At 37.2% G+C, this 144179-nt stretch overlaps 1 protein-coding gene and 1 non-coding gene across 4 annotated transcripts; both read right to left on the bottom strand.

Moving 5' to 3' along the window:
* Window positions 1–50311: 50311 nt before the first annotated feature.
* Window positions 50312–135449, bottom strand: Usp12 (ubiquitin specific peptidase 12). 3 transcript variants are annotated; one of them, XM_076872359.1, is made up of 9 exons: window positions 135184–135449; window positions 89632–89712; window positions 76844–77057; window positions 66888–67117; window positions 61948–62024; window positions 61750–61833; window positions 55376–55573; window positions 54364–54442; window positions 50312–53574 (listed from the first exon to the last, which is right to left on the bottom strand). In XM_076872359.1, exons 1-9 carry the CDS (start codon window positions 135229–135231, stop codon window positions 53473–53475), a joined length of 1113 nt encoding a protein of 370 aa, XP_076728474.1. In that variant the 5' UTR covers window positions 135232–135449; the 3' UTR covers window positions 50312–53472. The 3 variants fall into 3 exon arrangements, with proteins under 3 accessions (XP_076728474.1, XP_076728475.1, XP_076728476.1); XM_076872360.1 differs by lacking the exon at window positions 89632–89712; XM_076872361.1 differs by lacking the exons at window positions 76844–77057; window positions 89632–89712; window positions 135184–135449 and adding an exon at window positions 72144–72220.
* Window positions 80247–80357, bottom strand: LOC143411891 (U6 spliceosomal RNA). The gene has a single exon (XR_013092904.1). It is a non-coding gene; the product is annotated as a U6 spliceosomal RNA (small nuclear RNA).
* Window positions 135450–144179: the final 8730 nt, after the last annotated feature.

Genomic DNA, 144179 nt, shown 5'->3' with positions numbered 1-144179 from the left:
CCGTAGAGAAGACCATCAGGGAACAGAAAATCATGAAGTAACAGAAGATGGGCACCCCACTCCAAGGCTTGTGCACCTCCACACCATCTGCAGGGATCAGCCCCTATTGCCTATGACTTTGGCTTTAGCATGAATCCTTCTGGACCTCAAAGCATCTGAAGGTGCTTCATGTATGTCTGGTAACTTTGTAGGCTGGAAATGCACTGGGAATGAGGCTCAAACCATTTTTCCCAGGATCCCTCAAACACCTCACATTTACAAGGCAGTTCAAAAGCAGTACCTTTGTCATTGTAATAAAATCTCATTCACACACACATTTTAGACTTTCAGGTGCCATGTGTAGCTGCCCTCAGGCTTTCAGGACTGGAGGTCACCTCTCAGGCCACCCCACCCCTAATCCCTACGCCAGGGCCCACGATTCCCATGGCCCTCTCGGAACTGTTCCAGAACAGAAAGGCAGCCTTTAGTGTCCACAACTGTTCCCTGGTCCTCAAGCAGCACACAGAAGCTTTCTTCTTTGTGTCAGTCATTTTTGGACTGTCTGAACTTTGAATGTTTGTGATTCTGTAATATTGAATGTCTGCCCAATCACTCTCAGATTTCAAGATGGAACTCATTTCAAATTCCTTGTCACAGTTGTTCCACTTCTAAACATAAGCTTTCCCGGGTTCTTTGATGTGGGTGATGGTAATTTTTAATTTTTAAAATTTTAATTGGTACATAGAATTAGACACATTAGTGGAGTACCATATTATGTTTTGATATACATATATATTGCAGGTTTAAATCAGATTAAACAGATAGCTCCCCTCAAACATTTTCATTTCTTTATGGTGAAAACATTCGAAATCCTTTCTTATAGCTTTTGGAAATGTACAGTACATTACTGCTATCTACAGTCACCCTATTGTCACCCTAGAGCTTCTTGCTCCTATCCAGTTGTAACTCAGTACCCATTGATCAGTCATTCCTCAGGGTGGTGGCATTTTTTTAAGGAATGCAAACAAAGAGCATGTTTGTGATCCCTAAGAAGAAGCCTTTATATCTAAAGGTATATGTGTTATTACATGGTTTATTGAAGTCAGATGTTCCATTGAATTTTTGTGAGGAGTGTTTAGCAATAACCAACTACAGAAGATAAATGAGTCTAACGTGTTGTTTAGGATGAGCCTCAGATATAACTCTAGTCCCCTACCTGAAGTTCATTGGTTGAAAACTTGAACTCCAATGTGGGATGTTGGAAGGTGAAGCCTGATTGTGAGACAGGGGACAAAAGCCTGGAACCATGAAATAAACCCTATCCAATAAACTATCACCCCTTTTCCATGTCATGTTGCTTTTCTACCCTGAGGCTCTGTTCAACAAACCTGTCGTGAGACCCTGATAAAACCACAGATGCAGAATACCAGCACAAGATGGAATTGTTACAGGGAAAACCCTAAAAAATCCCCCTAGTTTCACTTGCTCTTAGCCAACTTAAAAATCACTGATTCTGGGCTGGGGTTGTGGCTCAGCGGTACAGCGCTCGCCTTGCATATGAGAGACCCTGGGTTCGATCCTCAGCACCACATAAAAATATATGAATAAAATAAAGGTATTGTGTCTGAATACAACTAAAAAAATAAATGTTTAAAAAATCACTGATTCTGAAGATCACACAGCTGGGCATTACATTATAGTGTCCCACTAGCATTGCTGTAGATAACATCACTGATGTGTGAGTTATGACAATAATGGTTACCCAGGTTAGTATTCAAGGACACCAAGGTAACTTTTTCTGAAGAGCTGACTTTACATTTGGACCTGATGACATCTGATGGATGACTGGAGTGGAATGAAAAGGTTTGGCATCTCTGTCTTCATATGTCTGTCCCCTTTGCCGACTTAACTTCGGGGTCAGATTCTACTCGGTTCTGCATGTTGACATGGTGAATGTCATACGTTGCCGATTAGAGCTGGTTTGTGTTTTCCTTTTTCTTTTTGTTTTGAACTGGTATGTGTTTTCTCTAGTACTTTGTGCTTTCTCAGAAACCCAAGCAAAGTCCTTCAGCTCAACCATAAAACCCAGATATCATGAGCCACAAGGCCAGGAAGTTTACAAGGATGATGGTGCCTATTGCAAGAGTAACTCAGCAGTTTCTGGGACAAGTTGACTCTGACTGCCAAGTGGTCCAAGTCTTCTGTAAGAAACATCTTTTGGAACCATGCCCCTAGCCAGTGAGAAATTGTCAGACTTTATCCCACTCCAGCAAATCAATAAAAAGCTTACATTTCCTTTTACTGGGGAGCAGTCTGGCTCCTCAATCATTGCTGTCACCTTTCAGCTGAGCCCCAATTAAAGCCTGCTCAGGTGTGCTCACAAGTTGGTTCAGTTTCATTCCTATTGTTTCCATGCCAAAAGAGCCCATCTCCAGTAACCACGGAGGTACTGAGGCCACAACGCTCCTCCTCATCAGTGGCTTAACACCATTTGTAAAGGGCTTGTTGCTGCAAGTGTGATCTCATGCGCTCTCTCTCTCGCCCTCTAGCTTTCCACCATGGGATGACATAGTCCTTGCCAGATGCTGGTGCCTCCATCTTGAAGTTCTCAGCCTGCAGAACCATGAGAAATAAATTTCTGTTCTTTAAAAATTACCCAGTCTTGGATGTTACTTACAGCAGTACAATTTAGCAGACTAAGTAAGGCACTTGCCAAAACCCACTTCTTCCCTTTCACTCTACTCCTCATTATACCAGTCACCAAACTTCGACCATTGTGTCTCTCAATATCCCTCAGATCTGTCCCCTCCACTCCACCCACACTGACCCTGCCCCAGTTCAGTCTCTCTTCTTGTCACATCAGGATTTCTACAAAGGGCCTGTCTCTGACTCATCTGTCTACTCTCCTGGCTGCTGTGGGATAGACTGTGTTGTACCATAAATCAGCTTCACATCTTTAAGAGCCCCTCAGCACCTCCAGGATATAATGCTACTTCCTCAGTGTGTCCCACTGGCCTCTTCCCACCCTCTTGGGCCCCGGCAGCACAGGTTCCAGTTCCACCATCAGCTCATGGGATGTGCAAAACTCCCTCCTGTTGGTCCCATGACCCCAACAACTCCCTTTGCCTGTAAATTATAAGTTTTCTTATTATGCAGGTGTGGCAAGACCAATGGATTAGGAAACAACTGCCTTTTGAAAGATATTATTACTCATGGAGCCCAAGAGAAGGGCCACACCATGCTGGGCCACACAGGGCTGCAGCAGGATTGGTCAAGAGGCAAAGGGAGATTGAAAAGCATAGGAAGGAGATTTTACTATGGTTTCTGCAAGAAAGAACAGGTGAGGCAAGATAAACTGACTTGAGATTGGCCCGTTGGATTAACTTTGGTAAGCCCTGGGTATATGGGCAAACCCGAGTTACTTGGCACCTGATTCCAGGGAGCTTATGGCAAGTGAATAGTGCCCTACAGGGTGTGAGCTCAAGCAAGGTCCTGGGCATGTGATTTGTTTTCTCTAGGCATCAGTCAGCCCTGGCAGGCAGTCCCTCCCTATCTGTAAAGCCCCAGATGTCAAAGTATCTGATACAGAGACTAGAAAAATATGGTTAAGATTGTCATCAGTGAAGAGTGGCACGACACAGGATAAATGTCTGGCAGCCCCCATGACAGATCAGCCAGGGATCCTTCCCTGAGCCTGGGTTTCCCATCTACAAAGCAGGTTTCCTGGCACAGACTTGGCACTGAGTGAATGTTGGTGTCCTCCCCTACACCAGCATCATTCTGAGATACACCTCATCTGTCTCTTCTCTGGGATGTCCTTCTGATCCTGTGTCCTGCACTGGCCTCTGTTGCAGTTCTTACCATACTGGACTGGAGGCATCCATGTATCTGTGTGTCTCTCCCCAGTGGCAAGGAGCTCTGAGGGTGGGAGGAGATCCTTGAGATCTGAATCACAAGGTCCCAGCACAGACCCCCAGTTCCCTACTAAAGGGTCTTGCTCAGCAAACATTTGCAAAGTAAATGAATTAATCATGGCTTTACCATTTCCACTGGCTCCCAAAGGAATGTACCATGTGGCATCTCTGGGGATGCACTCTTGCTTCCTCATCCTGACTCCACTCTGTTCTTTCAGTCAGACCAAGCCATTAGCACATCTGCACCTTGGGCCGGGCAGGCACCAGCTGGAGCAATGCATCTGAGCTCAGGAATTGATTTCCCAAGTGCGTTCCAGCACGTGCGCACGCCTGATAGTCGGGAGTGCTCCTGCTAATGAGGAAAGCAGCCCCTGCTGCCACTGGCTGAGAAACAAGGCACACACCTCACCTCTGCCTTGGAAGCAGGTCGCCAGGTCAGGCCTGGACAGTTGGCTCCCACATCCACCACAGGAATGCTGTTCCTTGAAAAAGCCCCATAAATACCCAGGTTGAAACCAGTCTGGTTTTATTGAAAACCTCAGTATGTACAAATGGATGGCAAAGCATCTACCAAGGGAGAAATCTCTCATCTTAAATCATTTCATGGTAAGAAAGTGCCATGAAGTGCACTTAGGCTCTCATCCCATTTGGTAGAGGTCATCATGGCCCCTGTCCCTGTTACGTTACACTGCCACACACCCACTTCTAAAATGACAACGGCCAGAGCCTAGGCTGCTTTGGGTGGCATCCACAGACGGGCTCTGGCTCAGGGAGAGGGCTGGAAGCGCTTCCAGCTCCAAGTTTGTGGGGTCTTCTCTGTGCCAAAACATTTCTTCCTCAGCTGTCGGGTGGTTTGTGACATTTGTTCCTGAGAAAGAGGAAGAGAGAAGAGGAGGGAGAGGGAGGAGCCCCTGCAGCTGCTTCTGAACCCTGTGCTCCCTGGGGGGTGCGGGGGCAGGATGGGAAGGAAAGACAGCTGCCAGGCCAGCAGGCTTCCTAATTCCCTAATCCCACACTAGGCTTCCTGCCAGGGCAATGCCTCCAAGCAATGCCTGGAGCCCTAGAGGGGAGGCAGCATTAGCAGGAGCTGGTTGGCAAAGTGATCTTTACTTTGTCTTTCAAAGACACTCAGCTGTTTGCATGTGCCAGACAGCAGACAGGCATGAACTACAAAGAGAGAAGACAAGTTTTCTTCAAGGCCCTTGGGTTCTAACTGAAGAGTCTGATAAGAAACAACAGAAATAAGATGTAACACAGAGCACCTGACTTACCCTGTAGAAACTCTGGGAGGCTTCCTGGCGGGGGTGATGACTTAGCTGAGTCTTAAAGGAGATATATGTTAGTCACATGAATAAGTGGGAGGAAATGTGCTTTACTCCGCCTACCGATTTAAATGCTGTCCAAAGGAAAAGCTGGACCAAAGGGGCATTGCATGGTCGGAAAACTATAGTATTAACAAACCTGAATATAGATCCAAATGAGGCCACATCATCTATATTAGTATGTTCTCTGATGCAAGAAATAGAAAAACTAGCTACAAAATCACTCAAGCATATGCTTTTCAAACTCAAGTGTACACACAAATCACTCAGGGATCTTGTTAAAATGATGATTCTGGTTAAAAAGATAGGCCTAAGATTTGCACAAGCTTGTTAGAAATGCAGAATCCAACTGATAACATAATTGGTCAATATACTGATCATACAATTGATGTGCACTGTGGACACACTTTGGATAGCAAGGATTAAACACCAAGGAGAAGTCTTACTTCACACAGCAAGAAGTCTGGACCAGCCTGGTCTAAGGTGATTCAATGGTTCAGCAGTGTCACCCAGGGCACAGGCTCTTCTGTCTACTTTGCTATCCTAGCACAACTCTCATTCTTATCTTATGTTCTTACAACCAAAAGATGGCCACCCCAACTCTAGACAGCCCATCCTCCACAACAAAATCATAGCCAGGAGCAAAGGTGCTTCTCCTCACAAGCTTTTTCTTTTCATCAAGGAGAAAACATTCTCAAAAGTGACTTGATTAGCTAGGGTTCTCTAGATAAATAGAGAGATTTAATAAATATAAAGAGATTTATCCCAAGGAATTGCATCAAATAGATTATGGAGACTAACAAGTCCCCAGATCTGTAGGTGAGCTGGCAAAGTGGAGACCAAGCAAGCTCCTGGTTAAGCTCCAGCCTGGGTCTGAAGGCCTGATAATCAGGAGGGCAGGTAGCATAGTCTGTCAGCTTCAAAACTCAGGCAGGAAAAAACCCACTATTCCAGGTTGAAGGCCTTTTGGTAGAAAGAATCCTCTCTCACCCCAAAGAACATTGGCCTTTTTGTTCTACACAGGCCTTCATCTGATTGGATGAGGTTCACCCTTATTTGGGAGGAAATGTGCTTTTCTCTGCCTACTGATTTAAACACTAATATCATCCAAAAATATCCTCACAGAAACACCCAGAACAATGTTTGACCAAATATCTTGGTACCCTGTGGTTCAGTCATGCTGATGCATAAAAATAACCCCATGACTTGCCCCCTCTATATTGCATCAATTATAACTAGGTTATATGCCCACTCCTAAAGCAGTCAATAACAAAGGAAAATAAAGTATCACGATGTCTCCAAAAATCATGACTAATCCCTGGGTTGGACCCAACTTCTGTGTATGTACTGCCACCAGTGTTGGATTGAAAAAAAAAAAGATTTTAACAAAGAAGACCAACAGTGACTACTGAGCAGGCCATAGTGCTGGAAAATTCTTTTTAAAATCCTAAGAAATTGATTTTAAAAAGAAAACACAATTTTGGTTCTTAACTCACACTTCTACCACTAGTCCCCATCCTTACTTCCTTTAATTTCTGGCAGTCACTTTGTCACCTTTCAATAATTGCATTGAATAAGAGTGAACAAAACATTTCAATCAAAAGGCAGGTTGTAGCTGGGGGCAGTGGCACACGCCTGTAATCCCAGTGGCCCAGAAGGGTAAGGCAGGAGGATCAGGAGTTCAAAGCCAGCCTCAGCAAAATCAAGGTGCTAAACAACTCAGTGAAACCCTGTCTCTAAATAAAATACAAAATAGGGCTGGATATGTGGCTCAGTGGGCAAATGCCCCTGAGTTCAATCCCCAGTACAAAAAAAAAAAAAAAAAAAATACAGGTTGTAAAACTGATGTGAGGAGAGGGGAGAGGAAGACCCAACTATATGCTATCTATAAGACACACACTTTAAAAAGATACATGTGGTAAAAAAATAAAAGAATAAGAAAAATATACTAGGCAAAGAGCTTAATATTAATATTATACAAAATAGATAAGACATGCAATATTAATAAAGACAACAACATTTGGTGATGATGATATGATCAACCCATCAGGAGAATGTAACAATTAAAAACGTACATGAACCTAACAGCAGAGTCCCAAAAATGCATGAAGTAAAATCTGAAAATATAACATCTCAAAATTTATGAAATGTATAAAAGTATATACTTGGAGACAAAATCATAGTTTTAAATGCATATTGATTTATTAACATACATATACAGTGTAACATATATATATACAGTGTAATTTACTATATTAAAAGAAAAAAGAACAAAAAATACCCACTAATCTTCAGAGAGGAAAAAAAAATTATGTAAAAAAATCCATCTCTCATAAAAACTCCTCATCAAACAAGAAATTGAAGGGAACTTACTTAACCTGATAACTGACATCTAAAAAAAACCTAAGCTAGTATCATAATTAAGAGTGAACGTCTAAATACTTTCCTCTAAGAAAAGAACAAGGCAAAGAAGTCCTTTCTTACCAACTATATTCAATTCTGAGCTGAAGATTCTAGCCAAAGCAATGAGGTAAAAGAAATAAATTAAAGGTATTCTGATTGTGAAGGAAGAAGTAACACTTTTATTTTTCATAGACAGTATTATCTTGTTTGTAGAAAATCCTAAGAAATTAATTTTAAAAAGAAAATTATTATAACTAATAAATAAGCTTAGAAGGGTGGCAGGATACATGATAAGCATAGAAAAATCAATTGCATTTCTATATTTTAACAATGAACAATCAAAAAATAAAATTAAGAAACAATTCCAGTCAAAATAGCATCTAAACATTTAAAATAGGGATAAATCTGACAAAAGATATCCAAGACCTGTGTATTGCAAAAACACAGTTTTTGTAGGTCAGAATTTAGCATGGCTTAACTGAATCCTCTGCTCAGATCTCTCAGGGTTACAAATCAGAGTGTCAGTAGAAGCCGCAGTCTGATCTGATGCTTGTAGACCCCTTAAAAGCTCATTTAGATTATAGGCAGAATTCAATTCCTTACAGTTGTAGAACTCAACTTCTTGGAGACAAGCAAGGTAATGTTTCTTTGGTCCCCAATTGAATCAGGCCCAGATTAGTAACCTGACTGTAAAAATAAGATCCCATTATATCATAGTTTTTTAGACACTAAATGGGACAAAATTTTACAGGGTATGTATATAAGAAGGTGAGAATTTAGGGAGCCATCCTAGAACCCTGCCAATCATAACCTGTATACTGATGACTACCAAATGTTGCTGTGAGAAATTAAAGAAGACTTAAGTAAATGGAGAGATATGCCATATGTATGGTTTAAAAAACTCAATATTGGCAAGTTATCAATTCTATCCAAATAGATTTATATATTTGATATAATCAAAATCAAATCCTAGCAGACTTTTCTGTAGACATTGATTAATTCTAAAATTTATATTGAAATGTACAGAGTAGCCAGAGAAACTAGAAAAGCCACAAACAACTTTGAAAAAGATCAACATGAGAAGACCTAAATTATCTAATTTTAGGAATTATCATAAGGCTACAGTTATCAAGTCAATGTGGCATTTACATCAAGATAAACAAATCAATGAAACTGAATAGAAATTCAAAAAATGCAAGTACTCATATATAAACAAGTGATTATTGACAAAGGTGCAAAGGTAACTCCATGAAAATGATGGCCTTTTCAATAAATGGTGTTGGGAAAATTGGATGTCCACACGCAAAAATAATTTCTTTAAAGAACTTTGTTCCAAACCTCGTATCATATGCAAAAATAAACTCAAAATAAATAATATGCTAAGCACAAAATCTAACATCAAAAAGATTCTAGAAGATAACATAGAAGAAAATCTTTTCATCTTGTGTTAAGCAAAGCTATCTTAGACATAATTATAGCATGATCCATAGAAGAAAGGATAAATTAGTCTGAAAAAATTAAAATTTCTGCCCTTCAAAAAAACATTAACAAAAGGACAAATCACAAATTGGGAGAAAATATTTTAAAATTACATATCTGATAAAGAAATTGTATCTAGAGTATGCTCTTTTAAATCTCTCAAAATTTAATATTAATGAAAAACAAATAACATACTTTTTTCTTAAGCGGGCAAAAGATTTGAAAACCCTCTCACCAAAGACTTACAGATGACCAAAAACACATAAAAATATACTCAACACATGAGTCTTTAGAGGAAATACATTAAGACTACCAATACAAATACACTTCTATTATAATGTTTAAAAATTTAAAAACTTACTATGCCAAGTGTGATGAGCATATACTTAACATAGACTTAAAATATGACCCAACAATTCTGCTAGATATTCACTCAAGAGAAATAAGAGCATATGACCATACAGAGTCTTATATTTGAATTTCTGTAATAGCTCTTTTTTTAACACGTCCAAACTGGAAACAACCCATAGGATCATCAACATGTAAATAGGAAATCAAATCATAGTATATAAAATCTACTCAACAATGAAAAGGAATAAACTATCAATACATGCAACAATATGGTTGAATCACAAAATAATTATGCTGAATGGAAGAAGCTAGATTTAAAAAAACTGCATGCTGTGTGATTCAATTTTATCTTAATCTGCTCATGTGACTGTAACAGAGGACCACAGACTGAGTGACATAAACAACAGAAATCTATTTTGCATAATTATGGAGGTTGAGAAATCTGAGATCATGAGCTGGCATGTCTGGGTTCTGGTAAGGGCTCCCTTTCTGATTTGCAGAATGGTGCCTTCTCACTGTGTCCTCATTTAGCTGAGGACCCAGAGGAACAAGCTATTCTTAGAGGGCACCTGCCCCACTCATGAGGCCTCCATCCCCAAGACCTAATTACCTTTCACAGGCCCCACCTCCTAAGACCATCACATTGGAGGTTAGGATTTCAACATATGAATTTGGAGAGACCCAAATATTCAATGCATAATACATTTACTTGAAGTCTACAAAACAAACTAACCTATAGTGATAGAACACATACTAACAAGGTAAGAAAAGAAAGCTGTGAAACTCTGGGGGATGATAGATATGTTCATTATCTGCATCGTGGTGATGGTTTCACAGGTATATTATATACCAATCATACCGTAATAAAGCTATTTAAAATTTTCAGGCTAGACATGTTGAGAAAGTATACTGCAAGTTGGTACAAGGACTTCATATTGCCTTATGTCAGTGGTATGTAAGATCAGGCTAATCCTATATTAGTGATGCTAAGGCTCAATAACCTAATAAAGCGGTGACTGCCAGATCTTTCCATTACAAAAATGCATTTTTATTTTTGCAATTAGTGAGTCATTTACTGGGTGAAACACTGGCACTGTGTAATTATTCCCTTCCCCAACTTCCTTTCACAAAATGGTTTTTAGTAAGCATTTTTATAAAGTTCCAGATACAGATAATTTAGCCTTTGTGAGCCATATTGTCTCTAGCTGTCACTCAAATTTGCCACTACAGCACAAATTACAGTCACAGACAACATGTAAACAAATGAGTATGGCTGTTCCAATAAAATTTATCTATAGACATGAAATCTGAATTATAAATTTCACGTGTCAGGAAATATTGTTCCTTTTGGTTTTTTTTCAACTCCATAAAAGTTTAATAAGAAAACATTTTAGCTCACAGGTATACAGAATCAGTGGGTCAAGTGGGTCCAGGGGGTGGTAATTGCTAACTCCTGGTTTATAAAATCACTTTATGATATTTGCCTGAATCATTAATTCCATTGCAGTTTGCAACATGGTAATTTTCTAATTTGGTCATTCTTTCCATGTTCTGTATACTCCATATTCTTTTCACATGATTGATAGATAATTTTCTATTAAGATTTGCTTTTCTTTTTTTTTATAATTTTTATTGTTGGTTGTTCAAAACATTACATAGTTCTTGATATATCATATTTCACATTTTGATTCAAGTGGGTTATGAACTCCCATTTTTACCCCGTATACAGATTGCAGAATCACATCGGTAAGATTTGCTTTTCATTACTTAGGAAGGAGCTGCACTTAATCCTCGAAAGACAACATAAATGCTTAATTATTTCCCTTTAATATAAACTTCCAGAGGGAAAGAAATTAGAATATCATATTCTGTGATGGTAAATGATTCTCTCTCCTTCTACCTCTCCTCCTCCTCCTTCTGCCCCTCTCTCCCGCCCTCCACCCCACCCCCCCCCCCCGTAAAATATGGATCTATGGATTTGTACTGATGGATTGATTGACTGATTTGATTTATAATCATACTTTTTCTTTATTTTTTTGATGCTTAAATTGTCAGCTATGTGACCAGCTGGATACCCTTCACATCGACTATATCTTTTTGATATGGCCCATTAACCTTTGGCAGCTTCCTTGCTTTTTGGTACATGCTATATCAGGCTCAGCATATACTTTGCACAGATCTGAAATCAGCTATTTCTATTTCTGAAATCAACTATTTCTCCAAAAGCCCTGATTTCTTTAGTGAGGAACAATATAAGACTAAAGTATACAAAACTGCTGACATTCAATCATCTTAGACAAAAATGGCAATTTCGCATGTCTTAACGTAACATAAAAAATGAGAGTCTGGACCTCAATGTGTTCATTACCACTGTCATGTCACTTGTCCAAGCTTTTCACATCAATATCACCAACATCTTACTTGAATCTCTTTCTCCTTGAAAATCTTAGCTCCCATTATATAAAAACTTATTTTACCATATAATATGTGTTTCAAAATTACTACAGATAACAGAACTGAATGAAAAAGACTTCTTTATTGTACTTTTGACCTTAGAATATATCTCACAGTTGCAATTTTTTGTTCAAATTCATTTGAAATAAATATTTAACCTATTCAATTATGTTGTAGCTGGATTTGAAGGTGGGAGGAATTGTACATACACAATGATAAACATGTGGCAGAATATGAATCTGAAAGTAGCTAAGTTAAAATTGGAGAAAGAGAGGGAGCATATTAATGTATTCACTTTTTTAGTTACTGCTGGTATGTAAAAAAAAAAAATCACCTATTAGTTTCCCATGTGAAATATAAAACAAGAAATGTTCAGTTTTATCAATCAATGGCTTATAATAAGGACACATCTAATATCAAGAGAAGTCATCTTGTTTGCTTTAAGGGTCAAAAAGAAGATGATTTGCTGATCATTTTCCCATACATGAATGCTGAAGGGGAAGCAAGAAACATGAAAAGTTCACTGTTATCACACTTAATCCTCCTAACAATTTCATATGAGCTATGTATATTCATCTCTAGTTTACAGAAGGAGAAACTGGGAGGTTAAGGACCTCCAACCCATTTCAGACTCTTGCCTGGGCAATTCCAAAGCCAAAGAACTCATACTTTACCCCAAACCAGGCAGCCTAATGCCGCAGTCAGGCTGGATGCAGCAAAATAACCGGGGGGTGACAAACAACTTGTGTACGTTGATACAGCAAGAGTAGGAGCCGTTTATTGTAGGACAGGAGTGGTATTTATACATTCCACACAGCTTATCTTAATTAGCATAAACTAGATACATCAGTCAACTAATAATGAATCTCCACACTTAATGACTCAGTGGAGTTACTTCACAAACCACTCCCTTTGGCATTTTGCCAGGCGCCATCCAGACGTGTTTACAGACTCTAACATTTCTCTGGAAAATGCCAGGCGCCGGGGCTGGGGATGTGGCTCAAGCGGTAGCGCGCTCGCCTGCCATGCGTGCGGCCCAGGTTCAATCCTCAGCACCACATACAAACAAAGATGTTGTGTCTGCCGAGAACTAAGAAATAAATAATAAAATTCTCTCTCTAAAAAAAAAAAAAAAAAAATGCCAGGCGCCATCCTGACTTGTTTACAGACTCTAAGCTGTGTGGAATGTATAAATACCACTCCTGTCCTACAATAAACGGCTCCTACTCCTGCTATATCAACGTACACAAGTTGTTCGTCACCCCCCGGTTATTTTGCTGCAGCCAGCCTGACTGCAGCAGACTCTAACAGCCTAAATCTTCATGCTGACCTCTGAACTGGACTCTCTTGGCCTCTTCTGTGATGTAAAACGGGAGGATGTGCATGACTGGCCATATACTAGACTCTAGGCACCTAAGAAACTGGGAGGTCATTCCTTAGGGTCTTTCTGGTGACTGTAGGATGCCCAGGCCCACCAGACTTGTAAGCACCAAGAAGAAACAACCACACAAAGGAGCAAACCTATACTGGGTTCCCTGTAACCAAGGAACCCAGAAAACAAACAGGCCACTAGTGTCTTGAAGAAGGGAAGGAGGGAGGGAAGGGGAAAGGGAGAAAGAGAGAGAAAAAATAATAATATAGTAGCTTTTCTGGTTACTATTAGTGCATAAAAAAGTGCCCAATGGCTTCCCTATGTGAAATGTGAAATCAGGAAATATTCTGCTTTGTTCGTCAATGACTTATAATGAAGACACATCTTATAGTCACATAAGTTATCTTGTTTCAAAGTTGGTAAACAGGATGTAGTTAATACAGACTGACAAGGCACAGTCAAGCCAGCTTCCCTGGCAGAGCAGACATGCTCTACCAACTACACACCTGGGGGGAACACATCTTTCCAGGTACCATCCTGTCAGACCTTAAGGCTGAGGGAGAATGAGAGGTAAATGTTAGCTAGGGTAACCTTTGCTTCATGTCTTCTCTTGGCTGAGAAGGTACTCGTCGCTGGCTTTCTTATTGCCATTGATATGCAACTATCAGATATTTCTACCACACTTTTTTATTGCACACACCAAATATTTGTTCATTCAATATACATGTGTTGTGTTCTATTCCCATTAGGCAATAATAATAATAACTGCCCCAAACTTAGTGGCTTATCCCAACCATTTTATCATGTGTAGGGATTCTGGGAGTCAGGAATATTGGTAAAGTACAGAGGAGATAGGTATCTCTGTTCCATGGTTCTATGTTCTTACTGGAAGACTCAGCTGAAAGTTGAACTGATCTGATAGATTATTTCCATGTATCTGGATACACACACACACACACACCAGACTGGTCTCCTGGAGGCCCCACATATAGCCTGTCCACGTAACGCAGCTTCCTAGAGCCTGTGGCTTCACAGTAGTTAGACTTCTTACTGGGTGGCAAGGCTCTAAGAATGTGGGTTCCACATGATGGAAATGGCATTGCCTTTTAGAGCCCACCTTGGAAGTCACACAACATCATTTGCTCTTTACCAGATTAAACAAAGCAATTTCAAGTGCACCTTCTCCCAGGATGTCTTCCCTGCTGGATCCAGGGGAAGCCAGACTCTTCTGTGTCTGTACCTCTGGACCACCTGCACTTTTCAGAGACCACCACAGATCATGCACTACTCCTGGGTGGTTACTTACACAGTTCTCTGTTGGGTTTGCAGCAGGTCCCACTGCCCTGGCCAAATTTTCCATGCTTGCCTTGTATCTTTTGTTATTACTGATACACAATTGTACATACTTATGCCACTACCGTATAGTAGTTCAACACATGCATACAATGAATAACGACTAAATTAAGGTAAATAGCACATCCATCACCTCAAACCTGTATCATTTCTTTTTGTGTGGAACTTTGTGAATATCTCTGACTCTTCCCCTTCCAGAGCTTACACCAGGAGTCTAGGTAGACAATTTAAGTATTCAAAACAGAAGAAAGAGTCCAGCATGGTGGCCATGTGCCAGTATTCCCAGCTACTCCAGAATATGAGATGGAAGGATTGCTTAAGACCAGAAGATCAAGACCAGACTGGACTATACAGCAAGACCCTGCCTCTGAATAAGTAAATAGGTAAGTAAATAAATAGAAAGAATATATATGTAGGTTGGAAAAAACTGTAATAAAAAGTAAGAGAAAGCTCACTCCCACGTTCATAGAAGCAATCGTCACAATATCCCAGATATGGAATCAGCCTAAGAGTCCATCAATGAATGAATGGATAAAGAAACAGTAGTACAAATGCAATATTATTTAACTGTACAAAAGTAAGAAATATATGCATTTGCAATAACATTGATGAACTTAGAGAACATTATGCTAAGTGAATTAGCCAGACAGAAAGAAAAATACTGCATGATCTCTAAAAGTCCAGGACATAGTAACAAAGAATAAAGTGGTGGTTATCATGGATGGGGGAAATGGGGAAAAGTAGGTCAAAGGGTACAAAGTTGCAGTTACACAAGGTGATTAAATCTAGAGATATAACGTAGAGCACAAAGATAACAGTCAATAATATTATACTGTATACATGAAATGTGCAAAGAGAGTAGACTCTTACTATAAAAAGGGTAACAATGATGGATGTTAATTTGCTTCACTGTAGCAATCACTTTAATGTGTGTATGTATATTAAAACTTCATTTGTATACTTCAAATTTATACAATAAAAAAGACAAATGGCAAAGAGGTATGTGCAAGGCTCCTCAAAACTTCAAAAACCAAGGGTCTGCAGTGCTCCGTGATAGAGTCCCTGCTGAGCATCAACCAGTCCCCGAGTTCAATTCTTAGTACCATGGGGAAAAGAACTAATCTTGGAACTGGCTTACATTTCTCCACCTCTTTTCTGCACTTCATGAATCATTTAGGGCCACGTGGCAAGATGACTAACCCTAATTAAGTAACACGACTGACAACCCATTTCTAAATACAGTTGATGCTGCTATATTGTGACAATATGTGTTCTTAAAAATCATCACACGCTGAAAAAACACTCAATAAACTGTACAAGGCTTATGGGAGTAAATGGTGCTAGAGATAAACATCAGTGACATATTAAAAATAAAAATAGAACTCAATAAAAACTGCAGCACAGTTTGATACTGTGTCACATAGTTGAGAAATACAAAAGCACCACAACAAATATGACACTTTACCTCAAAAATGACCAATGTTTGCCATAGAGATGGGCTAGAAAGAGCTGCAGCTTGGATGTTACTGTGATTGGTGCAGAGAGAGTGCCCTCAGGTCACAGAGTCCCAACACTCAGGTGAATGGGCAGGGCTCACTGGTCCTCCAGCATCACTAGTAATCAAGCCTAAATGCTGGGGCATGCATTTCCACCTTTTCTATGTGGATCCTCTGAAGTATGTGTTGGTGAAAAACCTGGACTCTGAACCTATATATAGTCTTCTTCAATTAACTTCTGCATCAAGGCTGGAAATTCAGTTGTGACTCTTATCTGCACTCATAGCTTTGGAAATTGTAAGCAACACTAGAAACCATAAAACCAGCCATTGTGGGGACTAAATGGAGTCAGTTGTGCAGGATTTGGCAACTTCTATTCAAGGTCTTCTAACTTAGATAATTCAGTTTCCTTTCTGTAGCCACTATTTGACATTTTGAACCAGGAGGATTCAAAAGGTTTGGAATGTTGAGTGAGTGGTGGTGGTGGTGTTTATAATGTAGAAAAAGTCATATGTACAAAAGTAAAACAAAGCAAAACCTTCTGTGATTTTACACGTAGCAAGTTGAGGTGGCTGGTGGAGGTGTGGGGTGTGAACAGTGGGTGTGCTATGTATTCTTATCGATCATGGCTCAGCTGGATATGATTTCATGAGCACAGGCAAAGGCCAATTCATATTATGCTCAAATTGTTCCTTAATATACCAACTGCTTTAAAACAAACCCATGTTTTAAAAACAAGCTCTAAAATAAAACTGACCAGGGTTGGGCTGTAGCTAAGTGGTAGAGCACTTGCCTAGGATGTGAGAGGCAACTGAGTTCAATCTCCAGTACAATAAAAATAATAACAACAACAATCACCCCAGAACTGATGGTATATGACAACTGTTTTTTTTTTTCTGAACACCACTCTTCTAATCTGCAAGGTGTTATTTATTTTGCTATACTTTATTTTATCAATGCTTGTAACACTCCTGAATAGGTTTCATCAGCCAGAAAAAAAACAGACATTAATAAAATCCCTTAAAAATAGAAAAGCAGCAGCATAAGGAGAAAGAGCATCTTCCTGGCAGCTGGTAGACAGATGTCTGAGGTTTGCATAAACGTGCATGATTGTACACCTTTCCTAACATACCTAAGCCTTATACAAGGGAGTAGACAGAAGCTTGAAAAATGTTCCTTCACAGCAATGGAACACAGACGAAAGATATTAAGCACTGTTTTGATTGTATCTGGGTTACACTCTTTTACATCAGGTTGATTCTTCTACAGTCATGTTCAATTTTGGCCCTGGAGTTACTGCCTCCACAATTCCAGGAGTCAAGACAGGACTGAGAAAACTTCTGTCCACCCACTGAAGAAAGAATCACAACAACACCCTATTTCCGGTTACTGAGATAAAGAGGTAAAGAAAGCTTTTCTCGCAGTGCTTCTTCTAGGGTGCTGCTGTCCTCTGGGACTTCTGCTACAGTGGCAGGGTTAAGGGAGCGTGTAGCTTTCCCCAGGAGAATGGGAGTCATGTTGTAGGGCAGCTGTGGGCAAAGAACAGGGTCAAACAGGGCTGCAGCTCATTCTGTAAAGAACATGTTCATGGAACTCAGCCAGGCCCATTTGCTTGTGTCACTATGGCTATCTCTGCACTGTACCGCGGGGTGGAGTGATTGGGACAGAGGCCTATGGCCTGCAAAGCCCCAAACACTTACTCCTGGCCCTTTTCAGACAAAGACTGCAGAGCCTGCAAACAGAGAGCAGTCAGAACAGGCTTCAAGAGACCAGGGATGCCGGGCACAGTGGTGCACGCCTGTAATCCCAGTGGCTCAGGAGGCTGAGGCAGGATGATTGCAAGTTCAAAGCCAGCCTCAGCAATGTAGCAAGGCCCTAAGCAACTCAGCAAGACCCTGTCTCTAAATGAAATATAAAAGAGAGCTGGGGATGTAGCTTAGTGGTTAAGTGCCACTGGGTTCAATCCCCAGTGCCAAAAGAGAGAGAGAGAGAGAGAGAGAGAGAGAGAGAGAGAGAGAGAAAGAAAGAAAGAGACCAGACAAATCAGCAACACAGACTGGCCCAAAGAAGGGCTCATTTCCTATACCTGAGAACCTTCTACCCAGCTAGGTCCATCCCTGGCCCTTCTGGCTGCCTGCAGAGCACCAAGGTCCTTCTCAAAGCCTCCCTCAAGATTCCCCAGCACAGTTTTCTAAGAACCTCTCAAATCACACTTCCTTCCATCTGTCCCCACTTCCCAAATTACTAGGTACCTCTCCCACTCACTTCTCTGACACACATACTTAGTATCTCACAGATGCCTGCATGTACAGAAAACTTCTTTCCAGGTGAGCCACCCGTGATACACCTCCTGTGCTCATCTGTGTAGACCTGTGTTGCCCTGAAGGCCAAGAGAAGTCTGAGGACATGACTCAATTTCCCAAGTAGGAAACAAGGAACTCTACTTTCGATTGGTCATGGTTATCCAGGCCAAGTTTTCCTGGCACAAAAGTCAAGTAGCCCAGTAGTGATGGGAGAAAAGTTGGAGAGAAAAGAAGAAAGCATGTTCAAAGCAAGTTGGAGAAATGTGTGGCAGAAAGCAGGACTATGTGGTGCTGGGGGTTGCTGGCTGAAAAGTTGGCCACTTGAGGGAATGTGAAGGTAGACCAGTGGGGAAGGAGGTGGCCCAGCTCCCAGTGGAGGGCAAGCAGCCCATTTGGAGGCCCCAAGGAATTGCAGAAAAGAAATTATAGCATAAGGGTAAAGTTGCTTTTTGTAACTTCTTGAATAACTCAAGAAAATTTGAAACTGATTTTAGAAAGATGTTAACAGAAATATTTTCTGTCATTAAAAGTGAATACAGAACCTGTGTCTCCTCTCTCAGGAATGATGTTTTCCTCTCCTGGGTCAGTCTGAAGAAAATTGTTTAAGATTCTTCTAGAAACTTCCCTGATCCTCCTTCCAAGTAGAGTGGGACTCTATCCCAGCACATGCCACACTTGCTATGATGATTTGCTTTCTTTTTCTTGCATTAGATTAGCAACTCCCATGCTGAGAGCTGAGACTTGACTCTCCAGGGAAGGCTGTGATAGTTGCTTGACCTGTGTCTTAGTCTGCTTTCTGTTGCTATTCTAACAAAATAATTGAGACTGCATACTTTTTAAAGAAAAGGGTTTTTTTAGCTCACAGTTTTAGAGACTGAAAGCCCAATATTGGGCTGCTCCATCTTCTTGGCCTCTGATGAAGGGCCTTATAGTAGACAGCATCATGGCAGGAGTGTATATGAAAGAGATCACATGGTGAGAAGGTAAGAAAGAAAGATTCAGGGGTCAGGCTCACTCTTTCTAACAACGTACTCTCACAGGAACTAATCAGGGTCATTCCAAAACCACATTAATCTCTTCCAAAGGTAGCACCCCCAGTAATCTAAAGAATTCCTAGTAGGCCCTACCCCTTAAAGGTTCCACTACCTCCCAGATCCACCACACTAGGGACCATACTCAAAACACATGAACCTTTGGGAACATGCTCCAACCATATCCAAATCATAGCAATCTGTGACAAAACCCAGGCTCATGGAGTGTGCCTTCCATACCCAAGGTAAGCTGGGGACCAACGAAGGCTGCACTTGAATCCAGAGCTGCTGTGACTCTAGAATTTGAGCTCATACCACTCACTTGTGCTGTTACCAAGTAATGTTTAAAGAAAGTGTTCTGTAAATTCTGGTGAATAAATAAATGAGTGGGTGAGTAGGTGGGTGGGTATGTAGGTGGCTGGATGAAGCATATAGCTTTGTAAAGCTCTTCTTTGCTCATTATGAGGAGGCTGTGCAGTCTAGTGGGGGGAACCCAGCCATTCCACTCCACCACCAATTATCTAACTAGACTTAAGACTATATAGCCTCTGAGCCTCAGTAGCTTCATCTGCAAAAGAGCAACAACGCCTCGCTCAAGAGTGAAATTCAAGGGTCATAATTTAATCAAAAATGTTCTGTAAACTACAAAATGAAAAATCAGTATCTAGTCATAATAAGGCTAATTATTATGGTGAATTCCTTTCACAACATCTGAGTCATTCATTCATTTTTTTCATTCATTCATTCTTAAGTAAATGTCAGGCTTTTTTTCTTTCCTTACAATACTACCACTGAGCTATATCTCAATCCCTTATTTTATTTTAAGATAGGTTCTCAATTAAGGTGCCAAGCCTGGCCTCAAACTTGCAATCCTCCTTCCTCAGCCTCCTGAGTTGTTTGGATTGCAGATCTGTGCCACTGCATGCAACAAGCATGCAACGATTAGGTTCTCGGTACAAGAGACATAAGAATAGTTTCTGCTCTCAAGGAGTCCCATTCTGATGCGAGAAGCAGAAAAGGTGACAAGTGACTATGACATCTGGTATATCACTAACAGGAATAAGATAAAGATTTCAGATTTATAAAAACCCAAGTGTTCTCTTTTGCCAAATTCAGTTCTCTGCTTCACACTCAGCAGGTGTTCCACCCTGTGCTGATCTGATTGTGGTCTCCTTGGCTGAGCAAAGGTTCTGGGGCATAAGGGAATACAGAACATGTAAGGGGAAAGTCCCCAGCCAGCTCTACACAGCATCTGCTGCATTAATCCACAGCCATCAAGGCAGAGCGGGGGTGTGGGATGTGGCAGCTGTGCACACAGCGCATGCGCGCTACCTTCCAGAGCCGCAGGGCTCAGGTGGGACTCAGTCTGTCAGCCCAGAAGGCCCTCCAGAGTACAGCAGAGAACAAGTCCTCTCACAGGGTCCTCCTTACACTCTGATCTCCACTCTCTGCTCTGCACTGGGCTCTCTTGCCCTCCGCCTTCCCCGGCACTGGTCAGGAGGGGAGTCATATGTTTGAATAACCACAGACATGTTTACATTTTAGACACATTTCTCAGCAGAAATAAGCCTTGTACTCTGTCCAAGTTGCGTTGGCAGTAGTAACCACACAAATATTGCTTTCAAAGGGTTACTATTCCTGGTAACTATGATAATAATGCAGTCCTATGTCACTTAATGAGTTGCATTTTGAGAAATGCAACTCATTAAGTGCTGTTGTTGTGTGAACGTCATAACATGAACAACACCGCTGTTACACAGTGCGTGGCTGTGGTGGCTGCAAGACTAACAGCCATCTCATTTTTGGACACATGTATGTGTTACAGTCAGAGATAAGGGTTTTATGGATAGTATCACATTTTATACTTACTACAACTGCATAAGCTAAGCATTTCTATTATCCTGGTTCAACAGATAAACAACCACAGACTTGGAATGATAACAAATCACTTGTCCAAAGGCACATTTACTAGGTGATAGAGCTGGGTTTTTAACTTGGGTCTGATTCCACAACCAGTGGCTTTAGTCACCTTCTATGTCACTGCCAGACCCAGTCCCTTATGGGCCAAACAGTCACAGGATGCTCCTACTACTTGTTCCCTCTTCCTCAAATGCTTTCCCTCTAATGTCTGCATGGCTCCCTCTGGCCCCTATTTGCAATGGCACCTCTTCCTTCATCTTCCTTGTCTCTGTTTTCCCTGTATTATGTTTGCTCACAGAACTTATCTGGTGTCATGTCATGTATCTATTATTTGCATATTGTCAGTATCCCTATCAGACTAAAATCCCTAGGTGTTGAACATTGTTTTGTTCACTGATGAATCTACACCACATAGGACAGAATCTGCCTTACAGAAAGTATTCCAAAGACACTGGATGGCTGAATGGATAGAACTCATGCTGATGTGAACTATGCATAGTTGAAATTGTGCCATGGAAAACATTAATAAAGGCTCACTTGGTTTGCAAAGTTTGAAGTGATTCAAAATGTTCCCAAATTATAAGAATTCACCAAGAATCTACTTCAAAGTTGGTGGGACAGGGCAATTATAGTTGTGCTTAAGCTGTTATCCAGGGTGACTTCATTTTAGCTGAACACTCTGGGTTATTCTCTTCTGAGCCAGGCTGTTCTTGTACCTCAGTAATCCTCTGAGTGATCTGGATGACTAGCATGCTTTTATTTTATTATCCACTAACACTGTAATTTAAAGTATTCTGGGTGCCTATATAAATGTCATCTAAGTATTCACTATGTGCAAGCAGTGTAAGTTACTTGGGAATCATTAACTTTGGAAATTAGATCTGACCAAACATGCTATGAAGAAGATAAAACTGCACCCTGAAACCCCACCTTGTTAATTTAGCAAAGAGGACTCAACAAACTATTAGAGTCACACTGAGAAATTTAAAGCAACTCTAAGACAAAAATATAAATAATGTGCTTTAAGAAGTCAGTGTCTTGTGACTTTGTATTTATTACCGAGGGAAATCATGTCTTGAATTATGAGTCAAAAGTGTCCTCTGTTCTAACTCAGGATTATCTTATGTGAGGTTTCCAGGTCTTCCCCTATTTGAAGTTTCTGACGTTTCCACAAGGGCCTGAAACCTCACCTGCTCACAGTGGGTTTGTTGGAAGAATAGACCCTGCCTGTGCATCATAGGATGGTTCTCCAGTCTGTCAGCCCCCAAGCTGCAGTTCCCCAACCATCCATGACCAGCAGACTGGCTTGTGTTTTTTCTCACCTTGACTGCCACGGTCCCATGATCTAGCCACACCAAGCTGAGCAGACCTCTTGAGCAAAGCTTTCCTTTCTGCAGGTGAAAGCTGAACCTATGCAACCAAGCCATACCTCAGGCTGGAGCTCATGAAAAGGCCTCTCCCTGGGTTCTGCATCCATGGGTTAAACCCAAGCCTGGTGCAAAAAAATATTTGAGAAAAAGAATTTTCATCATTCCCTAAACAATACAGTGTAACAGCTATTTACTTAACATTTACATTGTATTTGCTATCTAGAGATGAGCTAAATATACAATAGGGTGTGCACAGGTTCTATTCAAATACTGCACTATTTTATATAATGAACTGGAGCATCTGTGGATTTTTTATTCCAGAGGGATCCTGGAAATGGAGGGATGTTCATACTCTCAATACTTGTGCGTCTGCTTTTCAAACTCAACCTGCTAAACTCTGACTTGGATAAAATTGAACTGCTGTCTTATTTTCACACATACATACACACATATGCAGGCTGCCTAAACTACCAGAGAATGTCCCCTATCATAGGTTTGGTGCCACAATACCTCTATGACCTAGTCACAGGTGGTCCCATATGGCCTGGCAATTCTTCCCATCTCCAGTCACCTCTTGAAATACTTTTAGAAATTATTTCACAGTGAGGATCTTCTTGAGAGCCCTTTCCTACCAGTTCCCACCACCACCTTCCTACTCACTACCCTAACTCCTTTTCTGAGCTTTTCCGAGCTCCATCCATTCTTGCCTTCTGCTCCTCCAACAGTGCCCTGCCCAACTCAGTGTTTTTCAGTGCAGATCCCTCCCTCCCTCCCCATCTCCACAGACTGTAATAGATCAAATAATAGCCCTAAAAGTACCAAGTGCTTATGACTAGAAAAAAGGCCAATGTGGGTGATTAAGGACTTTGGGATAAGGACATTATTCTGGATTATCCAGATGAGATCTAATATCATTATAAGCATCCTTATAAGAGGAGGGCAGGAAGAAATTTTACACAAGAGAGGGGAAAGTGAGACTGGAACGATATGGCCACAAGCCAAGGAACATCTGGAGTCACCAGAAGCTGTAAAGGACAAGGAAACAGATTCTTTCTAGAGCCTTCCTTCAAGGGTATGCAACCTTGCCAACACATTTCTTCCAGCCTTATGGCCTCCAGAAGTGTGAGAGAGTAAGTATCTGTTGTTCTGGGGTCATTTGTTACAGCAGCCAGAGGACACTGATACAGTAACTTCATTCCATGGACCATTCCCTCTCCTTTACACTTCCATCTCTCCCAGGATTTCTTTTTCCTACAATCTTTTAAACATGGGCAGATCTCCATCCTTCACAATAAACAACAAAAGCCATAACAGCTTTCAACACTTTGAGGCGAGCGCTCTAAGGCTGAGCCACAACCCTAGCCCCCAGCTTTTTCTCTCCCTCTGGCTAACCCCACACTCCTCCCACCAAGCTCCTTGGCAGCACGCCCACCTTCATGGCCTGCACATCCCACCTACTGTTCACTCCTCATCTCCTGCAGCCCACTTCCTCATCTGGGAACCAGTGACCTCTGTACCTGCCTCATCCGGGAACCAGTGACCTCTGTACCTGCCTCATCCGGGTACCTGTGACCTCTATGCCTTCCTCATCCGGGAACTAGTGGCTCCTGGGTCGGCTTCATCCGGGTACCAGTGACCTCTGCGCTACTGAAGCAAATCAGCCTTTTTTTTCCCTTCTCCTACTGTCTCCCCTGACAACAAAAGACCAACGTTATCTAGTCTGATAACCTGGAAGTTCCTCAAAGACAAAACTTATTTCTCATTTATCTTTTCCCAGTGCTAGGCACACGGGAGCCTCCAAATGTCCTTAAACTCATGGTCTACTCATGGGAAATGCAAAGCAATACAGTGTCATCCAAGCATAGTCTGCACAGGGTGTCGGAACGTCCAGGGCTCACAACCCAGCCGTGCAGGAAGGTGGCGAGACACAGAAAGGCAGCTCTGAAGACCTGGCCACCAGAAAAAGCACAAGATATTGAAGAGGCCAGGAAAGGGATTGGGGTTGAGGGGGCACAAGCTGGAGGTGCAAGAAGGGCTGGCAGTAAGATGGGATGCTGAGGAAGGAGGGGGCGCTTGCAGTATCCCAGCTGGGGCCAGGCCCCGTGAGGCTAAGATGAACGGCAGACACACTGCCCACCTGCAGGGCATTCGTTCTCATAAACACCAATATTCCTCAGGCATTCTCAATATGAAGTTTGAGCTGTGCGCAGCGCCTTGCACATGATGACATTAACAATAAATGGGGGGAATGAAACGTCTCTCTACACACCATACTTTGGAAACACGATCATAGGAGCCAATACTGCTATATTCCTTAAAAAGAAGGAACTGCTGCTGACCCTCCAGGTCACGCCATAGAAAGACCATCCTGAAGGTCAGCACCGGTACCTCCTTGCCCTCCCTGCACACCTGCCCTGTGTCCTGGTGAAGCACATGACCCGTGGAGGAAAAACCAGTTCTGGCTCCCTGGGAAAACTACACAAGGAATGAGATGAAACGTTCTATTTAATTGGCCTATGAACTCTCACAGCTTGTTTTTCTGCTCTCTTCTGTTTTATAAGGGCCTGTCAAAACTGTCTCCTGCTGTCACCACTAGCAGCCCTCAGGCCTAGACATGTCTTCCAACATTTGTGCTGCCCTATTTGTGAAGGTCCCTGCAGACTGGTCTCGGTTCACCCAACAAAGCTAAAACAGGTTGTTGTTTTAAGTCAGCCTAAGAGAGTTTAGGTGCTTTATCTATAAAATCCAGACAGAGAATAAGGCCTAGGGCTAATTGTTAACCTGCTAGGTACTTTCTAATGATAGAAAAGAGGCATGAAAGCTGATTCTCTTCTCCAATAATTGTAATCTTTAAATATCACTCAGTGACAAGAAGGGGAAAAACAGTGGGGGAGAGAAAGAATGATAGAGCTGACAAAGTAAAAGGGAATTTGATCCTTGAGAGGCGACAGACATGGTTTTGAAATTATGTGTGTAGGTTCAGAAGGAGAACTCTGCTTAAGTGCTACCTTTCCCAAAGATAATTTATTGAACACAAGAATTTTCACTAACTATGTGAAAAGTGAGATGAAACATAAAAGACCCAGCTGAAGTAGTATGCTTGGAGATTTCAAGACTCCATATTAGATTTTATACATGATGATTAAAAGCAACCATTAACGTAAGGCAGTATGAGTTGATCTCATACTGAGCAAACTTATTACCAGAGAGGAATATGATTCAAAAAACTATAGATTTCTCACTAAGAAAAAGAAAAGAAAAGAAAAGGAACAAAAAGGTCTATGTACATCTTCAGTGTACTGAAACAAAAGAAGTGTCAACCTAGAATTTTATTATTCAGTGAAAATATCCTTCAGTAAGAAGGTAAAAAAAGACATTTTCAGGGCTGGGGCTGTAGCTCAGTGGTAGGGTTCTTGCCTAGCACATGTGAGGCCCTAGGTCCGATCCTCAGCACCACATAAAAATAAATAAATAAAATAAAGACACTGTGTCCATCAATAACTTTAAAAAAAAAACTTTTTAAAAAGATATTTTCAAATGAATAAAAAGTAAGAGAATTAATTGCGAGCAAATGTGCTCTAGAAGAGTTGCTAAAGGAGTTGATCAGACAGAAATGATGCCAGAAGGGAACCTGGACCCTCAGAATGAAGGACATACAACAGAAGTGATAAATATCTAGGTAAATATAATAGACTGTTCTTTCCCTGTTGAGTTATTTAAGTAGTGTTTTATACTTGAAAGCCAAAATTATAACATTGTTTGAAGGGGAATTTTCAAGAATATAGGTATAAAATAAGTATAAGGGTCAATTTCTATATTCTGCATAAGTGGTAAAATACTGATTTTAAGTACACTGTGAAAAGTTGAGTATGTTATAATCCCTAGAGAAAAACATAGAAACTACAAAGACATATACTAAAATAGTAAAATGACTAAAAATAATTCAGTAACATAAAAAACAAAGTCAGGAAGGAGAAACATAATAACAGAGAACAGGAAAGAAAGATAAAACAAATAACAAAACTATAGGCCTAAATCTAAAAATAGCACAAATGACACTAAGTAATGCAAACATGCCATTTAAAAGACTGAGATTACCAGAATGGTTTTCTTTTCAAATATAACCCAAACATTTGCTGTTATTTAAAAGAATATAATATAGGTAAAAATTAAAGAATTGGAAGAGATTTCCAGCATAGTGGACACATAACTATAATCCCAGCTCCTCAGGAGGCTGAGGCAAGAGAATGGTAAGTTGGAGGACAACCTGGGCAACTTAGTGAGAACGTGCCTCAAAACAAATTTAAAAAGGGCTGGGGGCTAGGGTTGTGGCTCAGCCTTAGAGTGCTCGCCCCACAAGTGTGAGACCCTGGGTTTGATCCTCAGCACCACGTAAAAATAAATAAACAAAATAAAGATATTGTGCCCATGTATAACTAAAAACAAATTTAAAAACGGCTGGGAATGTAAGTAGAATACTTGCCTAGCATATGCAAAACTTGGGTTTAATACCCAGTACCACATTAAAGGGGGGCTGGGGGGGAAATGCATCTAAGAGAATTTAGTGTCCATATTAATATCAGCAGATAATAAAATAGACTTTGGAGCAAAGAAAATTATCAAAGATAAAGGTGGACATTCTGTAATGATAAAAGGGTCAATTAATCAAGAGGATATAACAATCCTAAATCTGTATACACCTAAAAACAGGGCTTCAAAATAAAGGAGAAAAATCTGATAGAACTAAGTGGGGAAATAAATCCACAAGTATAATTAAAGTATTCAGTACTTCTCTCTAACTAATAAATACAACTAGTTGAAAATCAGTAAGGATATGGATAAACTAACAATATCATCAACTGTATCCAAGTGACATTCACAGGATAGTACACCCACACATGCACATACATGTACACAAGCAAATTATACCTTTTTAATGTACAAATGGAACATTTGCCAAGACAGACTATAAACTAGGTCACAAATGAAAAGAATTGAAATCATACAAAATATGAATATAATAAAATTAAATTTACAATAACAGAAAGATGACAGGATAACCTTCAAACATTTGGCAATTAAGAAACATTTCAATAATTGGTCAAAAAAATTTCAAGAGAAATAAGAAAATATTGTGACTTGAACAAACATGAATTTACAGCATATCCAAATTCGTGGAATGCAGCTAAAGCCATGCTAAGAGGAAAATTTATAGTATTAAACACTCAAATTAGAAAAGAAGAATGTTTGCATAAATAATGTAAGCTTAATACTTAAAAAATTAGAAATAAAAACCCAAAGCAAGAAGGAGAGAAATAACAAAACTGAAACAGAAATCAATAAAATGGAAAAAACACAGAAAATTATAAATCTAGATATTGGAATATAAAAATTGATAAGCTTCTATCAAAACTGACAGGGGAAAAAAAGAAAAAAGCAAGAAGACACATATTACTAACATCAAGATTGGAAGAGGAAATTCCACTACAATGGGTAGAGGAGGAGGAGAAAAAAAATCAAGATGGTAGCTGAGCTCAGATGGAGGCTGAGGCAGGAAGATTGCTTGAGCCCAGGAATTCAAGGCCAGCCTGCACAACATAGCAAGAGAGAACATGGTCTGAGGGAAGCAAAGAGAAGGCCTATCTTACCAAAGAGGGTACAGCCAACAGTGACCGAACCTGCTTCTCAGGTGAGTAGGACTAAGATGAAGATGGACACTGGGTTCAGTTACAGAACTACTGATGAGCTTGGAGTGTGTGTTGGGGGCGGGGGATGAAGATTGCAGCAGGTTATGAGGTGGCACAGAGAACTCAGTCAAATTCCTGCCATTAGTTCAGTGGTGGGGAGAGGAAACACAGGGAGGGGGTCCTCCAGGAATAGGGTTTGGTCTGATTTTTCCCCCCATGGGAAATGGGAACACATTAAATTCTGACAGGAAGGACTCAATATAGAAGGAAAAGCTGAGCAAAGAGGACAGAATGGTCCCTTGGGATGGCCAAGCCTCTTCCTTCCTCACTAGGCAGGAGAAAGGACGGTGGTGGGGCAGGGGTGTGGGGGTGGAAACACAAGGATATTCTCAACTGACCACTTGTCATTGTCCTGTGTCCTGCATGAACTGCGGAGGCTGACAGTCCTAACTTGTGCCACTTCCCATGACAGCCTTCCTGTGCCTCTGTTTCCCCTCTGAAATTTGGGGATAATAAATCCAACCTCAGAGGGTTATTGGGAGAATTAATTGAAATACTGCATTTAAGAATGTTCGGTAAATGTTTGCCCCTGTGTCTAGTAATTACTATCATTACCACTATAATTTGCACATCTTTAAGAATCAATTACAAAGTCTATGCTGTCCTTCTTACTGTAAGAAAAATTCAAAAATCATAAACTCTTTCCCCGTCACCACAGCCTCAGCCTAGAGGAACAGGCAGGGTCCATCCTTCTCCAAGCCTCATCCTGTCCTGCAGGTCAGCTCTTTCACTGGGAGTAGAATGCTGGATTTGGCAGTAGGAGGAAAAGTCAGGACATTTACTGGTTCAGGGGAAAGCTGAGAGGAGCTGGAAGGCATTCACTGTTAAGGGCCCAAACACACGTGGTATGTCTCCAGTGAGGCTTTAAGGCAACACAAGGCAGGGATTAGCAGGGGGTGAGTCATAATCCTGCATATGCTTCAGAGCTCACTGACGTGCACACAGATGGACGTGCCAGCTTCATTCCAACCCTGCAATTAAATCTAAATTCCCGACTCCTTCCTTTTCTTTCTGGTCTACCTAAAAGCCTGCATCTCAGTTGAAGGCTCTGAGTTCCCGCCCACTTCACATTGACAGACTGTGTACTTCCAAGGTCCACACATGTCCCAGAATGTCTTTTGCAACTTCATGCCCAGCCCCCTAGACACCAAGCACAGAGGTACAACCAATGAATCACTCTGCTATCATAAATGCCTTCTCATTTTCAAAGATCCTCTTTTAAAAATATTGTCAATTACCACACCGTGGCATGGAAATAAGAGAAAGTAGACTTGGAAACCGAATGTTTAGTTCTGGAAATTGCCCTAAGTCATATTTCAGCAAAACATTTACAATGCCCAAACACATTCTTGACCTTTGAGGGAAATGTGAGTTTGGAGAAAAGGCCTGTGTTCTGACCTCACCAGACCATGAGAACTTCCTCCTTTCTGCCCACGTATCTTAAGGATCCCTAGCTGCTATTTCCCCATGGGAGCACTGCCTGCATCTTTTCAATGTCCTTCTTTACCTTTGAGGTCTATAGTGACTTTACCAAGTGGCCTCAACTCACCTGCATCTGGGGATGTTCTCCTTCTGTCTGTTTTTGGAGAAGAAGGAAAGGATAAACTGTCTTAGAAAAATTCCTGCTAGTGAGAAGTTCTGGGTCATAATAGGAGAAAGTTGAAGAGAACTAAGTTTTCTTCATTGTAGATGTTTTTTTCTGAACAATTTCACTTTGCCCAAGACAGCCTTGGTTTATAGCTGTTGTACCGCTATATGTCTTAGTAGCACCTCTTGTAGTCTCATCATAAGTGTTTCACTTTGGTACTAAGACTATATTATCCTAGTTATCCTAGGTCTAGATAGTGGCTGTTAAACCTTCGGTCCTCTAGAGCTGTCTGCCAATTGGCAATTGGTGAATCCTTGCATTGTTGGCAAGAGTGAAGCCTAATCAAGCTCTTGTTTGGGAAGAATGAATCTGGAATGAATTAATCTGGCAGCATGTTCCTCACTTCATGTCACCTATCAGGCTTCAGGGGGCGTATTTCTTGTTGCCAGCCTTTTTAATTCTCGGGAGCAGAAACTCACTCTTTAACAAGAAGTTGTCTTCCTCCCAATCTTGACATGGCTCCCTCACTTCCTCTGTGGATTCACACCTCTGCTCATTAAAGACATGTACTGAAACACTTCACCACCTTGTCATCTACTTACCTGGTTGAATTCATAAACATGCATAATGTTACATATGAATACAAAGCATCATATGCTTATTACAGCAGTCTCTTACACTAGAATGTAAATTCTGAAATAATTGGGACTTTGTGTACCTTATTTATTTCTGTATTCCCAGAAGCTACCATGCAGGTGGCCCCCAACTTATGATGGTTCAAATTGTGAGTTTCTGACTTTACAATAACACAAAAACTATATAATCAATAAAAACCTGTACTTCAAATTCTGAATTTGGATCTTTTCCTGGGCTGATGACACATGGTCTAATCCTCCCTTATAATGCTGGATAGCAACAGAGCTACAGCTCCAGGTCTACATTGCCATCAAGAGGGGCACAACCCACATTCCACAGTAGACTATGTGGCTAAGCCAGGATGTTCCATAGGCTGAATATATTAAATGCATTTCCAACTTGTGAAATCTTCAGTTTACAAATGGGTCAAGATTTATCTCCATCACAAGTCAAAGAACATCTGTACTGACAAATAGTAGGCACTCAGTAAATGTGTTAAATGAATCAATGATAATAAATATCATAAATATCTAAAATTTTTAACTTAAAGCACATATATGAGAATTCATCTGCGATATTTTGACATATGACCAAAGTTTTCTGAATGTGATGCCCCCTTTGAGGACTATTTCTGGCATAAATCATCCCTAGAAAGCATTATCCCTAATTTCAAAGTTCATTTCTTTCAAGCAGCATGAGATCCTAAAGATTATTGAAAAGCAATTTCTGTAGAATCCTTCCATATTTTTTACTCTTTGTCCCCAATCTCCCCTACATTTAATTTAAAGCAAATTAAGTCAAATCATTCAACTTAGTTGTCAAGAAACAACTGTTTCTTTTTGTGCTCATTAGATTGATTTGTGTAATATGTAATTGGTTTACATGGCATGTAATTAAATTACTTAATTACAATAACACAGGCTAAACTGACATAAACTGGTTTGGGAATAAAACCCTCTCAATTCAAAGGTGTATTGATCGCTGGACTGAGGACACCTGCTAGCAAGTTTGCAATCAGAGCGCGGGCTTCCAGGAAGCTGGAATATAGAATGTCTGCTGTAGTATGAAAATCCTCCATAGAGCACACAGCCATTCTGATGGACACTGGTATAGAACCCACAGAACAGAACAAAAAGTCAAAATTAGGTCAGTCGGTGCTGTGGTTTGAAAAAGTGTCCCTCAAAGGCCCATGTGTTAAAGGCTTGGTCCCTGGTCCGTGCTATTATTTAGAGGTGATGGAAACTTTCAGAGGTGGGGCCTAGTAGGAGGTCTTAGATCACTGAAGGCATGCCCTTGAAAGGTACTGTACCCCAGTCCTTCCTCTGCCCCTCTCTTTCATACTTGTCCTGTTCACAGGTCTCCTCTGTGTCTTGCTGCTGCCTGATGACTGTGCCACCAAAGGGCCAAAGCAATAAGAACAACTGGTCATGGACTGAAACCTTCAAAACTGTGAGCCAATATACACCTTTCCTCTTTTTAAGTTTATATCAGGTATTTGTTATGGTAATAAAAAGCTGACTGGCACCATCAGCTAAATGCAATAAGTATCTAAAGAGAACCTGGGCAAGAAATTTCCCTCAACCTTTCCTGACCAAGGAAATTTCCTGCATGGGAAGGAACTCAAGTAAATGTAAGAGCTATAATGAATGCTGGGTCTCAACAAACAGCATCAGCCCACATCACTGGTTAGTAAACTGAACTTGGTTTTCATTTTCCACTGAGAATGACTGGACAGACATTCTCAATTCTTTCGTGATCCTTTAAATTCTGAACAATTCCTTTGGGTATTTCAAACTCAGAGCAAAATCTGATTTTTAATTCTTGCTTTTCTAACTTGGTGACATTTAGTATGCCCCAGGTGTCCCCACCACTGTCCTTCTGTTCATTTGCCACAGAGGTCCTGTCTTACTATACCAAAATAGCTGAAACTGGGTTATTTATTAAGAATAGAGGTTTATTTAGCATATGATTCTGGAGCCTGGTAATTTTAAGAGCATGGCGCCAGCACCTGGTGAGGGCCTTGTGCTGCATCGTAACATGCCAGAGCTCATATCTCATATGGTGAGACAGAGCAAACAAGCTAAGGAGCTCACTTTCACAACAAAGCCACTCCCTCCATAACCCATTAACCCATTATTTTATGAGTGGATTAATCCATTCATGAAGACAGCCCTTATGATCCAATCACCTCCCAAGGCCCTTCCTTAAATATCATTAGCGTATGGCTTTGAAGGTTCCAGCACCTGAAATTTGAAGGAACATCCATGGCAGGCCTTGATGAAGAACTCCAGCCCCAAACTATGGATCACATTCCAATAATACTCCTGTCTTTCAAGACCCTCTTCTTACTGTCCTGATCCTTGCATACAATAGGTGAAAGGAAAGTGAGGAACCGGGAGATGGATGAGCAAGAAATGAAAGACAGAGACCAGGCAGAGACACACATGAGAGTTTATTTGTCAGAGCAGACAAAAAAAGGCCATCACTCCACAGACAGAGGGAGGCAATACATACAAGCTTGGGTTCCTCCACTTTTATGAGGCAGGCTCAGGGATTAGAGCTGAGCGGGTACAAATGCTGGGGGTTACGGGTGGGATTGGTATGAAGGAGTGGCAAGCCTTTCTCAGAAATGCCTTTGGGCAGGAAAGTGAAACTTTTTCTTAAAATGGTGACTGCCACTTGAGATGGCCATCCATATGCTAAGCAAGGACCTTACCATAGGTACCTAGGCATTGTCATTACCAGACTCTTTCTCACAGGACTGAGCTTTGGAAGCCCAGCAACTCTTCTCTGGTTCACCATGCTGCAACCCAGACCAGATGGGCAACTGTGGAAGCAGCTAACAGACTCTAAAAGCAAAGTCAAGCGTTTATATCCTGTAGGCTTTTTAGTTAACATAAATCCTTCTCTGGAATGTGAGGATCAAGGTCAAAGCCAATATCCGCCCTCCCCTGAGCATTCACAATGTTTGTTATACTTTCCTTTTGTCATATCCTGGCTACGGTTCAGACCCACTCCATTACCTGGTACTTTGGCAAGCCATTCTGTTAGATGCAGCATGGGCTGGTTCTACTGTTGGACTCACACCATGGGGGGCATTTCTAAATGACCTGATAACCACAGCCTGCAGGAAGCAGAACCACAACACCAAGAGTCAACAGCCCACAGGAGACTCAATCCCTCTAGAGGGGAAAAGGTTGTCTGAGCAAAGGAACCGTGGCTGTGACTGTGACTTGAATGAAACTACTGACATGACATATGTGCTGGGCAGAAAGGGGAATGGGTGGCGAGACCCAAACACACATGATGTCTGATGTGCCCACCCAGACCCCAACCAAGGGTGAGGAAGGACTCCTATAGGAGCAGAGGGATATCCAACCTCCCTAAAGGGCACACTTGCTTAATGGGCTATCAAACCAGATGCAAACCAAACTATCACTTCCTCTGATCTGAGTCACTCTGATCATCTGGCTTCCTTTGAATTTTGCTTATGGTGAGCATGTGCTGCTCAGGGCAATGCAAATACTTGGTCTGTGCAACAGCTATACTTTTCATTATAAATTAATGAGGTGACATTCACTCTCAGCATGTGCCAGTGTCTCTCAGACTAGTAGCTTCAAGGGCTCTGATGAGATGGCTTCTGGGCTCAGATATATAAAGGCCAGACCCAGACCTTTATAACTCCTCCGGGCAAACATACCTAAGATCCACTACCATGGGCCACCCCAGTCCCTGCTGAGGAGAACCCAGCACAGGGCTTTTCAGCCCGTGATGTATAACAACTGTGTTTAAGAGGACATGAACACTCATCCTCACCCCAGGTCCATTAAAGTTAGAATCTGGAGAGCTAGGATAATGGATTAAAAACAAACAAACAAACAAAAACTTCCCAGAATATTCTAATTTCTAATGGAAATTGATTAGTGTGTTCCTCTTTCCAAGATGAAGATGAAGCCCTTAATTCTGGAACCAGTTTGAACATTCTTCTGATCTGTGTTATACTAAGCAGTTGTAATATTAGTTATCATATATCAAGGAACTAACATACACAAAGCACCATTATGGACTTTTATAAAAGTACGTGAAAACCCAAAAACAACCCTGTAAGGTAGCCATATTTATCCCTCTTTTAAAGTTTTATTTCGTTTTGAAAGAAAACAAACTCAGAAAGTTTAAGTAATTTGATCAAAATTGGCACAGCTTGTTAAGTAGAGAAGCCAGTATCAAATCTTGTATCTGATTCCAAAAGTAGTTTGTTCCATTATGCCATGTTGTCTTAGAACAATGGTTAATGCTTTTAGGAACTATGATTCAAATGTTGGGATTGGTCAAAATATTTTATCCGTAGGAAATAAGATTTGGAAAACTATTCCCCCAGAGGCAGTTGATGCCAGATATCTGCCTGTGCTCAAGAGTTCCAATTCATTTATTATTATAATCTAATTATGGAGAAGAGAAAAGTAGAGGATAATTTTGAGCTAAATTGCATTTGTGTTTTTAATCAAGGGGCCAATGTTATGAGTTATGTAATAATCCATTCTCTCTGCTTATTTTAATCCTTAGGAAAACAATAATTTCTCTCATTAAACTCACTCTGACCCTGATTTTGAAGACATAGAAATGCCTGAATCTGACAAGACGCATGCATAGAACAGGGAATTAAGTGTATAAAATGTTGAAATGGGGGGCTGGGGATATATCTCAGTGGTAGAGCACTGGGCTAGCATTTGTGAGGCCTGGGTTCCATTCCCTGTACCTTTTTGTAGTCCTTTGTCTTAAAACAACAGGAGTTTGTTGGGACTTCCTTGGTCTGTGACCACTGACATCTGGGGTTTCTGACTTCATCTCCAAATATAGCAAAAAGAAAACCCAGCAAATTTACCATTGTGTACTTCTTTGGATTCCAAGGTTCCTAGACTATCTCCCTTTTTATATTTGTTTTACACACAGTGTTTGTGTTTAGCAGAAGGAACTGGAAAAGGGATATTTACTTTTTCTTCCCAAATGTACAAGTCTAAACTGCCCACTGTTAAAATGTGAGAACAAGCAAAGCACTGAAGAAAAGGAAGCAATGGGCAAGAGAGGGACCAAATAAATCTGGTATTTTAAAAAATCCTAATGGAAGAGATAGCTTCCACAGAGGAGAATCAAGAGCCAACTGCAGAGAGTGTAGGAGTTCATAAATAATTCTGTGCAAGTGAAATCCTAATTACAGAAGAAGTGAAGGGAAAAGGAAGAGCTAAAAAACAAGACAAAACTAACAAACGAACAAAAACAGAAAGAAAATCATCCTGATAGGGAACGGGTGAAATGGTTCTACTCACAAGTACATTTACATGATTGTGTTCCCAAGCAAGAATCAGTTGGGTTTTAGCTCCAAATCTGTTCTTGACATTGTAATTATCATCATTATTATAATTATGTTATATTAATTAGGTCATATGGACAGATAAAATATCATTGGTAAAAGATCTGTTGTTACCACGAAACTTGAACCAAAGGTTTCCAACAAACATTATTTTAAAAATTTCCATAGAAATACATGTGGGCACCATCATATATTAATGGGCAATAGCATCAAAAAGATTTTTTTTCAAAACAATTCTGCACTCAATTGATTGGTGTAACCCTCTAGGTTCTTGTTCTACTTAAAGAAACACCAGTGACAGGGAGACAAGTTACAATGGGGAGGGCCTATGCATCAGCATTTATTAATTCAAAGAAAAACTCTGGATTGCACATAAAATGTCTAGAGAAAGAATGTTTAGGTTTTGAATCCAAAAACATATTTAGAGTATATTTGTATATATTTATTTCATAATTCCATGCATTAACCAACTTTTTCAAATGACCAACAAATAGGATTAGACTAGAGGATTTCCTTTACCCCCACACAAACTACACACCTGCCCCTCTGCCATGAAGTTACAGTGAATAAGCAGGTATTATACCATCTTTCTTCATTTTGCTTTTCCATGTTATCGTATTTACTTTCCTATAATTAACTTATATCGTCATAACAAAAACAATATTTGTTTTTAATTACTCCCCCCCCAAGTAATCTTGCATGTATGCCTAGGGAAACACAAATATAGTTTGCTAAATATCAACATAGGAATCTTCTTAAAAGGGGGAGAAAACATCATGACACACATGTGATGAACACTATTTCATAGCTAAACTTATAAGTTCAGTTTTAAGACATCATAGGATCCATATCCAATTTACATTCCTCTGTCAGAGTAATATGTCACCCATGCTAATTGTAATTATTGCTTATTTTAAGCTTTTATCATCACCTATCCTTAACAAGGTGACTAAATACTTAAAGTGAACAATTCTAGCAGGAAGTAAAAAACAATAAGAATGTCACGTAGGGCAAACAAACATGTACCTACATCCCACTCAAGGGCCCATCCACAGAAATTACACTAAATTTCCAAGATACACTGAGAAAATAATTTTCTGGTTGTAAAATCTACCAAACATTAAAATAAAATCCTTATTAAATATATTTTTGAGAACTGACTTTTGAAGAAATTATATATTTTAAAGTAGACAGGTGAGGAGACTAGAAATGGCTAATTAGAGGAAGAATGCACTTCAGCATCAGATATACAAAACAGGAAGACTGCTCCTCAATGAGGTGGGTAATTAAGGGAACTCACTGAAACTTAGTAGTGGACCATAAAAGAAATCATACAGACAGAGAAAGTCAGAAACTTCAAACATAAGAAACAATACATTAGACACTCACTATTTGGTTGCCCACAATGGAAAGCATGGAGGCTGAGGGGAAGGGTGAATGCAGGCACACAGAGAAGACAATGCAGTGGGTAGGTAAAGAAATCAAATCATAAAAAATGGCTTGGAGCTCGAGTTGTGGCTCAGTGGTGGATCGATCACCTAGCACGTGTAAGGCCCTGGGTTCAAGCCTCAGCACTACATAAAAAATAAATAAAATAAAGGTATTGTGTCCATCTACAACTAAAAAATTTAAAAAAAAAAATGGCTTTGAGGAGCATGTGGGTTAGAGAGGAAGGATGATTTTAATGAACAGTCAGTGGGGAAAGCAGTTCAGTGAAAACCATCCCAAAATCATTCATCCCAAGGATGGATAGTTCATGGGAACTGGGATTGCTAGAGCAGAAAATATTTGGGGGTGACAACACAGGAACTACTTGTAAGTGCTACACAGGAGCAAACAGAGACAGGAGATCCGGAACTCATAAGGGAAGTTACAAGCAGCCACCTATTGTCATTCCCAGAGGGTGCCTGATCCAGAGTGACTGAAACAGGCACAAAGAAAATTGCACCTGGACCATGAAGGCTCTGGATGCCAAGGTAAGAAAGCTCCCATGTTGCCTGCGCCCCACAGAGCTACTGGGAAGATATCTAGAGCAGCCACACAGGTGCATCTGCACTCCAGGGTAAACATCAGGTAATCTGTATTCTTAGCAGTGAAAGTGAAACCTGGAAGGTCTATTCCCTGCACCCTAAAAGTAGATTTTACCAGAGACCCTACAGATTCAGACATCCTACAACTGGCATAACCCCTGCAATAGGCGGCATGAATCAAATCTCAAATGCCCCAGAGATTCAAAGTGTAGCCAAGACTAAAATTGGAACTTCGAGTTTGGAACTCTACACCACAACCACTAGAGTAATACATAATTTGTTAGCACTCCCCATTCTATCCCACTCTATCCTGAAAGACTGGAAATTGTGATTTAGTATAATCAGATTTGGCTCCTAGTAACAGGGCTGGCAGCTAAGAGGAAAGCACAAAGATGTTGGACTCAATGTCCAGTACTTGACTCAAGGGTTGCAGAGACTATTTCTTGCCTTCTTATTCTATTTTCTTTTCAGGTAAGAAACTGCAATCCCACTACGTAATAAAATTATATAGTTTATGCAATTTCCTACCCCATTCATGTTGTTATGATTATTAATACTATGGCCAACACAGTAGATGGCTGCTGTTTAATGCCTGACGTAGTTCACAGCTGATATCAAGTGCTGACCACTCACTTCTATATAGGCTGCAACTGGTGTTATAGATGTCAAATTAGACAACTTAAAGCTGTACATCTGTTGCTAACATAAATGCTACCCCGTATAACCCATTTCTCTAAGAGTGGCTGGAAAGTGATTGGGACACTTTAAGTTCATAGAGAAAAGATTCTGGTGCAGAGAAATATAATTCAGCCAAATAACAGTAAATCTCACTCCCCACACTATTTAGCCCCATCTGAACTAGAACTGGGAATGCAAAACTCCCAAACCAACAACCAGACCCCAAGGAAGAAACAAGAGGGGGTCCTCATGCCCCAGGCCTGGACATCTACTCATATTTCAAAAAGAAAGAGAACTCCCAAATCAAAAACAGGTAACTACATACAAAAGGACATACAAAAGAGGAAGGGGAATCCATCTCAACTGATGCACAAGTAGAAGACCTCTGAAAACATGATAAAATAGGCAAATAAATCTCACTTCAAAATGCACAATCCACCAATAAAAGATCCTATACATATGGAAGTGGATGAAATTCCAGAAAAATGATAGGAAAAAACTGATTATTAAAATTTTCAGTAGACTGAAAGAAGATCTAAGGAACAAATTAAGAGAGCAAACACAGAAGATTAAAGACCAATAAAGAAATAGACATATGCAAAAGAAACCAATTAGAACTCCTAGAAGTAAAAAACACAGTGAATCAAATAAAAATTCATTTAAAAACTTCACCAACAGATTAGATTGCATGGAAAAATAGAACTTCAGTCCATGAAGACAGAATTTCAGGCTTTGAAGACAGGTTATATGAACACAAATGATTAGTTTGCATTAAGGGGAAAAACATAAATAAGAGAACATGACCAGACTATATAACAACTCTGGGACAGCATCAAGAAGACAACCCTTAGGGTTATTAGGAGAGAACAGAACAGGGAAAATACAGGCTAAAAACATCAAGAACATTTTAAATGAGATAGTAACAGAAAGCTTTTCCCATATCAGAAATGAGAGACATCAATAAACAGAACACATAGCAGACCCCAAATAGAGAAGATCAGAAGAAAAACTCTCCAAGACACATCACAATCAAAATACCTAAAAGAGAAAATAAGAATATTAAAAGCTATAAGAGTCACCCAAAAGTTTTACCTCTGACTTTTAAACTCAGACCCTAAGTCAAGGAGGGTTTGGAATGGGATATTCCAAGCTTTAAAAGAAAAAAAAAAAATTGCAAATCAAGATCACTAAGGTCTCTTTCAAAATCAATGGGAAAACAAAAATTTTTCTTTGACAAGTATAAACCAAAAGCATTCATGACCACCAAGCCAGCACTACTGTGAATACTCAAAGATAAACTGCACACAGAGGAACCCAAAAACAAATCCCAGAGCTCTCAAATAGACGAAGATCACTAGAAGAGCAACCAACTAAATGAAAATCAAGATAGAATTAAATATAGCAAACAAATAAAAAATGGCAGGAAGCTACAAACACATGTCCACAAGAACACTAAATGTAAATGGTCTCAACTCCCCAATTAAAAAACATAAGGTTAACAGAATGGATCAGAAAACATGATGCAACTATATGCTGTTTGCATGAGTCTCATAGACAAAGGTACTCACAGACTAAAAGTAAAAGAATGAGAAACATTACACTCAAATGGAGTCCAAAAATAAGCAGGAGTAGCTAGTCTCACATCTGACAAAGAAAAGCTTAAGCAATAATAAATAAGAAACAAAGAAGGCCACTATACTGATAAAGGGAACAATCCAAGAAGATATAATGATAGTAAATACATATGCCCTAAATATCAGCGCACCTAATTACATTTAAAAATCATGGGAGAAAAAAAACTTCTTGACACTAAATCTCAGAGACAACCTAATACAATAATACTGGGAGATTTCAAACTACACTTATTACCAATAGATCTTTCAAACATAATATTTTAAGATACTGGGGACTTAAATAATATTATAAATCAAACTAACTTCATAGATATCCACAAAATATTTTATGCACAAACAGCTAAATTGAGCTTCTTTTCAGCAGCTTGTGGAATCTATCCAAAATAGACCATGTTCTACATAACAACATAAGTTTTAGCAAATACAAAATAAAGCTACACAATCATGTGCATTCTATAAGATCATGATGAAGTGAAACTAGAAATCAACAGCAAGAAAAATAATAGAAACCACATAAAACAAGGAAGACTGAAAAATACTTTTTTAAAAAAAATGAACCATAAAAGAAGATAAAAATAAAGAAATTCTTTGAAATAAATGTTAACATAGGTACCACATACAAAATCTCTGTGATTATAAAAGCAGTTCTAACATAAATATTTGTAACATTCAATGCCTACATTAGAAAAATAGATTCCAGCCAGGCATGGTGGAACATACCTATAATCCCAGCTACTCGAAAGTCTGAGACAGGAGGATCACAAGTTCAAGGCCAGACTCAACAATGTAGTGAGGCCCAATGTAACTTAGTGAGACCCTGTCTCAAAATGTAATTAACTAATTAACTAAATAAAAAGGGATGGGATGTGACCAAGTGGTAAAGCACTCCTCAGTTAAATCCCCAGAACATACACACACGAATAAAACCATATACAAATCCCAAGTAAATGAACTTTGCTTTGGATTTGCTTTAAGAACAAACTAATTCCAAAACCACCAGAAGACAAGAAATATGTAAGAACAGAGCCAAAATTAATGAAATTGAAAATAAAATAAAAAATATTTTATGCAGGATCAATGAAAAAAGAGGTCATTTTTTGAAAATATAAATAAGACTAATAAAAACTTAGACAAACTAACTAAAAGGAAGAAAAGATCCAAATAACAGAATTCAAAGTAAAAAAGAAGATAACACCACAGACACACTAATCCAGGGGACCATGAAAAACTATTTTAGAAAATTGTGAGGAAGTTTCAAACAGCAGGTATATAAGATGGTGGCGGTGGCTAGATTTTTGTCCACAAGTATAGGAAGCTCTTAGTGGTGACCTGTTGGACTCCCAGATAGTGCATTTTGGTGATTGGTGGTTGGTGGTTATGGTCTTTGGATACTGTTTTTTTGATTTGGATTTCTTGTTTTGTCTTGTTTTGGTTTTTGGTTTTGATTTGTTGTTTTGGTTTCTTTCTTTTTTTTTTTTTAAACTAGCATCCTTAGTTGGTGTCACTATTTAGGATGTATAGCCAGAGAAGTGAGAGTAGTGTAGCGTCGTTGTGGGGGCCAAGCTCCCGCAGGGAATCAGCCTTCATGGACCACTGTTAGACCAGGACACAAGAAAAGACCACTGACTCCAATTAAAATCAAATTAAAGCAAGCTTATTATTTCGACCGGCCGGGCTGCCTTTCCCTCCCCAAACGGCGGGAACAAGACAGCACCCCAGCTTTCCTTCAGCCCAGCTTTATAGCCCAGAAAGTTACACAAAGGGGGGTTACAGATAACAGAACTCTGACAAGCATCACACTAATGGTAGTTTACATTTTTTGCTGGCCCCAACATCAGAATTTATGAGGACCATTAGAGCCTCACAGAGGGTCGTTGTCTGGCCAGGGAAGGCCAATATTTATGAGGTGTCACTAAAGTTTCAGAGAGGGCTGCTATCTGGTCAGAGAGCCAGGCATGGGTGAGTTCAAGGCACGGGCAGGCATTCCAAGCAGGTTCAGAATTTGCAGTAATTTATAGTAAAGCCGAAATTATCTTTTTCATGGCTTTGTGGCAAGATGGCTCCCAATTTTAATAAAAGATCAGGTTGGATCTATCACCACCTGAGTTTGTGGGGATCATTGGGCATGGTGGGTATGGTGAGGTGAGCCTAGCCCCCCATCACCTCATTGGGGCAGAGGTAGCAGTGAAAGTCCTGGAATTGATAGTGCAGAACATGCCGGTCCTCTCCGAAGTGGAGGTGCTGATGACCCTGGAGCACCCCAACATGGTCCAGCTGTTTCAGGTTATTGGCAATGAGAATAACATCTCCATGGTGATGGAGCATGGAGGGATGGCTACTTGAGCACATCGAATGTGGCATGCAGGAGGAGGGGGCCCTGAGGATTTTCAGGCAGATGGTGTGTGCCATGGGTGACTTCCACTCTGAATTTTGTTGCATTGTCTCATACATTTGGTTTTTGGGGAACCTCACATCCAAACCATAACATTCCATCCCTGGTCCCCAAAAGCTCACACCCATCTGACAATGCAAGAGTCCCCATAGTTCTAACAGTTCCAAGATTGCTCAAAGCTCAAGTCCACACTCATAACACCTTCTGCCCCTACCAGTACCTAGATCTTTAAAGCTGGACTTGAGTGGCATGTCCTCTCAACCCCTTCTCTGCTCACAATCTGATTTAGATGGCCTTCCTATTTATCTTACTTATGTTTCCATTTTGGCTCTTAACCCTCTGTCATTGTAATTTATTTTTGTCTGTTTCCTCCACAGAACTGCATATACATTTTATTTGACTTTTTGTGTTCTTGGCAACTGACATACAGTAGACAATAAATATGTAGAGAGATCATTGCTAATATCTTATTAGCACGTTCAGCTTAATTCCCACACATGAGATCCTCATACGAGTTAAACAGACATCCACAATGATCTCTCTTTCATAGATGAGGACACTGAGGTAAATGAGTTTTCCCTAAGTTAAAGATGGAGTGGGGCTGGAAAGTGAGGGTGGCTTGTCACTGGACTCTACACCTGTAACATTAGGCTACCTCTAATAATTCCTTTCAGCCCAGCAAATGTTTTATCATATTTCATCTTGCCTTTTTTTTGGGAGGGTGGGGAGGGTATCAGGGATTGAACTTGGGCACTTATCACTGAGCCACATCCCAGCCCTATTTTGTATTTTATTTAGAGACAGGGTCTCACTGAGTTGCATAGCACCTCGCTTTTGCTGAGGCTGGCTTTGAACTCAAATCCTCCTGCCTCAGCCTCTCGAGCCACTGAGATTACAAGCATGGGCCACCGTGCTAGGCATATCTTGCTTTTTTAAAAAATATATACTCTACCATAAACTCTATGAAAACAGTAATAGTCTTAGTCACTTTTATATTCTTTGCAATGACTTAACAATCCCTTTCACATGCTATATATCCAAAAACTACCCAGTGTTCTTTAACATGAGCCTAATTTAGTTTTAGCATCTGTCCTCAATTATTAAATGTTTCATGTCACTGAAGACTTTGTTAACTCTACCTGATGTCAAATTCTCATGAGAAACTTTTGTACTTGTGGTATGTGGGATGGAGGCTAATAGGTGGAGTCTGAGCATGCGAATTGCAGTCACTCACATGCCATCATGGCTAGACATGCCAGAATTGCTAGGCAAGATGTACTTACTTACCTAAGGCAAATGTTTGTACATCTCTACCATGGAATACTCATGCTCCAACCCTTAAACCTGATCCTATTCCTGGATTCTCAGAAAAAGAATTCTCTTTCTACCCAGTCATGCAAACTAAAGAAGTCATCCCCAGCTAGCCAGCAGATGGTCAAGTCTTGCCACTGTGAGGTCTCACTGTGAGGCCCACCCTGGCCCCTTCCAAGCTCCTCTCTGTACCACAGCTCAGGGGTATCTTCCATAAGTGCAAATCTCTCAACCCTTGCCTGCTCTGGCATAGGAACATAAACCTCATCTCATTTGAAACATATGACCAGTGAGGTAAATTAATATAATTTCAAAGTATTTCTAATACACAAAATAGAGTGTAGCACATGTGTAGAAATCCAACACCAATGTTCACACTTTGTGTTCATGATAGGAATGTGTCTGGGGGAATAGAGGGTTAAAATTTTTTCAAAAAAAAAATTTGCTCAACAGATAAAGTTAATGAAAGTGCAACAAATGGTGATTTGGGAAATGAGAAATGTATGGAATGCTGGCAAAGCAAGTCAAATTGCTTATCTGTAGCTATATTTTTGAAGGCTTCTGTGATGACATCTAATAATCCATTCCATTGATGCCCAATTTTTAAGTCTGCTTTCCACACCATTCTATCATCACTTATTTTTGCCCTAAAATAAGTGCAAAACTTGGCAGGTTGTGAAAAACTAATAGCTATTAAAACCTAGCCACAAAACATTCATTTTTGCTACCTAAAATAAACACCATTTGGGAAATGGTTTCTAACTAAAGGGGAAAGCTATCAGCAAAACAAAAGTTTCAGTAAGTAGGTTAAAAACAACACCGTCACTGTATTTGCTGTCCCAAAATGAGCAGGCAGTATATTACTGTCTTGCTTCTGGGCCTTGCAGTGGACAGACTATAATGACATGGCCAAGCACAGTGAAATCAAAATTATTTTATTCTCCTGCAACCTCATTCACAAATGACACATTGTACACTTTCAGGAATTCATTGGGAGAGTATTAGGTACTTTCCAATGTAAACTTCTATCAAGTGGGCCATAACTCAAGGGGTTCCTCAACCTGAAGAACCAGAATGTTCTTCAAAGCAAGTATTTTAAGAAATGGGTCAAAGAGTTTTATTCATGCAGAGTGGGCGAAGACTAGTAATTCCACTGATAATCAAACTGAAGGCAATATAGCTCAAACTGAAGGCAATATAAACTCAACTACCGTCACTTTGTTCAGCCCACCTCCCACTTTTTTTAGACAGATGATGGAACATTTCCCATCCTGATCAACCTACATTCTCCCTGCAGTCCATTGTAGCATTCTACACTCAACTATTTTAAAGAATAAAGGGAAGCATGATGTAGAACTGAATCTAAGTCCTGTGAACAGAAAATATGGGCCCAGACACCCACTCTTCGATACCAATGACCTTAGGTGTGTCCCCCAATCTTGGCTGCTTCATCTGGGAAGAAGCGTAAGGTTTTCTGGCACAACCTTCTAGCCAGTCAAGAAGGACCAATGGCATCAGTATGACACTTCATTTTTTTAGCCATATCAGCACCTCTCAGTGTTCACAAACCAGAAAGCTTTTCCTGGTACATGGTATATACCTCTCTGCCCTTTCCAATGCTGCCCCAATTCAGGAATAGAAGCAAACCATCCCCCAGATGGTAACTCTTGAAATGTTGTATGTGCAAACATGTCACATCCCCCACTACCTTAAGTTTCCCTTGACCTTTCCTTAAGTGGTTCCATTTTGTGACAACTGTCTTGTAACAGCACAACTCTGATTGACCGGCAGTGACTATAGAAACGTGGAGAGCTCCAGGTGAGTTTTAACCCAAGAAGCCGATTACAATCCCCTGTGAGCTTTTGAAAACAAAGATTCCTCATCTCCAGTGAATCAAAATCTTTGGGGATGGCTCTCAGTAACTGAAACATTTTACCAATCATTCAGATTTAAGAATGGCTCATAAAATTAGTGGGGCAGGACTATTTTTCTTGATCTTAAAAGACAGTTCTGCTTATTGAACACAAGCAGAAGATATGTGAACTTTTTTCCAGTAAGTTTTCTACCATATCATACAGAAAATCACTGACAATGGGTGAGGAAATGTTTAAAAAGGAACCCACTGTTACGGTGAATTATAATAAATGGGTAAAATGTACAAGAGCACAGGACTGTCTTCTAGGAATCAGAACTCCACAGTGGCTGCCAAGTGAGGATTCCTACAAAGAATTTGGAGCTTTTTGTTAGGAAAAATTAGTTTGAAATTCTATTATCAAATAGAAACAATCATAAGTTAATATTTTCAAATTCTCATTATACTTAGTATTGCCAGTCCCTTTGACTATTTTTAACTTCCAGATTCCCTTTATGGGCTTAGCAATCTGTACCTCTCTTGAGTATCAATGACACTGTCCTAACCCACATTTCCTACCTATTATGTTGGTTGTATATATGCTAATTATACAGCTGATTTTTCCTTTGACTCCCTTTCAGATGATAAATTCCTCAAGAGCAAAAACTGTGCCTCAAATTTATTAATAATGAGCTAGAGTAAGCATATAAGTATTAGTTATCAAGTAAAAGTAAAAATCTTCTGACAGTTTCATATTCTTCCAAAAAGCTACAGGGGAAATATTTCCTAACTCATTCTATGAGGCCAACATTACTCTGATAACAAAAATAAAGACACAAACCACAGCCCAAGATCCCCGATCAATAGTGATGGAAAAATTATCAACAAAATACTAGCAAATCAAATTCACCAACCTACTAAAAAATTATACATGGCAATAAAGTGGGATTTATTCTAGGAATGGAAGGATGGTTCAGCAGGTCACAATCACTATAACATACCACGATAATATAACGATGGGGGGGATGATCATCTCAACTAATACAGAAAGGACATTTGACAAGATTCAAAACCTTTTCTCAATAAAAACACACAAACTGGGATAGAAGAAAACATCTTTAACGTCATAAAAGCCATATGTAAAAAACACATGGCTAACATCACACTCAGTGGTGAAAGACTGAAAGCTTCTCCTCTAAGAACAAGAACAAAACAAGAAAATCACATTCACTATTTCTATTCAGTGTAATATAGGAAATTCTAGCAAGAGCAATTAGGCAAGAAAATAAAATAAAAGGCATCCAAATCAGAAAAAAAAAATATCTGTCTGCACATAACAAGAGCTTATGTTTGGAAAACCCTAAAGATTTTACACACACACACACGGGAAAAGGCAAAAAAAAAAAAAAAAAAAAAAAACACCTGTTACAGCTAATAAATTCCACAAAGTTGCAGGATACAAAATCAATACATGAAAATCAGTTATAGTTGTATAGACTAACAATGAACAATCAAAAAAATTATGAAAACAATCCAATTTACACTAGCATCAAAAATAACAATGTGGGTGAAATAATAAAACATTTAAGAATAAATTTATTTTTAGTCTTGTACACTAAACCCTACAAAACATTGCTGAAAGAACTATAAAGAAAATATAAATAAATGAAGACATCCAGTGTTCAATGGGCTGGAAGATTTAATGTGTTCAGATGACTACCCAAAGCAATCTAGAGATTCAATGCAATCCCTACCAAAGACCTGGAAATGAGCTAAGACTATTAACTCTTAGGGAAAATAAGGCACAATCTTAATGACATTGAATTGGGTACTTACTTATTAGTTCTGACCTCAAAATCCTAGAAAGATCAAATTGGACTGCATCAAAATTTAAAATTTTTGTTCATCAAAGGATTCTATTTATGAAGAGACTAAAAAGACAACTCTCAAAAGTGGAGAAAATGCTTTTAAACTTTGTAGCTGAAAAGTACAAAATACTCATACAGCCATTTCTTCAATACTGCATAAATAATCAATAGGCACATGAAAAGATACTCAATATTACTAGACAGATCACAGTGAGATCACGTCGCTCACACCTGATAGGATGGCAATTCATCAAACAAACAGAAATAACAAGTGTTAGGATATGGAGAAACTGGAATGCGGATGCACTGCTGTAGAAATGTAAAACAGTACAACAGTATGGTTGTTCCTCAAAAAGTTAAAGGTACAATTCCACATAGGCTGCAATTCCTAGGTATATGCCTAGAACTGATATCAGAGGTTCAAACAGCTACTTGCAATATCAATGGTTACAGCACTTATTAGTCACAGTTGGCAGACGGTAGAAACAACCAATGAAAACAACTCAAATATTGTCAAGGGATAAATGAATAGACAAAATATATGGTATACAGAGACAATGGGATATTATTCAAGCTTAAATAGGAAATTCTGGAACATGCTACAACATAAACCTTGAAAATATTATGCTAATAAGCCATCCACAAGACAAATATTGCATAATTCCACCTATATGAGGTAGCCAAAACAATCAAATTCACAAATACACATGGTAAAATGCAGGTTACCAGACACTTGGAGGATTGGGAAGAATGAAGAATTACTGCTTAATGGGTATGGTTCCTATTTGGGAGGACGAAGAGTTCTGGGAATGCAGTGGTGAAAGATGTGCAATATGGTGTCTGTACTCTCATTTAATTGTACAATTAAAAATGGTTAAAATGGTGCCAGGTGCAGTGGTGCACACCTGTAATCCCAAAGGCTCAGGGGGCTGAAACAGGAGGATCACGAGTTCAAAACCAGCCTCAGAAAAAGGGAAGTGCTAAGCAACTCAGTGAGACCCCGTTTCAAAATGCAGAGAAGAGTTGGGGATGTGGCTCAGTGGTAAAACATCCCTGGGTCAATCCCTGGTACAAAAAGAGGAAAAAAAAAATTGTTAAAATTGCAATTATGTTGGCGTAATTAAGAAAAAAAAAATCCTTCAACAATGCTAGCTAGGGCTAAAAACTTGGGCACTGAAGTTAATTTAGTACCCAGTTTCCCAGTTGAGTGACTTTGGAAAAATGAGTACTTCTGAAGATCCATAGATTCTTCTTTTGTAAAATGAGGATATCACTTCCTCAGAGATATTGCTGTTGAGATAAACATCCAAAGAAGTCCAATGCCAAGTACAGCCACTCATATAAGTAACTCAAAAATAATGGGTTACTTCAGCAGCTCTGGAAACACTCCTCCACAGGGCAGGGGTGGGGTGAGGGACAGCATATGAACAAGAGGTGGAAAAACCTTAAAATGTTAACATGGACAGTAACAAAGGAACCTGAAAAAGGCATGGGGGATGGGCAGTCTTGGCTTTTCACCAGTCCATAAAGAATTCTGGGATACATTGGACTTCATTTACTACAAGTTCAATGTGAAATATGACAAAAACAGAATGTCATCTTGGGTCCTGACCGAGAGTCTAGTTCTCGTGTTGCTGTGTTTATTCTGAGAACATTCTTGGAGATCTGAATAAACAGGAGGGCTTTCAGAACAGGGCTCCCAAGGATGAGGTGAACACCCTACAATACGAAAGTCAGTCGAGAATACAGGGTGCTCCGAGAAAATGAAGGATGAACTACAAAATGGCAAAATAAGTAAAAAATCCAAGTTATCAAAAAGTGAAAAGGGCAGGTTGAACAGATTTTATAGAACAATCACTACACTGTTAGGAGGAGGAGGAGTACAAGTGATGACCTATAAGGTATTTATTGTCTAAAAAATACGATTCTAAATATAAAAATTTAAATTTGGTATTTTTCAAAAGACACGCCAAAACAAATGCAAAGATTATAGTTTCAACCTGGAGTGTCCCCCGAAAGTCCAAGTGTTGAAGGCACAGTCACCAGCCTGTGCGGCTACTGGAAGGTAGTGAATTTAAGGAGGTGGAGGCTGGTGGGAGGAAGCTATGTTGTTGGGGGCATGCTGGTGACGGAGATATTGGAACCCTGGCCCCTTACCCTCCATTTTTTTGCTTCCTGGCTGCCACCAGGTAAGCAGCTCTTCTAGCACATACTATGCCATCATGGTCTGGTATTTTGTCATACAACAGAAAGATGACCAGCTTAATTAAACACAGGGACATACAGAACATTGTTTTACATACACACGATGCTGTTCCTAGGAAAAATCTCTTCGGATAACAAAAAAGTAATAATTTTTGTAAAAGGAGTATCACAACTTCCAAAGTGTGTATTTCTAATTTGCAAAAATATATTTCAGGCAAAAAGGAAAAAACACACTTAAAAACCAACAAGCACAAATAAACCAACTTTAATAGATATTATTTTGTATTTATATAGCGCCTTCTTCAAGAACCTTAAATGCTTTACAGACATTATCTCTAATTAATCCCCACAACAACCCTGTGAGGTAGGTATTACTCCCATTTTACAAGACAGGGAGACTGAAGCACAAAGAGGTTAAGTGACTTGCCCAAGGTCACACAGTTATGTTCACTGAAGAGCCAGGATCCAAGCGCCTTAGCCTCCCAGCTCCTAGCCAAACACCTCATGAGACAATCTTTAATGAAAGTCATCTTTAAAGAAAGTATCAAGGGTAGTATGTTATGAAAATGAGGTCTTTCTACTGCCATCAAGGAAAGAAAAAACCCTACACTGATGGTTAGAGGCCACAAGACCCATATATAGTACATTTCCTTCCCTTTTCCTAAAGCCTTCTGGTTCCTGTCTTAAAAGTACTTCTAAAAGTAAAATTTCTAAGACAGAAACCATGTGACTTGGAAGTGGAACTTAATTTAGAATATTTACTTTTAGTTATAATTTATAGAAACTTTTATTCCAATATACAAAATATGGGACAGCTATCCCAACAAACATGTACATAGTTATATAGCAATTAGCCCCATTTACAGCTTGAACCTGCCCCTCATTTTAATCACAGCCAACCAACAAACTCAAATTGCTTTCTAGGTGGGTCACTTTTCTTACTTACTATATATATCTTTATTCTTTCTCCCCACAATCTTAACCCTAAATGTTTTTTGAAGTATACTGAGTTTCTGATAAGCTTCAAAACATTTTACTTAGATCCAGCTGCACCGAGAATAAAAAGTAAATTTAGAACCATCACCCCACACTCCCTCCCTGACAAATCATACTATGAAAAACGGTGTAAATATGAAAAAAGTATGTGACTACCATGGAACCCAACACAAATGCTAGACCTTGCCACTATAAAATTTAGCTTGGTTTTTCCTGCTTTTTTTTTTTTTTAAATAATCCAAAGACACAAAAGCAAACACGACACAATATTTCGATGCTGTACCTTTATGCAAATGACTTCATCTATCTTTCTCACACATGTTGTGTCCTAGCTGGTGGTAAAACTAACTCTGCTTCACTTTACCCTTTTTCTCTGTACAGAAAAACTGCAGAAGTACAGTTTTAAGTCCCAAGAGAATTTGGTTTAAGCCCTCAAAATATAAGCACTTCCACTGCTCAGACTTTCCTCACATTCTTGGTTGTGATTCTCTGTGCAGTGTCAGTAGACCAGGCAGGCTATATATATAATTTGTATAAAACTACTCCAGCCAGGGTAAGGCATTAGAAACTGCATCTTAAAAACGAATTTGTCAAAATATTGATATTTAGTATGAATACTAAATATTAAATATCATAGTTTTCTTCCAGCACATCTGTCTAAGCAACTCAATTAGCTAAGTGACCCTGTTAAAGATCTGTTTATGGGATGAATAGGTGAAGTCATTTCCTGAGCTAAAAGATACAGATAATAACTGTTAAAATAGCAGCACAAAAACCACTCTCTCTTTTGTTGTTTGTTTTTCCATAGTCAACAATTTTAGTAAAATAACTTTAAAAAATTTAGAGAATTTTTAAAAAAATTATGGCTGAAAAGAATTAAATTTTAAAAAATCAAATGCCTGATTACTATTATTTTGAATATAATTTTCAATTGTTTCCTGCAGTTACATTTAGCCACTGTAAGACAACTTACCGATGCATGGAAAACTGCCAACTGCAATGGTTTACATGCATTTTACATTACATTTATTACTTCTTAAAACCCTCAATAGAATGATCGTAAATAAATTTTCATTTCTGAAGACTCAGATTTGTAAGGTTGTGTGGGGGGGACTTGATTTTTGGATTACGGGTCTATTTCTTCAAAATGTACATCTTGAAAAGGATTTTAGCTACTATCCAGGCTTCTAGGGTTACAATGAATATCACTTCTTTCCAAGTTAAAAGATAAGACATTTGAAAATAATGTAATTGCAACGACATGAATTTTTCCCAAGTGTGGCTCAACTTGGAACATTAAAATATTCAAGAACTCTAAAGACTGGTATATCACCACTGCACCAGAATTGCTTTTATCATTCCAAAAACTACAGGGAATTTTTAAGTTGTTGTTGTTGTTGTTTTTTGTTTTATTTTGTTTTGTTTTTTAGTGAAATTAAAGCAGAATAAAATAACTGACTTATAAACTATGACCAAAGAATAAATATTTAGCCAGAGATATCAGTTCCTCCTGAAAAAGAATATTTACCTTTTCTAACTGCAATTTTTCCAAGATATCTTAGTGATTTCAGATAAAATTTTAAATTCACTTTAAAAATAGAAACAAACTAAAGGGCTACTTAAGCTGACACAACTAATAAAAATATGCTAAAATTTACTGACAGAATCATGGGCACTTCATACGATACTTAAAGACTCTACCAGTTTTAAGTAAAATAAATAAGGAAAAAATTATAATTACAAAGCCAGTCTTTCCCCTTGGGGAAACAAAAAGCCACTTTTGACCAATTGTTCCCTACATATACATATACTGTATATTATTATAAGCTTCTTCAGAGAAGCAAAACATATTTGTCTTCCTGACACTGGATTCTAGTATCTGTTAGTTTTTTTTTTTATATATATATATATATATCAGGAAGGCAACTGCAAGTGTTGGGCCCAAAAGTACTTCTGGTTTATGCTTGAAAAGACCATGGAATATGTTTCTAAACATACCAAACACAGGCATGTGTGCAGTGTGTTCAGTATCCTCACCTTAAATCATCAGTACAATCTAGCACAGATTCCAATTCTTTCTACCGCACCCCCAAGGAATTCAAATCATTATTGGTGCATTAATAAAGAGAAAATGCATATCAACAACTGGAAGGCTGTTTTACAAGAGGAGCTGGTATCTCTGATTTCGTTTCCTTGTTGTATGGAACTGCACAGACAGCATGATACCTGAGCAAATAAATCAACTACCATGATAGAAAGGGCTTGTTAATCCAGAGTCTTTGCTTTATTGTGTGCAAAGTGTGCTACTGCCCCCTGAGCTTCCTGCATTTCTCTTTTCTTGAAAAATCAGTGCTTGATCCTTTCCAAAATAACCAGAGAAGAAATGAGGCAGAAAGTTATCTCTTCATCACGGTTCCCCCTCAGTCCCGAGACTGATAGAAAAGGATGTAACCAGACTCAGAGTTCTTTGAGATATCTGATGTCAACCCGTAGAATTCTTCAATAGCTTGTGCATCTATTTTCTGTAAGGTAAAAATGAAAACATCAGGACATAAAAAAGCTCTGGACAACCAGAATGGCTCAAATTAACAAGACTAATAATATCAAGTATTGGTGAAAATGGAGGCAAATGGAATTCTCTCACATGGCTAGTGGGATTAGAAAAGCCACTTTGGAAAAATGTTTAGCAACATTTATGAAGCTAAACATGCAACTACCCTTTTATTCTGCAATTATACCTCTAGGTTTAGGTTGAGTCATATAAAACACACTATTGTCAATCATTTTGGACTTAAAAAATGGTATTTTCCAATGATCTGACCAAAAATAAATCCAAGAAAAGTTGAGTATATGTTGTCCAAAAAAGGATTTGTGCAAGAACGATTAAAGCACTTTTGCTCAATAATAGTTAATAATGACAAAAGGCCAAATTTCTCACTTGGTGTATTCATATAATAGAAAAGATCAAAGCAATGGAAAAGAACTACTACTACCACTATAGGCAACAATGGAACCGAACTGCACAATATATTAATATTATATTAATAAGTGAAAAGGGTCAATTACAAAAGTCAGACTGTATAAATCCATTTATACTCAAATAGTCAAAATTAACCTGTTTGGCCACATAAGATCCAGGTTTCAACATTATGAATTTAAAAAGTAGGAATCAGCTTATAATCTAAAGACCTGGACGTTTATCTAATATTCATCATCAGCCATATGTGATTGAGAAACTGTGAGAAAAAAATGTGAAGAGTAAAATATACACATAACTTTTTAAAAAATTATAAAAATAAGAAACTACTTACTTCTACAATGTCGTCATCAAACAACAACCAAAAATCATGACTCTTAACTATTGCAATATAATGGCCTCGATTGGGACCACTAAAACAAATGGAAAAAGAAAAAAAAGTTAATTTGGTATGAATTAACTTAACTGATATTATTTTCATAACCTAAATTTCAGGTTCTATAGAAAAACTAGAAAAGATATCTATTATCTGTTCTTTCTAAAACAAACTTAAACCTAAACTGGTTTTAAATGCCATCCAATTTTAAAATCAAACTATCAGTATAAGTTTTCCAAAACCAAGGGGAAAAATGATGAGTATCCTATTTTTAAAAATTATTAAAGGGAATTGTGGACAGTCATTGAAAACTGTGTGTTCCAAATCCAAGTTTTCATTACATGATCCTCTTTAGTCTAGAATTTTTGAGTTATAAATTTAAAAAACCAAAAACCAAAAACAACCCAAAATTTCTCTCCTCCTACTTCATGCAGAGAATACATGTATACCATGTTGTGTTGGAAAGGTGCATGAGTAAAAAGACTGCACACTAAATTAGCCAGTGATAAATACTCACACTGGTAAATCAGAAAAGTGAACAAGATTATTTCCAAAGTTATTTTAAATGTTTTTCATAACCATTAACAAAAATGAACACCATATCAATTCACCTGAGAAATTATTTATTTTGTAAAATCTATTTAGGCAGCATCATTTTACCAAGGACCACTACTACACACATGCACACGTGCGCAGACACACCCCCCACACACGCTCACGCACACACACACACACACAACCCCAAAACTGACAGACTTTAAAGTTAAGACATAGTGCCCTTAAAGTAATAATATAAAGGCAATAGTTTAATATAACAAAGTTTTAAGGAAAAATGTAAAACTCCAATATAAAGTAAGTAAACTTGTCTTATAAAGAATAAAGAACGTCTAAAAGCTCTCCGTTAGAATCATCCACGAATATCCTGAACGTGTCTGCTCTATTCACTATATGGCTTCAGAACTGCAATTACCTTCCACAGTGAACCACAACAGCAACAAGGTCGTACATTCTGTCAGGATTGGTTGCATCACCTGAAGTGTTAAACAGACGGAGTTCTAAAGGAAAAACTACCCGGTAAGAAAGTTTTGTGTATCGATGAAGTTGATCCATATATTTAAATCTCTTCAGGTGTAGAGCTAGAATCATAGGCAGTTTTTTAACTTTCATCCTATTTTTAAAATAAAGATGAAAAATACAGTTTTACAAGAGACATCCACCATGTTCATATCAAACTTTATGATTTCGACTTTATAGATAATAGTCCAGCACTGCACAGTTTTACATATTTCTATCAATTATTTTTATATTGGAAAACCGCACTGTCACTATCACCAATTCATGTAACAATTTGGTACAACATTCAATATGGCTCAGAAACAGGGAATAACACCAGACCTTCATTGAGAAATCTGTTTTTCAAACACAGACTCCATATAAAAAGACTAAATAAATGAAAATAATGCCTAGGAGCAGTGGTGGAAAAACATATGTTCCTTGAAGCTGCCAATTACAATGGACTGAGTGTAGATTGAAACCCATTTGTTCTATCAATCTAGTTAAAGCAAGAATAGACTGACAATAGGAGAATGAAACAAGACAAGTATTAAATTAAAGATCACTGAACTAGGGGTGTATGCCAGAGTTAAGAAATAGCTCCATATCAAGAATGATAATGACATACATCCTAGAAAGGGAATAAAATAACCTGGAAATTTAGGACTTTAGTTTTTTAAGTGTAAAACCAGGCTTACCTTTACATTTTAATGATCTTTGCTATGAGCACTAATGCTATTTCTCCCCTAAGACTGTCTTGGCATGTCATTTGCAACAGTCTATTCTAGATTCTAAGGCCAGCTCTAGAGTTAAGCTCTCTAGCACAAATGATTGTACTCCTCTCTACTCTATCAACTCTTTATAAATGTCAAGATTACATGGTAAAAAAACTTATGGTTCATTCTCTTTTTCTAAGATCTGAACTCCTGGCATACAGAAACCTTTTCTTTCATTTTTATTTCTCTATGACCTAACAACATGTCTAGCACATGATAGATACTTGCCTATTTTTTTTTCATTTTTTAATTTTAGTTGTAGATAGATACAATACTTTTATTTTATTTATTTATTTTTATGTGATGCTGCGGATCAAACCCAGCTATAACCTCAGCCCCTATACTTGCCTAATGTTGCAGAACTCAATTTGATATGGGTTCAGTGGAGCAAACTTTTAAATTTTCATAATTTAAAATGAAATCATGTCATTGCCTCTAATGAAGGGGAAAATAATTTCATAAAAATACATTAAATCTGCATTCTACAAATCTTAAATATGGTAGGCAATTTATTATTCCAAAAATATTTACTGTTTAATCTTGCCCGTTTTTTAAAAAAGGATAAAAATCACACCAAGCCATTCCTTGAAAACAATCTAGTAATGTGAATAAATAGCCTTTATGAACTGTCTCAGAAATCTCATTTCTTTAATATAAATTGAATTTCATCTCAAATATAGCACTTATGAGAAAGTCTATTTCTAGAATAATATGAAAAATTCTAACTATTCAGCAACAAGAAATGTTGAAATAAATTACAAAACAAACATCAGAGAATATCATACAACTTCAGTCAATGACCATGAAAGTTTCTAAGGGGGAAAACAGTTTTAAAGTAAAAGAATATAAAGGCATAACATTTACATAAAATAATCCATCAGACTTGTAATTAAAACAATTTAGAATTGCTAAAACAAAATCTTTACAGAATTACTAAGTACCCTTTGAAAATTTCCAATGGAGTATAGATGCAGAAGAATTTTCTTCACATAAAATAAATGTCAGTGTTAATTGATGGCGATCAGTAAAGACCAGGAAGGAGAGAGAATGGACATAGTCTGATGGTTATGAAAAAATATCCTTTGAGAAATTAAAGAAGAGGGATGGGGATATAGCTCAGTTGGTGGAGTGCTTGCCTTGCTCGCACAGGCCCTGGGTTCAATCCTCAGCACCACAAAAAGAGAGAGAGAGAGAGAGAGAGATATTAAAGAATGGGGGCAGGGGAATCCAAAAAGAGAGAGAAAAAAAATCTATATGACAACATATAATATGTTTGATCAGACAACACATGAAGGCTATGAATATTATTTGGCAGAGTTCCTCTCAGAGAAGAACTATCAACTCTTACCAAGAAACCAAACACCCAAAGAGATAAACATTAGATTGTCACATTATTATTATATTAATATATTATCACATATTTAGGGAGTCATATTTTAAAAATGAAGACAGAATAGCTAATAAAATTTCCCTCATACTAAATGGTTCTGGAAGAAAAATGGAAAAGCATTTGGATATATATACATTAGGAATGTGAAATTTATTATCCTGCAGCAGAAGAAAAAAAGAAGTTATTTTTTGTTCAAAACCAATTCCATCAAGACACCAAATAATTGACAGGATTCTTGTTTTCCTTCCATTCAAATTTGAATGGAAAGAGGTTACACATCAGGGCACATTTGATCACTGCCTCTGTTTTCAATAAGACTGTCTCAGAATGTAACATTTTTTAGAACTATGGGTGTAGCTTGGTGGTAAAGCACTTGCCCTAGGTTCATTCCCCAAAACCCAAAGCAAAGCAAAAAAAGAAATAATGTAAGAACAACATTTTTTTTTCCTTTTTACTATTTATAATTTATAATCTGCAAACTGACTTACAAATCATTTTTCTATTTAAATTGGTTCCTTCTAAAAAGATTATTTACCACCACATAATTATTTAAAATTTCTATGAACAATTTATAAAGTTACCCCTTTTCTTGCTTTTACATCTTTAAAATAATGTGATTCAGTTTGTACTCCAATAGATATTTAATCTTTCCTGATAATATCTAATTATAATTTAAAACTATATTTAAAAAAAAAAGAAGAGTAGAAGAATGGAAAAAGATATGCCAGGTAAACATTAATAATATGCTGGTTATTCTGACATCAGAAATGTAGACTTCAAGACAAGGAATATTACCAGAGACAAAGAAGGACGCTTAAAACAAATGAGGGTCAATTAACTAAAAGGACATAATATTAAAAATATAATTAATGTCAAAACATCAAAATTTTATAGAAGAAACAGACAAATACATATAATCAGAATTGAAAAGATAAAATCTTCATAGAACTAAATATCTGTTGAAAATAAAAAGCATTTAACAGGCTGGTCTCACTTATAAAAAAATCAGTGTACACAGGGAAGACATTAACTCCTAATTATGGATTTAACTGACATTTATGGAACACTATCCCAAATGGCAAAATACATATTCTTCTCAAATACAATTAGGACATTTACCAAGCTAATGGACAATAAAAGCCGTCTCAATAAATGTCAGAAGATTGACATCACAGAGTATGTCCTGATAAAAACAAACAAAAATTTAGAAAATACTCCAAATATGCAAACAAAGCAATACACATCTAAATAAACCATGGACAAACAGAAAATCACAAGGGAAACTGGAGTATTTTGAAATGGACAATAATAAAAATACAATTTCCTCTCTATTTTAGGTCATAATCCCCCAAAGCAGATCGAGAGACAAAGGAACATGCCTGTGACTTATTAATTATGCTAGTGCTCCCTGGGGAGGGAAGGAAGACAAGGAAGAGTTCAATCCCAGGCAAAATCCCAGAGACAGCAGCTTCCACTCAGTTCTACAGGGAACTGCTATGAATTTCACCTCAGATTTCTCCCAAGCACAGCAAGGCAGCTAGGCTTTCACACCCTCTCAGCACCTGTCAGTCACCCATCAAGGACTCTGAATGCTGAAAAGAAATTACCAGAATTCCCCCAAATTCCCTTCTCCATCAGCCCCAGGGGTGTGAGGCAGTATATTGTGCGGTTCTGGTCTTCAAAGAGGAAGGATTAGATAAGGAAGCATTCCAAAGCACTGGGAGACCAAATAGGGGAACTCCTTAAGAAAGGAGCCTATTTGCAAATACATTCTGGAAAAGGCTACCTTATAAAACCTAAATTTCTTTTATTCTATAAGTCTCCTCAGGAGTCTACAATATAAAAGCAAATTTTATTCTATAACAAATTCATTTCATCAGTAATATTTATTTTGTGGTGTTGTAACATTTCCAGAAACCATTTTTCAGTGTTCTCAGGTTGAACCTTTTTGAGTGACACAGTACTTCGAGTGCATACTTTTATTGTGGTAAAAAAAAGTAACATAAGGTGTATCATCATAACCATTTAAGTGCACAGTAAGTACCACAGTACTAACTATATGAACATTAGTGGCACAACATATTTCTAGGACTTTTTTATTTTCAAACACTAAACAACTATTCCCTTTCCTCCTCCCTAGCCCCTGGCAACCACTACTCTATTTTCTAAGACTTTGACTACTTCTGATACCATATAAGGGAAAATACAGTACTTGTAGTTTTGTGACTGGCTTGTTTCACTTAGCATGTCTTCAAGGTTCATCCATGCTATGGCATATAACACAAGATTTCTTGCTTTTATAAGGTTGAATATTGTCTGCTATATGTATATACCACATTTTCTTTATCCATTCATCTGGGGAGGGACCCTTGGGTTCCTTTCTCCTTTTGGTTATTATGACTAAATGTTACAATGAACATGGGTGTGCAAATATCATTTAAGAGCCTGTTTTCAATTCTTTTAAAACATTAATGATATGAGTTTCAACTTCTCCACATCCTCACCAAAACTTTCTCTTTTTTTCTTTTTTTTTTTAATGGTGGCCATCCTCACAGGTGTGAGGCAGTATATTGTGTGTTTCTGATCTGCATTTTCCTGATGTCTGATGACGTTGAACATCTTTTCATATCCTTGCTGGTCATTTGTGTATCTTCTTTGAAGAAATGCCTATTTGAGTCCTGTATCAACTTTTGAACTGAATTATTATTTTGATTAAGTTGCAGTTATTATTAATATATTCTGGATATTGACAACTTTTCAAATATATAGTTTGCAAATATTTTCTCCCATTCTGTAGGTTCTTTCCACTCTGTTGTTTCCTTTGCTTTGCAGAAGTTTTTAAGTTGAACAAACAATATGGTTTATGTTGGACAATTTTATTTCTGGGAGTCTGGAATTTGATGTGTGCTAGGCAGAGGGTACTCACGGTACTGGCTCCCAATATATCTCTTAGGCAATGAGTCTGTAACGAGATTCCCATGATGTCGCTATGCTAGAGGATAAGTGTTTGTATGACTCCCCCGAGACAATGACTCTTGGAGGCTTGCCTGACTTTCCTGTTGGCTGACTGTGATGTGTATCCTTTCCCGGTGATAAAACTTGGCTGTGAGCATGATTATTTACTGAGAACTATAAGTCCTTCTAGGAAACCACCAAACATAGGGATGCTCCAAAACATGGCACACATCAAAATTGTATGCTGCTTAGCAGGATATAATGAGAAGAGTAGAGCCTCACTTCTGTTTCTTATGATTGTAAGGTGAATCTAATCATGCAATGATAACATTGGAGCTATTCTATAAAATAATGAACCTATGGGTCTCACAAGAGTTACGATCATTAAAGTCAAGAAAAGACTAAAAAACTTTACCAAATTTACTACAGAGACATAAAAACTTAAAAGTAATTTGTGATTCTGGAATAGATCTTGCTTTTATAAGAAATTAATGAACTAGGTTATGATACTAGAATCAGACCTGAATAACAGTTGAATGTCTATTACTTTCCTGATTTGAATAAACATGTAGAAAAACTTCTTTGTTGGTAGGAAAAACCTACTAAAGTATCCAGGGTCATGAACCACAATATCAGTAACATAGTTTTAAATGGTGTATTTAGGGTGAGGGGGGAAAAAAGCATTCCTAGTATTATTCATACAGCTTTTCTCTAAGTTTGAGAATGCTCCAAAATAAAAAGCAAAGTAACAATGATAGTGATGGTTACATTCCTTGACACCAAAACCAGCCTTTATGATACACTAGAAAAACATACAATATCCTACTGCAGAATAGCAGAAACTTGGATGGAGCGCAAGACACACTTTCTCCAGAGGGAGACAAAAGTCTACAAATAATCAAAAAAGTTTCAAACATTTTATGTGTACTAGTTTTTGATTTTTCATGCAATCATTAACTATACAAAATCACCTGAGGTTACAGAGTTTATAACCAAAGCAATGACTGGGTAGAATATCATTTATCTAATAATACCAAGGAGCCTTAACTGTTGTGACAACGTTAAAAATTTTACTCAATGTAAAATTTCAAAGATCACTTTCATCTAGAAAAGCCCATCTCCAACACCCATGGCCAAAGAATCACTAAAACATCCAAGACACCAACTTACCGTTTATGTGCTTCCTGCTTGCTGCGACACTCTTCACAGTAATATTTGTATTCACTGCACAGAGTTTCTGTGTTGCTAAAGCCCCTGTATAAAATTCAAAATAAATTTATTTTGTGAATACCAGAAAAATCATAAATTTGTTTAAAAATATTCTAAACAAAAATCAATAAATTTCAAAATGAATAATTTTACACATACCTTAAACAATGAGTAATTGATGTGTTTTGTTCCACGTCAACAGAAAGGTCTAAAAAATCTTCATCTTTGCTGCTTATCTGTAAAAATAGGCAATTATCTTTGATTTCTTCAAATATTAGGAAATCCCAGGTTCCTAGTTCCTAGAATTAAAGCATCCTAATAATCACATGAAATTATTCTTTTTCTTTAAGTTCAAAAGCAAACTACTTGATTTGGATTATCCAAAAGGGCAATGAATATATAACCCTTGTCATCTGTATAGATAAAAACACCAAAGTAAACATGTAACTGATTCTCTTAGTACCAAAGGATAATATGCTGGAAAATTTCATTACTTTCCAAAATCCTAGTGTTATTTCAAAGCATGGAACAAATTATACTACATATAATCTTTCTTTAAAAACAGGCTGAAACTGAATCAGAATGCTTGACAAAGGACATGTTAACTGCAGTGTTTTTTTAAGAAAATAAATTTAGTCCAAAAGGTCAAATTACAATCCTCATTTATAATCTACCTTTATTTCTGCCAAAACTCTAATACAAGTTTTGTTTTATGAGTGAAGCATCTTATAAAGTTACTCTTACCTATTTAAATGAAAACAGGACAGAACTTGAGATAAATTTCACTATCTTTTCCCTTAAGTCTAATCCCCAAGTGAGCATATCAGAGACATGCCTGAGACATGAGCCTTAACTGCTGCCTCTCATACATACTGACTGTTCATTCAGTTGAATAAAGTTTTTCTTGTTTTAAAAAAGCATCAATGTAGGCTGGAGTTACAGTGGTAGAGCACTTGCCTTGCACATGTGAGCCACTGGGTTAGATCCTCAGCATCACATAAAAATAAACAAGTGAAGTAAAGGTATTGTGTCTATCTTTTAAAAATCTTTTTTTAAAAAAGCATCAATGTTACAAGCTCAGAATCATGAAGTTGTGATTAGAGGGCTGTACACATGATATAGTTAGATAGCAGTAAACAGGGTACTGTGTATACTGTATTAATATATAGTTTAAGGGAATTTCAAGAGTGGTTTTTATTCTCCTTAATTTCTACATTAAGCTCATCTTGAAACCTAAACTCTCATATAAAATACTATTCCATTATACAACACAAAGTAGAATAATACTGTAATTGATTGGAATCTCAAAAAGAAAAAAAAAACAGTAAAAAAGAAAGGGGAAGAAAGAATTCAAAAACAGTAAGGGAACATGATATATTTAAGGAAAAATAATTAGCCCAAATTAATAGGAAACTCAAAGGTGACAAGGGATAATACAGCACAGGAGGCTAAAGCCAGCTCAGACAGGGATTTATGTCTAAGCTAAAAATAAATAAATATTAAAAAGCCTGGATTTAAGAAATTTGTTTCTCAGAATGAGGTTCTCAGATATTGCCTCAGGGGTCTGAATTTTAAATGTTTACTTTTAGGATAACATAAAAACTGACAAGTTTTTTTTTTGTTTTTTTTTTTGTTTTTGTTTTTTTTTTTTTATGTTTTAGGATAACATAAAACCTGACAAACTGCTCTGGATCATCTAGGAATATCTGAGTTCTATGTTTGTGGCTATGATTATGTTGGTTCCAGCTAGTCATCAAGCAAGGCAGTATTTCACTTTTACAAATGGTGGTAGAGAGAAACCTGATAGCTGCTGGGCTAATATAATGTGTCTTAATGTCATATCCAGTTATTAGGAGATACCAGCCCCAAACTCAGGGAAGACACTGTGATCTCCATTATCTCCATCTGAGACTGAGCTTGGGGTTTATTAGCACATATGACAAATAAAAATAAACAGTCCAATGCAGCATTAAAAGCAACCCACAATGAAACCCTCAGCAACACCTAAAAAAAAAATGGAAAAAGAAAAGCCAAGAATTGAGACTGAGAAGGAACCTTCATAGAACAAAGAATACCAGAAGATAGAGTTACAGAAGACAGTCTGCTCCCCACTGAAACATTATACATCAGTAAAATACATGCATTAGCTCCTCCAGAAAGCCATCTCTCATCTTCCAAACATTTTCTATTCCCATAGTACATTTGGTCTACCATTTTCTGATTTACAGGGCATCTTGTGCTTACTTTTACCATAACACTGTGCAGGAACTATTTATTATTGGCCGGTCTTCAGTATATTACAAGCATCTTGATATCAGAGATTTAATGTCTTAATCATCTTCTTATTCACTACTTATAGTCTACCTGGCATAGTTAGATCTTAAATATTTGTTCAATACTGAACAAAGAAATGATAGTCACTCTTCAGGGGTCCTGGATTCTATCCCTCTATTTTAGTTTGACAGAGACATGGCACTGTGATCAATTACTGAATCTGTACAATGATGAATTTTAATTCTGAGGAAATATTCTCAATTGATGCTTAATTCTTGTAAAATGATCTGCAAATATATACTGCAGGCTACAGAAGGACTTAGTGAAGAATGGACAAAAAGATCAGTATCTATCCCTTACAAGTCACATTAGTAGTTAAGCTCTTTGAACGAGAAGGGTTGGTATAACTTTCTCCTTCAAAAATGTTCCATCTCTAACTCCGCCCATTCCTACACTACAAAACATACTTTTAAGAGCATTGGCAGTGTCCCAAAGGCATACAGAGGGCCCCAAATATACCTTGCTAGCCTTGTCCATTACTGCATGTCTTAACATGCTAAGCAAATTCAACTATTTTGCTTCTCTGAACAATACTGAATGATACATATTCTGACATCTTCTAACACAAATCAAATTACATTAAAATAAACATCAAGATACTTCCAAATTTCCTAATTACACCTATTATTCCAATAAAATACTATCCTAATGACTGACACTATGCTTCTCAAAGCTTGAAATTCAGTTATAGGAACATTTCTCCTTACAAAACACATCTAAAAACTCCTGCTAAAGTAACTAGAGTCCGTGCAGATGAGTATTTAGCCCAATTCCCGACACCGAACACTGTCCAGTTGTCATTACCACAATTAACTGATGCCTGCAGCATGAAAACCAGCTTATACCAGAGATCCTTACTCTAACCCAAAACATCTTCAGAGACTACTATTAATGTATTCAAACACTCAGGCACACCTCCTACACTTGGCTTGAAAGAGGTTGACCACTACGACTTTGTTTAGGAAAGGGAATTTTATTTGTTAGTATTGTGTCCTTCGTTAATTAAAATTACATTATAGACAATAATCATTAATTAGATAATGCTTTATTTAAAGAGTCTGATCTGTCATTCCACAGTTGAGAAACTGGATGACAAGTTTAAGAACAAAATGAGATGCTGGGTTATCTGATCTGATCAATCTTTAAGCTTCATCTTTACGAAGTATCCAACAAAAGGAAGGGATACTTCCCCTCTTTAAGTGTACAAAATATGCTTCAATTTTTCTCCCAATAATACAGTATACATAATTACAGGAAAAGGAAAAACAACTTAACATATAGCCATATGCTACATAACATCTTGATCAACAACTGACTATACGCAGAATGGTGGTCCCATCAGATTATAACAGAACTGAAAATTTTCTATTGCCTAATGATGTTATAGCCATCTTACTGTGATACAACAAATTATTCATGTATTTGTGATGATGCTAGTTGTCAACAAACCTACTGCGATGTCAGCTGTTTTAGAAACAGTACAGAACACTTGATGGTAGTTTTGTTACTATTTTATGTATTTACTATAGTTGTAATCACTATGCAGAGTATTTTCTTTCCACAGGAAAAGGTTATTGTAAAAAGTATGCTTTGTGGGCTGGGGTTGTGGCTCAGTGGTAGAGCGCTCGCCTAGCATGTGTGAGGCCCTGGGTTTGATCCTAAGCACCACATAAAAATAAATAAGTAAATAAAGGTATTGTGTCCAACTACAACTAAAAAATAACATTTTTTAAAAAAGTATGCTTTATTACACTGGCAGCAGCCTCATACACCATGTGTTTACCATATCTCTTGAGATCATGTCAAATAATTGACTGATGGTATCTAGTTGTGTAAGTACCCTCTAGGATGTTCTACAATGACAAAGTCACCTAATGCCACTATTATGGTTTGGATATGAGGTGTCTCCCAATAAGCTCATGTGACAGACAATGTAGGAATGCTCAGACATAAAACGATTAGATTATGAGTGGTAACCTAATCACTAGAGATGCTTACTCTAACCCAAAACATCTGCACAGACTACTATTAATGTATTCAAATACTGAGGCATACCTACCCATTTGATGGGTAATAATTTGAATGGATTACTGGGTGGTAACTGTACGCAGGTGGGACATGGCTGGAAGAAGTAGGTTACTGGGGACATGTCCTTACAGATCATATTTTGTCTCCTCTCTCTCTCTCTCTCTCTCTCTCTCTCTCTCTCTCTCTCTGTGTGTGTGTGTTTTCCAGCTGACATGAGCTGAGTTCCTTTCCTTTTACACCCTTCTACCATGATGTTCTGTCTCACCTCAGACCTGGAGCAATGGAGTTGGCCAATCATGGACTGAACCTCTGAAATCATGGACCCAAAATAAAATTTCTACTCCTCCAAGTTTTCTTGTCAAGCATGTTGGTCATAGTAATGCAAAGCTGATTAACACAGTGCTTTTCTCAGAATGTATATCATTAAGAGATGGATAACTCTACCCCCCTGACCTATTAGGTTTCCAGTGGCTTTCAAATTAAGACAATTTCCACAACATGGTTCTTCTGACCTCCTAAACTTCAGACTGCAAGTATTCTATCATCTTAGGTAATCGCTGTTAATAAGCAGCATTACATAAAAGCAGATTCCTGTACAATTAAAAGTACATCTTTAACATTACATTATACCTGAGAATTTTAGCTTTTAAGTTTATCTTCTATACTCTCATCCTCAAAGAACTTTTAACATAAAGAATTAAATTTTTTTTCCATACAAAATTTAATGATATACTTACAGTTTCACAAGTAAGACATCTGGTTTCATTAGTTAATGTTCCCTGAAAAATCTCATGTACCCACGTTGGGTCTGGTGTGCTGTTATTATTTTCACTATCAATATTACCATTAGGTAAACGACCATTTTGTTTTTCCTGCTTTCTCTCTTCTTGTAAAATATCAGCAATTGTATTTAGTAGGTAATTTAAGAATTCATGGGCATCTTGCTGCATGTAGTTGTCAAAAAGCTCTAAAAATATAAATGGAATTAGAGAATTATTTCAGAATTAATACCTTCATAACAAATTTTAAAACAGTAATTTTATCAGAACTAAAAGGACAAATGTGTAATATTATTTGTAATGTACAAGAAAACAAAACTTTTGCATCTAAAAATTATGACTGGATTAGAGGAAAATAAAGATGAAAATCGTTTTTAAAAAAATACTGATCCATGAGAAAAGGATAAAACCTATTCTCACACATTTGCACAGTAGATAATGGAAAGATAAGAATCAATTATTCTATAAGATAAGCTTTAAAGTAGAAGCTAGACAACCATTTGCCAAGAATAAGCCAACTGCTTAAGAGCCACGAGTTATTAAATGTAAATTTACTGAAGCCAGCATGGTAGTGCATGCCTGAAATCCCAGCAACTCAGAAGGCTGAAGCAGGAGATAACAAGTTAGAGGCCAGCCTCAGTAAGTTAGCAAGGCCCTCAGCAACCAAGACTCTGTCTCAAAATTAAAACACAAAAATAAAAAGGATTGGGGATGTAGCTTAATGGTAAAGTGCCCATGGGTTCTATCTCCAGTAAAAAATAACTGATTAATTAATTATTTGATTACTGGGCCATATATTCAGAGTTTGATTTAGTAGGTGAGGGGTGAAGCCCAGAACTTGGGAGCTTTTGAAAGCTCCTCTGGGTAACACTGCTATGAAGTCAGGTTTTGATGTCATATCAGGAATTATCTATTTAAACCAGATCATCTCTAGAGTGTCCTCCAACTGTGAGATTTTATAATTTCATGAATGTTCCCTGTACTTATAAAAATGAGGACATAAAATGGAAACACTGATAGTGCTAATATCAAGCACTGGGCTTTGACAAGACACAACCCTATCATAGAACTCTATAAGAACTTCAGAGGCAGTATCTCGTTTGATCCTCTTAACAACAATAGGATATTGTTAGTAACCTTATTTTTCAGTTAGAAATTGAGATCAGAAAGAGTAAAGTTACACTACCAGGAAAGGCAGAGCACAAGATTCATACCAGGCAGCCTGACTCCACCAGGCAACATATGTGTACTAATGCACAGTGTGAACCTAACTTAACTAAACAAGAACACCTATGCATTATTAAATGAATTGCATTGAAACAAAATTACCTATTTAGGAAATTTTTAGATCTTCAATGAACACAGTAAGTTCCAGAAGGACTAAAATTATACTGTTTAAATGAATGCACATATAATTTAGAAGAAAAATTAGGGAAAGTCAAAGCAAAGAGAAGTAAAAATTATATTTTAAAAGAGCTACAGATATGACTGCACAAAATTAAGTTGTATGCATTAGAAATCATTTTAGAAATTTAAAAAAATGAAACCTGAAAATTATGAAAATCTTCCATAATGCAATAGAAAACAATTTCTCATACCAAAGAAAACTAAAAAGAACTTGAAATCAATGATTTGTACAAGATTCAAAAGGTCAGGAAACATGAGAAAATGTTCAACCTTTGCCTATATCCTGTAAGGATATCATCTTCCTTTGCAAAATTACCATATAAAAGAGAACAAGTAAAAAGTTATTAATTGGAGAGGTATATTTAAAATAAGTAAATAATAATTTTAATCTTGATTTCAAAAAGACCTTTAAAAATACCAATTTAAGGTGCAGATGCTAGGGCAACACTATTTGGAGTGGTACTGTAGTCCTTGCAGTTCTATCTCTAAATATATCTACATCGTAGGTAATTTACTGAACCTCCCTAAGCCACAGTTTCTCATCCAAAAACTGGGGCTAATAATAGTACCTACCTCACACTGCTGTTTTGACGATTAAAAGTGCTTAGAACACAACACTGTAAGTATTCAAAGGTCATGAGCAATTGCTATTATTATTGCTGATGATACTGAATAGATCTAAAACACAGAAAGACCAGCTACGTAAAAATTAAGTGCTTCTGCATGGCAAAGACAACATAAATGAAGACAAGCGAAAACTAGGAAAAAGATAGGCAATTCAGAATAGAAATACAAATGCCCAAATAATATATGACGAGTAATTGAGAGATAAAAATTAAAACAAATCGTTTTCCCCATCACTTTGACAAAATAAAAAGCAACTTACTAAAATGACTTACTGTTCAAAGCTGGCTTGAATGAGGAAAAATGAGCATTCTCACCCACTACTATTGGGGTTGTCACTTAGTACAGCATATTTTAAAGGGCAGTTTCAATTAATGCTTTTAACAGAATGCAACCTAGTTCTCCTAGATAGTAGTGCCAAGTAAATATCTGTGCATGTACCAACGTATCTTAAATGTTAACAACAGAATGGTTTTAATTATGGTATAATTTGGTTAGGAAATACTGAGAAATGGTTAAAAAGAAAGTAGTTCCATAGCTGGGCACAGTAACACAAGCCTACAATCCTAGCAATTCAGGAGGCTGAGCAGAAGATTGCCAAAATCAAGACCAACCCCAGCACCTTAGCAAGACCCTATCTCAAAAAATAAGAAGTGATGTAGCTCAGTGGGAAAGTGCCCCTGAATTCAATCTTCAGTAATAACAGAGGGAGAAAGGGAGGAGAAGGGAGGGAGGGAGGAGAAGGGAGGGAGGGAGGGAGAGAGAAGGAAGGATGAAAGGGTGGAAGAGTGGAAGGGTGGGTAGGTAGGTTGGTTGGTTCATTCTATATGAAATAATATGGCAAAATTTCTAAGATATTAAATAAAACAAAGATGCTGAAAATGTGTAAGAGACCTTCCCATTTATGCAAAATAACCAACCAAAAGACTTCACAAAATTTAACTATCACTATTTGGAGACAACATATATATATTCACACACATTTTTTAAAGTGCATTAAAAAAGGGTTGTTAAGATCAAATTTTCTTTTTTCCTGGGGGGGGGGGGGGGGCTTCTTCCCACATGTTAGGCAAGCAGTCTTCCACTGAGCTACATCCCCAGACCAGGACCAAGTTATTTCTAAGGAAGAGGAAACTTAGGAGTTGGGAGAGAGGGGTAGAGCATCCACAGGAACTTCTACTTTGCTGTACAGAGATTTTACTAAAAGAATATATGCATCTATTATTTGCATATGCACCAATATTAGGGCTTTTTGTACAAAATGTCTACTTTCCTGCTCAACATCACTACCGGTTGCACATTCTTCATATCCAGCTACTTCCTAAGCTCTCTCAATTTTTAAAAACCATTCCTACATCTGTCTAGTCTACACCATTTCTTTTATGATCTATCTGGTTCAAGTCAGGTCCCCTTATTCAATTTCACTGTGAAAGAATAAAAGTGTGATCCATGGATCCTACCAAAGATTTTTCCCTAACAAACATCTCCTACATTGCATGGTAAAATCCACATAAACTTTTCTTGTTTATTATTTCATTACATTTACATACCCAAAATTCATGCCGTAAATTCTGCTCTCATATCAAACACCCTAACAATATAATTGGAGCCACACTTAATTTCCCTGCTATAAGCTTAGCATGAAGGATTCCATTAGCCTTAAACAAATTCCCTATGTTACCTTTAGCCTATGAATTCAGCCCATGTGGACTTAATATTTATTTGATCTTGAATCTGGTATACTATGTGTCCACTGGTTTCTGTCCATGATAGATAGTAAATCCAAAGCTCTGTGCCACCATTCTCCAATCCCAGCTCACAGCAAAAGCCACTGTAGCTACCACTGCCAACACTGTGAGGCAGGTTGTTAGCTCTGCAGACCTTCTTGGTGGTCCATTCTACCTGTTTGAAGCCAATCTGTCAGGCTTAGAACCTTCAGATGGTTCGACCATGAAAAGGTCTAGACCAAAGTTCAGAAAATGGAAGACAATCAACTTTAACCTTGTTTCTCAATGCAATAAGTCTCCCTTCCTGAAAATAATAAATCCTTCAATCCTCAATCTCAATCTCCTATCCACTACTATACTAATTTACTTATTACACCCTATTTTCTTCCTCATCCTTGGGATTTTCTTCATTCTCAACACTTTCTGCTGCTTCTAGGAACCACATTCTAAACAAATTCTCTTGAATCTTTCTAGGTCTCTACTACCATTTCAAAATTGTTCTACTTCTGCCATCGATGAACAGCATACAAGATCTGGCCATATTGTGACCCTTGATCCTCTTTTCTTTGAGGCCATCTGCCTGCCAAACCACCCACCATCTACTGAGGGCCTAATTTCCAGTAATCCTGATGCCCTAAACTTAAGGCAGCTTCCTTAAGTACACCTTCATCTTTCCATCATAAAGATCAACATATAACCATGCTAGAGTTGATAAAGGACTTAAGAAAAGTGAAAATAAACTGAAAGTCATGGAAGAATCCAGAGATAATGAGGGAAGACTAGTAAAAGACTTTATGAAAGCACTCCTGGGGCCCCTAGTTTGAATTGGTGATGATTAATTCACTACATTGGATACTAATATCCTAGCTCAATGTCATAATCTAAAACAGCCTAATTTTTCTGTTAAAAAAATCATTTTGGCATACATATGTGTTTTTTAAAAATAAATGCCTTTTTGGGGGAGAGGGTATAGTAAAAGGTACAGATGTTTCTTGTTCTGGGGTTTTAGCCTGGTGTGTGTGTGAGGGGGGTGTTTGGGAGGGTGTTCCTTTGCTATAGAACAATGACTTCATATCCACAGAAATACCTCAGCTGACTTGAAATCTCTGGAAATGAGATGCAAAGTAAATCAGAAAATTTTCTTTAAACTTCTGTTGAGGTGATTCTAAGTAATTTACAGTCCTTTTATATAAACATAGTCAATATAATAGAGTATTGCAATGCCTGAAAGCAGACATGATAGCTTTACAAGTACTAGGACAACATAAAAATCAAAATATCAATATGATGACTTTGTAACAATCCCTGTTAATGGTATTATGTTTAATTTTTTCTTATGGTTGGCTCTCTACTCGAAAGAGCATAATGGGAAAGATGGACTTTAAAATTGCTTTGGTAAATTAAACCAATTCACTCATTCATTCCCTCATTCAACAAGTATTTAGTAAGCACCTACTATGTGCCAGGAACTGGATTATATGCTGAGAAAACAATGGTGAACAAAAACAAATGGGTTCCCTTCGTCGTGGAACTGACAGTCTATTAGGAGAGACAGACAATTTCATTATTAAGCAAATGTATAATTATAAACCATTATAATCCTGATACAGCTCCAACATTAATGCAAAAGAATAAATTAAATCACTGCCTAAAAATAGATTTTTTTCCATAATTCTGAAATAACTATAGCTTTTATTACACAATACTCTATAAATCATAAAAAATTTTGGGGGGTAAAGAACTTATTAAAATACATACAAGAAATTATTTACTCAAATCTATTTTATAGATGTTATTTATAAATGACTAATATTTCCTCATTTGAGGAAGACCAAGACATATGTGATGTAACCCATATGATCTATACCTCTCCTACAGAGATACAGCTCCAAAACATACATGTGCAGATTCCTTAAGAACTAGAATCATTTATCTCATGCACTGGTATATACCTAGCACTTACAATAGTACTTGCCATGTATTAAGATGTGCTTGACAATTTTTGAATGAACAAATGAATGAACAACAGGAGTTGACAGTTAAAGATGATATGACACAAGCATATTTGACCCAAAACAATAATTTGAACTACATGTATTGCCAAAAATTAGTGTGTAGGGGCACACAGCTATAAATTCCAATTCATATGATTCTGAAGCCCACTTTAAATAATTCTAAATTAAATGTCCAGCTGGCAATCAACTCTAGCTAACACAATTAGATCACCACTTGTGTTTTTCTTTCTTCCAAAATCAGAGCCTATAGAAGTGCTCTAAACAGATGACTTTAATACAGTAGCCTCTGGCCAGATTTCCTGTTTCTGCTCTTACACTGCTCATGCCCACCCTTTCCCATCTGGAAGGATCTTCTCCTGATGCAAATCAGGATGTTATCACTCACCTGTTCAGAACTGTTAATGGCTTCCCATGTCTTTCAAAACAAAACCCTAGCTCTAAGTCTCTGCCCTTCTCTCTCATTGCATCTTTATCTTACTCCATTCACACCATGCTATCAAGCCATCCTTTACTACACTTTCTGTTCTTTCTACAGATAATATTTTTATTTTAGATCTTCAAATGGCTTTTTTCTTACTTCAAATCCCAATGTCACCTATAAAAGGTGACAACTTTCACAACCACCTACTTCTATATAGACCACTCCCTCCTTCTCCACACCCTTTCCCTGCTTTATTTTTCTTTCTAACAATGACACACTATATAACATCACTGTTGATTACCTCCACACTAGATTGTCAGTTCCCTGATGGCTTATTTCTATATCTGCAATGCAGAGACAATGCCTGGCACACAACAGAAAATGGATATGTAATAATTAATCAATCAACTAGTACCATCCCATCATCCAAGATGGTACAGTTGTGAAGCTAGTGTTTCACACAGAATGGAAGAATGCTGTTCAACAGTTTCTTATGCTGCATTAAAACTTTTTAAACAAAATTCATTAATGAATAGAAATTATAATTGTTTCTTTCCAAAGGATATCAAAGATTTTTTTAACACAGTATGGAAGGAAATAATGATTTACGAAAAACTATCCAACAGTCAGCTGGTGTTAAATAATAAAATAGATAACATTTTTAGAGATTGAAATATAATATGAAAGGAAAGACACAATGGAGAATATATTAAATCCTCTTTGATTTGTACGCACTTCTCTATACAATTTCAGGGAAAAAGTTCAAAAGCCAAAAAAATAATATATTTCAAAACATATTTACAAATGCTAGCAATATATAGTAACAAAAATACTTTTCTACTAAATATTATTTCTGAAATTAAGGGAAAAAACTCATGAGAAGATGGGCTTGGAATAAATTAATATTTATTCTAGAATAAGTTTCACTCAAAAAATTTAAGCAATCTATTGTATTATGTTCATTCTGTCTAAATACAAAAAAAAAAAAACACTTTTGGAAAAGAATATTTTGGAAAAAATGTTCCATTATTTATTAGAATAAACTTGAGGAACAAGGAACACTTACATCAGTATTGAGGTTCCTCAAAAGACTAGGAATGAAACTACTATATGCCCAGCTATACTACTCCTCAATATTTATCCTAAAGAGTTAAAGTCAGCATATTATAGCAACACATGCATACCCAAGTTCATAGCAGCACAATTAACAATAGCCAGGGTATAGAACCAGCTACATGTCTGTCAACAGATGAATAGAGAAAGGTAGCATGTATACACAATGAAGTTTTATTCAGCCATAAAGAACGCAAAATAAGTCAGATTCTGAAAGTTGAGGGTTGTATTTTTTTCTCATATGTGAAAGCTAGAGGGAGGATAAAGAGAAAAAAGAGGGCAGGGGAAGGAATCTCACAAAAATAGAAGGGAGATCAGTAGAGTAGAGGAAGAGGACAGGGCAAGAGAGGAGGGAAGGAAAAGGAGAGATCCTGGGGAATAAAAATGGACCAAATTAAGTTTTGTGCATACAAGAATATTCCACAATGAATCTCACTATAATAGGGCACCAATAAAAAATTTAAGAACTAATAAGCACTATAAAAACACTTTGAGGGGCTGAGATTGTGACTCAGCGGTAGAGTGCTCATCTAGCATATGTGAGGCCTTTGGTTCGATCCTCAGCACCACATAAGAAAAATAAATAAACAAAATAAAGGTATTGTGTCCAACTACTTCTAAAAAATATAAATATTTTTTTAAAAAACATTTTGAAAAGAAAATATAAAATCCTAAGTATATAACTGCATAGAATTCAAAACACAGTAACTTGAGGGGATGAATATAAAGCTCAGTTACAGAATACTTGCCTAGCATTGGCAAGATTCTGGTTTCAATATCCAGCACAGGGCCCGGGGACACACACACATGACACAGTAACTTGAACTCTGTATTTAGCACGAGTAAGTCTAACTTAAAAAAAGAAGGAGGGAAAAGCAAAAAAAAACTATACATTTAAAAAGCATATCCAGTAGATTAATAAGTATGGGCTAGAAAAATGTTCTATTAAATGAAAAGGAAAATAACATGTATTCTGTTTAAGTTACAAACTTCTGATATTGAACATTTCTAAATTACTAAGAGTCACCAAGAAGAGATGTCAAGTTCAACTTATATGCACAATAATTTTCAGGATAAATTCTTTAAAGGTTCATATCTCATACAAATATAGACAAAAAGACTAGGACTGGAATTGCTCAATCACATTCCAAAAGGTTGCTTTTGGTTTTCTTGAAAACAAGATACTACTATAGATCTGTAATCTAAGAAAGTAAACATAGTTTCTCTTCATTACAGAAAAAAATGTGGTTTCGTGAGCAATAATCAATTGTTATATATTTGCGCAGGGTGTATGTGTAAATGAACAAATCTTTAATGCATATCAGAATAAAGCCTATATAATAAGCCTATAATAGTCTATAGATATGTCATATTTCAGGGTCTTGTATTTCATGGCACCAGATATGATTCAGGCTTATCTCAATCCACATGATAATGATCAGTAAAGCTGATTATTTTAAGGGCAAGATTACACATCAATATATTTAATAATCAATCTTAAACACATCTCACACTTCTGTGGACATTTTTTTACATGATATCAAAGAATTCAATCTAATAATATGACTTTATTTCTACATGACTGAAATACCTACATCAAACAAAATCCAGATTTCCAAATTATCTAAATTCCATTTGAATTTTTGAGGCAACATACCAGGAGATAGAATACTAGGCTTATTAGGAATAAGGTGAAAACTAGATATGTTACTTACTAACTCTGTATGACCTGGGACAAATTGATTCCCCTTTTGTTCTAACTAATCATAGAAAAATTTTAACTCATACAGAGTTAAAAACTCATGTATATAATAAAGTGGATCTCACCATCGTGTATACATATGCAAGACTGAGGTCCTAACTAGAATACAATGTATTCCATGTTCATATAAGTAAATTAAAATAGATTCTATTGCCATATAAAACTAAAATGAATTTTTTAAAAATACAAATGCTTAATATTTGGAAAAAATGCAAATAAGAAGGATTAAGTAAATAAAAATTGCTACAATCTCAAAAAAAAAACCACCTCATGGAAAATAAGGCTATATCTAAGTTAAAGGCTTGTAAAAATCAACGGTGAAGCTTACTCAGTAAATGTTTTCAAAAGTGAGGAGGGATTAAAACTTAACCAGAAGTTCTCAGTTCTTATTTTCTCTCCTTTCCCTGACTTCTGGCAAGTTTTTGGCTTCTGTACTTTTCCCCCTTGGCTACAGTGGGAAAATAATGTATTAAAATTACTGAATAGATCATATGAGTTGATGATACGCAAGTACTATGCACACAAAAAATCACAATCCTACTGGAAAAAAACTTCATTCTCGATAGAAAAGCCAAGTAGGCAGAAAAGATACAGTATCCTGACATATGAAAATTTATATTTATACAACACACTTTCAAATGCCAAGTACACCTCATATTAATTACTGTGAAATTATTTCTTCCACTAAACTAGTACCTCCTTAAAGACAGGATATCACCTCTATTTCCTCAATGGCAATATATTGTCAGGCATAAAGATGATGCTCAATAAACACGTGGGTTAAGGTATGCTATATTTAGCCTTCCTGTTATATAAGCAATAATGTAGAGAAGTAGAAGAATTACCATTTTCTTTCCGTAATCTTGTTATGAACTTCTTCGGAGGTATTACTCCAACCTTTTTCTTCTGAGTGGCTATGCTATGGAAGAGATCTGCTAAGCAAGTAAGAAGGTTTTCCTTCTTCCTAGGCTGACTCTTGTATGCTAGAACTTTTTCCCGAAATGGACGACAAAAATAAAGTGCTTGAAGAACTGAATTGCAGTAGCAGGTATTCCCAAACTAGAACGAGGAAAAAAAAAAAAAAAGTTAAACTTAGGGCAATGCATTTCAAGAGAAAGAATTTTTCTATGATTAGTTAGAACAAAAGGGGAAGAAAGGGAACTTAAAATCCACATAAAAATATCTGAAAGCACAGAAATAATTATTTGGCAAATTAGCCATTTTAATATTAAATGGATGCTTTAGGCATCGATTTCAGGTTAAAAGTGAAATAAAATATATGCAATAAACTTGGACTCTATGAAAACGGATTTAAAACACTATATAGTTATGAACAAATATTAGTTAGGGCATAGGACTCTAATTTTTCCTTAAATTCCCATTGTTATAATGGCATACTAAACATTTTATATATTATACATTTTAAATAACTCATAAAAATTCTTTAAGAACAACACAAAAAATAAGATTTTTCTATTAAGCTCTGAGTCATAACCAAAATAAATACATTAAGCAAAAACATAAAATAAAAATTAACAAGATCCCTTGAAATGTTGAAAAGTCATCAACTGGCAATCCAACAACCACTAAAAAGTCATATTGCATGATTCTTGCTTTATAAGCATCAGTTAAAACCTGAACTATGGATCTATCTAAGGGGAGTATATATCTACATCTTACTGAACTTTAATTTCTTCCTCTTTAAAAATGCAGGGAGGGTTAACCCCACCTTATAAAGTAAAGCATAGTCTGATAAGTATTTATTACCTTATTTTTCGTATTAAGAGACATTGGCTCAAAAATCAGTTAATAGAACACCCAAAAGTCAATTAATGAGGACTTGAGGAACACTTTAAAACTGGAACAAAAATAATTCTCAAATAATTTCTACAGAGTGAGATCACATATAAAGTTAAAAAACTAGATAACGGGCCGGGGATGTGGCTCACGTGGTAGCGCGCTCGCCTGGCATGCGTGCGGCCCGGGTTCGATCCTCAGCACCACATACAAACAAAGATGTTGTGTCCGCCGAGAACTAAAAAATAAATATTAAAAATTCTCTCTCTCTCTCTTTCCCACTCTCTCTTTAAAAAAAAAAAACAAAACTAGATAACAAGATGGGGATGTGGCTCGGTGATACAGTGCTTGCCTAGTGTGTTTATGTACAAAAAGCTTACTAGGTACCCCTATTAAAAAAAAAAGAAACCATATCAGAGGAAAAAAAGAGGAGGGCCCACACAGTAGTGCACACATGTAATCCCAGCAGCTTGGGAGGCCCTAAGCAATTTAGCAAGACCCTGTATCAAAGGAGGAAGGGAGGAGGGCCACTGACTCAGTGGTTGAATATCCTGGGTTCAGTCCCTAGTACAAAATGGGAGGGGTGGGCCTCTTAAAATTGAAAATAAGCATTAACAATGTAGAAAAATGAATTCTACTGTCCTGTAACTAACTAGAGCAAATTTAAAAAATAAAAAAGAGAAAACAAGCAGTAATATAAGAAACCAAAAGATATCATCTAATAAAAAGAACCACAAAGAAATCTATTGATACCATTACTTGGAAATTAAAATACACATAGAATAAAGTAAGCAAGAAATTATGTTTATACCCTTAGGAGCCAAACATTCTAATATAAAAGAAAAAAAGATACTGTAATAACAATCAGAAAAGTGAAAGCCCTGTAAATTTAAATTGGAAATATCTATATAAACTCATGCACACATGTGTGAATGTGTACATAGTGTGCATGTGTGCTTTCAAACTCTATCCAATGGGAGGACAGGCAGGGAAGCAGTGAGCTTCCCCTTCACCCAGACTGTGATCTCTGAATACTTTTTCCTACTTAAAGGAACCAGGATGCCTTGGAGTATGGCTGGATGGTATCTAAGACAAGAAATACACAATGTACAGGATTAGCCTGGGATCTATTTGTATGAATATGAGAATTAACTTTCACTCAAAAGAAATTACTGAAATGGATCCAGGAATTTAAAATGACATTATAAAGGAAAAAGGAATAAACCCTCATTAGTATCCATTAGAGGCTACAAACTATCATATGCAATAGAAACATCCAAGTTTTACTTTGCCTTTTTTATAAGAACCACATTTTAGGGGCACTAAATAATTAATGAAAGAAATCTCATTTATAGGATTATTCCAACAAATAAAATGAGAAGAAATGGTTATAAATAATGGAGTAGGCAACAATTATCAACAGATGCTAACTAAAAGTATTAGGTTAAAGGTTGATGGGGATCCTTAAAACAGAGGGATCAACCTCCAATGCATTTCAGCATAAATGGCAGTGAATAAGTAATTCACTGTAGCTTGTGATAAACCTCCTATGAAATACTCTTTACCATTAAAAAAAAAAAACCACTAAACTTAAATCAAGTTTCTCTAAATATCTTATAAATTAGTATTATAATTTAGATAATGGAGGAACAAGCTAAACAATACCACAAAGAAGGAATAGGCCAAGTTTTAAAATGTTGGATAGTTCCAGGACAAATGATCAGGTTTCTGCACAAATCAGTTATGACAAAGAAAAAGGCGGGGAAGAACTCAAGATACATCACATTCAAATCACAACACTAACACACAGAATTTACCCAGATCCTGGGACTGGGGAGTTGTAGCTCAGTGGTAGAGCGCTTGCCTAGCGCATTTGAGGCACTGGGTTCTATCCTTAGCACCACATAAAAATAAATCAATGAAATAAAGGTATTGTGTCTATTTAAAAGAAAAAGGAGGAAGAGGGGGAGAGGGATTCACCCAGATCCTGACCTGAACAAATCACCTATAAAAAGTTAGCTGAACCCTGTCTCAAAATAAAAAACAAAAATAAAAAGGGCTGCAGATGTGGCTCAGTGTTAAGCATCCCTGGTACCAAAAAATAAAATAAAATAAAAATTAAAAAATGACCTGTAGACAAGAGAAGACATTTGAATGTGTAGACTAGTACTAGATGATCTTGAGATAATCTTGATATGAGAATGAGAGGGTTACAATTTTAAAACATCCCTATCAGTTGGAAGAGCATAATTTAAAAAAAAAAAAAAAAAAACTTTATGCCCAAAATGACATAAATGACTAGGATTCTTCTTCTTGAAGGTTTGGGGAAAATAACTGGAAGAGAATAAAGAAATTAGCCAAATACTGGTAAGCATTAAAGCTAAATTGATGGGTTTATATGGGGATTCACATTACTCACCGCCTTTTGATTTTAAGTGGTTTGTTTTGTTTTTAAATAAGCAATGCTACATGAATTTGTGTGTCATCCTTCAGCAGGGGCCATGCTAATTTTCTCTGTCTTGTTCCAATTTTAGTATATGTGCTGCCGAAGCAAGCGAGCACTAAGTGTTTAATCTTTGAGGTAAACTGTATCATCATGTGTCAAATTCATAGCAAATATAAGATATAACTAGTCTAAATTCAGAGGGAAGATGGAAACTAGGCACAGCCAATAATTCCATGGGAAAAAACCTCAAAAGCCCTGCTATCTCCAATGTCCTCCTGTCTGAACACGTTTTCTTCCACATATATTAAACCAATAGACCTCTCTACCCCAGTAAGGAGTACAGTATTAATAGAAATCTCAAATGAAAGCAGGACTTACTGACGTTTTTGAAAACACTTGGGAGAGCATGACCTCTCCAGATGAGAATGAGACCCAATGAGAATGTGTGACTTCACATTCATACTGCTAGTCAAAACAAAGCACTGGTTTCAGAGATACTGTAAAGGGTTTCTAGAGAAAGGCTAAAAGAAGTGTGTGATCCTGACTTACTGATATTGGTGATGATCAGGTAACTCCGGATATACTTCAATAAAGCTTCCCCAGTGACTAAGCATAGCTACAATAGAATCTATACTCATAGGGCTGGGTTGTGGCTCAGTAGTAGAGTACTTGCCTGGCATGTGTAAGGCACAGGGTTCGATTCTCAGCACCACATAAATAAATAAAGATCCACTGTCAACTAAAAAAAATTTTTAAAAAAGAATCTATGCCTATAAAAATTAATTTACCATTTTCCATTTTACAGTATAAGCTCATCTGAAAATTTTTAGCATTTATATTATAAACCTAAGGAATCTAATGACCAACAAACTTTGGTTCTGTCTTAAAAGGAAAGATAGAATTTCCATAATCTGGGCATCTTTATTAAAGAAAAGGAAATAGGGAAATCTAACATTAACTCCCATAGTAGGTAGATAAAAACAAAAGATATCAACTCAAAGTTATATCAGAACTATTATGATAGTGAAGAATGATCTACCCATAAAATATAAGCAACAATGGGGAAAGATAAAAAATTAAAAGGAATCTCTATTTTGTACAGATTAATGAAGTCAGCCTTGTACTACTGTCCACACAACCTGCTCATCTTCTGACTATAAAGCAATAGGTAATATTATAATCAATTCCCTTAATATTATAATCAAGTCCACTACTATAGTCTTCTTTTACTTACTTTAATCAATCCCATTAAAGAAAAAGAATGAAACTACTATTTCTCCAGAATTAGATAACTTTCAGTCTTTTTAATAATTTTGAAACTTGTTTAATTGCCTTGCTTTTTAATATTAACTTTCATTCAAGTTCCTGAAACCTAAAAATCTTTCAAATGTATAGCTTTTGTGCAAAAGGTATAGAATGATTTTCTTTCTACTCATTTCTAAACAAGACATAGCTTTAGAATTGAAACCTATCCTTTGTTATCTCACCTGGTTTGAAGAACAAAGATGTAGCCACGTTTAAAATCAGAGGAAGTAAATTGTAAAAGCTGCCACTCTTCTCAAGTTCTAGGCATTTCATTTTTCTTCTTTTTCTTTTCTTTTTTGATCTTTTTAAGGTGGACGGGGGTGCCTGGGATTGAACCCAGAGTCTTGCATATGCTAAGCATATGCTACACCACTAAGCTACATCCCCAGCTTCTGACTACTGATTTTTCAATTGATGAGTGAATACAATCTCATCCTTTCAAATTGCCTTCTCCAAATCTTAAAAATTACACCACCACAAATATTTTTATCATATCTCCACCAGAAAGATTATTTGAGCTCATATCCCTAACATAATGTATTTATTTATAAAATATTTATGTACTACTATACTATGTATGTTTAAATATAAGAGTATAATTAAGATTAAATTGGCTGGGTGTGATGGTACATGCTGTAATCCCAGTGTCAGCAATGGCGAGGCGCTAAGCAACTCAATGAGACCCTGTCTCTAAATAAAATAGAAATAATAGGGCTGGGGATGTGGCTCAGTGGTCGAGTGGCCATGAGTTCAATCCCGGGTACCAATATATATATATATTTTATATAAAATGGACATTTAAAGTTTTATCTTAAATTTATTATTTTAAAAAACTTATTTCTACTAATTAACATTTAAATGAGAATAATCAAACTGAGATGTTTGTTTGTAAACCATGGGTTTTAGATTTTAAAACAGTGGTTTGATTAGTAAAACTTAAGCTATCATTTGTAGATGAAAACAAACTTTAGAAACGTAATAATTTTCTTCCTACACCCAATGGTTCATCTTACTTCACTTAGAGACAACCAATTTAAACATCATGTTAACAGTATGACCTTTAAAAATTATTATAGGAACTACTTTTGAAGAAGTACAACTTTTTCCACTGTCCCCAAGCTGGACCCCAACCCACCACTCTCAATTTACCCAAGTGGACCAAACTTGAGCAGCTGATCCAAAATTAGGCTTTCAGTATGCTCAAGAACAACTCCTCACCCCATACTCATTCTGCTGCCCCATGCTTTCTTGTGGAAACTGACTTCTCCATGCAAATTCCATCAGGCTGTTCATCACAAGCCCTTTCACAGACCCTGCAACAGATGTGACATTTATTCAATCTAGTCAGAATACCTGGACAAGAAATCCATCACTGAGTTTGATACAGGTACTCTCTGTGATCTCTGACAACCTAAATCTTAAGTAGGCTATCGCTGTGAAGTGGAGAGAAACTAGATGAGAATAAACTCAATGCCAAAAAAAAAAAAATCAAGAAACATTTCCTTCATCAACTTTATAACCACAAAGAGAAAATTTCATTTTATTTCTCTATCTCCTCCATAATGAACCCTGCTCCAACAAATGACTAGGAGGAATTCAAGTTAAATGGCCTTTTATAACATGGTCTGGGAAGAAAATCAAAAGATCCTCTGGGAGGGAGGAGGACATTCCATAGGAGCCTCACAAGTCAATTTACTGAGACCAACATACATACACATACACATATACATATACATATACATATACATATACATATACATATATATTGGGGCCTAGTTGGATGAGAATATTATAATAAAGAACTATATAGTAAAACAATGAAAGAAGGGTATTCAAATAGTTCAAATCACTACCAACTATACTAAAATACAGTCATGTGCTGCTTAACACAGAGGATATATCCTGCAAAGTGCACTGCCAGGTGATTCTGTCACTATGCAAGCACCATAGAACATACTTAACACAAACCCTGATGGTGCAGGTCAATCATCTGATGTTGCCTCTTGATGCAATCCAGAGACAAAGTAAACAAGATGTATGAGACTGCTGCCAGCAAAATCCAGCATACTATTTTACTGTCAACTTTTTTGTTTAAGTAGGATTACATCCTAAAATTATGATTAAAAGTGTAATAAGTACAGTAAGTACATAAACCAGTTAACAGTCAATTTATTTTTAATATCAAGTATTATATTTTCCACATACTGGGTTACATTTTTATGCTGTTAGCAGTGCAGCCAATAAGTTGGTTAAAACCAGTATCACCATGGATGGGTAAGCAATGTACTGCATTATATCACAGATGTAGCTAGGTAGGCAATAGAATTTTTTAGCTGCATTATAATCTCCTGGGACCAATTTCATAAATAACATCCATCCTTGACCTGTATGCTGTTCATTCTTGACCAAAATATCATACAGCATGTCTGCAAGTACTAACCAGATACAAGGAGGCAATCTGACTTATCAGATTAAAGCAATGTTTTCAAAAACTTTAGAGAACTATATAAACAACTGGCATGTAAGGGGGATGTTTCACAGCCAGAAAAGGTTCTTTTGCCTATCCAAAGGTCCTTAAGCCAAACTACTATTTCTCTTCTGTGACTTCCAATAATATTAGAAATATTAATGAATATTTGGATATATCAATAGAAAATAGACAAGCAGTGAGTGGTGCACGCCTGTAATCCCAGCAGCTCAGGAGGCTTAGGAAGGGGGATCAAAAGTATAAAGCCAGCCTCAGCAACATAGTGAGGCCCTAAGTAATGCAGTGAGACCCTGACTCTGTATAAAATATTTTTTAAAAGGGTGGGGGGGGGGCTGGGGATGTGGTTCAGTGGTTAAGTGCCCCTGGGTTCAATCCCCAGTACCAAAAAAATTAGATAAACCAATAGAAAACCACACTCTATGTATGACATAAATTATAGTAATAGATATAGGATCTACCACTCATTAAGAATTAGCTGGAAAAAAATAATTAGCTGCCATAAAAGTTATTATCTGTGAAAATATTCTTCCAAGATAAAAACACATGCAATTGAAAATAAAGGAAAACAGGTTGTCATTAATGCTCATAGTAACACTATTTAATTTTATGCTAAGTCAATTAAACTATAACTATCTTTTCCTCTCTCCACTAAAAGCCAAACAAAATAAAACTGCCCAAATACATGCTCCCAAAGTTCCCAAAGGCAATGCTTTTGAGTGATCCTACCACTCACTGGCTAAAAAAAGGGATATAATCAGGCAAATTTAACAGCACCTTTCTGTATATACTTTTTATAGAAGAAATTAAGCTTGGAAATGTACAATTAGATATCAACAGATTGATGAAACAAATATATATACTCTTCACTTTAACAAAATCCAGTTGTTAGAAAAGATCAAACACAAAGTTTCTTAAAGCACCTATATACAGTTGTTGTTTATAATGCCATTTGGCAGACAGGTAAAAGGACAGGATGAAAATGACTTAAAATGTTGACCTCTGATTTAACTAAGGGACTCTCCCCCCAAAAAAGTTATAACTTTGAGTTAAGTAGTGTGATAACCTTCAAATAAAGGGATAGGTAAGAGAAGAAAGAACATGGCGATAATTCAGAAGCTGAAAAATAAAGACTTATAGAGGGGCTGGGGTTGTGGCTCAGAGAAAGAGCACTCCTATAGCATGAGTGAGACACTGGGTTCAATCTTCAGAACCACATAAAAATAAAATAAAGGTACTGTGTCCACCTATGACTAAAATAAAATATTTTTTTAAAAAGATTATTATAGAGAAATGGTTAAAGGCAAAGAACACAATTGCAAAGAAGCCTGACAGTATAAATCAAAGTTAATCCCACTACCACTTCAGCACATGTCCTCTGGTGACTAATTACTTTCTGAGCACATTCAAGGCACTCATCCATCTGTAATAGATGGTCCCGAGAGATCTCAGGATTTTGTATAATAACAAGATGTAAAAACCAGAAATTATATTTTGTTTAAAAAAAAAAATCAGCTGGGCATATTGGCACATGCCAGTAATCCCATTGGTGTAGGAGGCTGAGGCAGGAGGATCATGAGTTCAAAGCTAGCCTCCGAAAAAGCAAGGCACTAAGCAACTCAGTGAGACTCTGTCTCTAAATAAAATATAAAATAGGGCTGGAGATGTGGCTCAGGGGTCAAGCGCCCCTGAGTTCAATTCCTGGTTTAAAAAAAAAAAAAAAAAAAAAAAAAATCATGAAATGAAATTAATCTGAGGAAGAAAATCAAGTTTCCTCTGGTGGTTGTCTCTTTCCTAACTTTATTCCCTCTGCTTCTCTTGGTTTTACTATTACTTGGCTTTTTGGAAACACACAAACACTACCCTTTGTATAGACTGATCCATGGGGAGTAATAAAAAGGATGCCTTTTACAAAATCCTTATTTTATGTAGTTAACCCTAGTATTACTGAATGTCAGTTTAATGAGAATGTACTAGTACTACTGATCGTCAGTGATACTGAGATCATATTATGTTAAAACAGCAGAAAAATATTTTATCAGCTTAAAACTCATTTTATCTAATTATTTCTAAGGTTGATTTTACTTGTTCTCAGGCTATCTGTAAAAAAAAATAGCTGGGTATAAAATGAAGAAACTGAAATATTTACATGGGAGAAAATTAAACAGGCTTTGTTATACAAAGTATTCTTGTTCCAAAGAAAATAAGCTCTTCTGGGATACTACCTTCGTCTATTTTCTACTGCTATAACTGAATCCCACAGACTGGTAATTTCTAAAGAAAAGATGTGTATTTGACTCTTAGTTCTAGAGGCTGGGAAACCCAAGCATGGTGCCAGCGTTTGGTAAAGGTCTCCATGCTCCATTACCTGAGGGCCAAAAACGTAAGCAAGTACACAAGACAGAGAGAGGACAGAGGCCAAATGTCCCCTTTTATCAGGATACAACTAGCCCACTCCCACAATAACCAACCCACTCCCAAAGTAAGGGCAATAATCCATTCATGAAGGCTCTTAGTCACCTCCTTAACATCCTACCTCTCAACACTATTAAAATTGCAATTAAATTTCAAACAGGAGTTTTATAGGATTTAGTACAATTTAAAACACATATTAGCTTTGGAGTCTAAATCTAATAAAAGTGGTTAGTCATAGGGAAATAATGAGAGGGTTTTGCCATCCCCAGAATTTAAATGAGGCTTTTGATCACTAGACAGTTCTGTTCATAAGCATATCTGTAAGCATGAACAATTTAAACATTAGAAGCAGAGGCCAGACTTCTTGTTAAATAAGAGAAATTTTAAACCATATCACTTAACTCTACTCCTTGTGAAATCCCAGTAAAATGACAGTAAAGGAATATTAGGTAAAAACTCAAAAAAGTCCAAAGACTGCAATAAAGAAAACAACTACAGACAACAGAGGTCAACAAACTTCAGTAGAAGGCAGACAGGAGGGAAAACGAATCCCAAGTGCCTGGAAGGGGGAGAGAAGTGAGAAAGTACACTGACACTTGAAGGCTTAGGCACTGGGAGTGAAAGGTGTCTTAAAAACACAAATCCACTTTAAGCCTTCTTTCAGTGCCGCAGAAGACAACTGTAGGTTTAGTCTCTACAGAAGCTGAGCAAGAGCCTTTTGGTTCCATGACAATAAATAAATAAAACAGCTTAAAACAGGGAAAAGCTCAGAGGTCTCAAAAATAATCCTGTAATCATAATAAAAATCTCAGCAATGATATCCAGAGAAAAATAATAACATCACCTTTGCAAAACACTAAAAAGTAAAAGTAACATTCTGGGGCTGGGGATGTGGCTCAAGCGGTAGCACGCTCGCCTGGCATGCGTGCGGCCCGGGTTCGATCCTCAGCACCACATACAAAGATGTTGTGTCCGCCGATAACTAAAAAATAAATATTAAAAATTCTCTCTCTCTCTCTCTCTCCCTCCCTCTCTCTTTAAAAAAAAAAAAGTAACATTCTAAGAAATAAAAAGTGCAGAGTTTTGGGGGGAAAAGCAGAAAAAAACTATCTAAAATGTAGAACAAAAAGGCAAATGATCAAAATGGGAGCAAAATAAGCAACTGGAGAAATCAAGTCTAAATATTTCAACATGCAACTAAGAGGACATCTACAAAGCAGAAAGGAATTATATTGACAGGGAGGAAATTAGCCAAATAACAGTATCAGAAATATTCTAGAACTGAAGAAAATGAGTCTTTAGTCTAAATGGGACCATAAATATCCATCACAATAATGGGGAGGGAGACACAGACACATCATCAAACTATAAAATATTATAGATGATGAAAATGCTAAAAGCCCCAAGAAGATTTAAAACAAAAAAGTCACATTCAGAAGACATCAAGAATCAGAATGATATCAGACCTTTTGACAGGAAGAAGCCAAAAAGCAAAAGTAATGCCTTAAAAATTCTGGGAATCCATACCTAGCCATAACAATAACAAAAAAATTTTAAATATACATAACATCAAAGTTTATCTCCCATGCATATTTCCTAAAGAAGCAATTTCAGAATGTGTTCTACAAAGCAAGGAAGAAAATCAAAAAGGCAAACAGGGAATCTAAGAAAAAAGGAAAAGGTACAGGGAACATCTAGAGTGGGGGAAAAGACTTCCAGGCAGGCACAGGGTCCACCCAGCAGGAACAGGACAGAAGGATCCAGAGCAAGGGCATTTGAGTACTGAGAATTTATCTGGTGGGTAGGACTCAGTGTAAACTGGTGGTGAGATCTGTTCAGCGGTGGTGGGTTTTTTATTTGTATATTTTAGTTCTGTTGATGACTTTGGGAAGAACAAACAAAAATTAAGAACATAGAAAAATAAAGTACAGATTACTAGGTTCTAAGAAGACAGTCATTCAAAAGGGAAGAAAATACAATCATGTATAACTTAGCTCAAACACTGAACACTGGGGCTGAGGCTGGGACTCAATGGTAGTACACTCACCTAGCATGTGTGAGGCATTGGATTCAATTCTCAGCATCGCATATAAAATGAATGAAATAAAAGTCCATCAACGTCCAAAAAATATTTTTTTAAAAAAAAACAACAACACTGAACACTGGTTAAACTTAAAATTACTATATAAACATATAGAAGAAGAAAGTGAAATTTTAGTTAGAGGAGAGAACAAAATTTCTGAAATCAATATGTTGATTGGGGGGAGGGGCAGCAGTATAAGCACTTTATTCAGAACATTACAAGAAGTTTTAGAAAAGAACCAGCTGAAGTAGTAATGAGCAGCCTGTTCTATGGAGAGGAAAGAAGGACAGGGACTGTGAATTCTTCCTTACAAACTCTATACACAAAGCACACGTAGATGATTCCCAAAGCAAGAGTGAAACTCCAAGACAAATTCATCTCATACACATCCTAATTACATACTCATATTTAATGAAACACCAATTTATTCAATAGAACCCATTACCAGTTTTAGTAAAACTGGTAATTTTTAAAACATTCTCTATGGCTCCACCTAACAGGATATACAACAGTATTAAATAAACTACACAACAATTATATAACAGATATGTGGTAATCTCCAATGATTCAGAATCAACAAATTCAGGGTTAAAAATTCTAAAGTTCTTCCAGAATTTTAAAATGCATAATTACAATTATTACCACAAAGATAGGAATGCATACTTTCCCTTTACTTTGCACCTTCATATATATCTAGCTAGCACTGGTTATGCCAGAAGTAAACTAACATAAATACCCTTTGGACGCATGGAGCCATTTACATAGCTATATTTATGTACCTGTACATGTATACTATTTCTAGTTGAATAATTCTCAAAAAAAAAAAAATCCAGATCACCTGGTCTACACTGTAGATGCAAGTTTGGTTACGAGAAACTTTTTTCACAAAATAGGAAAAATGAAGCTAACAAGAAACTATTCTAAAACTTCAGGCAACTTTCCTTTCCATTCATCATTTTACAACTGTAAATCAAGTCTCTTGGCATCAAAATCTAATAATACCAATCATCATTTTTTCTGTAATAAATTATGAAGTACATTCATCATTTCTTAACTGGCTTCCAAACATGATTCTGAAAGCTAAGTATCAATGGATACTTACATTGACTAATCCAAAATAGTGCTCATTTACTGGAAACTGTTCTGGACCAATCTCTTTCTCTAATGCCGAGGCATTGGCGCCCTGTAAAATGAAAATTTTAAAAAAATCTTAGTACTTACAGCATTTCCATAACCTTGTCCAATCATATAGGCATTGCAGAGATATCCTTTAAAAGACTGCATCTATTCTCCTATCATACTAACCTCACATTATTGAAAGAAAATAAAGGATGATATTGAAGAGAAGAATACGGTTTTTAATATGACTGAAAAGTAGCTTACAGAACTTTGCCATGAAACCAAAACCTCAGTCAAGGAATTTTATTCCTAATGTGTTCCTTTTCTCGAAATATGAATGAAAGCTCCTACTGAATCATGTATTCAAACAGGAGCAGAATTTGATAGTAGCCATCTCAAGAGCTGAAACTTTGTGAAATGAAATAAGCACTTATGGAATGGGCTAGCAATTCTGTAGGCTAATAAGTTTTTAACTGAGAAGTTTTCACCCAGAGTCAAAGGTAGCAAGAATGTTGATTGCAATATCATTTATGACTCAAGAACTGACCATTGGGGAAAGAGATTTATAAGATCTGACAACATACTACATGGAAAAGCCAGAATTTAAAAAAAAAAAAAATAGACTTACAGAGACGCACATGAATAAATTTCAAGAATGTAATTAAATTTAAAAAATTAACAAAACACTATTCTATCTATCTACACACACTCAACACATCTGAGTGCATGTTAGAAGAGGAATGGGACATGGAATTGGAGATGGAGGACAAGAAGGAAAAAATAAAATACAATCCAATAAAAGAATCTTCCACAATGTGCCATGGCCTTAAAAGTAGGATCAACTCAGTTCTGTGCACCTGAGGTCCCCGAAGAACTTGTGAAAGTGAGAAGGAAGAACCAGGGCCAAGAGCACCAGTCTAGATAATCACACATATGAATACCACTACCTGGACTCTCAAAGAAGTTCGAAAGGGAAATGAAAGCAATTCTGAGAATGAGAAAACTCTAGATATATTTATCTTGAAAACTCCCAAGAAAGCATACTACCAGGTAAATACAAACCTACCCCCACTCCCACCCCGCAAAAAAAAAAAAAAAAAAAAACCTACAAATGACACCTGAAAGAGTTATACAGACCCAGCACACACAACCTGCCTTCTCCACTCACTGGGCATGGTTAACAACACATCAGTGCTCAGAATCTCACACCTGCTGCTTCCTTACTGAGCTTGCTCCTGAACCAGGGAAGCCCAAACCTTTGTTAGGCACCTGTCGTCAACTTCCTGACAGGTCCAGACTGAAAATAAGCATGGATTAAAGGTACCTGATGAGGGGCTAGGGATGTGGCTCAAGCAGTAGCACGCTCGCCTGGCATGTGTGCAGCCCGGGTTCGATCCTCAGCACCACGTACAACAAAGATGTTGTGTTTGCCGAGAACTAAAAAATAAATATTTAAAAAAAAAATTGCTCTCTCTCTCTCTCTTAAAAAAAAAAAAAAAAAAAAAAAAGGTACCTGATGAGTTGGTGGTCAAGTCCCACCAAAATATTTCCTTTAATATCCTTCAGCTAACAGGCCCTTGTTATATAAAAGGATAACATCTTAAATTTTGAATTTAGAAATTACTTTTAGTTTTACGTAAAATCTTGATGTTTTATGTAAAAATCTTGATATAATCACTAGTTAATGAATATAATTTATTTCTAAAACTGGGTATCAGTTCACATTTTATAACAACTACAATTATTAGAACCAACTTCAAAATACACTGAGCAAAACTGGTGGAATGCTGTTAAGTCCTCCCCTTCCACTCCTGACAGCTCAAGCGTCTGCCACAAAACTTCCTAATGTATGTAGAAAATAATCAATAAACCCATGTTTTTACCACCTGTTCTTAAAAATTCAAATTGATAATATTGTTCATTTGAATAAGTCAAACCCTTTCCCCACAAAAATAGAAGGAACTATCATATGAAAAACACTTCAAAATGCACAGTGAATTTAACAAAATTATGTTATGTGTATATATAAATGCCCCAGGGCACTTCACCTTTATGTGTGTGTAGAAAGCACCAATCAAGAATGAAAAATGGAGGAGCAAAAGGAGCAGTGGAGTGGAGGGGGTTGAGAGAGAGGAGAATGAAATGGAATGGGTGAGATTCCATGCATGTATGATTTTGTCAGGATGAACTCAGCTGTATAACTATTATACATAAAACATCAAGTATTAACTTCACTGTGCCTAATAAAACAATGAAAATAAATAAATAAACCCTCAATCGCTCTAGAAAAACAAAATACCAGCACACACACACCTTAGGAAAGCATTTCTGACCCTTAACCTATTATGTCCCACCATCTTAGATATAGGACACCTATAAAAACCTAAAAACTTTTTTATAAGACACCTATGAAATTGCTCAATTTAAGGTTTTATAGTGTCCCATACGTAGGATGGGATATAATGGATAAAAATGGAATAAGAACAGAATGACATGAACATTATTTCTCCAGCAACACAGTCTGTATTCTAATCGCCCCAGATGTCCCTTTGTACTTACATATACATGTACCTACATGTACTTTCATCCTTAACCTCACAGCTTCAACTATGGGTCAAGCATTAGTTTCACTGTGCCTCAGTTTCCCAGATATATAATCACACTAATAAATCTGATCTGCCCTATGTAAAAGCTAAGAAATAACAGGAGAAAAAAAAAACAAAAAACAGAGGAGGGGGGAACAGCCATAAAACAAAAAAATAAGACCCTTTCTTGGTTTGGCAAGCACTAGCATAGAGGTCCCAGAGTTATCATCACTGTACTGCCCCGAAATCCCAACAACAAAGCAGAGCCATAAGCCAATTCAGAAGGCTGGAAAGAGAAAGCCAAGAATGCAAAAATAAAAACAGTTATAGATCACCGTCATTTAATCTTTCTGGATTTAAGAATCTTTGATGATTTTTCTAAACCCTCAGTTCCAAGTCTATCAGGTTTTCAAAAAAGCCTGTATACAAATTTAGATTTTCACAACTAAAACTATTCAGGAAATTAAAAGATTATGTCATTTTTAAAAGTCCCTTCTAATCTAATATTCTATTATTTTCCATCATATTTATCAATGCCTCTGAAGACGACTATAATGAACATAAAACTCTAGGGAAGTCCTAGCCAATACGTGCCAAGCAACACAATTCAACAGCTCGTGAATTATAGTTATGGAGAGAGGGAGTACAGTAGATCAAAACAGAAAAAAAAAAATTGCCTTATTATAAATCTAAACTAAGTATATCACAGTAAACTACACCTTACTATGGTAATGTTGCTGCTATACAGATTTCTGCAAAGGCAAAGTATAATAGGGACCTTCTTAGAGGCTGCTTTTGCTAAAGTACCAACTGTTCCCTCTGGCCTAGAGATGTATGATGGTAACTAAAAGCAGGACAAAAGCTTGACATTTCTGCCTTCATTTTATCTGTCTCCTCTCTACCCTAACACAATTAATGTACACGTGCTAATCACTTAGAAGTCTCTAAAAACTGGTAATACAATGTTAACTAGTCCTAAATTTATATAGCTTCTCTCATTCCTCTTCTAGATTGAAGACACTGAGACAAGTGTAACTAAGATACTTTCAAGATTCCAAGAAAAGTGAGCCTTTCAGGCAAATCTCTCCATGATGGGAAACATCCCCCTAAATATTTCCCATCTCCTGATGGGAACCAGATTGCACCCTCAAGTGGTAATGACTCCCCTCAAGCCATTACCCAGAAGCCATCAGGACTTCACAAAACCAAACCTGAAAAATTACAAACCAGACCACAGTTTTGATAAAGACTGCTTAATTAGGGTGCACACTTCTTGGTCCCACTTTAGTTCCTTCCCCTATTTAAATCCACCCCCAAAGACAGAGCTAAGGACACTTGGTCTATGCTTGTCTTTCCAGTGTGGCTATACTGAATGAACTCCTTCCCTACTTCATTACTTTTTAATTTGATTTCTAAGGCAAGTGGTCAGGCCTGGTCTGTTGGGACTTCCCAAAGTCAGAGTCCTCCCTGGCCCAGAACTCCAGAGACAAAAGGCATTCCCATGGAATATATTCAAGATTTTCTCTGCCAAAATAATTGTAATAACTCCTATTTCTAGCCTAACACTAATTGAAAGTGATTATGCTAAACAATCTGGTTTATAATGAATTTGTGTGGGGTTTTTTTGGGGGGGAGGCAGATACCAGGGATCGAACTCAGGGGCACTTGACCACTGAGCCACATCCCCAGCCCCACTTTTCCATTTTATTTACAGACAGGGTCTCACTAAGTTGCTCAGTTCCTCACAGTTGTTGATGCTGGCTTTGAACTCATGACCCTCCTGCCTCAGCCTCCTGAGCTGCTGGGATAACAGGCATGCACCACGGTGCCCAGCCCAATGAGTGGTTTTCAAAAGTGTTTTTAACACTAAAATAGATATAGCTGCTAGAAATCAACTATTGTATAAATTGTATAAATCAACTATATACAATTTCTCTGTATACTTTTTAACATCTTAGAAAAGTTTACAAACAAATTCTTCAAGGATTTCACTTAAGGCTGACAAATTTCATCATGTCAAATAATGGCAATCAAGCACCCCTGGATTTAAAATGAGCGTAGAACAAATAAACATTCAACAGAAATGGCTCTGAATAATTTCCATCTCCACACTTAAAAATATGAATGACCCCACCAAAACTAACAATAGCTTATGAAATCTGCCATTCTTAACTGGGATAAAGGTTAAAAAATGGTGGTATGCAGAATCCCTGCTCTAGCAGGATTCCTTGGTTTTTGTCTGAGAACATGACACAGAGAAGACATCTGTTTTTTTCTGATTGTTCTGCTCCTATTTTTGTAACTTAGGCAAAAGATAATTTTAGACTTAATACCTATTAGTGTTACAGAATTCATAGTGAAGAAGCAATTACATACTTCTGACCTCCTGATGAAAACAAAACATACAAAAACAAAATGAAACTTTGAAAAATATTAAGCCAGCAAAAGAAGGAATCCATAGAAACCAAAAAACAAAGTGATGGGAAACCAGGAGAAAGTAAGTAATCAGCAAATACAAATTTCATACTAAGAATATTTTTCAATGCCAGTGACTTTTAGTGTCTCTTTTAACAGCTGAAAGGAATGAAGTACAGGAAACAGGTGCTAAAACATGAGGCCCACCCAAGACCTGGATCACAACAGGAAATCCCAGCATGGAACTGGGACTCTCAGAGTTATACCTTCAGTTTAAGAAAGAACAAGAAATAATCCAAGCAGATTTTTTTGGTTTTGTCATAAGATTGTGTTTTTTTCCTAGTGCTGAAGACAGAACAAGGCCTTGTGTGTGCTAAGCAAACACTCTACCACTGAACCACATCCCTGGCCTCTAAGCAGACTTTTTAAAAGAACCATAAAACATCTAAACATAAAGTCTCCAATAGTTAAGGTAAAAAATCAATGGTGTGCTTAAGAATTAGAAGTTAATATTAGGAAGTATTTTTTTTTTTTTTTTAGTCAATATTCCTGTCAATATAACATTACTACTGAAACTCAAGTTTCATTTTAAAAGGAAATGTCTAGGGGCTGGGATTGTGGCTCAGAGGTAGAGCGTTCGCCTAGCACAGGCAGGACTCGGGTTCAATCCTCAGCACCACATAAAAATAAAGGCATTGTGCTGTGTCCATCTACACTTAAAAAATAAATATATATTTTTAAAATAAATAAGTAAATACATAAATAATAAAAAAAGGGAGATGTCTAGCCAGGTGCTGTGGTGCACACCTGTATTCACAGGTACTTGAGAGGCCAGCCTCAGTAATACATCCACATCAAAATAAATTTTTTAAAAGGGCAGAGGGTGTAGCACAGTGGCAGAATGCTTGCCTAGCATACATTAGGCCTCAGGTAAACAGAGAAGGAAAATGAAGATATGTTTTACCAAACAAAGATTCCATGACAGAAGTGATCCATTATACAAGTGTTATACAGGGACGATAGTAACCTGGCAAAGCTACAGGCTTGAGTCTGGTCCTGGTCAGAACCTTGGTTTCCTCAGACACACAACCTATGTCTTACCATTCCCACATTGCCATCCATCAGCTCATCCCACCTCGTTAAAACAATAATAAAATGTTGGACAGTCTATTAAAGATAAAACATTAACAAGTCCTGAATGAAGTCAGGATACAGTATCACAGTGTTAGACACAATCAGCCAACAGCAAGAACTGTGTAATGCTGTGTGTACCTCCTTAAATCTACCTAGTTTATGAATTACTGAAAACATAAAGTCCTGTTCTTCCCATACCAAGAATCACCAATCAAGTGAACTTGCGATTTGCAAGTTAAAACTGCAAGCATACCTTGGGTCTATTGTTTTGATAATTTAAAAATTACATATTAAATGTTGTTGGCAAACCTGAGATAATATCTGCAACTGGGAAAAAAGGAAGTAATATAGGAGGCAGCTGTTCTCTCATAAATAATTTTTATATAGTCAAGCATGAAAAACATACAATGGACTAGCTTTAATTCTGCCACTTAAGATATAAATTATACCAAAGCAAACTAATAACCATGGATGTTTGCAAGAAAATAATTTATTTTGGAATTAACTTATTTCCTTAATTTAGCAATTTCCTGGCCTGCAAACATCCGCATCTAAAGATAGAAATTTTTTTTTAAAGGTAACCATGAGAACATATTTTGAAGTTAAGTGGGTTCAGTATATACTGTTTACGAATGTAGAAAATATACGAATGTAGAAAATATACGAATGCAGTAAGAAATAAAAATGCTTAAAACAAAATAATGGGGCTGGGTGTAGCAGCAGTAGAGCACTTGCCTTGCATGTGTGAGGCATCTACAACTAAAAAAAAATTTTTTTTGAATGAACCTATAATATCTAGAAAATGAAATTATTAGTATATTTCCTCTTGTGTTGTATTAAAGTTATGACAAACTCTTACCAATGAGTTTTTGTTGTTGTTTAATACAAATACATGAGATTCAATATATTTTTTCCACTTTCATTTTTCAAGTCACATTTTAGAAGCTGGAATTTATCATTCCAAGTTGAATATTGATCAGGCAGGAACTCTTCCCAGAGGTGAGAAAAGCAAGAAACCTTGGTAAACTAAGAATTGTTCTGGAGTACAGGAAGCAGCCAATATGAGGGTATGAGGGCATAAACATCCCAAAGAAGCAAATGCAGATAGTAAAAGAGGTGAATCCAAAGTATAAAAGACATTGCAAGAAATAAGTTTGTATCTCCTAAGTGAGGAAAAGGTGAAAATCAAAGAGAAGGCCTAACCCCCATATCTGTTATAGAAAATATATGTGTGGGCTGGGGATGTGGCTCAAGTGGTAGCGCACTCGCCTGGCATGCCGCACGTGCGGCCCGGGTTCGATCCTCAGCACCACATACAAAGATGTTGTGTCCACCGAAAACTAAAAAGTAAATATATATATAAAAAAGAAAAAATGTGTGTATCCTGAAATTATATCAAAGTGTCAACAACAACAAAAACACTAACTGGGTGCTCCCACGCCCCCCCCAAAAAAAACATGTTTTTGACCTGTAAATAGCCTCAATGAGACAATGAGCTACCTAAGGAGATTTTTCCTTTACCCTTGTCAGTAAGTACTAATAATATCAGGCTTACTAAAAATTACTCTGCCAACCCTTCACATCTGGCTTAAAATAACAGAAAATTCTCAACTATGACCAAACTTAGCATAACAACACACTTAACAATTTGAGTGTGCACAATGAAATTTACAAATCCTGTTCTTCTATCAATACCAAAACCATTCTCCAAAAATATAATATTCTTATGGATAGCTAGTACCTGAAATGTATTACTGGTACTTTACCTAGGGCAGAGAATGACAAGATTTTTGCAATACTGGGGACTGAATCCAGGGGCTTTGCACATGCTAGGCAAGCACTCTACCTACCCAACAGAGATGAACAAGTTACAAGTAGTATTTCAGCATTTTTTTATATTTATCTTTTAGTGGTAGTTGGACACAATACCCTCATTTTTCTATTTATTCGTTTTTTTATGTGGTGCGAGGTGAGCACTCCACCATTGAGCCACAACCCCAGCCCCAGCATTTCATCATTTTAACCTTTATAATCATATTTGACAGTTTGACCAAATAATGCTTCCACACTATAGAAAACAAGAATCCTGGATGGCTATCAGGCATACCCACTGGAAACCTGTCTGGGTTACTGACCTGACTGAGGATGCTCGATCAGAAAACCTGTGTTTAATTTTGTTCCACTTAAGAAAACATGAACATTTCTACTTTTCCCAACTCCTATAATGTATTCATAAAGTACCTCCCACTCCTGGAAAGAAAATAACTATATAAATATAAAGTATTATTATTTAGTTTAAATGAAATCAAAAGTGGCAAAGTAAATTACTGACTGGCTTAGATTGCCAAATTCATACCCCAGATTCCAGAAGCTAATTCCAGGCCAATCTAATTAAAGTGAAATTATCATTAAACTTATATACTGTTTTGTCAAATAATAAAAATATTCCACATGCTTCAAATACATAATGTATCACAATGCTGTCTCAGAAAGAGTTCTTAATTCTTATCATAATTTTTAAAAATAGTTACTTTTGACTTTTTTTTAATATAGTAAACCAGAGTAAAGCAGAAAGAAAAAAAAGAATCATCACTACCACTTCTGTTTGCCAGGTCTCAATTTCCTTGACCTATAATTATTTTTTTTTTTTAAAGAGAGAGGGAGAGAGAGAGAGAATTTTAATATTTATTTTTTAGTTATCGGCGGACACAACATCTTTCTTTGTATGTGGTGCTGAGGATCGAACCCAGGCCGCGTGCATGCCAGGCGAACACGCTACCACTTGAGCCACATCCCCAGCCCCATGACCTATAAAATTTGGTTAACTCTTAACCATTTTTCCAGCTATACAACAGAAAGAACGGAAACCAACTTAAGTTCTGCACAAGTAAAGATGATTTTGAACAACTACATGGTCAACATCCCAGAAATTGAGTGTCACTCTAAAGCCGTGCATCATTTTTGTGAAGGGTGCTAGGCAAGTCCTATGAGGGACTTCCCACAACAATGTAGTTTCAGTTCCTTGAAGAACAAACACACCACCACCACCGTTTCAAACAATGGTGGGGAAAGAGAAAAGAACTGACTGCAGTTGCCACCAAGTGTAGTCACATCCAAATAATTCAAGGCTGAAGTGACATCACAGAAAACAGAATAGGAAGCTCCAAAGGTCAGTTCCTACACCAAAACCATTAAGCTGAAAACATCATCAAAATCAGCTGTTCTGAACTGAAGCAGACACCAAACACCCAGAAGGGTGCTGAAGGAGGAAAAGGTAAGAGAGCATCTATACAAACCTGTTACCACCCTTACTCCTCTGTGCCACCACCCTACGGAGGTGGGGACAGGACTACCCCCCTTGAGTGGCTGGCTGCCTAGTGCCAAGGAAATAGGGGAGGACCTTGCCCTCCAATATCTAGGGTTTTGTACTTTGTTGTCTGGCAGTGGCCTGGAAGAACAGCATAGATGCCTGCCTGCAACAACTTCTCTTTTGTTTGTCTTTCTTTTAGGGAGGTTGGGGGACAGGCATTTAAGTAAATCTTCATCAGGTCAGAAGATAATCGGGAATATTAAAACAGAAACTTCACTGACCATCCAAAGTCATTATACAAACAGGGAACTTCAACCCTCAAAAGCAATAATTGAGTAGGAAGACAGTCTGACTTCCAGAGTTACCACACTGTAATATCCAAACTGCCCAGTTCTTATCCATCCACCCCACACACCCACACCCGCCCAAATCACAAAACATATAAAGAAACAGCAAAATATTGTGTTTTCACGGGGGGGGGGGGGGGGGGGGGGGGAGAATCTAGTGAAAGTACCTCTGAAGGAAATGAACATACAGGAAATGTCAATAAAGAGCTTAGAGGTTACCAGAATTTCCAGGGAGGGAAGAATAAGGAGATACTACTGAATATCCTTTTAGGATAATGAAAAGAATTTAGAAATAGATAACCTGATTAACTGGCAAACTTAACCAAATACTGGTTAACTGGCAAACTTATTTCACATATTTCACCACCAAAAAACCCCAAGAAACAAAAAACGTGATAAAGGGTATTACACTGGGCTCCCAACACAAGAGCTGAACATACTTCCTCATCAACTGTTCTTCTGGAAAGCAACTCACGTGTTAAAACCCAAAATTTCCTGGGTGAACACCACATGTGCAAGGTTCAGATGAGGTCAAGTCTTGCTACCACACCACAAGCTAAAAAAGATTAATCGCTGGAACCAATATTTGAATTTTACTGCTTTGCTTCAGCAAACCATGACAATTCAAAACAAGCATATCAGGAAAATTCCAGAAGGCACCTACATAATGAGAAAAGATCAGTTCTCCACGGTAAGGAATAAGTATTCTCCTACCTATGAAAATAACATGGCCGAGTGATATCCAATGTCTCTGTGAGGCATTTTCAGATTGCAGTAACATCTGTGGTAAAATTCATTTTTAAAACGGGACACTGATTTCTTCCTACATTCTGGAATTTGTATTCAAGTCGAAGTAAAAAAAAAAAACTAGTAAGACAGATTGCAGCTGTTTCAGGTCAGGAAAAGCCTGGAGCAGGAATAGAATCATTATGGAACAAGTGGCTGAGCATGAAACAGGAGTATGCGTCCAAACTACCACCAATTCACAAATCACTTTGGGCAAGTTACTCATCAGTCTTAAGTTTCTTCACTTTGTAATCTAGGAAAAAAACTAAATTGCCTACCTCACACCGTTGTTATGGAAATCACATAATGAATGTGAAAGTACTATAAAATCTAAGACACTATGTAAAGGTATTAATAGAAATATTAGTCATTTAAAATTTTCTTAAGTGATCATTTTAACAAAACTGAGCAACACAAGGGAAAATTCCAGAAGATAGTAAAGTATCTTGTTGAACTGTGCTGTGTAGGTATAAAGCAAAGATTCAAAGAAATTCAGAAAATTAGACAAAGGAGAATGAAGGGCAGGGAAGGGGGACAGGAAAAGGAATGAATCTAAAATAATTTTCCTATGTACATATATGAATTCAACAGTGAATTCCACCATCATGTACATCCACAAGAGTAGGTGCTAATTAGAATAAGACATATCCATGTTTTATAATTATATAAAAAATGGATTCAACTGTCATATATAACTAAAAAGAACCAATAAAATAAAAAATAAATTAGACTCTATCTTTAACCCATGTAAAAGTCTGAAATTAGCTCCCTGTCAACAGTTGTTATAAGTACTAGAACAAGACCTTATTTTGTATGCTTGTGTAAAACTTAATAAATACTGCAAACTAACAATCTAAAAATAATTCAAATCATAGAGGGTATAAAGTTTAAAAATCAAAATATTATTCATCACTCCTTCCTTTAAAGGTCCTTTTCCCGAGACAACCTGGTTAATGGTTTTACTATAATTATTATAATAACTTTTAGCAGATTACACAACTCAGTCAACAGCTTTGTAAGGTGAGAAACTCGGTGCGTACACTTCCTACTCTCCTTTCCAGGCCACCTCGAAATTTTTATTAGGTATTACTGGGCACAGTATTGTTTGGGAACGTATAGTGGCTACACATCTAAATCTCTAGCTAGATATACCAATCTTATACAGTATTAAGAAATCTCTTGTGTGAAACAAAGGAAATGACCACATTCACCTTTTCTTCTACTAGTCCTAAAACTCCACCTCCGAATTACTTCTTTATATATTCAGAAATTATAACATTTACATGTGAAATTGGCCATGCTGCATCTATAGGTTTAGTCAAAAACCAAATTTAGGTTTCCATTAATGCTCATGAGAAGACTAGGATCAACTGTGAGGCTTACTGGTTTTCTTTCCTGCTGTAACTTTTTCTACTCTCACCTGTCTCCTTAATCGTATCTACTATTTCTCAGTCCCTTGAGAAGTTCTCGAAAATATCTGACCTGTTGATAGCATCATTCATCTCTAGCTCTGTTACACCATCCTCACCACTCTCCCACATCACATTTTCTGTTGTTTCCATGGAATTAATTTTACAAGATGGCGTGTGTACCTGCTTAGGTTGCCCTAGAATGGCTTGTGTATAATTACATAAAATGCCTAAGGTTGCTCTTTAACATACTTCTTATAAAATTCTTATAAAATATGATCATTTAACAAGCAAAATATCACTTCATATTGTCTAAGTCATATAAATAAGTTTTTTTTAACAAATATTTCTAAGCTACAATTACAGAAGGAGTACCTGATGCTAAACCAATCTCATCAGAAACTCACCCCATAGCAAAGCTGGTTTCATTTTGATACTACTTCATGAAACAATTTCCAATACTTTCCAAAATATTACAAAAGAAATCTAAATATCAATTATCTATTTCAGATTCATTTCAAAATTTTGTTCTAAATTAAAGAATTAATTTTAATAGCTACATTATGATTGCAAAGTGTGCAGGGCAAGGTGGCATAAACCTGTAATCCCAGCAACTTGCAACTCTTGAGGCAAGAGGATTAAAGTTTAAGGCTAGCCTCAGCAACTTAGTGAGACCCCTATCTTAAAATAAAAATAAAAAAGGGTTGGGGGTATATCTCAGTGGTAAAATGCCCCTGAGGTCAAATCCCCAATACTGGAGGGGGGAATATTATAAGTGTGACTTGGCTTAAGTCACTAAATCTGTGATAATATAAAGCATACAATAATAAGACAATAATCCATTTACTTATAAACACATGTTTTCTGGTAAGAAGATCCACATTTGCCATAATTTGTGTAGTGTTATACTACTATTACTTCCTTTGCTTAAATTTTAAAGACATATTAACTCTAGAGCTCTAGGATATGACAGAGAATTTCATGTCTACCCACTAACACAATAACCAGATATTCCAATTTGCCTGAACAGTATGCACCAATTGCCATGACATAACTCAAAGCATGGCTTTGCATTCCCAAAGTGCCCCATTTTAGACAATAAATCATATGACCACTCAGTCTTATAATCATATCCTATATATTAACCATTATCTTTCTAGGCAACTTTATCCAGTTATTTTCAGTTTATTCCTATGGCATCCACTTCATAACCTATAAACATTTCAGAAACATTTTATTGCACTTTTCCTAGATTTATGGTTTCTTTGGGCAAGAAGTTCAACATACAAATCAAGACACAACATCTAAGATACAGAACCACTTTATAAAGCTCTCTACATAGTCACAGCTGACCTTACCTCTAAAAGGAGTGATTTCTTTCTATCATGCCAACATACTTTAATATGCCTGCAACTATTGTAAGTTTCCTACAACTTATGCTACATACTTATATAAAACTGCTTCTATAAATAGTTACTAATCAATTTGTAATACTTGACATTTCTTTAGAAAGAGTTCTACAGAAATTTCATGCATGCAAGTCGCACCCAAGGCTCTTTCACAGAGAGGGAATATAAATAAATGCAGGTGAAGTCACATACAAGTGTTAAATGTTCTTGCCTAGACTGATTCACATATGTATTTTTAAAAATTTTTCTTACATGGCTTATATGTGCTAAGGACAGTTATGACTCATCCTTACAGGGGGGAAAAAAGGCAAGGAAACTATAATTCCATCTTTGTTGTTCATAACTAAAGAACAGATGATAATGAAAAGATATTCTTGCTCATCAAAAAAGGTCCAAGTGGTTACTCTGTAATAGATAGTCCCTATCTACAAATTACATGACTGGAATACTTACATTAAAAATCACAATATATAACATAATAAGCTATTTACAAAACCCATTTCAAGTTTCTTATCTAATACAATTCTCATCTTGAAAACGGATTCTTTTACATTTTGGATAGGACATAATAGAGGAAAAAATAAAAATAATGCACACACTGACCTGTTACAGAAGATAGTGCATAGTGATGGGGAAAGCTTAAGGAGGGCTGATAATGTTCTGTTGTCACACACATTTACTTATTCAGAAAACTCATGAGGATTACTTATGTAAAATCTTCATTTTCAAATCAGTATAGTTATGAAAACACAAAGGAAGTCAAGTTTTAGAATATGATATTTTATTAAACAATATTTTCATACTTATTATGATTATAAGAACAATATTCATTTTTTAACAGAGTAAGTACCATTTACTAAGAACCTATGATGGGCCAAGGACTATATTGAGAACTTTACATACATGATCTTAAAATAATTCTATCCTCAAAGTAATCTTTTCAGGTAACAGCCAAATTTTATATATAACAAAACTGAAGTCTTGTCTTTTGGCGGGGGTGGGGGGTGGGGTGGGGGGCTGGATTGAACTCAAAGCACTCAACCACTGAGCCATATCCCCCAGCCCTATTTTGTATTTTATTAGAGATTGAAGTCTTTTCTGTAACACTCTGAATCCCAATAAATTTGATTGTAAGTCCTTCTTCACATGTAAATAAAGCAATATCTAGATATACTAAATCCACAGATTTTTAACTTGAAATTCAAATTTTCAAACTGCAAATATTTATCTGCTCTTGAGATCATTATTCACGATTATATCCAAGCAGGCTGACGGTGTATCCAGCCAAAACAAACTAAAACTACACATTATCACTAACTTCATTAATGCCACACGAAAATTTCTCTAAAGCTTTCTGTAGCTAGTCCAATTTAAAAGATAGAAGTTAATATTCAAAGAAGAAAAAAGGAAAAAAAACCTCTAACATTAATTCAATTTGCAACTATGGTGGTGAACTCACTTCAAAGGAAAAGAAAAAGTTCCTTGCTATGTCCACTAAAACAGTCTATTAACCATGATACCCCAATAGAAATGGGCACATCCAGAACAAGAAGTTAGGAAGTACTCAAAGAATGACAAGTGCCTGGCAAAGGGACAGGAACCAACATGAAGTCTACTGACCAAGAATAATTTGAACATCAAAATTAATAACAATAATGGGTCGTAATCCACTGAACAAAATATAAGTCAATGTTGACATAAATAAATACATGCACAAATAAAGGAATAAATTTTCTTTCAGTAATATATCAACTGAGACATAGAAACTCCTAAAACTAATAAATGAAATTTAATAAAGAACAGTATGTCGAATCAGACTCAGAAGTATCCCCTGCAAAATTCAAGTAAAATGTATCACTGCATTAAAAAGAAAAACTAGGCATAACCTGACTCTAATCATGAAGAAATATCAGCCACACCTAACTTGAGTAACAGTATGCAAAATAACTGCCTTGAACACCTCTAGAAAGATAAGTTGACAAAGAACAGCTCAAAAATGGTTACAAAAGGACACCAAAAATGTGTCAAATACACTGCATAATAATCTTTCATTTGATTTTGGATATTACTGAGGAAACTGACTAAATTTAGAAATGGACTATGGATTAGATAATGGTATTGATTTTTTAAATAATACTGTTTATGAAAGAAAATATCCTTGTTGCTTGAAAATACACGGTAAAGAATTTAGGAGTGTTTTTTTTCTTCTTCTTCTTTAGTGCTGGGGCTTGAATTCAAGGTAAGGTGACATAGTTATCCAACTTACTCTCAAAGGGTTCAAATACAATCAAACATACATTTGCAAAGCAAAATGTAAACAACCAATGGATTCGGGCCAAGGATATTTGGGGATTTCTTTTTATTATCCTTCCAACTTTTCTAAAAATCAAAATTAAATTAACAAAATTGTGGCAGAGTGGTAGAGCACTTGCCTAGCACCTGTGAAGCACTGGGTTCGATTCTCAGCACCATCTATAAATGAATAAATAAAATAACGGTCCATCAACAACTGAAAATATATTTTTTAAAAAAATTAACAAAATCTTAGTAGCCAACTTGGAGGGGCTTCCACTCACAAAACCTGGAATAACTTGAGCATATACAAAGAATGATCATGGCCAGATATGGTGCCACATGCCTATAATCCTGGAAGGCTGGTGTAAGAGGACCTCAGTTTGAAGCCATACTGGACCTGTTTCACAATAAAAAGAATTTTTTTTTTTTTTAAAGGGCTGGGGAAGTGGCTCAGTGATAGAGCACCTGAATTCAATCCTTAGTACTACAAAAAAAAAAAAAAAGATTATAACATGATTGAAATTAATTATCAAACCAACTATAGTGGATTATAACACTTAAAAAAATAATAATCCAGCCAGGCATGGTAGTGCACACCAGTAATCCCAGTGACTCAGGAAGCTGAGGCAGGATTTATTAAATTCAAGGCCAACCTCAGAAACTAAGTAAGACCCTGTCTCAAAATAAATAGGCTGGGGATGTAGCACAGTGGTAAAGTCATGCTGGGTTCAATCCCCAGTACAAAAAAAAAAAAAAAATCTGGAACATTCAAAACAGAGAAGAGTAGAACAAAAATAAAGGGGAAATCATTCACTCCAATGGTAGGGAGTATCAATACCAATTCCTTGTTCCAAAAACTAGTAACTAGAGAATGAAATATTTAGGGTTAAATCCCAATTAACAAGACAAAGTTCTTTATGGAATAATGTCTACTAATAAATATGGAACAAATAACAGAGTAAGAAATATACCATTTTGCAAGACCAAATGAAAGAACTAAAAAATGCCCTAGTCATCAACAGGTGCACTGAGGAACAAGATCAGCAAACTGACAAATCTCTCAGAATTCTTGGCAACTGCAAAGTATTTAACTTATAGTGAAGGTATCTGGTTGGTTCCACTTTAATTGGGTTAGCAAACTCAGCACCACATAGTGATACAACTGCCATTATGTTCCACAATCTGAAATTCACAGAATCACTTGACAAGTATTCTCAGACAATTATTTAACCTCAGCCTAATCAAGCCTTTAGTCCTAATTTCTTTTACAGCATATAGAAGGATAAAGAAACAAAGTAGAAGACACCATAAGAAAGCATTCAGACAAGTTCAGATAGGGTTATTCCGAGATAACCAGTCCATCTGTTCAAAAAGTCACTGTTGTGGAGAAAACTTAAGAGGCTGCTCTATATTAAAAAAGAGACATCACAACGAGATGACAAGCATGCATCTTGACTGGGCTGTGGTTCAAAGGAAAAACACCACAGAAGACTTTTTTTTTTTTCCCCCACAACAACTGGGGCAACTGGAATATGGTCCGAATACTAAATGATATTAGTAAATTACTTTCTTTGACTAAGAAAATGGAATTGCTATATAGAAATATGCCCTTACAGGGGCTGGGGATGTGGCTCAAGCGGTAGCACGCTCGCCTGGCATGCGTGCGGCCCGGGTTCGATCCTCAGCACCACATACAAACAAAGATGTTGTGCCCCACCAATTCATTCCTTAGTATTCAATTCCCTCTTCAAATGTATCTTTTAATCTAAAGGTTAAAATGTTTCATTGGAACAGAAGAAAAAGAGATAAGTAAATACAATTCAAAAATACAGAAAAGGCACTCAGTCCCCAGATAAAAGTCTCTGGTATCAAGTGATACTGCTACCACACACTCCCATGTCCTCCCTTCTCCAAAACTGCCCTAAATTTTCACCCAGGATTTTCATCTTTACAAAGATGGTAGTATGTAGTAGTCAAATCAAGAAAGGTTAGGATGTTGTTAAACCTTCTACTGATACAGGGAATTCACAGTTTGTGATGATGGGTATGTAGTAGGCATGAAAATACAGGGTTCCTAGGAGAGAATTAAAGAGCTAAAGAAGGAAACTGACATTTACTAAACTGAGCCCTTGCCTTCATAGAGCACTCATTTATTTATTCATCCCAACAACTCTTAAAGCATATTTTTGGACAATCAGCAGAGTATGACTGTTATATGTGAACACTCTAGATCCAGACCATAGGGATTCAAATCCTAGCTCTATGAGCTTAATCAGCTTAATCATCGTGTGACCTTAGGGAAATTCCTTTTTGTGCCTCAGTTTTCTTAAGTTATTTGTGTTAACCTCATAAGGTTGTTCTGGGGATAAAATGAGTTAATACATGTAACGGGCTTAGAACAATATCAAGCACACAGCAAGTACTACTCTACTGTTAGCAAATTTTATTTTTGACCCCTTTTATACATGAAATAAAGTCAAAGAGGTTAAGATAATTTGCCCACAATGATAACTAACAAATGGCAGAGGGAAATTTGAACACAGGTCTTGAAACTGTGTGTCAAACAGAGACCTTGCACTCTTCACTACACTTCCCTCCCTTCCTTCTCCTCAAATAACTACCAAAGTATGTCTTTCCTAGTGAATTTCCCTCTTGAAGGACATGTGGCAAAAGACATGAAATTCTCAGCCACATTTTCTCCTTATGGCAAGGGAAGCCCCTAAGAGTCAATTTCCCCCCATAAAAATGTTGAAGAAAGGGAATAATAGTGATAAAATGTACCTTGTCCATTTGACAAAGGAGCTAAATTTAGATATTGTTTCTATGGAAAATGAGTAATAAGCTCAAAACAACAATCTTTGGAAGTCAACTTGTTAGCTGATGGCTTCCTGCATAACCATTTTTTTCCAAAGCTTGTTATTCTGGTCTGGTAGCTTTTCAAAAAAAAAGACAAATTAATAATAACTTAAACATAAACCAGCTCCCATGTAACTTCAATCTAAATTACTATGCTAAAAGAGTTCATTCAGAATCTGCTCATCACTCTGAAATAGGACCTCAGATTTAGTTCTCCTACAACACTTATTTGTCACTGAGGGCTAGTTGTCCCAAGGTCCCTTAACAACAAAACTCTAATTCTAAAACGCTATATTTTTGTTATCAATTAACAAAATGAGAAACAATGAAAAAAAATGTCTTTAAGTCCTAAGCAATTACAGAATCCACAAAAAGTGTCTGATTTTGAAAGTAATACCAATTACAATTTATTTAAATTATCTATAATTTTAAAAATGGTAAAAAGAATATATAATGTTAAAAGAATATATAATGACCCAAATTTTGTTCTAAAAATTAGGCTTGCCATGTATGGAAAAGCTAAAAAGAATATACATAAAGGTTAAAAGTGACTGATTAAATACAGTCTTCTTCACACATTTTTATCATAAATATGCATTCCTTTGATAATAGTAAAACACTACAATTTCTTTAAAAGTATCCATGTAACTAGAAGAAAGTATCACACTGGAAAAAGGCTACAGGAAAGGTAGGGAAGGGAATGAGAAGTTAAGGAGAGTAGAAAAATCAACCAGTTAACTACATCTACTTCCAGAAAGTGACAGTCATTGTAAGATTAATGCAAAATTAAGTGTAAATTCCACCACTGCTAAATTCCAATGCAAAGTTTAAATTTGTTAAGCGGGTTGAGAGATATTTAAATGATTTAGTTTAAAAGTTACCTAAGACGGGCACAGCAGTGTGTGTCAGTAATCTCAGCTACTCCAGAGACTGAGGCAAGAGAATCACAAGTTCAAAGCCAGCCTGAGCAACTCAAGCCATTCCTGTCTCTAGGTACGATAAAAAAAGGGCTGAGGATGTAACTCAGTAGGAAAAAAAACACTTGCTTACCATGTGCAAGGCCCTGGGTTTAATAGTCGGTAGCATAAAAATGAAAAGATACCTAAATAAACCAATTGCTACTCCCTTGAAAAGGTAAAGTTCCTTAGTTCCCTACCCCATTTCTAAAAGGACTAACGATGGCAATATTACTTTAACCCATCTATTACAGGCGGAACTGTGCACCTGGAACTGGGAAAAAATACATTGAGGTCCTCACCCACAAAACTTCACAATGTATCCGTTTCAGAATCTTCACAGATATAAACAAGTTAAAATGAGGTCAAAAGAGCAGATCCCAACCCAATGGAACTGGTGGAAAACTAGGAAATTTGGACACAAACACACAAAGGAAGCCAAGACATAAGGCAGAAGATGACAGACCATCTAAAGCCAAGGAATGCCTGAGGCTTCTGAAACACTAGGAAAGGGCCTGAGCAGATCCTTCCCCTGCATCTTCAGAGATAACATAGCCAAGCCAACATCTGGGTTTTGGAATTCTGGCACCCAGGATTGAAGACAATAAATTTCTGTTATTCTAAGCCACCCAGTTTAGGTACCTTCAGGAAGCTCTAGGAAACCAATACACCACCACATAAACTCCATGCAGTCTGACACTTCAATAGCCACGGTCTTTTGAAAGAGCTAGCAGTGCTTATCACCTAAAGGCACAACAACCAACACATGAAAGGAATTCATACTACCACTTCATCTTAGTTGTTTTTTTTTAATTTTCCTAAAAATGTCTTCTGTGTAAAGGTTTGTAATATTTAATTACAGCAATATATTCTCAGCTGAAACATTAAAAAACTGAACTAATTTAATCATTATGACTTATAAAGTTAATATGCTATAAATAAAACGACAAAATAAAAAATACTTTCAATTGAAAAAGTACCAAAATTTAAGAATATATGTCATAAATACACAGAGAACAACAAATAAGACATATAATAAAAATTTTAAATCAAACAAGGAAAAAAAATGGCAAGGGAGAAGGGCAATGCTGAGGACAGAACTTAGTGCCTCTCTTATGTTAAGCATGTGCTCCACCATTGAGCTACACATCCTCAGCCCAAAAAGAAACTCTTGAAGGAAACAGGTCTACCATTTACAAAGGAACTCCAGAAGGACAAAAGGCTGACTTGTTAGCAAAAACCAAGGTAGCTGGAAGGCAAAGTAAGATATTCAAAGTACTCAAAGAAACCTGTTAATCGAGGGTACTAATTCTGACAAAGATTTCAATCTAAATGTGAAATGAAGACTCTCCCGACAACTCTCCCCCAAAAGAAAATAACTGACACATCTTACAAGAAATACTAACGGAAACTGTTCAGGCCAGAAATAACTTCAATAATTCAAGTCCTCATGAAACAAAGAAACAAAAAAGAACTCCTGTAGGTCATGGTTGGCACACCTGTAATCCCAGGGCCCAGCAGCTCAGGAGGCAAGGGCAGAAGGATTGTAAATTCAAATCCAGCCTCAGCAAAAGCAAGGTACTAAAGCAACTGAGTGAGACCCTGTCTCTAAATAAAATTACAAAACGGGGCTGGGGATGTGGCTCAGTCATGGATTGCCCTGAGTTCAATCCCCGTTACCACCATCCCCAAAAGAAAGAACACCTGTAACAACAAGTGTTTAATTATAAAGGACACCACATTTTTTTTCTCTTTTCTTTTCTTCACTGATTTAAAAAATCAAATGAATAATACAGATGCATATAATATTGAAACTATAACATACAGAAATGTAGTAATAGTTACAGATTGTACAACCCTAATTTGAATATCCAAAGCCCAAAATGCTCCAAAATCCAAAACTTCCTTTGAGCACTAACATGATTGAACAAGTGGGAAATTCTATACCTGACCCATATGATGAGTTCACAAGCAAAACATAAACACACTAAAAATAATGTATACCATTAACTTCAGAATGTGTGCATAAGGTGTATATGAAATATAAATGAATTCTATATTGGATTTGGGTCTCATCCTCCAAGATATCTCATTGTATAAATAGTAATATTTCAAAATTCAAAAAATAAAATCAAAACTCTTATGTCTCAAGCATTTCAGATAAAGATTAAGTAATCTGTAAGATGTTTACCAATAATAGCATGAAGAGGTGGGTTGCAGTGAGCTCGGAAATAAAATAGTGAAGTACTAATCACAAGAATGTATTATTAAGTTTATAACAGCAGATGTTATATGTTCAAGAACAATACCATTAAAAGGAGGGCAAAAGAATAAACCTATAATGTTCTTATATAACACTAGAATTAAACTAGTATCTGAATGAATCTGTTTCAAACAAGTTAAAATGTATACAGTAAATTCTTACAGCAACCCCCTAAAAGATCACCTGAAAAAAGAAAATGGAATTCCAACAGCTCAGGAGGCTGAAGCAGGAGGATTGCAAATTCTACCAGCCTCAACAACTTAGCCAGGACCTAAGCAACTTAGTGAGACCCTGTCTCAAAATAAAAAAGGATGGGGATGTGACTCAGTGGTTAAGCACCCTGGGTTCAATCCCTGGTACCAAAAAAAAAAAAAAAAAAAGAAAATGGAGACCAGACATGATGGTATGAAGGTGCATACCTATAATCCCAGCAACTCAGGAGGATGATGCAGGAGGATCTCAAATTTGAGGCCAACCTGAGCAACTTAGGGAAACCCTGTCTCAAAATTTAAAAAGACATCTATAATCCCAGAGGCTTGGGAGGCTGCGACAGAAGGATCAGTAGTTCAAAGCCAGCCTCAGCAACAGTGAGATGCTTATGAGAGGTTAGCAACTCTAAATTAAATAAAAAACAGGGCTGGGGATGTGGCTCAGTGGTTGAGTGACCCTGAGTTCAATCCCTGGTACCAAAATAAAAATAAAAGGAACTGGGGGTGTGGGTTTAGTGGTAAAACCCCCAGGTTAAATCTCCAGTACTGAGACAATTAAAAGACAACCCAATTTAAAAAGAGGCAAATATATAAATAGATTATTTTTCCATGGAAAATAATACAAATGACCAATTAATACATGAAAGGGTGTTCAACACCATTAATCATTAGGGAAATATAAATTAAAACCACAAAATACTATTTCATACCAAAGAGGATGGCTAGAATCAAAAGTCAGATAACAATAAACACTCATAAGGATGTACAAAAAAACAAAATATGCATATTCTATTGACAGGAACTGTGTAGCTTCTTTGGAAAACAAAACAGATCCTCAAATGATTGAATATAGAGTTACCATATGATCCAGCAATTCTAAGTACATACCCAAAAGAAAGAAAACCATTCACAGAAAATCTTGCACCCCAAGGTTCATGCCAGCATTATTCCCAATAACTAAAAGGTACAAATAACCCAAATGTTCATTAATGGAGAAACAATTAAACAAAATATAGTAAATACAGATCATAAAATATTGGTCCATTAACACTGATGAAGTACTGATACATGTTACAACATAATGAACCTTGGAAACAACATACTAAATGAAAGCAAGAAGACAGAAAATAAATACAGGGAAAATCTAAACATGAAGTTTGTAAGTGGTTGCTTAGAGCAGGAAAGTAAAGGGAAAGAGGAAGGAGTGCAGAAGAGATGATAGTCAAATGTTATAAAGTATCTTTTGATATGATAAAAATGTTCTAAAATTGACTCTTATCAATATACTAAAAACCATTAAAGTGTACCTTAAATGGGTGAACTGTATAATATATTAATTACATCTCAAGAAAGCAATTTTAAGAAAAAATATATATGTCAACTTTGGGTTTCAGTTTTTTTATTTTTGTTTTAATGCTGTGAATTGAACCCAGGGGTACTTAATCACTAAGCTACATCATCTTAAAATGGGATCTAAGTTGCTGAGGCTAGCTTCGAATTTGTGATTCTCCTGCCTCAGCCTGTAGAGTTGCTAAAATTACAGGCCTGCACAACCATGCCTGAACTTAGTCTCTTTTGATGTATTTTTGATGTACAACATTTAAATATATAGTGTTCAAAGATAAAATTCACTTTAAAGTCTTTGATATAAATTTACAGTTGCTTAACACAAAATGGATATCATACACACATGCATACAATTATATACAAAGTAACAAAATACTTTCTAGTCTCAAATAATAAATTCTGTAAATCTAAAAATGATAAACTATTCCAAAAATGGATAGGACAAGGTAAAGTACTAGGGAATGATACTGGCCTAATTATATCATATGTTGTGTGCGTATACAAATATATAACAATAAATCTCACCATTATGTACAACTATAATGTACCAATAAAAAAAAAATGTGGAGGGGCTGGGGATGTGGCTCAAGTATAGTAGCACGCTCGCCTAGCATGCGTGAGGCACTGGGTTCGATCCTCAGCACCACATAAAAATAAAATAAAGATATTGTGTCCACCTAAAGCTAAAAAATAAATATTAAAAAAAAAAAATGTGGAGGCCGGATGTGGTGGCGCATGCAATTCCACTATAATCATGGCAGTCCGGAGGCTGAGGCAGAAGATCCTGATTTCAAAGCCAACCTCAGCAAAGGCGAGGCACTAAGCAACTCATTGAGATCCTGTCTCTAAAATAAAAATACAAAATAGTGCTTGGGATGTAGCTCAGTGGTCAAGTGCCCCTAAGTTCAATCCCCAATAACTCCCCTCCAAAAAAAAGTGAGGAAAAAAATGAGAATGACAAGACTGGATCCTTCACTTCTTTTAACAGTAAAAAGGTGTGCTATCATCCACTAATTAAAACATTAGATTACAGATCTTGCTAATGTTTGAGAATTAACTGTTCAACCTTTCCATTCCATAGACCACCCTCATAAAGCTCATACCCACACTTTTTGGGCACTGCTCTCTGCTGGATGTGAATTTAAATCTCATTTCCCCAACATGTCCCAGTCAGCCTTAGGAACAAGAACCATTCTTGTTTACCCAGCACAGTTCAGACACTTGTCTCTTCTTTCTTAGCCTTTCCTGCTCTGTTGATTTTCTTCTAGACTCACAAGCAAATGAAAAGAATTAAAGTCTCTAAATGTCTGGCTTTATTTCTCCTAAGTTTACTGAGATTTCAAAATCTAATTATGACAGTTATTTAACAACTTACAAACAAAATTTTTTTAAGATTCCTCAAATTAAGGGTTTCTTCTGATATTATTTTTTTCTAGAGAGAGAGAGAGAATTTTAATATTTATTATTTAGTTTTCGGCGGACACAACATCTTTGTTTTTATGTGGTGCTGAGGATCGAAACCGGGCAGCAAGCATGCAAGGCAAGCATGATACCGCTTGAGCCACATCCCCAGCCCCACTGATATTATTTTTAGTCAATAAAATCTCTCCTGTCCCACAGCAATCTCCATATCTTCTATTTTGCATAGCTCAGGTACCCTTTCCTGTCCTTTCTTCCTTAGGAGGCATAATTTAAAGTCTCCTCTCTAAACCTCACAGATTATATTTCAATGAAACCAAACTACCATTATGATTACTAAAATATGAAAGGTTTTGATCCAATCTTAAAATCTTAAAATTCTACATATTCTCTGTTGAACAAAAGCCATACAATATAGGTGTAACCCAGTTATCCATTTTCATAACCTCTCATGAATTTCCTTATTTATAAAAGTTACAGAAGAACTAGTAGCCAATTTTCCTGAAGATTCTGCTCCACTGCATCCCTACTTCTCTCTTGTAATAACTGGTGGTGGTATGTTAATAGTACTTGAAGTAAAAATCCCCACTGTATTACTCCTATAACTAGAACAGATAACTACCTCTTAACATTCACTTAGTGCAAAAGCTGCATGTTCACAAATCCACTCAACTTCCTCCTAGTATCTTCACTACAGCCCAAAATTCATTACAGGCAGATCAGGAATCAATTTTCCACATCAAATATGAGGTTGTTTCTTTGTTAAAGTTAAAAATGGTACACACATTGTGATAGTAGAAAAATAATACCACCCCCAAATGCCCACCTTCTAATCCCTAATGAATATGTTATGTTACATGACAAACAGGAATTAAGGTTACAAAAGGAATTAAGGTTGCTAAAATCAAATGGCCTTGATTTGGGGTGATTATCCTGGATTATCCAGGTGGGCCCAATGTAATCACAAGGCTCTTGTAAGTTTAAGAGGGAGGCAAAAGAGTCACTGTCAGAGGTATTATCCTATTTCAGGAATACAACTATGAAAATATTCTGCAAATGCAAAATTTATATCTATAACTTCAAATATAATGATACATGTACATTAAATTATTTTTTTAATAAAAACCTAAGGCTGAGATTGGGGCTCAGCGGTAGAGCGCTTGCCTCACATGTGCAAGACCTTGAGTTCAATCCTCAGCACCACATAAAAATAAATAAGTGAAATAAAGGTATTATGTCCAATTACAACTAAAAAATAAATATTCAAATAAATAAAAATCTGAATGGGATGGACGCAAATTAAAAAGCTGCTTCTCATCAAAGAAAACAATAATGTGAGAAGAGAGCCTACAGATTGGGAGAAAATCTTTACCACATGCACCTCCAATAAAGCATTAGCCTCTAGGATAGACAAAGAACTCAAAAAATTTAACATCAAAAAAACAAATAACCCAATCAATAAATGGGCTAAGGAACTGAACAGACACTTCAGAGAAGAAGAAATACAACTGATCAACAAATATATCAAAAAAGTGTTCAACATCTATGGCAATTAGAGAAATGTTAAAATTTCATCTCACTCCAGTCAAAATGGCACTCATCAAGAATACAGGCAACAATAATGTTGACAAGGATGTGGGGGCGGGGAGTACACTCATACATTGCTGGTGGGACTGCAAACTGGTACAACCACTATGGAAAGCAGTATGGAGATTCCTTGGAAAACTTGGAATGGAACCACCATTTCACTCAGCCATCCCACTCCTCAGTTTATACCCAAAGGATTTAAAATCAGCATACTACAGTAATGCAGCTACATCAATATTTATAGCAGCTCAATTCATAATAACTAAACTATGGAACCAACCTAGATGTCCTTCAATAGAAGAAAGAAAAAAAAATGTGGTATATATACTCAATGGAACATTATTCAGCTTTAAAGAAGAAAGAAATTATGGCATTTGCCAGTAAATGGAGTTGGAGACTATCATGCTAAACAAAATAAGCCAATAAGCTAATCCCAAAAAACCAAAGGCCATTTTCTCTAATATGCAGATGCTAACTGACAATAAGGGAGCCTGGACACTAGAGAAGAGTTACCTTAGATTAGGTAGAGGGAAGTGATGGGAGAAGAGGGGAGAAATGTGGGGATAGGAAGGATAGTAGAGTGAAACAGACATTATTGCTTTATGTATATATGTGACTGCGTGACCAATGATTCTACAACATGTATACTCAGAAAAATGAGAAATTATATTCCATCTATGTATACCAAAGTGCATAAATGCATTCTACTGTCATGTTTAATTACTTAAAACAAATTTAAAAATTTTAAATTTAAAATAAATAAAAACCTGGGCTGGGGTTGTGGCTCAGCAATAGTGTGCTTGCCTAACATATGTAAGGCACTAGGTTTGATCCTTAGCACCAAATAAAAATAAATAAAATAATGATATTGCATCCATCGACAACTATTCAAAAATTTTTTTAGTAAAATAAAATTTAAAAAAATAAAAACCTATAAAAGCAGTTATCTTGAACCACTAATGAAATACTGGATCTAGGCAATCATCATCAACAGCTGCAAAAAATCACTAGGTGAACCGCTGCCAGGGGCTGCCAGGGACTAAGTAATAGAAAAGACATGTTGACAATGCCTGTCACCTTAACATTATAAAAAGAAGACATACTGCCATAATGTGATGCAATAGGGAATACACATCGCCTATTTTTTCACTACTACTGTTCCTCCTCTACCCCAAACAAACAAAAATCAAGGAATGTGGATTAAGTCTCTACCTCCACCAGTTTACACCAAATACACAGGAGGGAAGATGTTAAACTAAGGGATGAAATCAGCAACGTGCAGAAAATGGAAAAAACTATGGGACACTCTGATTTTTTCAAAAGATAAATGTAATAAAAGATGAGAGATTCTAGGGCTGTGGATGTGGTAGAGCACTTGTCTAAGCATTTGCAGGGTCCTGGATTTGATCCCCAATACTACAAAAAATAAAAAAGAAAGAAAAAAGTAGGGACTAACCAACCAATGCAATCTATTGATCTAGTCAAGTAATTTCAACAAAGATGAAAAATCCAAGGGTATTAAGAAATTGTGTATGTGTGTGTAAGAAAGAGAAAAAGGAAAGAGTGGGGAGAGAAAGAAAAGAGGGAGGGAGGGACTGAAGTGGAGAGTGAAATGAGTGAATGACACAGGTTTAGAAGTGTTTATATCTACATTAGCAGCCATGAGGCCCACTGGCAAAAGCACTATACTGAACATAGATTTCAGGCCAAATCCTAAACTCAATTTTTTCTATGTGTCCTCTTCTAGAAAATGGGCCCATTCCATAGATTTTGCACTTATCATTTGGGGTAAAAAATAATAAAGCAGTTTGAAACAAATCACATTAATTTGGTCACAGCAAGCACACTACAAAAATATATCCTGCATAAGTTATTTTTACTACTGAAATGACCCACAGTAATGATGTTTTGACTTTTTAAATACATTTTTTTGAAAACTACTTCCTTTTTCACTTGATTGATTTTAATATTAAGCTACAAAATGTAAGTGCCCTAGGTGACACAGACTTAAGACTTTATAGACTGTCCCATTCATTGATCGCTACTAAAACACTCAGGGTAACTCCACGAAATAACTGGACTGGACTGAAATAACCACACAAGAGAGAGAGATACCTTTTTCTTTGGGGGATGCTGTAACGGCTCTTCTGATCTTAAGAGTCTACAAAAAGAGAGGAAGCATGTGCTGACCCCTTTTATTGAGCAGAAGCCATTCAAATGAGGCAAGGGGTCAGGTTTCAAGGGGCTGAGTCTAGCTGCAAGATATCTGTTGTTAGCAGGTTGATTGACATCTAGAAAGGCCACACCCAAGTGCACAGTAAGAGAAGGGGACACACCAAGGGCATTTCCGTGGAACATTCTATCCCAAACTGGGCAAGAGGGTAGTATTACAAAGGAACAGGTGAGCATAGCTTGACGCGAGGGGCTGTAGGAAGGCACGCCTATGCATGAAGACACATTTGGTTGCATTTTTACTCCTCTCAAGATCAGGGCTACTGCCTTCAGCTACTTAAAAGTGACCAGATCACAGGGGTGACAGACAGTGCCTCAAACCAATCAGGAGGAGAAAATGCTGGTCACATGTTGTGATGGCCTCCCACAATAGACCTTTTTCCCTGTGATTACTTTAGAAAGAAGAGTTGAATATTCTAAAGCACTTTTCATTAACCCATTTTAGCAAAATCAGTTCTGTAGGCTATCAATGTGAATTTTAAGAATACATTCCTCTTTTCAAACTGTCAGACCTTTATAGATTTTTGCTTAAGTGTAATTAACAAGTTTCAAAATTACCAAACATCAAACTACTTTTAAGTAATTTTAACTTTTTTTTCATGTTAGTTGTTTTAATTCACATTCTTACCTTCTCTCCATTGCCTTTCCCTTCCTCCTTTTCTTTCAAACTGCCTCTGAAATCACAACAAGTTTTCCTTCCTACTTACTTCCACAAGCTTTCTCCCATTAATCTAGTCTTTATTCAAAAAAACGTCAGAATCCTTAGCATACTAAGTATGTATCACTGTTTACCTTAGTATGGATGAGTCTGGTTTCCCAGACTACACTTCAAGCCATGTGAACTGAAACTTAAATAGCTACACATCTGTAATGTCTAGAACTCAACCCTACTTAATGAACAATCAATGATACTGACTGTAATAATGGACCTGACTGCTCCACTCATGTTAGAGAATTGTACCCCCTAATAAAGATAATTTGAAGAACTAACCCTCAGTACCTCAGAATATTTTATCCCAATTCTCCCAGAAATCTCCATATTGCTTTCCATATTGGCTGCACCAATTTACAGTCCCTCCAGCAATGTATGAGTGTACCTCAGAACGTTTACTTTATTTGGAAACAGGGTCTTTACAAAGGTAATCAAGTTAAAATTAAATAAGTAGGTTTGGCTCTAACTCAATTTGACTGGTGTTTTTATAAAATGGAAAATTTGGACATAGACAACCCACTATATATTAAGTTTAAAAGGCAAGTTGCAAATAAACTTGCAGAACTGATTTTATTTGGGGGGTAGGGATGCATTTGTGTATGCACGGGTAATGTCTGGCAACCTATACATACCCCAACTTTTACTATCAATTACCTCTTGTAAAGGATTGCTCCTCACCTCTGTAGATGAATTTTTTTATTCCACACAATTTTGTACTTTCTAAAGTAAGTGAAGTACAAGGACACAGTGACACACACCTGTAGTACCAGTTACTTGGGAGGCTAAAGTGGGAGGATCACTTGAGTCCAAGAAATGATCAGACTAGGCAACAGTGAGACCATGTTTCAAGTAAATAAACTTTTTAAAATGTAGTATTAAAGCTGGGCATGGTGGTACCAGCCTGTAATCCCAGCAACTAGGGAAGCTGAGGCAGGAAGATCACAAGTTCAAATGTAACTTCAGCAACTTAGCTTGGCCCTAAGCAACTCAGTGAGGCCCCATCTCCAAGTAAAATATAATTTAAAAGGGGCTGAGGATATGGGTCAGTGGTTAAGCACCCCTGGTTTAATCTCTCATACAAAAATAGAAGTAGGATTAAAAAATAAGTATTATTTACAAGGTAATCAGATGTCACATATTTAACAATACAATGGATAATTTAATTGATTTTTTAATTCTACTCTACTTCTGAAACTGACCTTGTCATCATACAATTCCAGAGTCGATGTTAAACACGGATTGTTCCCCAAAATGGCAGAGAGAAAATAAGAACATTTTGCATACACCACTCCATATGTACCAGGCATACAAATCTAGGATTTTACAAATGTTTTGTCATTAAAATTTTATCATTTAACTTCATCTCTCAACTAGTTCAGTCTTCTCTACAAATATCCTGTAACATGTATAGAGAACCTTGTTAATGTTTTTATCAAAAATGTACCCAAATAGCCGGGCGTGGTGGCTCATGCCTATAATCCCAGCAGCTGAGAGGCTGAGGCCGGAGACCCATCAGTTCAAAGCCAGCCACAAAAACAGTGAGGCCCTAAGCAATTCAGTGAGACTAAGTCTCTAAATAAAATAAAAAGGGTTGGGGATGTGGCTCAGTGGTTGAACACCCCCGAGTTCAATCCCCAATACCCACCTCCCAAAAAAGAAAATGAATCCAAATATCCTCTCTTTAATAATTCATTCTATAAATTTACCTAAGCCCAAATCTTTCTTTTTTAAAATAAATTTTTTTATTTATTTAACAATGGATAGCATTAAAATTCTTATTCCACATATAGAGCACAATTTGTCACATCTCTGGTTGTATACAAAGTATATTCATGTATACAAAGTATATACATGTACTCTGAATAATAATGTCCATCACATTCCTCCATACCCCCTACCTACCGCTCCCAATCCTATCTAGAATTCATCTATTCCTTCCAGGCTCCCCCTCCCTACTCCACCATGAATCAGCCTCCTTATATCAGAGGAAACATTCCGCATTTGATTTTTTGGGATTGGCTAACTTCACTTAGCATTATCTTCTCTAACTCCATCCATATATCTGCAAATGCCATGATTTTATTCTCTTTTACTGCTGAGTAATATTCCATTGTGTATATATGCCACATTTTTTTAATCCACTCATCTATTGAAGGGCATCTAGGTTGGCTCTACAGTTTAGCTATTTTGAATTGTGCTGCTATACACATTAATGTAGCTGTGTCCCTGGAGTATGCTATTTTTAAGTCCTTTGGGTATACACCAAGGAGAGAGATAGCTGGGTCAAATGGTGATTCCATTCCCAATTTTCCCAGAAATCTCCATATTGCTTTCCATATTGGCTGCACAATTTGCAGTCCCACCAGGAATGTATGAGTGTACCTTTTTCCCCACATCCTAGTAAACACTTATTATTGTTTGTATTCATAATAGCTGTCATTCTGACTGGAGTGAGATGGAATCTTTTTTTTTTTTTTTAAGAGAGAGTGAGAGAGACAGAGAGAGAGAGAGAATTTTTTTTTTTAATATTTATTTTTTAGTTTTCGGCGGGCACAACATCTTTGTATGTGGTGCTGAGGATCGAACCCGGGGCCGCACGCATGCCAGGCGAGCGCGCTACCGCTTGAGCCACATCCCCAGCCCAAGATGGAATCTTAAGAGCAGTTTTGATTTGCATTTCTCTAATTGCTAGCGATGATGAACATTTATTGCTGAGTAATATTCCACTGTGTGTGTGTGTGTGAGTGTGTGTGTGTGTATATATATATATATATTTTGCTGAATTCATTTACTGATATGTTTCTTGATTGATTATATATCCTCTTCTGATAAGTGTCTATTCAGGTCCTTGGTCCGTTTATTATTGGGATATTTGCATTTTTGGCGTTTAGCTTTTTGAGTTCTTTATATACCCTAGAGATTAGTACTCTATCTGATGTGTGAGGGGTAAAGATTTGCTCCCAAGATGTAGGCTCTCTATTCACCAGACAGATAGTTTCTTTTGCTGAGAAGAAACTTATTAGATGCAGGGTCTCTGGTTGTATTCCTAAGTCCTATCCATTTTGAGTTGAGTTTTGTGCATGGTGAGAGATAGGGGTTTAATTTCATTTTGTTGCGTATGGATTTCCAGTTTTCCCAGCACCAGTGGTTGAAGAGGCTATCTTTTCTCCAATGCATATTCTTGGCACCTTTGTCTAATACATGCTAATTATAGTTTTGTGGGTTAGTCTCTGTGTCCTCTATTCTGTACCATTGTTCTACCACTCTCTTTGGTGCCAATATCATGTTGTTTTTGTTACTATTGCTCTGTAGTATAGTTTAAGGTCTGGTATAGTGATACCACCTGCTTCACTCTTCCTGTTAAGGATTGCTTTAGCTATTCTGGGTCTCTTATTTTTCCAGATGAACTTTATGATTGCTTTTTCTATTTCTATGAGGAATGTCATTGGAATTTTTACTGGAATTGCATTAAATCTGTATAGTGCTTTTGGAAGTATGGTCATTTTGATAATACTAATTCTGCCTATCCAAGAGCAAAGTATATCTTTCCATCTTCTAAGGTCTTTGATTTCTTTTTTTAGGGTTCTGTAATTTTCATTATATAGATCTTTCACCTCTTTTGTTAAATTGATTCCCAAGGGTTTTGTTTTGTTTTGTTTTGTTTTTTGAGGCTATCATAAATGGGATAGTTTTCCTCATTTCCCTTTATGAGAATTTGTCACTGATATACAGAAATGCCTTTGATTTATGGGTGTTGATTTTATATCCTGCTATTTTGCTGAATTTATTTACTAGTTCTCGAAGTTTTCTGGTGGAACTTTTAGGGTCTTCTAGGTATAGAATCATATCATCAGCAAATAGTACCAATTTGAGTTCTTCTTTTCCTATGTGTATCCCTTTCATTTCTTTCGTCTAATTGTGCTGGTCAGTGTTTCAAGAACTATATTAAATGAAATGGTTTAGGACAGCAAATCCTTCTATGCCTTTATTTTGGACTATGTGAGATTTCAATGGGTGAAGTACTAGCAACAGTACCACCAAGTAATCACAATGTTAGATCCCTAAGTAACTTGCAAATCCAAAAATTACAGAAGTCACATTCAAATTTATAAAATCAGTTAATGACAACATGAGTAATTAGCTTTAAAAAAAAAATCAAGAACATCACAATAGACCCAGACTATTAGCACTAAAGTGCTAAAATAACACAACCTGGGAAAGAAAGAAAGAAAGAAAGAAAGAAAGAAAGAAAGAAAGAAAGAAAGAGAGAGAGAGAGAGAGAGAGAGAGAGAGAGAGAGAGAGAGAGAGAAAGAAAGAAGGAAAGGGAGAGAGAGAGGGAGGGAGGGAGGGAGGGGAATAGAACAGAAGAAAGAAGCTATTAAGTCAACAAACATCTAGGATGAAAAAAAAGTGTAACAAACACAAAAAAGGCTTAAAGGATATAAGGCAATAATGACTCTTGAACAAAAGAATGCTTGGAAGGAGCAGTAACTTGAGCAAGTCCTTAAAACACAATTCCTTAAATACTGACAATTGTATTTGGCAATTATACCTCAACAATAAGAAAATAATAATGAGAGGGAACAATAAGTAATAAACTACATAGAAAACAAAAATAGTTACAGATTACACTTGTATCTTTTTAGCTAAAGGGCACCCCTCTGATGACTTCAAATAAGACAATGATGCAAATAAACAAGTATGCTTATCAGGATAAGGCTTGGTTTTTATTGAGGGAAAAAACCCTAGAAGTTGAAAATTGCGGGGCTGGGGATGTGGCTCAAGCGGTAGCGCGCTCGCCTGGCATGCGTGCGGCCCGGGTTCGATCCTCAGCACCACATACAAACAAAGATGTTGTGGCCGCCAAGAACTAAAAAATAAATATTGAAAAATTCTCCCTCCCTCCCTCCCTCCCTCCCTCCCTCTCTCTCTCTTCTTTTCAGTCACAGGCAAAGTTGATTAAGTCAAAACCCTTCTGTACTCAGTCATAGAACAGGGAAGGTCCTTGTTCAGTTGGGTTCCCTATGAGAGAGATACAAGCCTCCTCCAATTTAAAAATGCAAAAAAAAAAAAAAAAAACCAAATGAGACTAATAATTTTTTTTAAAAAGTGAACTCTTTTTGAAGAAGCATATGCAAATCTAAAAAAAAATTGTCTAGCATAATCAAAAGACAATATTTTTGACTTTGGTTACTTATGTCCAGTTTTGAGCCTCTGACATTTTCCAAAGTATTCCAAATTTTTTCACATTCCCTAAATAACCCTGATTACATCAGTTAGAGGAAATTATCAGTGTCACACCCTTAAGTCCATCAAATATTGAATGGTGAAAACATCTGATCCTAATTCCTTACTAGTTCCTAGAAGAACCAAAGCTTCTTCCTTGGGGCCATTAAATCTGAAACCTTCTAAACATAACATTGCTTCACAGAAAGAGAACGCCCTCCCAAGACATACTTCCTTATGCAAACTTCAAAGTACTAGCTGCTTCCTCCAAGGTACCATCCTTAATCATCCTGCAAATTAATATTTCCATAAAGCAAACTAAACACACACACACACACACACACACACACACACAAAATCCTTGCAACCTCAGCAAAGAAAAACCATGGGAAAATATTCTGGGGGTGGGGGGAAGACTTCTAAAAAGTTATAATGGCTAACTTTTTAAACTAAGATAATCACATACAAAACATACATTAATCTACAAAATCCCAAACAATAAACATATTTTCCATTCCAAAGAACAGAAAGCTTTTATTCTCTCCTTGATCTTAGGACTTATTTTATTGCTTACTTATGCCTAGAAGGCCTTTTAATTTGAAAGAATTACAAAAGTTCTCTTTTCAAGGATCCCTAAAAAACACCAGGCAGACCAATACTTCAAATATTAGCACAAATACTTAGTTTTAGAGCTTCAAAAAAAAAAAAAAATACCAGAATAAAAGTGCTGAAAGCCATAGCCAAGTAGGAATGACTCATGGCATTTTGGGTTGAAAGGTGACCCTGCTCAGGGATTAGGGTAGCTCTGGGTTTAGGGTGGATCCTGCTGGGAATAGGGCGTATCCTGCCGCCTCAGGTGCCCGCTCCTTTGGAGTTCCCCTTGAGTTCTTAGAGAATTGGTTCGCAGAGCCCGGTGGAGGGAGTGTATTATTTCCCAGGTAGTGTGGGTAGAGTGCCGGTGAGAGTTCAGGAATAAAGATTTGCTATTTGAATCTCCAAGGCTTTGTGGTGGCTCGGTTATTTTGTGCCCAGCCAGACTGCGGCATAAAAGTACAGAGAGTTTGCTGACATCAAAAGTTAACTGCTTCCTCATACCATAAACAATTTGGCAAAGAACTGTATATTAGAATGAGAACCAAACCCATAGATACCGTCCTTAAAAGGGAATTAAAAAAAAAAAAAAAAAAAAGACAGTAGTTCTTTGAGCCATAAATTCCTAACATAGCCAAAAAGATTTTTCTTAACCAGATGTAGTGGCACACGCCTGTAATCCCAGTGCCTCAGGAGGCTGAGGCAGAAGGATTACAAATTCAAGGCCAGCCTCACAACTTAGTGAGACCCTATCTCAATAATATAAAAAATAAAAAGGGCTGTGGATATAGTGTAGTAGTAGAGAACCCTGGGTTCAGGTTCAGTCTCCAGTACTGGGGAGAGGTGTTTCTTTAAAGGATAATCTAAAACTTTGCTTTATCAGCTACCTGAGCATCTAAACCAGAATGATTAAAATGCTCATATTTCAATCTTTAAATTGACTGACTACACTTTGTCAAAGATAACTTGTGAGTTGTTTTATCCATGATCTCTTAGCATGCCTCCAATCCTTCCCTTAAAAGGACAAGCAATTCTACCAATAATGATTAAAAAAAAGGGGGGGACTTTTACATATATCATCTCACCCGATAATGGGAAAATTATTATTCAATAACTGAACTAATTATAACACTATGTATTATATTACGATATTTTTATATTACACATATAGTTATATAATTACATATATGCTATATATTTTACATATATTACATTATAATAATGTGTATTATTCCATTATTCCATTTCATAAATGACCTACCAAAGAATAATTGGTAAGCGGAATGGGAATCAAAGAAAAATACACACACACACACACACACACACACACACACACACGGCTAAGTTAGGGATAAAAATTCCCAAATTCTCATTTATAAAGAAACAATTGGGGGCCAGGGTTGTGGCTCAGTAGTAGAGCACTTACCTGGCATGTGTGAGGCACTGGGTTTGATTCTCAGCACAACATTTAAATAATTAAAATAAAGGCCCATTGACAACTAAAATATATTTAAAAAAAAAAAAAAGAAACAATTGTATCTCAACCATCAAAGCTGCAACATTTTGGCCAGTAGATATCACAATGGATTTGAGAGTCAAGAAATATGGACCCTATCACTAGTTTATGTAAGGATGGCATTAACCTTGTTATTTCATTTTGTGAAAGTGAGACTAATAATACCTAATTTGGCCAACTCTGAATAGAAAATAATATGTGTAGAGCCCACAAGAATATACACATTAAGTCAGCTGTCATTGAGTGGGACTGGTAGAAAGGATCTCTGATCCACCCAGACACCACCTGGCTGCCCAGGGTCCAAGAGGATTACTTTCTCAGTGCAAGTGTAACACATTTAGGACACACTAAATGGTAAGCTCCTTAAGACTAGAGCTTATCATAGTCATTTTATATTCTCAGAACCTATATACACCCTGATATAAAGTAGGTCTCCACTAGTACTTCCTTAAATTCCTTACAGAAGAAAGGCACTCACTTCCAAAAAAGGAAAGGAAAAAAAAAACCAACAACAACAACAAAAAAAAAAAACTATTGGCTAAAAATTCACCCCTCTCTATGAAAAATTACAGTCAACTGCTGTCGTTAGGCAGAGGCTTATTAATCACTGAAACAAGTAGCATTAAAAAAAAATCAAAGACAACAACACTCCACTGGAAGTTGTGACAACTGAAACCACTGTTTACAAATAGAAAATGCATGAATGGTCCCTGCACCTATGAAGCATTTCAATAAGAACATCTGTCCATTTTCACAGAAACAAATGTCTACTTCTTTTAAGGTGGAAATAAATTTTCAGTGGTTGACAGCTTAAGACATATGGATCACTACAAATGGAGAATATAAGCAAATTTATATCTCACTTCTTACAGACACAATATATTTTAGAAAAAGCAATGGTTCTTCTTGTACAGAAACAACAGAAAAGAACAATCCAATGAAGTGAAGATTAAAAGGAGCTATAGCATCTACTAAAATCATGGTCAACATTAAATATCTTACCATACATACTATTAAATCTTCTGGATTGTTTTTTTTGAAATCAAAGATCTAATAGTTTTTCCTTCAAAACAACTTATTTACATAAATTGTCTATTATACCTCCTTCTAATACAAATTATATGTATGAGATATTAAGTGAACAAATCTCACAAGTTTTTCCACAAGACCATGTCTTTCTGAGTTTTCAATTTAGCACCCCTTAATTCTTTGTATCTAACACATTTTTCTTCCAACACCTTAAGATGTATATAGCAGACGTTTAAATCACCCTCTTCCAACCCAGAAGACAGGAAGAGAGCAGTTTCTAGACAAGATATCTAAGAGCAGACTAAGGGTGTGTAAACCAACCAACAAAATATTTATTCGAGGGCTGGGGTTATGGCTCAGTGGTAGAGCACTTGCCATGCATGCATGAGGCACTGGGTTCAATACTCAGCACTACATAAAAATAAATGAATAAAATAAAGATATTGTGTCCATCTACAACTAAAAAATAATAATTTTTTTAATGTTTATTCCAGTAAAGGATGGTGGATAGGGGAACAATAGGAATTAAGTCTACTAATAAGTCCACAATAAATACTGGGAAAATCTTAAAGGGATTAAAGTATGAAGCTAACTTAAACATACACACTTTTAGTTCTAATAATGACCAAAAAACTGGTGTGTACACTTAGTATAAAAAAATTAAGGGCTGAGTATGTACCTCAGTGGCACACTGAAAGCTAAAAACATTCACAAAACTCTGGGTTTAACGGCCAGCACAGGGAAAAATCAATCATCAAATAAGACTTCTTCTAAAAGCAGTATTTCCAAATTGTCTAAACTTTTTTTTCCCTTCAGGTTGTGGAGGACCCAACTCAGGGCTTTCTTGTACATACTAGGCAAGCACTCTGCCACTGAGCTAAATTCCCAAACCCTAAACTTTCTTTTTTAAGTACTGGAGGTTAAACCCAAGGGTGTTTTATCACTAAGCTACAACCTCAACCCCTTGTTATATTTTATTTTCAAACAGGGTTTTCTAAGTTACCCAAGCTGGCTTCCAACTTGCCAAGGCTGTCCTCAAATTTGGCATCCTTCTGCCTCGGCCACCCAAGTGTCTAAGATTAAAGGCATATACTACCATTCCTGGGCTCCAAATTGTCTAATTTTTAAAATATGTTTGGGAATGCCATAAATTAGACCAGTTATATTTTTTTTCCCAGAAAAATAAAGCAGATGTCTTTCTACAAACTATCAAAACATAAAAAGATAATCAATTATACTCTTAGCTTTAATAATTTAATACTTAATTTCAAAATAAGTTAGTGCTTCCTCAGAGGTATATAATTAATAAATTAATACTTCTTATAATAAAAATGAAGTGACATAATTATCTTATAAATAAAACAAATTTTGATTTTCGTTAGCATTTGTTGAGCCAGCAATTAACATCAAAAAAAGGAAACAAATCCAAAAAAGGAAACAAATGAATTCAGAAGAGTAATGATAATAAGATCCATGGGCCAACCCTTAACTACATATTGTTTTATCCCCATTTTACAGATAAGGCAACTGTGGCACAGAAAAGTAACTTGTCCATATTCACAGGAAGGGGAATAAAATATTGAATCTCAAAAAAGGAAACCAATTCAAATCTTTTTTTTTTTCCTTAAGTGGTATTAGCAAAAAAAAAAAAAAAAAAAAAAAAAGAGGCTGTCAAAACATGTAAACAGCTATGTGTCTAGTCTTAGTGACTAAAATGATATCACCAACACTCACTAAATGTTTTTAAAGGAAAATACATATTCACTTTGGATTGTAATTTTCCAAAAATTCAATAACTTTAAAGAAACTGGGAAACTAGGCTTAATACACATTAACTATGTCTAATTCCATGCTCACTTTATATTATCTAAAACATATGAGTTCCCAAAATGAGAACAATATATTAATAATCATTTATAAACTTTCAAGGAATCAAGAAGTGAATTTCATATCTAAAACAATAAAAGAATAGTAATTAAAGATTGTCTAGTTTAATCCCTGTATTTCACAAATGAGGAAAAACCAATTCAGTTTTAAAAGATTTTCCCAAATACATCTAAATGTCAAAATCTGGACTAGAATTTATTTTCTGGTCCAACTGCTCTTTTTATTATACCATAAGGCAGGATACATAATAAAATACTATATTTAGCCAGGCATGGTGGTACACGCCAGTAATCCCAGCAGCTCAGGAGGCTGAAGCAGGAGGAACAGCAACTTAGCCAGGCCCTAACCAACTCAGTAAGACCATGTCTCTAAATAAAATATGAAAAAGGGCTGGGGATGTAGCTCAGTGGTTAAGCACCTCTGGGTTCAATCCCAGGTTTAAAAAAAAAAAAAGAACTAAGTTTCTGGAATAGGGTTACTGAAAGAAAAAAAAACAAAAACTAAAGCAAAATGAAATTATTTAAATCTAAAAAATTAAAATTTTTGAAAAGGAATTATACAAAGTATACAAATGCTTAAAAAAAATCCATCCTGAGACAGTACAAGGTTCAAGACAGTCAGAATAAATATGGTTTCACAGGCAAGAAGAAAAGGAATATGATCAGTGACAAAAAGTAGACTGGATCTTTAGGGACTTAGAATCAAACAAGTCAATAAGATATGTTGTGATAAAATCTGGCTAAAACTGGAGAACATGGATTTTTTATAGAGTAGATAATTAACCTTCTTTTCATCTATTATAAAAAGATTAGCCAGAGGTAGGAGAAAGTCAGAAAGTAAGTAAAGCCAGATGATATGAAGACTATGTTTATGCAGACTCCACATAACTGAGTATGACACTGAATACTGTGGTTTTTCAACAATTAAGTTTTAGATCCCAATAGTCTTACCTTTATTTGTGATAAATAAGTGCCTAAAATAGGAAAAAACCCAGTATCTAATATTAAATTTCATTTCTACTAACTATATAAATTTACCCTCTAATAATTACAAACACAAGACATGTCAATGACCTAGCTAGCACCCTATCCCTATGCCTGAGTTAATAATCTTACCATATCATCATTTTATATTATCAAACTCTCCATGCTTATCTTAAAATTGAACAAATTTTAAAATGAACATGACAATCTCGTAAGGAGAAAACAATGTAAAACTGTTTCTAGGGTATAAACTCAATTAAGTGTTTTTAACAAAAAAAGTATACTGAAGGTAATAGGTGATTTTTGCACTGTTTATCCTATTATTTGCTGGATTTTCTGTAATGAGATTTTTTTGGGGGTGGGGGGGGGGGCGCGTGCTGGGAGTTAGACCCAGAGGTGCTTAACCACTGAGCCACATCCCAAGCCCTTTTTAATATTTTATTTAGAGACAGGGCCTCGCTGAGTTGCTGAGGCTGGCTCTGAACTTGCAGTTCTCCTGCCTCAGCTTTCTGAGCCACTAGGATTACAGGCCTGTGCAACGACACCAAGCTTGTAATGAGAAATTTTAAGGACCCAAAGTGTATTTTAGCCAAAGCTAAAACATCAGAGGCTTAAATGAAACATTTGCAATACTTTTTCTGAATGTTCTCCTTCCACTAAGCCTCAGCATACTCAAATGTTCCTTTAACCAATCACTTAAATAACAGAAAACTCCCTATATTTTACAGTTTTTTTCCTTCTTAAATTAACATTTACAGGAAAAACAGCCAAAATAGATAAAAAATAGATAAAATTTTATTATTTAATACAATATTCTAACTATAATAACAATAGACTGAAAACCCCCTCATCTCCATACTCCCCTCCAACTAAACATGAGCATTGTTTCCACCTTTTCTTCTGCAATGATGCTAGACTGCACTGACCATAAAATCTCTTACTTGGCTGAGACTCAAGCAATAAGAAAAGGCAAATAGCCAACTTAATCTGGGACTTCTTCAATAAGCAGTTTAAAGTCACCTATAGGGTACTATGCTAGACACAGGGAAATTTTCTTGTTTTTTGGTTTTTGTTTTTTTTCTTCCAGAAATACAACTTGTCAAACTCACCTAACCTTGTGGCCTGGCCTCATTAACACCACAGTTCCTAATGGTCTATCTCACTGCCTTGTGACAAGGGGTTGGCCAGCTGGTGCCAATCTGACCAACCTCCTATAAGGAATTTTCATACTCAACTCCTTCCCCAACTTCCCAACCAGGACTCCAACAACCCAAAGCTGAAGAGACAACCAGAGTCAGAGATATCATCTATGGAGCTAATATTAAGCAGTATCAGTCTCCATGTAATAGCCGTGATGGACAACCCACTGTCACCAAAGTCTATTCTACTACCTCCTCCTCAATTTCAAACCAGAGCCCCTCTTCAGGTATTCTACCACTTTTCCCATTCTTTCACAATTAAGTATAATACTAAATATTCGGTAGCTACTCTGAACCAGGCCCTGAAGTCTGAAACTACTTAGAAGGTAAAACAAACATTACATGAAACTGAAAATATACTACCTCGTAGACATACAAAAGGCTCGTATGTCTATGTATGTGAAGAGGTACCTTTACAAATTACACATTACAATCTAAACATAGTCACTTGTTTGGGTCAGGCTATAATACTAAGTTTAGAAAAATGAATTTTACTAATTTCACATGTAAGCAGAATACCAGTGATATAGAATAAGACACATTTCAAAAGCACTGGGGGTTGAGGGGCGGGTCTTGGTACTGGAGATTGAACCCAGGGGCGCTCTACCATGGAAGCTTCTTATTTTGAGACAGGGTCTCAAGAAATTGCCCAGATAAATTGCTGGTGTCCAATTTGCAATTCTCCTGAGCATCTTCCCCAATTACTGGGATTACAGGGTGCACCACCATAGCCAGATAGACATTTATTTTTAAGTTACCTTATCCAATTAAGGTATTTATTGTAGACATGCCCTACACCTTATTTTGACAAATGAATAAATTATGTAAACTTTGATATTTATAGAATTAAATTTCAACTCACCCTAAATGTTTTCACAGCTGCTGACTCTCTGAAAAGTATAATTTTGTTAAGCCCAGCCTCTCTCCTCTATTCCACATGCTGACTCAATCTTACCCCCACTAATCATTCACTTTGGGATGTCAAAAAGTGAAATAAAGGATTTGGAGAACTTTTTTTCTTATATGCAAAAGGCAGTGCTCCTGATCAAATTGCAGAAAGAAATGACAGTCCTTTACTTTAAAACCCTAACAATCTAAGAGATAAGAAGCCAGGCATGGTGGCACACACCTATAGTTCCAGCTACATAGAAGATTGAAGTAAGAAGATCACTTGGGTTCACAAGGTCAAGTCAGGTCTGGGCAACACAGTGAGACCCATCTCAAAATAATAATAATAACAATAATAATAATAACAGGGCTGGGGATGTGGCTCAAGCGGTAGCCCGCTCGCCTGGCATGCATGCGGCCTGGGTTCGATCCTCAGCACCACATACAAACAAAGATGTTGTATCCGCCGAAAACTAAAAAAATAAATATTAAAAAATTCTCTCCCTTTAAAAAAAAAATAATAATAATAACAATAATAATAATAGAAAGAAGCAAAAAAACTACAAGATTAAGTATGAAATTACAAAAGATACTGTGAAACTACAAAGGCAGATAAATAGAATTATTCAGGTAAGACAACCTGATCAAAAAGACAGGTACAAACTGGCCAGCTAAGGATGGGAAGTGTTCCAAGCCTAGCACAGAGCATCTACAAAAAAACAGAGTAATTATCTTTGCTTTTCTTGACTTTGTAATTCTTAGAAGATGGGATGGCAATTTTCTTTAGAAAATAACACTTCAAATTACCTTGAGATATTTAGCCATATTCTGGAAGTGCCTTAGAATTTATTTAAATATGAAAGGATATAACCAATTTTAATAGTACCTTTGGAATGATCTCATTTGACCAGGCACAGACAATTCGGTATTGCCAGTGACAAAATACACACTGCATGCAATTAATTAATGCACCTGAGTGGAAGCCCTAGAAAGAGCTTCAGTCTGACATCCTTGAGATGAGAATCCCACTTATTCAGTGTGTGGTGTTGGCAAATCTCACTGTGCTTCCTTGTTCTAATCTGATTATATTTATTAACAAATTTAAATATTGTTTGTCTCCTTCAACTAGAATGTAAACACTAAGAGCAGAAACTGCTTAACCACCTCTGCATCAGTAGTCTGTGCCATTTTGTGGGAATACTTCATATCTTTGTGTAAGTGAATTAATAGTAAAAAATATCACCACTCCTAAAGCCCTAGACTTTGACAATGAACTATGCCCCACAAAGTCTGTGTAGCCCAGCAATCTGGCAAAATTATCACTGTTAAAAGATTTAATCATTACATCTGTTTCGAAATCAATAACTACCATTTCTAAAAATAATTATCCCAATTCTGAGAAATTATTTTAGTAGAGTCCCCTTAATACCAATGCTTTCCTAAAATGTAAATTGTGAGAAAGAACAATCATCCACATGCGGAAATGGATTCTCAATGATTCATTCTTCTTTAATACTGTAGATTTTAAGCCCACCTGATTTCAGCCATTTTTAATATTGTTCCATAGCATGTCGTAGACAATCAGCTTTTAGCACACTTTTGCGATCTGAATCACCACTCCTTAAATATATAAAATGTACCACCCTCTGATGGAAAACTGCTTGGGGATCTCCTATATGAAACAGGGTGAAGAGAGATGAAAATGATTTCGGAAGTCTTAGTAACTAACATAACACCAGGCCCACATTGCAAAGAATAACTTTTTGCTGGTGATGACTCAAATTACAATCCCTATATAAAAGATCATAAAAGATCTAATGGGGGCTGGGGATGTGGCTCAAGCGGTAGCGCGCTCGCCTGGCATGCGTGCAGCCTGGGTTCAATGCTCAGCACCCCATACAAACAAAAATGTTATGTCTGCTGAAAACTAAAAATAAATATTAAAAATTCTCTCTCTCTCTCTCTCTCTCTTTAAAAAAAAAATAAAAATAAAATAAAAGATCTAATGAAAGGAATCTATCACGTATGGAAAACAGTGATCGTGTGGCCAAGCACAAAAAACAAGTTTTAAACCCACCCACACCCACACTTTGCTTAATTCGGAACTTTTAAGGAGCAGTAATACTTTCCCCCTAAAGTCTGTTTAAAAGTTCTATATAAAACAATACAATCGCCCTTACAGTCAGTCAGTCCCTCACACATAGGAGTCTGGTGTAGTCAAATAAACAAATGACAGGAAAGCTAACGCTGCTTTTCAAGATTAACGTGGATTTCCAATGACAAGACTGCCACCTGGATACAAGTTGGAAATCCGAGAGCTCGTTCCTTTCGGAGAGTAGAAAATAGAGAAAATTTCAACAGCACTAAAAGTTTCCACCTTCTCACACACCCCCTTCCCCCCAGCATGGGGTCGGGGGCTCCGCCTAGCCAGAGGCGCGTGGAGGAAATCTGCACTTGACTTCCGTCCCCTCCCCGGGTAGGAATGAGACCTTTCCTTCCTACCCCTAGATCCCCACACCCGCCAGGGGCAGCTCCCCGCGGGGCGCTCGGCCAGAGGGAAATGGAGACGCGCAGCTCGGCGTCCCTTCTCCAGCGACCCCGGCCCACGGCCGCGCTCCGACTGGCGCGCACACACCCCGCGCCCCGCAGGCTGGTGCGCCGCGGGAAGGCTTGAGCGGTTTGGCCCGGAGCTCCCAAAGGCCAAAGCCGGCCCCCGCCACGTCCAGCATGGTCTCCCCTCTGGGCCACGCGCAAGCCGCCCCGGCCGCCTCCCCTCCCCTCCCCCGCCGCGCGGGCCGCTCATCCCCCGCGCCGCCCGCGGCGCGCAGTCCAACCGCCCCCGCGCTAGGCCCTTCAGGCAGCGCCCCGAGTGTCAAGAACCCGGATCGTCCGCCGCCGGACCGAGGGCTCCGCGCCACCCTCGCCGCCCTCCCGCCGCACCTACCATGGTACAGATGGAAGCGAATTTGGAGACTGTCATTAGGATTTCCATCCGCCCAGCGCCATCTTCCACCCAATCACAGCGGCGGCGGCGGGCGGGGGAGGAGGGCAGCCGGGCCCCCCGCTCGCACCGCAACCCGCGGGCGGACCCCGAGCCGCTGCGGACCCACGCACAGAGCCTGCTGGGCCTCCGCTGCCGTCGTTGCCGCCGGCGCTCAGGCACTCTCGGCCTCGGCCCTAGCCCCCGCCTGCCGGCCGCCCGCCCCCGGCTCCGCCCCGGCGCAGGGCGCAGCCGCTGCCTCCGGGCCCGCGCCTGCCCGCGAAGCCGCTCGCTGCACACCCCGCCCAGCGCGCCGGGAAGCGGGCTCCGCGGAGGCCCTAAAGCCCTGCAGTTGCGCTGCACCGCAGCAACGCCCAATCCGCCCGTCGGCGCCCGCCTCCGCGGTTCTGTAGCTGCAGCCACAAAACTCCAGCCCCTCCCTGGCCAGCGTACGACCCCGCCCACTGCTCGGCGCCCGCCTCCCAGGCCTGGGTGCGCGAGCCGCAGAACTCTGGCCTGGCCCCACCCCTTTGTGTGTCGGGGGCGGTGCCGAGGATGGGCATTGGCTCACTCCCGCCCGCTGCGCGGTCCTAGAGTCTCCGCTCCCGCAGAGCTCTGGCTGCTGGAGGGGTTTTTGGGGTAGACGTGTTGTGCTGCTGAGTACCGGTGGCTGCGACTAGGGGAAACCCTGGAAAGGACTGACTTGCAGCACCCTGCCATGAGCTAGGAGACCCTGCTTCCGAAACAAAGAACAGACCATGACCTGGATAATTCTGGGTGGGGTGAGGGGAAATGTCCCAAACACTTGGTTTCTTTCCTTTTACATAATTTGGGTGAACCATCTGAGTTAGATACCCCCAAACTTAGAAAAAGAGTAATCGAATGAAAAGGAAGAGCCAAACAATAATATATATATGTTTACATTTTCGAAGTAGAAAAGTAATGGGATTGAAGGGGGAGGATGAATCCTGCATTCCTGCCTGCCTGCTGGTCATAAATTTAAAATAGCTGCAAAGTAAGAAAAAATCTTAACCAGCGCTGATAACGATGTTACTAGAGATAAGCTCCTCAAGTGAGAAAAACGTCCTATGAGAAATACCTAAGCAATGTTAGCTAGTAGATGCAGTTTGTTTTGTCTTTTACAAAATTCATCATTGCACCTTGTTTTTCATGTCTAGCAGCTCATCCTTTTTTTCTGTTTGCAAAATAGTAGAGTAACTTCATTAGCCACTATATTAGAAACATGTTTTTGACTAATGAACTAGTGGTGGAGTGCTTTCCTGGGTTCCCCCGCCCCAACGCTTTTTTGTGGTCATTGTTGATGGACCTTTACTTATTTATATGTGGTGCTGAGAATTTAACCTAGTGCCTCACACATGCAAGACAAGCGCTTTACCACTGAGGTACAGTCCCAGCCGTGGATTCCCCCATTTATATGGATTTGAGGGTCTAATTCAGACAAAGCTCCAAAACCAGGTATGCCTCACCTCATAGGTTCAAAGCATTCAAAAAAAAAAAAAAATATTCAAACAAAATTTGGGTGACAAATAGATTTCTCATACATGAATGCTGTTTCCATAGTGATTCCATTATAATCTTGGCTGAGGAAAAAATACAGATTAAATATAGTGAAGTCACATGATGCTGCCTGGTCCTCCAGGTTCCTCCCCCCATAGAAGCCTGGAAGCCTGGGGCCCTCCTTCTTTACCACTGAAACCAAGCCAGTAAGCTAGTACTCTAGTTTTCACCACTGTACTTTCAGGTCAATAGAGTGCTTGCTCCTTGTTTTCTTCTCTAGATTCACAAGCTTTACCCAACTAGATTCTTTCTCATTCTTGTCTTGCTCCTGTTTGGACAAGAACTTCTACATCTAAGATTTCTATAGCCTACCTGGACTTGGTCCCAGTGTTTCTATGCCCTTCACTGACTCCTTTAGGATTTACATCAGGCTTTATCTAGAAAATGTACTCAAGTAGATATTTCTTTGTCTCTATTTCCTCATCTGGAAAAGAAGGGTAACAATTGTGTTAGAGGATAAATCATGGAGACATGTTTAGAATAGTGCTTGACACTAGTGCAAAGTGCAAAGCTTTGAATGGGCAAAGTCCACATTTTAAAAGTCAGGGAGGGCAAATACACTCTTCACATTGCCAGTTTGCTCCTTCAGAGCCCCTGCCATTTGCCAGGTTCCTAATCAGTCTCTTAGATACATAAATGTGACCCAAAAGATGACCTTAGATCTATCATTTCATGCTCATGTTATATACAAAGGAGTATGACATTCATCATTGCACTGCCCAAGAATACAGGGCCAGGATCTATACCCAGATACTCCAACTGTATAACTCATAGGCTCTTCCCTTCTCTACCCTGCCTCTTGAGAATTGAATGAATCAACCTTCTTTATTGCACTAATATCATCTAGCCATCCAGCAAATGTCAATCAAAACAGCAGTACTTTTTTGAATTGGTTTAAATCAATTTAGTAACATTTTATTGTATTGTATTTCATTTTATTTTTGGCAGGTGGGGGTCATGATGGAGATTGAACTCACAGAAGCTCTACCAATGAGCTACATTCCAGTTCTTTTTTTTTTTTTTTTTGAGACATGTTCTTACGAAGTTGCTAAGGGTCTCACTTAAGCGCTGAGACTAGCCTGGAACTTGCAATTTTCATACCTCAGCCACCTGAGTCACTAGGATGGTGGATACCATTATGCCAGGCTAGTGACTTACTTTTTAAGGCTAGCTTAGTTCAGACAAGTAAAGTCAAGTCATCTGCACAACAGATATATGCCTGACACAGGCTAGACAGGATGGCATATAGCCAATAAGCCCCAAATTTTGTCATTATTTAAACACAGATTTAAAAGAACAAAGCTGGGCCAGACATAGTAGCACAAACCTGTAATTCCAGCACCTTGGAAATTGAGGAGCAGGATCACACATTTGAGGACAGCCTGGGCAATCTGGTCTTGAGACTGTCCCAAAACAAAAATAACAAAAAAGATAGGACATAACTCAGTGGTATAGCACCCCTGGATTCAACCCCCAGTATTACAAAAATAAATAAAAAGAAACAAAAGAAATAAAATATGAAAAAGAGAAGAAAAGGGCAGGGGTGGGTACTGAGGTATAGTTCAGCCTTAAAGCACATGCTTTGCATGTATAAGGTCCAGAATTCAATTCCACCCCCAGTACAAAAAAAAAAAAAACCAGAGTCTCATAGTTCACCTAAAGGAAGGTCAAGGACCCTCTTTTATACTGTACTTAACACTAAAACTAAAATGTGGTTTAAAAATACCTACTGATCATCTACTGATGAATAGAGAAATCTGTGCCCTCAGGAAGGACACCATCCACTCGGACAGATTATTTTTATGGACAGTGAACTCAGAGCCATTTTATCTGCCTTCAGACCTGTCCCTCAATTTTTATAATATCCCAGCAACTCGAGAGGCTGAGATAGGATGATTGCAAGTTCCAGGCCAGCCTCAGCAATTTAGTAAGGTCCTAAGCAACTTGGTGAGACGCTGTCTCAAAAAATAAAAAGAGCTGAAGATAACTGGTAGAGTATCCTTCAGTTCAATTCCCAATAACACAAAAAAGAGAAAATGAATGGAGAAAAAGAAGAACCAAGTACTGTCAGCTCTGAAAGAGGGGAAAACTATCTCTACCTGCAAGACCAACTGAATGAGGGCAGCTTCATAATCTGAAAGAACAGTATGAACGGTGGAGAGGGGGATCTTGTGATTTCCCAGAAGAAAGAAAGCTGCCTGCCAGAACCCAGACTGGAAGGAGTGTAGGATGTCTATGGAAGTATCACAGGGTGTCTTTCATGAAGTGTATGGAACTAAGTGTGGAAAATCAAGAGGACAATCTGATCCACAGCCACACAAGCAAAGATTATGGTCTCTGGGTCTCCACTGTCATATCCACCAGTAATAAGTGGAGGAATTTGCCTATCTTCAAACTCTTTCGTTGTATTTTGTTTTTTATAACAATCTGGAGTCCTAATCTTGCAATTTGCTGAGATTAAACATTGCAGAGAATTTCAAAAAGATGTCAAAGCAATAGGTCTATCACTGTGGAGATAACCTTGTTTCTCATGAGCATAGATATAAACTAGAATATTCTCTCTGTTATTTACCTCCTCACTAAGCAAAGTCTGCCTAAAGGAGACCAAAAAGATACTGATAAAGATAATGCAGTCATTTCAACTGTCTAGAACAGGTTCAAAAGTGGCTGAATTTGCTAGATATGATGGTGCACTAGCTCAAGGCTAGTGATCTCAAAAAGGGTTGGGGATGTAGCTCAGTGGCAGAGCACCACTGGGTTCAAGCTCCAGTACCACAAAAGTGGCTGACCTTAGATTTGACTTTTCAAATACTTTCATTAGGCACTCTGAAAAAAAAAAAAAAATTAGGCACTGTTACAAGAGGGGAAGAGAGAGAAAGCCAAAACAGGTTGATAATCTTGACCACAAACTCAATTCTTGGGGGCCTCAATCATTCAGCAATGTAAATTAGAATTATATTTATTTAGTCTAATAGCTGCTGAGTGTCTCTGATACATGAAGGCTTTGTGACAGACCCTTAAGGAACAAGAGTCCTACCTTCAAAACTTTGTCAATTAGTTGAAAAGAGTTGATGAGTACACAACTTGGAAGGGTCCTGTGACACCTTGGGGGTTTCCTGAGAGAGTCAAGCTATTTAGTCAGTTGAGAGAAATTCAATTAGACGAGAGTCAGTTGTGTGATTTACAGTCATAATGCTGTGTGATGACTTAGGAAAGGGTTCAGAGAAGATAGTAATTTTTTTCTAAAATTTTAGATCATCAAAAAGACTACCACATACTAGAGCATCTTACCCACCATAACCACCTCCCCTTCCTCCTTTTTTCCGTTTTACTAGTGCTGGGCATGGAACCCAGGGCCTACATATACTAGGTAAGTATTTTGCCACTGAGAACACTCCCAGCCCTCCCCCTCCTCTCTCTCCCTCCACCTCTACTGCATACCTCCCTTCTCTCATCTACTATTCTTCAAATATCAGCAAGATGAGGGCACTTCTGAGCCTTTATACTGGCTGTTCCTTCTTCCTGGAACACTCTCCCACTAGCCTGGTAGACATCCAACCTGGCCTGTTTGCCTGGTCCCCTTCCTAGGTGTAACCTCATGAGAACTGGGAGCTTGTCTTTTTGTTTACACAGCTCTGTGCCTAAAGTCGGGGAAAGAATACCAAATGCTCAATAAACACTTGTTACTGAATGAGGTTGAAATTGATAAACACCTACGCTGTAAGTATGTCCAACTACAGAGCAAATAAAGTTTTTTTCTATATGCTTCAGCAGAGTTGAACCTTATGTTTGGCGTTCGCGTTGTAGATTTTACCGGCATTTCACATTAAGATTTCATGTCAATACTCACAAGGCCTCCTGGCCACTTGACCTTCATCTGCCTACCTAGGGCAACCCATGAGGAGCAGTGTACTACCTTGGGGTTTCCTAAAATGTTCAAGCTCCATCCTCAGTTGTGAGAAATAGTCATGGCTCGCTTTTTTTTTTTCTTTCAAAATACTCTATTGAAATAGAAAAGCATAGGGATACCAAACAAAAACAAAACTTCCAAAGTATAATTAGCAGACAGAAAACACTTTCAGATACACGAGACGTTCCAAATGCTGATTTCCTGGAATCAAGCTTGTGGGAGTGGGTAAACTAGGAGACAAGATGCAAAGAAGAGTTTTTACTAGATTCTTTTTTATACTTTTTGAATGTTGAACCATACATGTGAATGTATAACTCTTTTAAAGATTAGGTAAATGGAATATTTTTAAAAATTAAAAACCATATTTGGATGACAATATTTTAAAATTACTACTGGAAGCTTTTTGAATATAATTTTTTCTTTTTGAATATATCTTATCTATGTGAACCTAGTTTATATCTGATTTCCCTCTGCCTAAGTTGAACGTGAACTTGGACAGGAGTATTCCTTCTTTAGGACTCTTAGTGCTCTAATCTTCTGCCCTTGTTGGCTCTGACTCTCCTAGTAAAGAAAGACTGCTTCTTTACACATGAATCAAGAGCAAGCATTGATTTGCCTCCTTTAAAAGGGTTAGTCATGGATTATTTTTTCTTATGCTGCCAAAAGGAAGAAGTCATGGGGGAAGTGAAAGGTGGGAAGAAAGGAAGTGCACCCAGAAATTTCTCTTTATCCTCATGCTTTTAGTGCTTCATCCTCAAGATCCAATCAGAAAAGAGATTCAATGATCACTAGTCCATCAGAAGATCACATGATCGCACGCCCACCACCTGAACACAGAGCAGCCCTGGGTCTGCCTTTTTCTCAACAGAGGAAGAGCACTTGTCCTATGAACACTTCCCATCTTAACCTTTTCTTGATTTTGTTTTGTTTTTAGGGGAATTTGTTTTAGTCTTTCCCAATTTTCTCTGAAATTACTTAAAAAAAAAAAACTTCAGTTACACACAGGAGCAGTTATATCTACTTTCTGGCACAAACTTTGTGGAAACACAAATGAGAGATTATACCAGATTTTTTGTTTGTTGTTTGTTTGTTTGTTTTTAATAGAACTTTCAGGTAAAATCTCCACAGCTCAATTCCAGGGTTGCTTCTCCAACTCACCTGCTGCAGACTGAGACACATGTACACATAGCCACTCCTCTCTGCAATATTCAAGATAACATGTAAGATAATAGGTATAATTTTACACCTGAAATTTGGAGGGTTATGAGTTTTACTGTTAATGATGATTATCTCTGGAGTGTAGAATTATAGAGGTTAGGTTTTCCCTTTCTTTTTTGTTTTTCATTTTTGTTTAAAATTTCATATTGAAAATGTATTACTTTTATTAACAAAATAAAGCATTTAAAAGTTAAAGCCTATATTAGCTTTCACATCATCACAACAAAATTCCTGAGATAATCAACTTATAAGGGGGAAAGATTCACTTCAGCTCACAGATTCAGAGGTTTCAGATTACTTGGCCCTTTTGCTTTGGCCCTGTGGCAGCATGGGGTGGAGAAGGTCTGTTCACCTTCCTCAAGGGAAGAGGTAAGTACTGAACGCTGACCCCAGGCCCTCCATTCTTCCCCAAGTAAAAATGTTGCCCAGTAAAAACAAATCTCAAATTCTCACAGACATGTTTCCTGAGTGCCCAAACTGACATGCTCTGTCAATAATTAAGTCACTTCTCAGTGTAACCTATATAAGCACAGACTCCTCCTTTGGCCAATGGCTCATTTTCCACCAGGAAAGTGGGTCCACCAGAGACATGACTCCACTGCTGGATAAAGGCTGTGCTGATTCATGAAGTTTGCACCCAGTTCACTCATTTGGTGCTAACATATACGAACAACTTTGTAAAATGGTGAAGCATGATCTAAATTGAGTCTCCTTGGGGTCTATTCTCGGCTCTCCCATTTATCATCAGAGCGCCCTACTTAAAGACTTACCAACATATAAGATGTAAAAAGTGTAATAGGACTCATCAGTGAAAACTCCTTCATAAATAATTTTGCTGATGCTGTGTACCCATGGCACAGAGAGAGGCCAGGTCAGAGTGGGCCTCACAGAAATGTCAAGGGGCCCAGAGTCAGATTCTCAGTCATCAGACCTGAAACTCAATTTTTCTTTTATCAAAAAGCACATTTGGGGCTGGGGATGTGGCTCAAGCGGTAGCGCGCTCACCTGGCATGCATGCGGCCCAGGTTCGATCCTCAGCACCACATACAAACAAAGATGTTGTGTCTGCCAAATACTAAAAAATAAATATTAAAAAATTCTCTCTCTCCCTCTCTCTCACTCTCTCTTTAAAGAAAAAAAAAAAGCACATTTGTTACAAGGGAGACAGACTTAACTCTAATGAAAAGTCGCAAAGATCTACTCTGATGGCTATAGAATAACAACAAAAATAATAATAATAATAACAAAAATAATTTAAAAAACAGTTGTGAGGATAAAAGAAATGGAAATCCTTATACATTGCTGGTGAAATGCAAAATGATGCACAATGGAAAACAGTATGATGATCTCCAAAATGTTAAATATAAAATTACCCAAATGCTCCAGCAATTCCATTTTGAGGGTATATTAAAAAAAATTAAATGCAGAAAATTGAAGAGATATTTGTATAACCATAGTTGAAGCAGCAATCTTCACAATAGTCAAAAGGTAGAAGCAACCCAAGTGTCCAGGGATGGATAACTGGATAAACAAAATGTGTTCTGCCCATTCAGTACTTAAAATAAATAACATTCTGGCACATGCCATGATTAATGAACCTGGAGAACACTAAGCTAAGTAAAATAAGACAGACACAGAAGGACTAATATTGTTTGATTGCACTTATACAAAAGAGCTAAAATAGTCAAATTTAGGGTTGGGGTTGTGGCTTGGTGGTAGAGCATTTGCCTAGCATGTGTGAGGCACAGGATTCAATCCTTGGCACCACATAATAAATAAATAAATAAATAAATATATATATATATATATATATATATATATATATATATATATATATATATATAAATAAGTTATTAAGCAATTTTAAAAAATAATCAAATTTATAAAGATGGAAAGTAGAATCCAGGTTACCAGAAGTTGAAGGGAGGATAGAATGGGAAGTTCGTGTTCAATCGGTACAGAATTTCTGTTGGGGATGATGGAGACTTCTGGGTGTAGATACTGATTATGTTGCACAACACGGAGGATATATTTTAAACCACTAACTTTGTACATTGACAAGTAGATAAAATGATAAGTATTATGAAATTCTATTATAAAAAATAATAAAATCTTAAAAACCTCACAAGGGACTTATAGACCAAACAGAATGCCAATTTATTAATTTATACTGTGTTTTATTCCTCCTCTGGGTACCCAGAACACCAATTACTTCCAGTACTTGGACTTGCCAATAGACCCACCTCTTCTGTCA

Source organism: Callospermophilus lateralis, chromosome 12 (assembly GCF_048772815.1).
Source record: "Callospermophilus lateralis isolate mCalLat2 chromosome 12, mCalLat2.hap1, whole genome shotgun sequence".
In the NCBI taxonomy this organism is placed as follows: domain Eukaryota; kingdom Metazoa; phylum Chordata; class Mammalia; order Rodentia; family Sciuridae; genus Callospermophilus; species Callospermophilus lateralis.
This window is presented reverse-complemented; position numbering and strand designations above follow the sequence as displayed.

Excerpts from the sequence above, each read along its gene's own strand:
- Usp12 (XM_076872359.1), bottom strand. The coding sequence starts at position 135,231 with ATGGAAATCCTAATGACAGTCTCCAAATTCGCTTCCATCTGTACCATG. Across the intron at positions 89,713-135,183 it reads TCGCTTCCATCTGTACCATG|GGCGCCAATGCCTCGGCATT; the intron begins GTAGGTGCGGCG and ends TTCATTTTACAG. Across the intron at positions 67,118-76,843 it reads AAGATTACGGAAAGAAAATG|AGCTTTTTGACAACTACATG; the intron begins GTAATTCTTCTA and ends TTATATTTTTAG.